Source organism: Varroa destructor, unplaced genomic scaffold (genome assembly GCF_002443255.2).
Source record: "Varroa destructor unplaced genomic scaffold, Vdes_3.0 BEIS01000003.1, whole genome shotgun sequence".
Classification (NCBI taxonomy): domain Eukaryota; kingdom Metazoa; phylum Arthropoda; class Arachnida; order Mesostigmata; family Varroidae; genus Varroa; species Varroa destructor.
This window is the reverse complement of record NW_019211456.1, coordinates 21,762,291-21,906,469: the sequence shown is the minus strand read 5'-3', so window position 1 is coordinate 21,906,469 and position 144,179 is coordinate 21,762,291. Positions and strand designations below refer to the sequence as shown.

General features: G+C 40.4%; 2 protein-coding genes and 3 long non-coding RNA genes across 11 annotated transcripts in view; 1 reads left to right on the top strand and 4 right to left on the bottom strand.

The window, feature by feature from the left end:
* LOC111247286 (uncharacterized) overlaps positions 1–335 on the bottom strand; it is a 4,755-nt gene extending 4,420 nt beyond the window's left edge. Inside the window, exon 1 of one of the 2 annotated variants that reach the window (XM_022798010.2) lies at positions 117–335. In XM_022798010.2, coding sequence (XP_022653745.1) covers positions 117–137 — 21 coding nt within the window. In that variant the 5' untranslated portion in view covers positions 138–335. The remainder of the gene's footprint in view (positions 1–116) is intronic. The other variant, XM_086984907.1, reaches the window with a different exon arrangement.
* An 18,397-nt stretch (positions 336–18,732) lies between these two features.
* On the bottom strand, positions 18,733–21,012 carry LOC111247832 (uncharacterized). 3 transcript variants are annotated; one of them, XM_086984909.1, is made up of 5 exons: positions 20,793–21,012; positions 20,380–20,676; positions 20,134–20,201; positions 19,753–19,902; positions 18,733–18,893 (listed from the first exon to the last, which is right to left on the bottom strand). In XM_086984909.1, the coding sequence occupies exons 2-5, from the start codon at positions 20,576–20,578 to the stop codon at positions 18,825–18,827; spliced, it is 486 nt and encodes a 161-aa protein (XP_086841035.1). In that variant the 5' UTR covers positions 20,579–20,676; positions 20,793–21,012; the 3' UTR covers positions 18,733–18,824. The 3 variants fall into 3 exon arrangements, with proteins under 3 accessions (XP_086841035.1, XP_022655004.1, XP_022655005.1); XM_022799269.2 differs by having other exon boundaries at positions 20,861–21,009; XM_022799270.2 differs by having other exon boundaries at positions 18,733–18,875; positions 20,861–21,007.
* Positions 21,013–36,462: 15,450 nt separating this feature from the next.
* LOC147756672 (uncharacterized) lies at positions 36,463–88,503 on the top strand. Of its 3 annotated transcripts, XR_015324113.1 has the most exons (5): positions 37,700–39,187; positions 39,633–39,765; positions 40,421–40,548; positions 76,974–77,140; positions 87,757–88,503. It is a non-coding gene; the product is annotated as an uncharacterized LOC147756672 (long non-coding RNA). The 3 variants fall into 3 exon arrangements; XR_015324112.1 differs by lacking the exons at positions 37,700–39,187; positions 87,757–88,503 and adding an exon at positions 36,463–37,659 and having other exon boundaries at positions 76,974–83,003; XR_015324111.1 differs by lacking the exon at positions 87,757–88,503 and having other exon boundaries at positions 76,974–83,003.
* LOC147756673 (uncharacterized) lies at positions 45,096–62,373 on the bottom strand. Its single transcript, XR_015324905.1, has 3 exons — positions 62,192–62,373; positions 59,980–60,050; positions 45,096–45,489 (listed from the first exon to the last, which is right to left on the bottom strand). It is a non-coding gene; the product is annotated as an uncharacterized LOC147756673 (long non-coding RNA).
* On the bottom strand, positions 66,901–125,133 carry LOC147756671 (uncharacterized). 2 transcript variants are annotated; one of them, XR_015324114.1, is made up of 3 exons: positions 124,756–125,133; positions 68,337–68,504; positions 66,901–68,206 (listed from the first exon to the last, which is right to left on the bottom strand). It is a non-coding gene; the product is annotated as an uncharacterized LOC147756671 (long non-coding RNA). The 2 variants fall into 2 exon arrangements; XR_015324115.1 differs by lacking the exon at positions 124,756–125,133 and adding an exon at positions 97,742–97,970.
* Between the last annotated feature and the right edge of the window lie 19,046 nt (positions 125,134–144,179).

The following is a 144,179-nucleotide window of genomic DNA, read 5'->3' as shown; positions in this document are numbered from 1 at the left end:
TCCGAGTCGTATATGTGCGATATGATTTGAAACGGTATATTCGAGAAAAATTATTAGTCGTTTGTTATACTTGTGTAGGGTGAAGACCATAAGAAGATGCAATCTGTTGGACTCACCAAGTTCGAAAGATTCGCCATCTCTTCAGGACCACAGACGGGGTCCGTTATTAATTACAAAAATAGAATATTGGGAGTCTTTTGATACTTATCACGCATATAATACCACTCGTGTCAAAGAAAAGTCCTACGTTCTTAAGAAAAGAGTCGCTTCGTTTTTGCAATACTATGCGAAATCATTCTCAATGTAATTCTAAAGTAAATTGTATACTAGTTTCTAATAGGAGCCCGATAAGATGAAGAACTAAATTAACCAAAAATGATGCACTATTTCAATAATTAGCAGCGATGTTGAATGGGTTCTGGTCAACTTTCAACAGTAAACAGGCCTGGAATGGGTTTTATTGGCTCGACTTCGGTTCAATTTTTTCGAAAAGGCCATTGTCTGTTTTTATAATTGTCGCGTTCCTGGTGTGTAGCACAAAGTCGATCCAATGCAGAGCCAACTGCAAGGTCATTCAACCAAAGACAACCTGCAAGCTATCTTGGGGTTAGAAAAAGACCCCCAAGAAAAGCGTTTCCTTTTATAACAATCTTGACTCGCGAAGTTTGCTTCTGGTGGCCTACCGACTGGCATAAGAGAGCTCTGTGAAGAGCTCCTTCATCGCTCAAGGACATTGGATAGGCAGCTGGTGCGGTATCTGCGTTGTGAGAAGATAGGTCAGGAAAAGAAGGTAAACAGTTTAGACTGAACGGAAGTACTCGCTTCGGAATCAGCCATCCGAATGATTGGGGAGATCGTATTGGGACGGCAAAAGCAATATACAACCCCGGCCGTAGCTAACTCACTCCGTTCATCTCCAAGTGGCCTCGCCGTTGGCGCATCACCTGCGGATTGCGCTGGCCGACCGAATGGGTCGCTTAGTCTGGTTCCCATCAGCATCAGGAATGAAGTCTACGACGGACGCATCGGACTAAAATCGAGGCAGTGGCGTGGGGACCTAGTGAATTCCTGACGGCGTAAGCAATTAGGTACTAAAAGATCCGAGAGGGTTTGAGAGGAGGGCCTTACGGGTGGCAGCGCCTTTAGATTTTTAATAGTGCTTTTACTTCGGTTCCGCACGACCAAAGATTACCGCTCATACACTGTTATAGCTAGCGCACACAGATAGAGCGTGGACTAACAGAAATCTTATATTGAAAAACGGTAACCATTAGTGGGTTGGTGAACTTCGTCCCATCAATTTAAGCTGTCTCAGCATTTTTTCTTTCATTTTTCAATTGCCAATCAAATATCGTGTGAACGTTCAGCTTCGGTACTATCACTTAAATAGAAATCGACGAAGCAGAGGTTTACACTCGTCGAGGCTATAGACGCATGGTAACGTTAGAAACTGAATCCCTATGGGCGGCAACAAAATCATTGATTTTCTCAAACTAAGCAGGGTATAGTGTGCGGTAGCCCACATACCCAAATGGGTTGCATTTGACGAGCAGCAGCGATTTCGATGCCGCTACGATATCTCTCTAACAGTTTTTCTACTTGATCTCAAAACTGTCGTAAGCGACTGATTTTGTTAAAAGACTGGCCGCCAAACATCATTTTTCGACTCATGATATCAACTATACAATGTAGTGGAAGTTGTTGGGTCTGACCTTGATACTGTTATGATTGTAATTACCTATTCTAATCAGGGTTTTTTGATTCGAAAGAACGCCGGTTCAGTAGGAGAAGTGCGCCGAACTATACGAAGTTGCTCACTACTAACTATTCGGTCAAAGCCGTCGAAATAATTCACAAGCTTTATCTTGATTTCTCTTGTATTTCTAGAAATGGTTGCTTTGTTGCTAGAAATCACTCGCCTAAACTGCTCACTTAGAAGCTCAAAATGCTTACCTATGGGATCCTACAGAGTACTCGTTTAGGTTTATTCTATACATAATATTATACTAAAGCGATCATATAATACAGTATAAAACACATCGTATCTTTTTACACAAATGAGCATTATATCTATATATCGAGTGGAGTAGCTATTAAATGGAATTTATACGATGAGAATTAGTAAACTAAATAGAGAACAATATGATGTTGTATAAGAGCTTATTATGTTATATGCTTGAAAATAAAACCACTAATCTACATAATGATACATCCAACGATGCTCTAGAAGAAGTTTTATTTGAATTACAAGTATTGAAGTTAACCTAAGCTGTACAAATCTTGTACCCATTATGCTAGTGGGCCAATAGTGGATACCAGTGTCTTGTTATAGTCTATTTGATGCCATTGAATTTCAAGGCAAGAAAACACCTAACAATCTGTTAAAGAACAATTGTATTAAATCTACTTTTTAAATTAGCTGTTTTCTTTCGTTAAGTCACAAAAACGTATTTTCGTACGTCTGTTTTGTGGGCACCATACTAACAAACAATGATGTTTCGTAGTCCACCGACGAAGCCGGAAGTGTTCGATCGCCAGCGTTTGAAGATTGTCAATGCCCATCTCAAAAGTTCATATCAGACATCAGCCGCTCACACAGCGCATGGTTCCCCCGTATCACGCACTATTTGGTGTGTATCTAACTCTGGGGCAGTTTATTGCGTCACTGCGGTTATTTCGGGGACTTGCCGTCTGTCTATCTACATGTATATGAATGGCTGGTCTAACCATGGCTGGAACTAGGGTGTTTATCAGTATGTTAAAGATGCGATCCGTACAGCTTCTGTATAGGTATATTCGTTGGCATTGCTTATTAGCAGGGCTGTCAATATCAAATAATGCTTGAAAGTTCGATTGGCGGCACCCTCAGCGCTGACTAGATCCGTCCAGCTTCTCCTAGAATATCCTCATTTTTAAATTTATCCTTATTACGAGAGGGGTTGTATGTAGTACATTTGAAGGTAAGCACGAAGGGAACTGTCCACCTCTACAAAAAAGCTGTCCAAGCCAAAAGGTCACAAAGCGGAGCGATTTCCTATCATTTCTCCAACAAGATGGATTCGGAACGAGCTGATAATAATATGAAGCAGCTAATGGCTTTAGTTTTTAAAATGGGCGCAATAGATGCCGAAAAAAATGTGCATTTCGGATACATACATTTCGAAAAGATCAGTAACATACGAATATAGGCTGAGGGATGGTAGGCACTGCGTATGAGATCAGCGCATTCGATCTTGCTTTCGTACTTTGATTCGGACGCTCCCCGTGCATACACATTACTTACAAGTTCAGTACGCATCGTTGCTTTCGGCTGTATGAAGTAACGACTTTAAAAGTTACTTGATCTATTATTAAAAAAATGGGTCTATGAAAAATATACTTCAAGCCTGTTAGGACACAGGTTCCTCATCTCGCAGCCTCAAGAGTGACGCAGTGAAGAACCAGCGTATTTTATGTCTTTCAAGCGCACAACGCCGGCAAAGTCTGTAACGAAAGATATTTCAAGTATCTGGATGGCTGGATGTGGCGGCAGAAAGAGGCATACTACCATGGACTTCAACATGATAAAAAGCTTTATTTTCTTAAAGAACGTACCCCCCTAGGTGAAACTTTGTTGTTCCTGCAGCGCCACTAGATGACACAGTCTGCAGCCGATTATCACATTTCATATGAATGATGATCCACAATTGAACAATCCATTTTCAGATGCGTCAATATTTGAGGCGTTTTGGATTTTTCGGTGAACTGCGTAGTACACAACAATGGAGATGGTTTTTCGAAGGCATGCCGGCGATAACCTGGTTTTATGATTATTAGTGGTGATCCTATAGCGGTAGATGACCTTCTATGAGTAAACTGCTCTATGAGCTATGAAGAAACTGCTTCTAATGTCATGAATACCTTAATAATTAGAAGAACTCACGTACTAGCCGAATCCTAACACAGCTCTAACGGTTAAAGTCTCATTTAAACAAATAAACTATCTAGCTGACATAAGTCTAATGCCTTCTAATGTCAGATGTTAATTATGAATGCAATCTTAATTAGTTTACTTAACCATACATATGCATGTAATACAAAACAGTGAACACCGTACGTTGCAACTGAAGTAGCATGCAAAAGCACTTAAGACGGAGGTGACTACCAAAGTTCTACGTTTAACTTGATTTAGTCCATGTCGGGTGTTTTTGGATGATTATTAATGCAAACATTATAGAGGACTCCATTTGACCACAGACGACATCATCCTAAGAGAAATGCCCCCATGCTGATTTCTTCCTGTGGAACTAAAATTCTGAGCAACAGACCCAGTTACGCAAGGGGTACCGTAAAAAAATGTTATATATATATTTGCTAGCTGAGCGATGTTTCGTACGCGATTCAGCTCCCGCATCGCAGAAGCGGCGAGTAAAATGCGATAATAGTGATGAAACCAGACGTCAACAAAGTAAGTTATGAATTTTAATATTATCCTTTGTAGATTTGACTCAACCAAAATGGCTTGATAGGCGCGTGTTCATGCCCCGTTACGCGATGGATGCCTCGACTGCGTGATTCTGTTTCTGGTTATCAATTGGCTTTCCTTGAGCCAAATTTGCCGGTGCAAAGCATGAGCTAGTTCTGTATTTCTCTGTATTACCATTGGGGAGTAAGTAGTATTGGCAATAACGGATCTGTCGCGAATTGTGGGGATTGGCCAGACGTTTTTGTCCTTCGCGATACAGAATACGTTCGGAGCGAAGAATGAAACAGTCCATTTTTTCATCTTATCTCCGTCACAAGAAAAGTCAGCGTTACTTTGCTCACGGATAAAGTTATTTAAAGAGACGATCGTAACATGACAACATTTAGTTTGAATAAATGGTATTTCCGCTGCAAATGGCGACTGGACGTAAATTGCAATAGGTTATTCTCTAATAATAAATAGGACCACAGGAATTACTCTATCTGAAAAAAGAAACATGCGATAGTTCCGCTAATAATAACATCTATGAAAATTATCTATTTTATTGCTGCACAAAATATCGTTTTGACAGGGCCACAGTCAAATGTGCAACATTTTAGATTAGGCCTCCAAGGTAGATGCACGCTAATTCGATAAGGACCGGTACGAAGGTTTCTGTACTCCTCATTCGTGTGAATGACAGATGGGAATTATTCTAATCTGTGAAAAAAACTTATATTGTAACCGCAGTGATCATACCTGTATTTTTTGACGTCCGTCGAGTAATGCGTCTCAAAAAGGATAACCCAAAGGCGTAAAACTCGTTTCCGGTAGCATGTGTATTATAAGACGTCGATCTTTAGAGAGAATTAAATCTTGCCCGATGACTAGATACCACAAACGAACCAGCTGCATGCCTTGAACGGCCGCACAAATCATCTCAATACCAATTAACACAAAGCTGAAGTTGTCTGAAAAAACATTCATTTCGAGTCGAACTAAATCCGTGAAATAGTATATGGTAATATGTCAATAGCCGATGGATCTATAAAATTATACTTTATTTAATTTAATTTTTTTTTAATTGTTTTCTTGATGTAATCCAAACCAAATCCAACCTCAAGTCCGTACCGAATTTATATATATATGTTATCATACATACATACAACGTTGCATTCTGAACCAGATATTTGAGCAGTTCTAATAGGTAGTTTTCAACACGGTAGCCTTCGGGGTGTTCAAGTTGTGTCCTTTTTATGTTTTTTTTCTCCCTTCCAGTACGCTCGTCGATGCCGTTTGTAACAAGCAAGTTCTTGTGTTATTCGGGTTGGTCCTTGTGATTTATTTCGCTGGACAGGGATTGTCAGTAATACAGGACTTGCAATCGGTAACGAGGTTCATGTTTAGAATTCAAGGACGAACACGGGGTGGCTATGTAGTGAAGGCAATCCAATGCCAGCCAGGGCACGGGCAGGCTATCCCCTGCGTATGTTTACATTATTAAAAAAAACGGCGAAGCGAATAGAATTAGGACGATGCACACGATGCACATCCTGTGTTCGTCTTGAAGGCAAGCAGCAAGAGACAATCCTCAAAGTTGGCCTCGGCCTCGGCCAGGTCCGAGAAGGAAATAGCTTCTAGCAGACGTAAAGAAAGGGTCTCTATCATCAGGTCTCTTCTTCGTATACGTAGCATTGGAGGGTAGAAAAGGCACACCAATATGGACAGCCAATTGGCCAGATTGGCAAGCTACCACGGCAGACCCATTCACTGCTTGTCGCAGCTATAAAGGGCTAAGGGCAAGACCACGTCCCATCTTTCTTTTATTTTACGCGAGGTGCGTCGAGACAAATGCACACAGTGCGACAAGGTTTCTTTGTAAAATATGTACAAGGCGTGCAAGATCAGAAGGGATAAAGTAATGGTTCTGGCCTACATTTAGCGAATGCGCTCCAGTTACCATTTTATAACAGGATGGCAGAACTGGCCAACGAAGTCGAACAGAGCTCATTGTTGTATAGTTATTTATAAGCGGCTTGGCAGCGATAAAGACGTGTTTCAGCTACGTTTGTTTTCAAAGTTCGCCGAATTTTCTCCAGATAGATCTTTAAAGGGGTAGACCTAAAACAGCGATTAACAAGCAATATGGAAAACGTATTATAAAGGAAGTACGCTGGAGCAAAGCTAGAGCACGAATTATTTATCCGATAATTTATTTCCAAATAAACGGCTAAGACGCTGTCTGTGTGAGGGGTTTTAATGAAGTTCTGGTATGTTAAAGGAAAATCAAGGTCAGATTGCTTTGAACACTTTGCCAACGCAGAAATATCGAAGGGAAGTAAAATACTCTCGTCAGACAGCCTTTTGGCTAGCCATAAACGGATGCTCAAAAGCAAAATGGGTGAAAACTTACCCAAGTTAAATTATTAGTATAAACTAATTTCGGTGGCATGAAACACGTAACCAGGTAGTTCAACTTAGGGTGATTTGAAACACGAAAAGCTAGGGAAGGGCGTAGTAAACTTAATACGCCGTCAGTGCAAATCTATGGATAAGAGCCGTATATAAAAGGTGCGGCCAATACTAAGTTTCTCAAACGAGTAAAAAATCCGCGATAATATGACTAACTCACTATTAATATTGTTCTTCAATTATGAAGAAAACTAATTCGATTTCTACAAAAAAAAAAGGATTTTTAAATATTTTAATATTTAGAAGCAACGGGCGGCCTTTACTAGACACTGTAAATCTGTTTAAAAGATTACACAGTCAACCGATAATTGGAGCCTTAATTCAATTATAGCCTTGTATAGAGTTAAAATTCGGTTCTCAGAAAGAATCTTCAACTCAAGGCCCTTAATGTCACCTACGTGAATAATATCCTCAGCGTTTGTCGGCGATCTATAACTTTCATTCTATGCCGAAAGGAATTTGCTAAAGAATATTCGGTAGTGAATATGGGAAACTTACAAATCAGTGTTGCCGTTATGTTTGGTCACATGGCTTAAATATATGCCATCTATTGGGCCAAAATACAGCGAGAACCACACCGCAGGCTACACAGACGTCTGCTGGCTGGCTTTAGAAGGCTGGTTCCCAATAGAAAACGAAGTATGTCACGCCGTGTTTAAACCTAGACCAGCCGGCATGTCCTTAGTATTAGTAGGCCAACGCGTTAGCACTGTAGCAAGATAGACAAGATAACATTAAATTCGCTTTTTCCTATGGCTGCAATCCTACCATTTCAGCTAGCTGCAGATATGTACGTAACCTTTATTTGACATACGCAATAATCTATGGGGCTAGCAAGAGAAGTTCGCTTAGCAGGATCAAACATATGTTGAGATAGAGACCGAAGGAAACAAGCTCTGCCTAAGAATTTTCCACTAGGCTAAAAACTGTATATGCTGTGACTTGTGTAGTCTTCTTCTGTACGATGTGAATACGGAAGCTGATATTCAAGCGAATCCAAAATATCGTTCCAAAAAGTATTCGAAGCAGTACATCGTTAAATGGAAAACCTCGCCAAATATTTCAATAAAAGCAGACGGAGTTTGTACAAAAATATGTCATTGTCGTAACTTGGCGTTGCAATAGAGCGGAAAGCTGCCAAAATGTACGTGGTACGTAAATAAATTCCGTCCTTGCAATTCGCTTGAGGGAATGCTAGTTTCCCTCCCTTAGATTAGCTCCCTTAGAATAGCCAGTATCACGCGTTTTGCATTTATAATTCTTGGTGGAACTGGCAGCCAGTAGGGTCCCTCGCGTGTTACTTGTTTATTTAGAAATAATTTTCGGGAAAACTGCTGCGTATTTTTGAAGCTCGTCGCTTGCGACGTTTTTTTTTTTTGTAGCTAGAAAAAACTACATTCGATGAGGAATGTTTAAAGTTGCTGGCATACATAATGGTTAAGATCCTCTAAAGGTTATATGTTGATGAATTGACCAGCAATCAGATCGAAGATGCCACATTAGGATAATACACGTTCTTGAGCAGTATAAATAGCTAGATAAAGAAAATTACATTTGTCTTTTAATGAGATGTATTGAATGAGTTAAGGCACGTCAGGCAGAATATAGGTCTATTTTCGTGGCATGTTCATACGAGTCCATTATCTACGGTAAGTTGATGCCTTTAATTTCTCTGATAAAATTTATACAAGATATATTATTGCTGTTTAACATCATGTGCCTTAAACATTTGCAATCCTGTTTCAGTTTCGAAAATATTCCGAGTCGTACTCTGTCCAAAATACTGGTATTTTACTTTCGTTTAAACGTGTACTCTGGTAAACAGGCGAACAAAGCATTTTGTTACCACAGGCGCCATCTATCTGAATTAAGCGTAATGGTTTGACGGTTGTGAAAGCAAAATTAAGAAGACTGTAGTGCGTTTTTCGATTTATATTAAAACCTCTAGTATCATTTTAAGTAACACAGAGATCCGTTTAGCATCATAAGAGTCACGAAAATCGTTTAGCCAATATGTTCTTATCCATTTGTGGTACTACTATATCATATACTTGTTCTAGGGGATTGGATAACTCCGCGGGCATAGTTCTACTACACAATGTCCTGTATTGATTTCTGCAAAGACACTATATATCTTAGTCTACTTGGTCCACAAAACGAACGTGACAGACCATATACAACTGGTTTTGGAGCGTGAAGCATATTCTCCCAAACGAAGTCGAAACTTTATTGATTTTTACTCTAGCTTGATCAGTGCTAGCCTTTGAATTGGCCTGTTCTTTAGCCCAAAAGCTCTAACCGAAAATGGCGCCGAAAAATATCGAACTTCATTGAGCGTCCAATTAGCTGGTTGGTGAAGCCAGTACGCCGTTCGAATTGTTCTTCCATCTTACTGTTGGAGTACCAGAAATGCGCATAGAACGCGATAAAAAAAATTAAATCGAACTGCCCCGCAGCAATGTCGGGGAAGGCGTTCGTCTAAAGAGATACAATTTTGATGGCAAAGGCCCGTGCATCCTCTAAGGATGAAATACTTTATCCTTTCCTTTAAGGTTGGTCATATCAAGGATTTATTTATATATTATACTTTGTGCTACACTGGGATATTCTGATGAACTCATCATCTCAGAGTATTTAAGCATATCATATTCATACATTAATATACCCATACGTCTGCTCAAAAATTGGGTATACGTGTCCCGTTCGCTAAGAAACGTAGAATCAATCCACCCACAAGCCCACAACTATAATTAGTATGGTAGTTTTTTCAAGAACGGTACGCGTACTTTTATCTTCTATAAACGTTTCATTAGAAAATTAGATCTGACGCTGCACTCGTGCGCATTTGTTTTAGATACTAATGCTATACCATAATCTGTCATATATTGTTTCATATTTTGATTCACCACCAAATCAATTTCTCCTAGACAAAGAGCGAACCACTTTGTGTGATATTCTGTATAGGCTACGTACATTCTGTATATATTATACAATTTTTATGTATTTTTCAAAGCCACAGAATGAATTCACTAGGCGGTTGTTTATACGCCTCACGTCGTGTACACAAGAATCCTGGGTCACACCGAATCCTCCAGCAGCGATTTCCACGAACGGATCCGTAGAAGCAGCTTTTGCCCACCAAAGAAATCTCAGGAGAGAATGGCGCCTGTGGTTCTTGTCGTTTTTAGTTGTAAAGATGCTGTTCCTGATCCGCACTACCGTCGGATGTCACGAGAGAGACGCTGCAATATCCGATAAATTTTGCAGCAAACAGAGGAAAATACTGCAATAGAGCAGTATAGAGAGAAACACCATAATGTCTTTGCTGCTGCGTTCAGCGAGGACGCTATTGTTTCAAATAGGAAAAACAGACTGCGGAAAAAGCTACTTCATTTATAAAGCATCACACAACATAGATAAATATTTTTGTCTTAGACTGTTTTGTTCTTTTACTGTACGTAAAAGTCAACCTGGCAGATCTCCATCGGTGCTCGAATCGCTATTTACAAGCTTAATTGTTGTACCGTTTACGGGAAATTTGGTCTCCAGGTGGGAAATAACAGCGGCATTAATAGGAAAAGCCTACCAGCTCTAATACTAAATGGAAAAGCCTAATGCTCTAATTTAACTGATCAGAATTGAATGGGGATAAGAAATCTCAAGCGACAAGAATAGACTTGCGAGTTCCTAGTTATCTAGATACTGATATTTTACGTTTAGTAATTACGATAATTTCTTATTATACTTTTTAAAACAGGGCCCCATATATAATTATGGCTTTTTAGTATAATTATTAGATGTCATGTACCTCGGTGAGGGTCGTCCACTAGCATCAAAAACGTATTGGTCTCCGAGAAAAGTGGGTTTTTTTTGCCATTATTGCATCTATGGATGTCTGATAGGAAAGCATTGCCGGCCGCTTAACGATTTCCATATATATATATATATTACGCTCAAGTTGAGGGTATAAATTCTCTGCAAAACGTCTTTAAATAACATCGTCGATAAAAGAACGTTTTTTCAATAAAGAGCTATGTTTCTTCAGTGCTAATGGATAGCCATTTCAGTGCTGAATATTTTACTAGACGTCTATCATTAGATATTCTGACTATAAACATCTATGGGATTTAACAAAGTTTAAAGATGCATATTTTCAAAGCATTTCCGGCACTTACGCTGATATTCTAAGGCAGCTAACGATATTAACTCTTTAACCGGCCAACTTGGAACGTTTAAGATTTCAAAATCTCCCTTGAAGTTCAAACGGTCATTGTAAGTGTTTTATACAATGACGAAACAGAAAACTCTTAAGGATTCAGACAACTTTTTGCGTGTCTTATAAAATCAAAGGCACGCGCCAGCATCGAGACGCTCTGTGCCTAACTACCTCTTTTCAAATAGCGTTGGATTTATGTATCGACTATTCATCTTTGAAACGCCAAGGCGACTTGAAGCACAACTTACTTTCTGCTCAAGCTTGAGCTGGGAAGTAGTGCTCTTGACGGAATAGAGTGCGTCCGTCGGCGAAAGTCCCGCACTCGTAAACAACATTCTTTAAACCATCTTAATAAACTTCATCGAAAATGCCGCTTCTGTCCGGATATGTAGGAACAGATCAACTAGTCTGAGCAGTGGTTACCTTAGCAATGTGAGAAGGCACCAGACGCGAAAATATATTAACTAATAAATTTGAAATAAATAGATTTGATCAACTTTGAATGTGCGGCCATTCTTGAAAATCATGTAAAGAATAATCTACAGGTGCCTTTTCCGAACCATTCAACACTCCCCATATTTGCACGAAACAGCTATTGACAGCAATTCTTTAGAAAGTCAATAGAAAAGTATACTTGTTTCAGCTAATACGCGATCCCTAGCCCAGGCAACGAAGGTCACATTTTTCAAAAGTTTGTGAGAAGTCTGAGAACATGCTTGTTTGATTGATTCACGGAAAGCGGAATCTGATATTGGTGGAGATAAATTGAAAGCAAATATGGTTACGTTGGATAACGTTACGGTTGGACAGTTAGCTTCTCTATGAACAATTGACTTGTTTATAGAAGCAAGCCTGTGTCAATAACAGAACAGGAGAAAGCGCATCTAAAGGTCGCCTGCAATTATGAGTGCGAGCTAAGTTCGTCCGTGAGCCTTGGGGACAGGAGCACATCTGACGCAAATGAACGAGTAAAACAATGGAAGACAAAGTAACATTGGTGACGTCATTTGTTTTCGAAATAAATTGCACTCTGCTTTATTTTAACCGCTGTTCTTATGGGTATGGTGCCTAAGCTCCTTGTCAACATGTGATAATACGTTACTCACACGCTAACGTTCCGCTGAAATTTCTTGACTTTTGTTAGGCAAATATCCGTAGATAGCATTCAGGAAACGTGTTGCGAACGTTTCTAGTTTAGTCCTAAAAACTCGGAACCAATCCACAGCAACAAATTTTCTGTTAGAGACTAAACAAAAAAAATTAAGTTACGCAGAATTGAAATAATAACAAGAGTAAGATATTTGCTACAGTATAATAAATCACGTGCAAATTTGCCATCTATATTCTATATAGGTATGATAGGATGGATTGTTCAAATCTCTAGGTAAAAAGGTGTCACCGTTCCTAATACTATGCGGGTAGGCCCTGGAGCATATTGCTGATTTATATAAAGTTAGGCGGGACATTTTTGAAACTAAATAAAGGCTAATAAGATAAAGAATAAACAAAGTATTTACCTTTTTCGTCTGTAAAAGGTCTTAGTGGAACAGATTAGATAAAGCTGTATCGGAACCTATATATTTGACGTCTGTCACAGCAGAGTAGGGTTGAGGTGGCGTGTACGTCATGAGAAGCCTTAATACGTCAAATCATGCCAGTGAGAAATGGAAAAGCTACACTGGCCTACCCACGGTGAGATTTTACCTAGCAGTAGGGGTTTGAACCTAGTAAGTTGGCCTGTGCTAAAAGATAGCGCGGCGTTTCGTCTCTTTTCACAGTATTCCCGCTGCTCCGAAAAAGTGAAGCTAACATTACGCAATAACCAAAACTGGCATCAAGATTGTATGGGACACAATAAATATAGGTACATAAGAGGTTTACTATAGATTTGTGGCGACTTTTACCATTAAATAATAGATTTGATGCTTTGTAAAGAAAAACACGTTATAGCAACCACGCAATTGCCTACCAACACGACGATTCTCGATTTCGAACGGTGTGAACTCTTCCAAATACGCAGAATGGTCTAATAGAACAACTAAGCTGTTTTTTGGCGCATAAGATTGCCATTGCCGAATCTCAACTGTGAAGCATATCGTTTGGTAGAACTACAACTTAGATTAAAACTTCGGGGCCCCTTAGGAACGTTTCAAGACATTGTATCTATAGAACGCAATGTAAATTAAATACACCATAGTTGTATTCGCGATTTTACAAAAAGACAGATCTGAAATGCTTGTTAAAAGATACAGTTGATGCGCAGGTCTGTCTTGTGACGCAGCTAAAAGATGCCCGGCTGGCGGCCATTTTTTTCACTGAGGCTTTGGTAAAGTTGGTCGCTATCAAAGAACCACCCGCGAAATGGAGCAGTAGCAAAAACAGGGCAATATGAGAAGCAGATGCCCAATCCAGCCGTAAAAACAATTTCAATGTCGTTAACTACGCGCTCGCCAAACGGGCTAATATACACCGCATGCCACTGCCGACTGAATTTGATATTCTCGTTTGTGAAAAAGGAGGGACTATTTCAGTACAAAAAGCTGTCGCGACGACTGTTGCAAACAGTCAGCTGTATACAAGAAATTTGCCAACTTCCATTTCGAGAACGATCTATAATTCGTTGTCCGCACTTTAACTTGTTGATAAATGACACACGCACACCGACGGTTGCTATCCCACCCATCTGCGGCTACAGCCCTCTGCTGTAGGCCAGATTCACAAGTGCTCGGAAAATGAGTAACAAAAACACACTCACAGTCAATTTTACCGCCCCATAGGGCCAAATATTTGATACTATTTTATTTGTTTCAAAGATTCAGTCCACTTGAATCGAGCCAAGCAACTCTTAAATTGTTGCTTCTTTCGACGCCCTTAGAAAAAGCCTCTGTTGCCTCTTTATAATTGAAGCATGTTATGATTAAAGGCCTGTCAGGGAATTCAGTGCGTGTTGACTTTAGCCGCTTGCTGTTTTTTTTGCGGAACAGAAAACATCGTATCGCCAGCAAGTAGGGCCTGTACTATTTGTACGTACTTTTAGCCCTATAATTTCCAAATCCTTTTGGTGCATGTATTTTCATTAGGCCCTTTTTCCTAACCAATCCTACAGAAACCGAGCTTATTTGGCGATTTTTTTCATTTAATTGGTTAACCCCTTTGCTGCGGTCATACAACTTCGAATGCTTGGATCTGAAATCCAATTACTTGAAAATGTTAGTTCAGCATCCAACAGGGGACATAATTTGTTCGGTATCTCAGAGTATTAACCAGTCAAGATAAATATTATACGTTGGTAAAACAATTTGGACACTCAATAAATCACAATCTCTCTCGGTATGTATTCCTGGACTTGATTGTTCTGGCTATATTTAGACTATCCGTATCATGGAATTCGCTACTTGCTAGCTAGATGTCAGTCTGGCCAAGACAGGAGTAATTAAAATATATCACCTAAATCTAGGTAATAGTCTCAAAAATATTCTTAAACTCTTCTCTTGTACCCATGTGTCGTGTCGACAGTGTTGATCTCAAAACCACTTTTTGGTAGCTGAGGTTTAACGACTTTTCAAATTACTTGAGCTCCTTATGTCAGCCATTTTGTGCAATCGGCGCGAGTATCGCCATATTTTTTGCCTGTATTATATTTAACATGGTCACCGTCACGCGACGCTTAATGGCCCCCTAGCGAGATCAACGATACCTAGGGGGAAGGGGAGGGTCATGTTCCGTCAAAAAAGATAATTTGGATAAATGTATTTTTAAGTTATGTTCATATCTGAGCCTCGAATTTCTACGACATTACTTAAGCTTTAATTACCTCAGCTCGTACATTACACTTAAATAAATCCAAGAATTGCTCAATGACAGCTGCACCGTCATCGTAGAGACTTAGAGAGGTTAGTTTGTTAAACTAACCTGAAATTTCGTAAACAACGCATGTACTTCCATTTTTAGCTACCGGTTACAGTGGTTATTACTATAGTTCAAAGACACGTTCCCTATAAAACTGTAACTAATTTGCTAGTCGGTTCTCTATATATATGTTAGAATTATATGTAATTCAGAATATATTTTCCATATAGCGGTAGGTCTAGCATAATTACAATTCTGATATTATATTTATGTTATAGAGAGAGAGAGAGAGAGTAATTATCTTCCATATTTGCGCTTAAAACTAGAGGATGCTAAAATAGGAGTCCGACAGTCTGGTTGCGATTTAACGGCGGCTTTCCGATAGAGGCGGTTGTTGTTATTATGCCCTTGATTTCGCGGCAACACAATCAAGTTAGAATTTCATTTGAGAGTCGCTTAACACTAAAGCTGTATCAGATAAAGCCTCATTTATAATAGTCGTTACTATATATATATATATGTATATATTTTTTTGACCTATATTGCATTAATTTACAGCCTCAATTAACACTGTTCCTTGTAATTTTTACGATGACCCGGGTCGCTTTGCGGGTTTTACAATATCCATCCTGACCAAGGTCGAATGTCGTAGCAACAACCATCATCAGGGGAGCAGAGTATGCAGAAAAGTTTTCCATTGCGCTATTGTCATTTGCTATCATCTGTGTAGCAAGTCAAGATGTATCGTAGACGTTATAACAGATAGACGATTTACCGTACAGTTACATGATACAATCCGAAACAGATCAACTTCAGCCAGGTCTTTTCTCTGAGTTTTGGCTTTGTAACTTTAGCTCAACATTTATTAGGTTATATAGTATCTAACCCACTTGAAAGAAAGCCATTGTAGCAATTTCAACGTATAGCTAACAGTTGATGTATGACGCCTATTATTATGGCTTATGTTTTTTAGTCGTCTATAGGTTTCTGGAAACTTTCTGGATCGATTCGGCGAAAGTAGAGCCTGTGAGATGTACAAGCAATACAGAAACAAGAAAACCAAAAATACCGCGTTCGCAGTAACCAATGACGTTCGAAATTGACAATTAATTCGGTAACTAGCTTCTCAAAATTAACATTAGACGCACGTTATTGGTAGAACACGTGCAGTCTCGATAAAAGACCAAAAATATGCACACCTCAAAGCTTCCTACGACTGTAAGAATGAGGTAACCCGGCACCTGAGAAAAATCGAAGTCAACGAACTCTAGAGACGGAACTATATTTGAAGAATGCGAGGCAGATGCTTTAAAAGGATTTAGGTAAGACTAAAGGCTGGGCAGTTTGACAAAAGCTGCTAGATTAGGTAGTATTCACCCATAAGCTGAAAGCGTTTGTTTCTAAAAGAAAACTCTTAATGTGCGAAACTTATAAGCCGATTTGCCGCCCTGTTCCAATGAATGCGATGCCCGAAACCAGCAATCAACGTAGTAAAATGTAGCTTTTTTTGATTCCTACAAGTATTACGCCGAGCTTTCCAGACACGCATTTATGAGTTTTCCTAGTCTAATCCTAAAGCTAGCTCGTTATAAGATATCCGAGTCTGCATTTTTTATGATTCACTTGAGCAAAAAATGAAGTATTGAAATAACGGGTGTTAGATATTCTCTACGATGTGATTGGTCGGTGTTCTGTACGCAACAGATTTACTCATTGACCTAGCGTGTATAACATACTATCAATACACGTAAAATTAGCCAATGAACTATGTAAATCTCAAAAAAAAATCTCAAAACTATGTAAAGGCGGAGGAAACGGAAAACAACTAAATGATCTATCTTTCTGAACTGATGTGTTTAACATCTGTGACCGAGGCGCCCAAAAAAGATGGGCGAGGTACATTGGCAAAAGTCTCGATGGGGTATATCATCTGAATGAGAAATAAGAATACAGTGACGTACTTGCTATAAACGAGTTCCGATTTAACGGCAGGAAACGACAGAGACGATGAAAGTCAAGCCGAGTTGGGAAAGGTATAGCTGTGTTTTGGTAGCGTCCTGTCTATTTTCATGACGCTGCTACTGTGCCGAGCACCGACAGTATAAACAATGTGTTTGATAAGTCACGGCTTAGCCGGGAAGCTTACAGTATATAAATACAGTACGGAAATAACAGACAGATGGCAAATTCGGTGCTTGACAATGGTTAATGCTTAATAGCCATCATGCGTTCGTCTGTTTCTTGCAAATGGTTTTCAATTTCGTACCATAACTATGCAATAACTGAGCTGTTTCTTGACTGATATTGACTTAACTTGACACTGCTGTTGCTTTACGGTAATTTCGAAGAGTAACTTCTCGACAGAGCTAATCGAAACCGAACTAATAGATTTTGAAACTGAATGTCTATAAAATGCGATATGAAACACAATTGTTTTTCTAATGTAGCAAAAAGACAGGGATGAAATAAAGATGGTCTTCTAAAACAGATTTGCGTGTCTGCCTTGCGACGCGGTTGCAAGGCTATTTCCTTTCAGAGCAAATTTAGAATAGTTTACCTGCAACGCCCGTGGAATCAAGTGCTAGCAAAAGGCAGAGCACTATTAACGACCAGACGCCCGATTTTTTAGCAAATTTAATTTAAATACAAACGAGCGAATGTATTCCGCCTGGTCCTGCTATCTGTATTCAATGTTCGCGTATGGAAGGTAAGTACACATAAAAAAAATGTACACGTATTGGCTAGACAGTGATCTTTTCAAAGTCGCTAATTAATTTACGCACATCAATATCACATTGACGGTAACGGGACCTTTATTGAAAGATCGCACCGAAGAAAAAGTTCGGAGAAACGATTGCAGTTGTCGTGATCTAAAAATCCAGTAGCCCGTCAAGCAACTTGAGGGGAACTTTTCGAGAGTGAAGTAGCACCGTCCAAAACCTATGAGGTTCCCATTTGTGAGAAGCCCAGCGTCCGAAACCTTGCGATAGTAGGGCAAATTAAATCAATTTTTTTTTAACGGACATTAGTATCGTACATGACGATACGCGGTCGACTACTATTTTATCTTCTGGTCAACTATTTTCGTGGAAAACCCCAACCTATGTTTAACCTGAGGTGTGCGTGGCAGGCGTATAAGTATAAAAACAGACAAAAACGAGGCCTTCAGAACCCCATCGATTGCCAATATCAAGTGAAAAGAAGCAAAGCAAACCAATTGAAGTAGGTACCGCAGCAATTATTCTCAGTAATATCAGGCAAGGCAAGATACTCCGTTATCTCGAAACCCAGGAAAATATATCATGTCGCTGAATCGTAACTCGCTTTTGTATGGATGATTTTGATTTTTTTTAAAACACTCCATTGTGACAGTAGACATTACTGCTATTTGTTGTAAGCATACGGATACTGTAGTTGCAGCAAAAGTATACAATCAATGTATTATAATGTAAGCATGTAGTAAGTTAATCGTGAAATGTTACGGCAAGTTACTACTAGAGCGGAGAAGGAATTCGAAAGCCATATACTTATTCAAAAGTATGATGCTATATATACATATATATGTATACACACACACTCTATACAAAATAGAGAAAAATCATAGCTAAACTCACATCAGTCGAGAAATCTGACGTGAAGTAGCAGTCAAGGACAGGCTTATCTCTAACGAAGTGATGCGCGTCGTGATCGCCGATCGTGAGGTTATTGTGAGACGACTTACCGTTGATCAAAGCAATAAACAGGCACCTCGTTATCGACACAAATCTAATTTTATTTTCACACAATTCAGCTCGTATAATCGTGTTCATTTCGATTCTTTACCTGACCGATTTGCGGTCGCGCTTACAACGTACTGTGCACTTGGGGAAGACATTTCTGCAGTATCCGAATCGCCTGAAACGCATTAAAGATCTACTTTCTGAAATAGAAATCTGCACAGTTTCTCTTGATCGATTCCAGAATCGAGCATTCTTAATAGACTATTGATAAATTTACACGCTTAGCAGGTTTATGTTGCGACGCATAGGCTATCTGTGTACCTGGCAAATCTTGAATTACAGGGGTCATATTTACATGATCTAGACAACGACCACGAACGATTGTCGACTATCGCTGGTGTTCGTTATCTCGAAACATAACCAATCAGTCACAACAGTTACTGGAAACATTAACTACCTAGATTTTTAGTTGTAGATGAAAAGGTTGATAGGTGAAAGGGTTATGGATGGATTTTCCTGCTGAAGCTCGGGCTTTCGTAAAATACCGTCGAAAGATTTGTTATTCTACCCTACGCTTGTGTGCATTGACTATATAACTGATCAGATGTAAGGCGGCGAGAGGATTACGAACGATAAGTCCAGTATAAGCTTGTAGTAAACAACCGTGCATTTTGCTGCATCCGATTCACGAGTAACTAGTTCGAATGTGCTGAAGAAAAAACTCTCCAACTAACTAGAGTCAGCTAAATGTGGTGCTGCGATGGCAGTGATAAACCAAAAGCATACAATTTTGAGCTTGATCAGAACAGAAAATAGGTGTTAAAAGTTCTTAGATCGGTCAATATATATGGCTTTAGAGCTATTTGGCAGCTTTTTGCTCCTCGATCTTAGAGCTTACAATGGTGAAAGCCGTAATAATGCTCTACTTTTGATCAAGTCTTGTGATTACAGGTCTATCTGTGAGCCTTCAGCTTCCTTATTAGACAGACTACGTGGTGATATGGTGGTTGCATTTTATTTCCTTCACAATCTGTGTTATTAATTATAGTTACCTCGTTGCTTACATCCTCCTCAAAAGAATCCAAAAACTGGTCGACAACCATCTCGCCGTCGTAGTTGGAGGCCTTACAAATCAACGAGGTAATCTCAGCTAGGTTTATACCCGGAAACTTTGCGGTTAGCTCGTTTACTTGCGACCTTAGCTATACGTTGTTAAAAACAATTTGAGTTAGTTTTAATTATAATAATTCTGTCTAGTCATCAATACACACTGTACTATCTTTTGATGCTGGTAGCGGCTATCATTGGAATCGCAAGATCGAGCATCCTTAAATACTGCATCTATAGAAGAAAATCTCCCAATTAAAACATAACATTTACGGCGTAGTCTGGCCACGATTCGAGCCATACTGAATAAATTAGGTCGAGATTACCGAAGGGGTCATGGGTGAGTTCACGAAAACGCAGTCGATATAGACCTTCGTCTGAGATTCGCTTAACACTGAAATAATAGTAAAGAAGGTTTTAATGATTGAAAAGAAATTCACTCATTTACAATAGCATTTAAGGCAGTGTTATTTTTGAAGTTTAACGAATGTATGTTGCGTGACGATCTGTAGATGCTTTAGGGCGTTTACGATCATTCGAATGTTCCTTCAGTCTGCGTTTCGGATACTTACGACAAATGTTATAATCATGCTTCTGCAAATCTCCAGCTAGAACACCATGTCGCGTATAACAGAGTATGGCACTGGTGACAATGAAATGAATAATCATCTGCGTCAGGTAGAAGTATCCGTTGAAACGCGCACGAGGAACGATACGTCTCACTGCCTTTCGAAACATTGCGTTTGCATCACCTGCCGGTAGTCGGCTCATGTTCAGGCGTGAGTTCCGCTCTGCTCAGTGAACCAGGACGTGTACTGTGACAGATTGGTACGGAAATCAGGCGATTCACAATGTGCAGCACTGAAACTCTGTAAAGGCTAGAGTATATTAGTTGGATCTGTGCACCAATCGCACACGACCTATGTACAACTGATTATAATTGTAACGTAACGTTAAATAGGCCAGTCGCATTATACGACGTAACATTGAAAGCTGAGAAGAAATCACTGTAGAAACTTGACTATGCTATACAGTTCCAGCTGCAGTTCATACATTCAAGCCTGGCTCCCTTAGTCTAAATGAGCATTTTCCGAAGATCCGTTTGTCTATGGACGTTTCGTTCATGGAAACGCAATGACTAACGACTGCTAAAGTTAGAAGGGCGTGCATAGGGGCAAAAAGCTACAATGTTCAAAATTGATTCAACAATTACGCCCTTAATTAGCAATTAATATCTGATATGTGTTCATTGTAGGGCAAAGCTAGTCTCACTATCCTAACAAAACATATGCGCATTCTAAAGCTTCTTGCTAGTGCAAGAGTTAGGTAATTCAGCCTGCGAGTGAGAGATGGAGCGCAGCGAATCCACGGGATAGAAACATAGCACAGTCGAATATAACACAAATGCCCTGCAAAGATCTGCAGGCGACCAAAGATTCGAGAATTAGACAAAGGTTGGGCAATATTTTGCTTTTGAGGAACGCAATTTATCACTTTTTATTAGCCTCGAGTTCAGTGAGTATGGCGCCTGAGCCACCAGTTAACGTGATCAGATGTTTAGTATTTCGCAGATATTTGTAGTCAGAACATTTCGGTGATTTACTGTGACCAGTATCGAGATAATGAGTAGAAAACGTTGTTAAAAGCGTTTCTACATGCATCGTTATACGATACAGTGTTCATTTCGGGCTAAGTAATATATACGATTGAGCGTACACATCGACAGGGTGTGCTTTGGCGTTCAAGCGTATTTAATTCCTCCATATATGATTATGTTGCTTTGAGACATTATCTTACGGGCGGTTGAACGTGATGGTGTTGAAAAGTAGCCACTGCCTAAATTTATCTGTTGCCTCTCGTCGATCAATGACGTTTCTTCCATTGGAACGCAATCTTCCACAACGTCTAAATTTCTTCTGTCATTATGACGCTCGCGAATGCGGTGCGCTCACAACAATATCTTCCCATCAGTCCCCTAATAATGGTACTAATTTTTCTACGATCGATTTCCACACAATGTTATTCTACGTAATATTGAAACGATGTGTCTAAGCTAAGACTAGACTCACATTTTACAAGCGTGCATGCTGTTTCTGCTTTCAAGAGACTAAATATCCCTTGATATTATAGCATGTAATGAATTCCCTCGCTGAAAACGAGGCTACTAGATACGGTAATTAGGTATATGCACAGTCACAGGCGTAGATAGAAGTTGAAGCCGTTACGATGCAATAACATTTAACAACGTGAAGTTGAACTTGCTTAATAATATGCGGATGGGTGAGAGTTCAAAGACAGGTTTACCCCCTAAATTCTAAAGCCGTGAATATATCTAAGTAGAGTTTTTTTTCCTATATGTTTCAAGACGCTATTGCAAGCACAGCATTCATTCAACTGGGCTTTAACCGTTGGCTCTGAACGGGTTCCGGGCCCGAATTATAGAGTTGCTCATGACATTCGCTAGTAACCGCCTTGAGAAATAAGAATATTAGTTGGCTACTAGTGAAAATACTGATATTCAATTTACAAATATCTTTTCACCGTTGTTCTGAAGCATGAGTGAAATAGGCGAAACGTCATTGCTGCTGTTTCATATCGGAGCAATGGCAAACTGGAAAAGATAGCAGACGGTTGTTCGTCTCAAAGTTATCCAGAATTAGTGACATTTACTTAATATATATAGAGAATTTCTGTAAGCTACACCTGACCGTAAGGTTTCGTTTAACTTGTTTAGGGTAGGGCTTATTACTATTCATTTAATTTCGTTTTCAGCTCCATTTTCCCAGTTGGTACAACTAAAAAAAAATCTGTATTTCTAAAGAGGAAAAAAAAAAAAAGCATAAATTAATGATTAACGACCCATATTGAGAGCACAGCCGACAAGCGAAATCTCCCTTTACGAAGCGTATTTCGTCAGTTTGCTTCGCACCAATCGCGGTCTTCGCAATGCCGACGGTCCAGATGGCCCAGCTGACAGTTGTCGGTTGCGACCTAATGGTAGGTTGCAGAACTTGCAGTAGCAAGAACGCTGAAAAAATTCGTTGAACGGTCAGTGCACAGTGGCGTGGCAGTACAGTAGAGAGCGTAAAATAAGAGTGCACAGCAAAACAGCTACCAGGAATGCTATTTCCCTGTTTTCGACTCCTGTCCGGTCCTTAATAGAGCGTTTCTGGGGCGCAAATAACCGGTCTGTAACCGCTGCCCTTTCGGTTTGTTTCGAATTGCTACCCTGTTTCAGGCTTATCGTCTTCACGGGTGGCACCTTACCTCAGCGAAGCAATATTTTAAGGCGCTTTTCAAAAACCGGACAAACCTAGCTAGGATCAGGGAAATGTGTCAAGTTGAGCTAAGGTTTCACACGGTACTCAGTAAATGTTCAAGGAAAAAATAAGATACGCATTTTTAAAGTAGTAAAGCGATAATAGATAACTTCAAGAAAGAGAAAATACAAGGGGAACACATTCGAAACATTTAAAAATCTCACTCTGTTAATGAAGTAAACCCACATACACCCGGCGGATAGAACCTTCATGGACCACGCGTAAAATATGCGATAACTGTTGCGTCTTGCTCTTCTATTTGTATCTATCCTTCCAGGAACCCGACGAGATCGTAGTCCCCGTCGAGGCTCCAAGGTCAAAAAGGTCCACGTCTACTTTGCTGAAAGTCAAAGAGAATGAGAAATATGGATACATACAGTCATAGAAAAGACTACGGCATGTATTTTCATACAGTTGCTGTATAAAGTTTCACAGACAAATATTCACTTATCTGCTTTGTATGGCGCCATTGACGAATAGAAGAACACTCCCAGCAGACAGGGATTAGTTCATAGATGGTGTGGCTTTGTCACTATGGCATGTTATACTGCAGTACGCTCACGCGAGAAGCCCAAGGAATTAGAGGAACGTCATAAAAGGTCGTTGTATTTTACGGTAGAGCGCAGAAGTGTTCACATTGCGATGACCTACCTATTATCTTCGGCTAATCTCTGAGCTGCAAAAAACTATACAACAGAAAATTATGCCTTATTTCTCTAAATATAGACATGATAGATAGCATTCAGTACCATTTGTATATCCATATACTGGGTGGCGAATCAGAATCGAGAATTTTTCTTATGCTTTCCTTCAAACAAAAACGAGTATATTTCATCGATTTTGTTTTTTTTTTTTATACATCTTTAGCCTTTTTAAAACTCTATCCTATTTAATAATAATTTAATAACAATTCAGCTCATACGCCATACCAGATATGATAGTAATAATAGTAATATGAATAATGCTAGCCCGAACGTCGATCTTAGGCAGAAGTTTTTGTTATCTTAGAGGGGGGTTCGTCCAGCGCGGAGGGTAGGCAGCAATTGATTTTTGCTCGGCGTGCGAAAACCGGAGTCGAAAGAGGAAAAGCGATCAAAAAAATCTGGTTAGAGGCGGTCCAGTTTAAAAGACAGAGATATATTCATGGCCTTTTTTACTGAAGAAAAGTTTCAAGCTTTTTTCGTTAATTTGAAACAGTTTGTAAAGGTTCGAATAAAACTACCCAGGTTATAAGTTAGAGCACTTGTGCAGGCCAGTACAAAGTCAGTACATTCAATGGCTGCATTGAGCTTTGTTCCCTTTTAATGCGTATCCGATGATTCGATAGAATTTGTTAAAGCTGTAGTGTATCAGGTTATGCAATGAAAAAATAAAACATTCACTGAATAAGCTAATTAATGTGTAAAGAGTAATAGCTGCAAAAATATTGGTTAACTTTTTTTTCGGGAAAATCTACTGAAGGGGTATTAGTTCATTGATAAATGCGACTTTATCGTTAATCAGTGGTAAATCGCGAGCTTGTAAAACACCATTTAATTGTTCCAAACAACATTACATTAGATAAAACCACGTAACTGCTTTGATTTGTCTAGCAGCAGGCTTGTTGCTCGTAGATTATCTTTGTTTTTGAGTAAAGGTAAATAGGAAACCCTCTCTCAAGCCGTCATATGTGTTTTCGTTCTAAATAGCAGTCATGTCGATCTTTTACGTCTCAGTTAGACTGATCGTAGATATTCAGGCTCAGCGTAGTCGCTTAATGCCAACGATTTTCCGTGTCATCAGAAAAACGGGGGCCAAAGTCAAACGTTGTGTAACCTTAAATGTTTTGTAGAAATTCTTCACGAACATCCTTCAAGACCCGTCGAACCATTTCTCAAAAAACACATTACTGTATTGTATGAAATACCAATCTAGTAAGTTATCACCAGCGGTAGTTATGGAACGCTCATAAAATGTAGCAATTCTGCGTAAATTAGCATGGTCAAAAAACCCATTTTAATCACTGACAATGAGACTGGGATGGGTAGAGAGTAGATCGGAAATTCACTGAATATTAGCTCTATTGGTATTGTTAGTAGAATTTTCCAGTAAAGCATTTTTTCTCCGTGGAGCGTCATTTTATGGTGTAAATTTACATTGCCAATGAGGTTAGTATTACTTCAAATAAAATTATTTCATAGCTCAGTGAAATGTATCCACCATAAAGGCTACCACATAATATCACTTCATGCAAATCTACTTAGGTAAATGATTCTGGAAAAATCGGGCACAATATTTTTCGTATGTATCGTAAACTCTTGCCGTGAAACACGGGAAGATGAAAATGACATCATTACATAAAATATCTAAAGTCTTCAAGAGTACAAACGGCGTGCTGGTCCATAATGTCAGCCCTAAGCGTCCATCGAACATTTCCTTTATGCTACTGAAGTACACGTGTTCAGTGTTTCAGCATATTTTTATTAAACTATAAAAGTACTTTCGGTTAACAATATATACTCCACGTCTTTTCTGTAGTGACATCTGAGGACTTCAAAACTTTATTCTTTTGAGAATGAACGATCACACTGTATATAAAACGCAAGTGCGCCATTAAAATTGCTGTCGAGCAGTATAATTATATGTGGCATTCCTGGTTATCTATTCTATATAACCTGGTTATCTATTCTATATCTTTAGATGTAACATCAAGAACTTGCCTCCATTAGGAGTTCAATTGCTGTGAGGGGTATCTTCAACGATCCCACAACATCGTACAAACGTCTTTCAACTTCGATCGTAATACCTTATCGCTTGTATCGCCTTCCTTGTTTTTTTTTCATTCTCGATTTTTCTTGTCATTAAAGTTATTATTACATTGTTATCTTTCTTCTCCAACACGGCGGTTTGAACCCGCGTGGTACCATATTTGTAATTGGTGGTTACCATAGTAACGCAACCAAGGAGTAGGCGTGCTAGCCACCGCCACCGGCACCACGCAACCCATTCAGCGCATCCCCCCTAGAGAATGATCTTATAGAGAAACGCGCTCCAAGGCACGTCCCTTGAACAAAGCTTCCCTTTGGTGCTACTAATGTGAGAACAAACAATGGGACGCAGACAACTTCTGACTGCGATGTGAATTAGCAGAATATATCGTGTCGAACGCATTGCCAGTGTTAGTTTTTCGCCATTAATGGCATCCCCATTGATATTTCGTCCAACGATCTGTAGGCACTGAACAATTCTCTTACCGCTGATAAGACATCCTTCCATTGATTTACCGGTAGGCCGCACGGGCATGCGGCCGCCGTCGTCGCACATTGCAAACCTCTGCATGCGAAACGAATATCGTCGAATGAGGAGCAAGCAATAGCAACTAGTTATAGTCGAGATAGTGTCAGTACGGTGGAAGTTAGTTGTCGGAAATCCGTGGCCTCAGGCAAGGATGGTCAGCGAGAACTCGACCGGCAAGAAAGAGTCAAGGACAAAACCAGAAGAGCTAAATGGGCATGAAATGGTCCACTGATAAAAATGCATCAATTGACGTGTATTTATTCGTGAAACGTAACTATTGAAGAATAGGCTTCCGACAACGTCAAGATAGTACACTTGAAAAGACCGGAGAAATGGTAATTGCCTAAATAACGCTGACAGTGAATAGAACACTGTGGTGGTAACTGACTTCGTCAACGAAGATGACTGCGTTCTAGGATCACTTTTTAATAGAAAATACACATAGCATTGTCTGTCGACCTTAGATATGAGTATCTCTTCCGAATACCATTAAATTTTTTATTTTATTTTGTAAAAATTTGTAGTAATTTGACTTGATTACAAAACCTGTGAAAGTCGTAATAGGTGCAATTTTTTTTTCCTATTCCTTAAACATTCCTGTAACACACGCTCAACAAACATATACGTTTAAAATATATCGAAACGTATACATCTACCGGATTTTCAGAAGGACTTCCTTGTGGTCGTAAAAATACTTGGACATCTCCAAGCCCTATAAATACCTAACTTTTTTGAATGTATTCACAACTAGTATTATTACAACTATGGTTATGATCACTCGCCTTTCTTGCAAACTTGTTCACTCTGCGCAAACCTCGAGATCCTATATTGAAAAATCGTATAAACATTAAACATGAACTAAAGTCAATTTTCGACAAAGGGCATATGCGTTTTTCTATCCGACGCTGTTCGTCTTTCATCTTTTTTCCCTCAGGTCCCTGTGCGTTTACTGGCCCGATTTTCTTTTGTATTCGTAAACTGCTAGCATATAGAGGTGGCCGGCTCAAGCCTTCTCTATTGGGATTTTTATACAGGGTGATAATATTCTAATAGGAGGGAAACTGCTCGGCAACCCGGACTGTCGTCCTGGCCCAGCTCCGAAGCAGGTCGAGAATGGCCATGCGCAGCGTCAATGCATAGGCGAAGCAGTATTTGGTGGCGGCTTGCTTTCTAATCGGAGCCTTCTCCACTATTCTTTTCGTTCTGGGCTGTGATACTTGTGCCAACAACATCTACTGGCTGCTGGTACTGCTGCTACTATTGCATGATGGATATTTTTGCGAACCTCTGGAGACCATCTTGAAGGTCTTGCAGCAACGTCGTTCGACTTTTACTGTAATGCTATACAATACTCCCCGAATTCACTATATGCCGAGTGTTGGGTCGCTGCGTATGCTATAGCTTGTTGACATTACCGAATGGATGGCAGAGATGTAGGAAGAGAACGAGAGATCTGCCAGGACAAACACTTTTATCGAAAGGCAAAGGGCGACGACTTCGACGCGAAAGGGTCATCCCAGTAGGATGAATAGCTGGCGTTTTTACCAATCGTTGGCCGACAATAGCTCGCTTACTACAGTCGGTGATGGCTGGGAAAATAGGCGAAAGGGCAATCAACTAAGCAACTGCTTAGAAAACCAACGTTGTGTGACTATTTAATGCGATCATATCACGAATCTAGCTGATGGCATTGAGAAAGCCAGTTCTGTAGATCTGGATACGAAGCTCGAATGGACGATCTCGAGACTACCTAACTTCGCAAAATTAGATGGTATATGTTTGATATTGGCTGGATACGCAAGTGTGGCTGGTAGAAACAAACAACCAGATACAAAGAAACGCAAGGAAATTAGACTTAACATTGTTTATCCTTTACTTTATATTAACCTTAAAGGAAAAAATTCATAGCCCTGTAAACTGCATGTCAATGGTGGCACTCTATTTGATTCTGCCTTTTCCAGCCCATCGCGGCTCCTTTCCGCGATTCTGCGGTAAATTGAGCAGAACCGGTGTCATCGGCTGCAGTTTCAGTGTACTGATACTTATCCACAAGTTTAGGTACCAGCTACCCCTATGAGCATCATATAGCATTTAAAGCATAAGCTAATGTGAAGACCTTTGAGACACGAAAATCTGTTGTCAAGGAAGTCGTTATCTTCTCGAAGTAAACGAAATGACGCTCTAACAACAAGGAGTCATCGATCGATTTTCGGACCAGAAGTTTCTCTCGCAGTCGGCGAGAAAAAGAAGACGCAAGAGAATTAACTTATCGTTAAACAGCTTATTAACAGCTTGTCAAGTTATTCGATACCCATGTGTAATAATGGGGCTTTACTCATCATGTTTGCCCAGTACACTATAAAGCTACACCAAATACTTCAAAAAAGCAACTGGTGACTTCTCTACAGCCTATGCGTAGTCTACCCAAATAGTGAAGCATTCATTTTGCGAAGATAACCTCTAAATGACACCATCATCTGTTTGAATACCTTCCATTTAGTAACCCCTAACAACGAGATACGAATGTCTATGAGAAGCCAGATATTCTAAACAAGCTATATACAATTTACGGTCAAGGTAGTTCAAATGTTAGAGAGGTTCGTACTTGACTGAAATGACACTCGGAATCTACTCAGATAGACGAAAGCCGTGCAAATTGTCAGCATAACTTTACTCTGAGTCAACGAGCCGTACGCGCGGTTCCCGCAGAGTGTCGCTGACGCTACCTTTCAGCGTACGTCCCTTTTAGCTTCTACCTTCCATCAAACGTAGTGCGAAACGAGAAGATTTCTTTACTCTTGCCAACAATCACTTAGACACTTCTAGGCAAACTGGAATATTTCACTGATTACTTACGCGTCTGTCACTCGTCTATAGCACCTTGTCTTACGCATGCCTAATCGCTTTTATTAAAGCACGTGCTACGTTAGGTGATATTTAATATTGTGGTCACGCCCCCACGCTCAGAGTGTTTGCATAACTTACATACATGCACGTGCTTACTATCGATACAAGCAGGAAAGGTCCTTGTCTTTTATTAAAATAAACAACCGTTTAACTTAGCCTACAATGAATGATTAACAAGGATACAGTTATGATCAGCTTCCGGTATAATTTTACTTATAAAGAATTCACATTCCAAAGGCCACTCCGTTTAGAATTTTGTCCCCGTAAAAGGTATGTCGGATTTTAGGTTGTGCCCATAAAAAAGGCCGACAGACTCGTATGGTTAGCAGAAAGGAAAGATAAGAAGGCAAACAGGATGAAGCCATCTCCACAAATGTGTGTGTGATATTGCTTACTAAACAGCGTCTAAATAGCACCCACAGAACCGATTTACTCTACAACGAACAATCTACGTTAAATATTTGCGCAGATTCATCGACCAACTCATCCGTCTTGACATGCCCCGAGAAGCTTTTGAATTTACGAGGCTGACTCCGTATTTTTGAGTTTGCTGTTTGACGCCGGTAAGATGAGTTTATATCATCGTTAATGCATTAGAGATAAGTTAAATTACAGTAATAGAATTTTAAAAAATATATACGGTCAGATATTGCCCAAACTGGTAATTAGTACGAGACTAGTATCAAAAATTAAAGTTAAGAATTTACAGTTCCCAAAGGAATTAAATTATCACACAAAATAACCTCTAAATGATCGTAATACGCCCGTTTTCTCTCGTAGTGAAAAAATCAGGTAAATAAATAATTTAGTTAGGTATAAAACTTGATATCAACGATAGAAAAACTTGGGATGGTAGGGCTGTATAGGGACCAGGGTATAATATGTATCTTGGATCATGTTCATTATATTCTGAATTCTCTTCATTTAGACTATAGCACGACAAACGCCGTCAGCATTTCCTCGTGATTTCATTGAATAGATTACTCGGCATGCACTCATTGGATAATTTTTGCGCAGTAAGTATGTTTTTATAGATATATTAACACACTAAAAAACATATGGTATACGATAACAGTCTAGTTCTGTAATAGGTTTTTTTTTTTTTTATATAAATAGCGCAAAATGTGTTTATGTGCTAAATGTATTTACAGCAGGTAGTACCAAAATGTTCACCCATCATTTAACATCTATCTATCTACTGATATATTATTTATACACGTCTAGTTCATATTAATCTATGCATACTGCGTGCATTTTCAGTTTCTCTCGCTATAATAGCACGTACATACTTGTAGGTTTAATTGAGGGAATCTCTCGTAGTAGACGTCGCTCTTATTCATTTCTTCCACAGTATATGTTCCGTAGCCTGTACCTGCTTGCATATATTCGCCGTAATGCATTTAACTGCCTTTGCAGTTGTTCATTAATGAAACCAGGCGCAATGCACTGTTGCCGAGAAGACCAGGACAGTCGCGACAGATGCCCGTCCATGGATCCCACGAAGTAGTTCTTCAAGCAGTTTCGAGCGCGCCGTCCGTGCTCCATGCAGGTGATGGCGCACGTGCCGAAATTGCACCAACGGCCACTGCAGGTGCGCTATGTCTGGATCACAGAGGCGGTGGCAGATAGGTTTGCCTGTGACAGTCAACTCTTCGCAATTATCTCTTTTGCTCTTTCTCGTTCTTTTTCAGCTGGTAGCAGAGCTCGCGACTCGTTTTGGCTAAATGATGAATCGTCTCTCAGTAACACACTTTGGGATCACGCGCACCGCACGGACCATAATGAAAGCTGCTTGGACGGGTTCCGACCTGTGAAATGTTTCCCTAATGCACGCAGATCCAAACGAGTGATGTTGCAAGGCTGGCAATGGCGGAGATGGTAGCTAGAGCACGAGGTTTGTCTGGACAGCGCTATCCAAGGATTATGCGGAGCGCTTCCACAGCTTCCTTTCCAATCAGTGACTAGCTGCGCGGCCAGTATAAAATTACGCCTAGCTTGAGTCGCGTGTATGTAAGTAAGGTGTCCCGGCTGGGGCTCGCGGCGTCCTGCTTCACCAGAACATCATGAGAGCTTTGCCATAAGAACATCCGTCCTCTTTAGTAAGCACTAGATGTTCCGCTCTTCTGATGTAGTGAAGTACTACAAATAGAGTCTCATTATGCAAACGACACTCGCATTTCATAGAAATGAGCTAGCTATGAAACGAGTCGAGCCGGAAAAATCTAGTTAACAGATCTAGTGAGCAGGCCTCTACTGCATTTCTCCGCGTGATATTCTCTTAACGAAAACGCACTTTGTACGTTAAGTTATTAGGATTTGAAGTGACAACGTATGCTAAACGTATCCGATTGATAGGCATGTCCCTCGAATACAATATCTTCTAAGCAAAGGCACACGAGTGTATGCTAGCGTGTGTTGCAGAAGATTTTGCCGTTTTTGACTATTTCAATGCTCATCTCGCAGGTCAGTGTTCTCTTAAAGAACTGCAGCATTATTAACATCTAATTTCCAGACCCATAGAACGTTCCTGTGACCTCATCCATTGGTCAGAACGAGAGGTGTGTTCAGGAAGTTTCGAAACAAAGTGCTAGATTATTGTCGAGAGTCTGCCTTAAGGTTATAGAAGGTACCTGGGTTGCTAACAGACGATTATTTTCTCATTGCGCAGATACTGAGAAATCGCAACATTTGTGAACGATGTTGATTGCGCTGTAGCACAGGTTAACAGTACAGCTCGAAATCGCCGCAGAACCGATATGTTTGTTTTTAACTAATTTATAGTTCCAGCCCCCAATAAACAATCTGGTTTCTGCAATTCACAGCGGAACAGGTGATCAGAACTATAAACAGGTAGCAATGAAAATCACTGACGTTCACAAGAAACCTTCAGCACATGAACGCGTGCATCGTGCAACTTATTGTAATATACAGCAGGCCAAAATGAGATTTCAAGAGCAGCTAGCGAGGACGAATAGCTGGAAGAGACCTAAACGAATATCAGGTGCCCCCGATTTGATTCAAACATTTACCATGAGCACAGGCGAGTGAACAATGTGGCCTATTATGAATTATTTACGCGGAGCGTATATAGTAATCACTGGCGAGCCTTGACGGCTAAGCTAAAAGTCGAGATAGCAAAATAGGGCATATTGTTTATTAGGTAAGTTGGGCAATTTGAATGAGAGTCAGGATGATGGTATTCAGTGAGCACTATTGGAATCAACATAGCGACTTTAATTAATTAACTTAACTATAGGAAAAATTAATTCATTAAAGGCAGCGCTCTTTGTGCGGAGAATTTTAACTAATAAAAATTGCACCTCCCATAGGTAACATATAATTGTCTGAGGTAATCAGGTCAATCTGCAATCTACTTCGTGCTTGACGCCTATCCTCGTACCATTTGTATTTTTGTTCATACATTACAAATTCTGCAAATGTTAGCTTATTGCTTACAAAATATCGTGGGGCTTTGTCTTCGTACAATGAGGTAGGCTGCATGTCTATTACTTCGAATGTTATTAGTCAATGCCTATCTGAAATATGCAGCATGTATGTGAAATGTGTAACGAGTAAACTTCAATATCGTGGTTAGCGATTGTTTTTATTCTTCCAAAAAGCCCATGACAACAATTTAATCCTTTAGACAGAGAGTGTTTGAAGATGTTTAACAAGTAAGATTGGTTTAGAGCGTCTATTTCGAGGCTTCATAGCACGCGAATTACCAGTAACCGCACTCCTTATCGCAGCGCTTTAGAGAAACGTCGACAATTTTACACATTAGTAACTATAAGGCGACACAGCTTGGGGCCACCCTATAATCAATGCGCTTTTTTTAGTTCAAGTCAAAGTTTATAATAGCACAGATTAAACGTCATGGAACATTAAACTCTTTTTTCAGTTAAAAAAAAAGGCCCTTTTTATAGAATGATTTCTGTAGACAGTACGAGTGAATCTTGCATGTCTAGTGGTCAGCGTGGTTAGAGTCTTAAAAACACCCGCTTAGCCAATCCATCTGTATATATATTTTAGCGTGTCCTAGACAAAGTAAGACGCGTTACCCTTTACAATTTGACCGTAACTATGTGTCATCCTTGTAGCCTATTCGGCTAATCTGAAGCTCTGATTGTTTATCGTCTTGGCCGTATCGTGCGTTCCCGTGGTAGTTTGCATTGCTGCCTTCTAGCCCATTAACGAATAGTAAACAGGTGACGCTATGAGCATTCATGAATACTTAATTGTGGCAAGTAGAAGCCAAGAAGAAATCCCATCATCTGTTTTTATAAGTTAATTTTCTATAACTGTACAGATCTCAGCTTTTTTAGACGTGGCGACCACGTCGAGTTGATGTTTTTTTATGGTTTTTTGATAGCCTCTGCTTGTTGGTGTTTTTAACAGGTGGTACAAACAGCTGATCTTCCTGACTACACATCGTTGATTTTGTTGCATACTGTATGTACTGATGTGGATCACCATAATCATCTTATCATTGTCAAAGCCTTGAGAACTACTAAAAATGACAATGCTCTAACGAGCAACAACTCAGCTTGTCAGAGAGATGGGTCGCGAGAATAGCAAATCATTCTTAATGTAGGGGGTAAGTGTCATCGTATACCCACGAAGGGACACGTATATATATCTAAGCCGGCAATCTAGCTCGACTGAACATGCAGTGGCGTATCATAGTGCCAACGCCCTCTGCCGGACGGAGAAGTACATTAGAAGATTGATTCCATGCGGTTTCGGGAGAAAGGTAGAATACGCAGCACGGGCTGACAGAGAGCGCGAACATAAAAAGCATGGAAAAACATCAGTTTACATTGCATCGTTGCAACTTACGAAACGCCATGCCCATTTTATTTAGACTTTATGAATGATTATAAAGAATAGTGGCTGCGACGGGTAAGACAACAGAAATATTTTCAGTTTTTTCAAGCCAAGCAGCCAAAGGCCAGACAAAAAATTACAAAAAGATTGGGTGGTGACGGACAAATGTATAACAGGTCTATTGTATCATTTCGTAAGAGATAACTGCTTTAGCTCGGATGATTCAAGAGGATAAAATCAAGGATTTGGCATTTGTTGCTGATGCTTATTTTACTACTGCTACACATGTAACGAATACTGGGTAGCTCTAAGGGTTATCCTCGCGATGCATTTCGACGACATTGCCTCGAGCCCTCGCTATCACTTTGCTGTCTAACCGCCCACAGCGACAGAATTTGGGCTGATCGCTCCGATGATAATAATAACTATGTAATCACAGATAAGTCTGATTGTTGCTTCTAACAAATCGGAGAGATGGCATTACATCTATGCTGTGGTGAGCGTACAACTGTCCTACGAAAGGGCTTCGATTAGGCCTACGTGATTATTCCAACCACACATGTACTGTAGATTTTCTATAACAGACAACTCTGTTGTGTACCTAACCTGTTTCATGAAAAAGGGTCGGCAATTCTAACAAGCGCTCTCTTAATCACAAGGATTTCCCTAGGGAAAACTCATATCACTTACCTCAAGTGGTAGTTTTACTGAAACGAAAAGTAGAAGTTCTTTGCTTTGCTCCACTTTGTCGGGCGAGTAACTTACCCAAGAAAACGCCATGCTTGCACTGCAAGTCCCCAGCGATCTCAATGAATGAATGAATAAATCAACGAATGCGTTTGCATCTTCAGCCAATGTAGTCTCAAGGGGCCATTTAACGTGCTACCGCAGTCTGCTGACGCTTCTTTCTATTTGGAAAACGAGAGAACTTTACTTATCCGATCTCCGAAACATGAAACACGGAAGGTCGCACTTGACAATAATAAAGTTTGTCTTTTTTATCAATTTTATTTAAGTGGTATTTCACAAACTGACTTATACCTTCCTTCGCCTAAATTCGTAATGAGATTTTTCAAATAGTCATAGCTTATCTTACACATTCTAAAATAAATAGATGTATTTAGAATAATTATGGTCGGATCTCTTCGTTGAAACACTTACTAAGGTCGCCATTAGAAGCTCCTGTGGATATTCGAGAAACAACCTTAACAGTTCCTACCCTTAGTAGTTCACGGTTTTAGCAGAGGTCATCCAATTTGCAAAAATGTTTATTAACCCCCTACCGAAAAATTAGCCCCCTACTTAATTTTACGGTAGGATCCCTTTTTAGAGTTGTATTCCAGATTTAAAGCTTGGGCCCTTGCAATCTCCTGTTGTTCCCTTGTGGCATATCGCAAAGCATGCCCGCTTCGGCCTGCATTCGGAAACCCAAGATAAAAAAACCCTCACATAAGGATGATATTGCGTAATGCGCGTCGGTGTTGTGTGACTTGCTTTATGCCCGTTTACAGATAAACTCCAAGCTATTTGTAGTGGATGTCGGTAGCGTGCTCCTAGCATTACAATGTGAACGTAGCTGACCGAGTTACCTACGACCTTATTATATATATATATATATATCCAGAGAAGAGCAACCTCTATGAAACTTCCAATTCAATATCCTCGTTATATTACCGTAACCTGGTGGCTTCCTAAGCACTACCTTCTAGCTGCCTTAAATCTCACTTGCTCACTCTACTAGGGCGAATATTAGGTGTATTACAATAAGCTAACTTTCAAATATATCTAGACGAAGGAAAAAAATTGATTTACAGTGCCACTTTAGCTAAAGGCGTACTTTTTACAAACTAGATACTTCAGCTTTTCCGACCTGTACACTTATAGCTACTCAATGCGAAGTCGACTTTTGCGTCATTCTACTGCCACCTACACGTACCTGACCACCGAAAGGACTAATGCAAGACTAAATGACCTAGGTTATTTGTCACTTCAGTCCTGATGACCAAAATTGGTTATTATCCCAACCACTTTTTCTGGCTGCTTTTTTCTACTGACTGACGTATTCTTCTCTTAAATCGTCAATTCGAGCACAATTGCTGGCATAAACGTTCTCAGCCGGTTGTGGGCGTCATTTAAAAGTGTTTCTGACTTAGTAAACAATGTCATCTTCAGTTACATCGTAACTTTGCAGAACAGTACCGCTGCGATTGGATTCTCATCCGAGGACGACGGCTACTAAACCGCAACAAAAAATCCCAAATTGTTAAGCTAGACGCTGCTGCAGGCGCGATGGATAATTGCTGACTCGAAGCCCTAAGGAGTAAGCACACAGTTTACCAGTTTTTAATATAGTCAGTAGTTTGCGACTTTATCGTAATTTCTTTTCCGAATTATGTTCCGCAGAACAGCTTCCTGTCTATGTAGTTTTCAACGATTGATCCAAGAGGAACATCAATACTAGGAAATGAATTAGTGCTTTGTACATTTGTTTCGTGTATTACGCTGTTTTTTTTACTACGGCTTTAGAAAAGCACGAACTTGTACTCCTAACACCGCTCAACAATACTATGTCGCTTTGTAGGGCCAACGTTGCATTAAGAGAAGTACTGTATGGATCGCCAGCATAAGGCGTTGTAGTAAATCAAAATAAACCTTATTGTGTTAAAGAACAGTGTACAACAATCATTATTCGGGCCTTATTGATTCAGATTGCATATGGTAGGTTGGCAACATGCAATAAACAGCTGACTGGACGAAAGCAAATGAAATGTAAATAGACAACTGACGCTAGGCGCGACGCTAAGAACATCCATAGCATGCCATTCTATTTCTGCTTGAGGCAGCAAGTAGCAACACGATACGCGCTCTTATATTGTTCAAATAATATGGTAATACTTGGAAAGGTCGCATGACGGAAAGATGCGGATCGGCGACAGTCAATCATCGGTCTATCTGGAGTTTCAAGAAGCTCATATCTGCGTCTCGTAAACGCCAACAGGTGTGACTATCCATTCAGATAGACTGACTTTCGTTCCTGCCAGCACAAACGTTAGGGACGGCAAAAGTCATTTTATCTCTATGGTCGATCGAAATGGTGCTAACGAATTGTTGGTAATGAATAGAACACGATTTTTTGGATCGTAGGATTGAGTCTCTTTTTTTCACGTTAGCGGATTGCGTGGCATCACACCTGAACGTACTAGCGTACTGGAGAACGTGTCAAGAACGCTCCTCGTGTGGACGCTCATTCCCACGACACAGTTGCACTCATTGTAACTGACGACCAAGTGTTTGTCGTAGCCATATTATGCAAACAACAAGTTATTATGACGACACAATAACCCAATATGTTGTAGAGAAAGGAAAAAAACAGATCAATCGGAAACTATTATTCTGAGAACGCATCAGGTGGTTTTGCCAGGAGACCAGCGATCGCTCCTTCATGTTCCACCAACGACACGTACTAGACAATATGTGTGAATAAAGAAGGTTCTTATTATTTAGCGTATTTGCAATGGAAAGGTAAGGCAATCATTTCGAGAGGAAAAGGTTATCTGTTTGTTATTTGGCTCGCATAAGGCTTTTGCGTAGAGTCTTGCATTTTGCGAACGAAGTTTTAACTAGATTGCGAGTCAACCCAGATATTTCAGTGAATTTACTTGTTTCATTTCTTCGAGAATATTATTTGCCGGAAATCAGCAAAAATTTACCACTTAACACATAATAAGCTATTCCCGTTTTTGCTGAAATGTGACAGCATGAAGCTTGTGAGGTCAATACGTTCCTGCAAACTTGCTGCAGAAATACTTATCTTGAAGGATATGAAAGGAAATCAGCGATATTAATTGCATTGGCAGTGAACAAATACATGCATACTGTCAAAACAAGTGTTTGATTAATATGTCAGATTCTCGTTTGTTAGAATCGCCGAGAAGGCAAGAAAGAGCTTAGCTCTGAAGTCAAGGATCAGCCTAGAACAGTATGAAACCAGCTGGGTCATTGGTCGCAACGGTTGAACAGACCGTTGTAGAAGGAAAAGGCGTGTTTACAAGCTGAACGCGGTTTAGTCAGTAGTCACAACCAATTAATAAGCCACTAGCATAAGCGTGGTTCTTCCCGTTACAACAAGAAGGAATTGTGCCGCTGCGGACTACACTTAGAGAGTTTTGGATTGGCAGTTGACGGGATCGTCCACCTTTCTCGCATGCTCTAGTCCTCCCTAGAGGCTTGATTCGATAAACGGATAGAAAACGCACCTTTATTTCGGTACAATGCGGCGAATACTGGGAGAAGGGGGAAAGCCGATATTCGGTGTCATCCTCTAGCCTGGTGATCAAACCAAGAGGGAGGGTAGGGACTGATGAACGAACAAAGTAAACAAAGCGGACGATATCATTCATGTCACGTCTCGTTGCAGAGCAGTTTTGTTGCACCACTCGGACGAGGCATTGGGTTAAGATGCCTTTGCCACGAAACCTGTGCCGAGCGTTTCCCTTGGTGCTAGTGTTATCATCTTGGTAATCCTTATTTAGGGATGTATCCTCTTCTAACTCATCCTGTACCACTATTTACCTCGAACATAATAACGTGTAGTGTGTCTTGACCCTTTCGACTAAACCTAAACTGGCCCTCACCCATTGTACGGGCTTAGTGGGCTCGTTGCCGTGTGCGTGGTCTTTTGTGGGCCTCACTGTACAGGCAGAGCTGGCTGTAACTTAGTAATGCCAATAATTGTATCATAACGTTGCCATTCTAACTTCTATTAGAAAGTCGTTTAGTACAGATTAATTCTCTTGATCGACATGGGGTACTAAAGTGGACTAATAATAATAATCATAATCATCTGATTGCTGCACGAGCTGAACGGAGCAGTAGCCGTAGTAAACTTAACCGCTTGTTTACACACAAGTACTTTGTATAGTTAAAACATGTCGGAAGCTACTTAGCTTTCGCACCAGCTGCAGCCCTGTCACCTCGAACTCCTTAAGACTCCTCAAAAGATGAAAAATTACTCTACAAAACTAAGCTTAGTATTGACTGCGTGTCAACGGTAAGTGCCGATTAAAATAGGTTTAGGCATCATGCAGGTACGCTAGCGTGGTCCTAGTATATATGTAGATAATGTAAATGCATAACGACATCTAAATGATCCATATGTTTCAGCTTTAATTTCAGAACTCTATTAATAGTTGGGAGTGTTAAAAATCTATGTAAAGGTTTGCGATTTTATATGATACGCATTATTAGATAGATTGCATTTGCTGCTATGGCTATCGGTCATCACCATGTTTATTGGGCCAATTGCTTTTCGCGTTTAGAAGTATACGTAGATAAATATTTGATACTTTATTTAGATTGGTATCCTGGTTGAATATTGCTTTGTCGGGAGTGTTCTCAGCTGAACCCCGAATACTGAGTCGCGATATCGCTGCGCGGAAGTAGTCATACTCTGTTGCAATACAGACATTTTTAAAGGGCTATTTTATATCGAACAGGTAGCCGCCTCTCGTCGATCCATTGACGCTTGTGCGCCATCAGCTGATGTGTTCGTTAGTCTTCGCGGTGCGAACGAGACATGCGGCAGAAGCTAAATCCACGAAGCTACCGCGTAGTGAATACGCCGATCACGTAAGTGCAGATAAAGTTTGATTTAAACATACTACGTACAATATACACTACAGTCGATTTAGCCATACAGAGGTCGTGCTGTTTGAACAAATTTAAATAACTAGAATTCAACTCCCGGATCTAGTGAATTCTTTTCGATCATCTTCCGCCGCACTGAAAGTACGTTGACGGATAATGTTTTATTGAACACAAAGTGTCGATTTGCCATTTAACTAGTCTCGCTTTTGCGGAACAGGTGCGACACCTTACGAGATCCCTACTAAGTGAGGTAGTATTATAGTAAATAAATTTACCTCCGATCAAAATCGACATACCCTTGTGGTACTTGATGAATTGGTGGACTTCTTCCGTTAAACGTTTGTGTCAGATTTTCAAATAAAAAAAAAATATAGAATATGGTTCGATGGTTTACGCTAAATGCTACTTCAAGGAATAGCATGACGGGGAAGGTTCCTGGATTTTGCTTTTTATTTTTCCCGTTAAGGATCCTTTGCATTCGTGCATGCAGGTTGACTTTGGACTCCCTAGAAGCCTCGTGGAAGTTGGTAGTAGCACAGACTCTTAATTTCAGGCAGCTAATAAAGTTTCTGATTTTAACGCGACTCTATCCAGTGCAAAGAAATTAGACAAAATCTGATCTTCTCTCGTATTTCAGAAATAAATCTCCTACCATGGCGACTTCGGCCTTATTCCAGTACTAGTAACAGCGGATTAACACAAGTCGACAGACAGCTCTCAAATATATGTTCCTATTCGAGTAGAGCACATCGTATGTTACACATGGTTAGTACATTGGGTTTAACATTTTTGCAGTTGACTTTTGACTAAGAGATTTTTAAACTATTTTAGATATTTTCAATTCGAAGTGAATAGGCTAGTGAGAAATCGACATCTGATGTTAGTATATAAGATTATTACTACCTATTTCCCCCAGTGGTGGCCTAGATGGCATTGAAAGCCAGTCCTCCATGAGTTTCCTCTTCCGCACAAAAAATAACTATTTCGACAACTAGAAATTTGTTTGCCAGCCACAAATCTGTTGACACGCATTCCCCCTAATGTGAACTAAGGCAAGAGGAGTTTCGACACGCAAGAGAATAACCCGATCTTATTAAAGGTGCAGGGGTTAATGACGTAAGAGGATATGAATTTGTTTACGAAAGGGGACTTTTTCATTCGAGGGCGGGCTACCTAAGACGTCCGCGTATTAGAAGCTTGGCGAACAGCGGAAATGCGCCTGAAGAAGAACCATATTATTAATATACCAACACGCCAGAAAGACACATGTGAAGGTTATACTTAATAATACTTTTCCATTCCAGTCTAAACATTGACTAATTAAAGAGGATGGATACTTCTCTGTGTCGGTGCTCTGGTGTCCCATACACGAAATTACTTAGCATCGTTTTTTATAAATATGTCTGACATGAGTGCACCAATGTCAGCCAAGATATTAACTTCTGCGGGCAGCTTAAACCTACGGAAAAAAGCGCAAGCGAGGAAGATTCATTGGTTAAGGAAGATGGTTAGAGTGAGATAATCAGGCAGCAAGCGGCGACCTTGATGCGCTTGATCTCCTGGTACGAGAATCTGTACGCAAACATATAAGGAAGGGTGGCCATAAAGAAGATATCCTCCTAGAGCAGTCATATTATAGAAACAATAGCTTAAGCCGCGATTGAAATAGCAAGATTACATAACGGAACTAAAAGCGTATTGAGAATTATGAAATCTTATTAAATGTTAAATGCACTTGATTATCGCTTTCACAACTTGAAGCGAAAGACTCCAGCACAGTAGAACAAAATAGTATTTTGTTTGTGATTCTATTTTTCTCTGGAGGCATAAAGTTTATGGCAAATGAATCGTGACCTGTCACAAAACTGAGCTTCTACTTAAGAGCGTGTACTGTAGCTGTTCCCTATATGAATGAAGGCTTAACCGAGCTAGTGTCGGAGTGAATCAAGTCGTTCTTTTCTGTGAGCAATTCTAGTTGTTCTATTATTTCCCGTAATTTCACCTCTGATCTGGTAGCAGCCGAACACTAGAGCTGTCCTAAGCTTAGAAATTTAAATGAAGGCTAAATCCTAGATGGGCGTCGCAGTGAGTCCAATTACGTTCTTTTAGCAGCAACACCATTTGCACGGTCTTTTCCACTTTTTGAAGTTTGTGTCCTACTGTTGTTGTCGTCAGTCCAGTTCTGGTTTCCCAAAGGGGCTTTATGTTCCAGCCCAGTCAAGCCGTGTACCGAAGGAAACACGTCTGCTGGCGTTTGCATTAGGGTTTTAAACTCTCTCTCACATATCAAAGTAATATTAAAAATCTCCTCTCAAAGTATGGCCTTAGCTGTATATATAAATATATTTAAGTCCATCTGCCATTTACTCGCCAAGCGTCCCTGCGGACCGTGAGCACTAAGGGTCCCAAAAGCTGTTTTTTTTTTTCTTTTTTACGGTTCAGGCGTAGCGAACACTTTCAGTATCCTTCGTGTGGACAGTTTCACTCAGCATTTCTATTACCTGGAAGGAGCTTTCGTATGTAAAACAACTAAAGGTTTCGTAAGTGGTTATCCTTCGGAGAGGTTATTTTATTTTCAACAAGCATTTACTATGCTGTTTCCTGCCTCCCTAGTTAGGTTGTTCCTTCATCTGTTCGGTAGAACGTCGCACGTGAGTCGAAAAACGCAAGGGATAATTCCTTAGGCAGTGGATCCAAATTAGCAAGCCGAGCCTAGGTGGTCATTCCTGCCGGCAACAGTGAGATATAACAGAACATTAGGGCATGGCCCTAATGAGTGCCTGCCATCGGTAGCTAGATGGCGACGATTGCTTCGAGGGACAAGGATAATATCTGGGGTGAACTCGAGACTCGAACAATACGAGTGGCAACAGCAATGCAATGCTGCTATGAAACGAGGCGCAGAAAGTTAACCGAACCTAGAGACTATGCAGATGCTTAATCGAGGCTTTAGAGTTAAGCGGACGAAACATTTTGTTAAATATTAACTGTTAGACACTCATTACATCCTTGTATTCTTAAACCCCATAACTCGAACAGAAGAATCGGATTATCTATTTTTCGATATTCATAATATTAAACACTTTATCTAAGCTTTATTTTACTTATGTACATGATATACTTAATAAACGAGCAAAAGCTGTAGTCATGATTTGAAAGCATTATAAATTCAGCTATTAATGTTTGTAAAAAGACGTATTCTAGATAGCCTATGCACTCGAATGTGCTTAAGGCACACGTGTAAGTAGTCTTTTTTTTTCGTAGTCAAACAATAACAAGAAGTTTGCATACAGTAAAAAAATCTGTAGAAGATCCTTTATTAGACTATCTACTGAGTTCGTAGGCCATTTCAGTAAATTGTGAGTCTGAGTCCATTTGTGCCATTCTCCGCGGCGGTGTGAAATCGATTTTCGAGCGGCAACTATCACAAGCTATTTTTCCTATCCCACCCTAAGAGTGTATTACAGCATTACCAACACAGCAAGGTAAACAAGTGCATGAGTATTGTGAGAAAGAAGCCCATGGAAGGGAAAAGTAAAAATGGGAGAAGGTATATCATTGCCTAAAAGAAAGGCAGGAGAGAGCTGGCCTGAAGCAAAAAGAAGAGATGCCTACCTAAGAGCATTTATTTAGTGGGATGAGGTGATAAGGAACAAGGATGACCTGGATCCTCTAAGGATCGAGGATCAAAAAAAGGAACTGCAAAAAAGTGCTGGTTGTGGGGAATGGTGGGGTGGATGCACTTGCATAATTCCCTCATTGGTTTTTTTTTTCTAGCTGTGCGTATTATTGAAAGGCGCAAAAAAGGGGCAGGCTTTTTTCGATTCCCCTGAGGAACTAAATATATCCTATGTGATCGCACCGTTCCGAATATTCGGACAGGAACGAAAAACAGAAAAAGAGAGAAGTAAATGTGACTGTTTGATGATTGCATACGTATAATGTTATTTCTACATGCGCGTTACAGTAGACTACTTAAGGATGTTATACTGAAAAGGGGGCATAAGCTGACTAAACGATCCTTATTTTTCGGAACTAAGAATATTGTTAATATAAATGTGTCTAAAAGAATACGCCTTTAGATAAAGCCGGTCCTGTACACTGTATAATGGAATCCCAAATTGAGTATGTTAGCATAAGTTTTCCCTCAATACTTCCCTTATGAAGCGCGGTGAATGCCTTTAGGAGACGTTTGTCTCTGCTGATACAGCTGACCTCTCTTTATATGTCCTCACGGCAAATGTGAGATACAAGACAAGTTCATCTCATAAAATATCCACGCGGGTTGTTGTTAAGCTGTTGCCCTTATAAATTTGTCTGTTCTAATGCTAATTCATTTTAAAGATGAAATGTGCTATGCACGTGTCTGCCATAGGTTCTCTAGACATAATAGATAGCATCATAAGGCTTATATTTCAGTAGACGTTGTTTAAATAAATTTAGAACAAGGACTTGCAGTCAAAAGTCGGATGCAACGGTCGTGTGCCGAAACTAAAAACGTTAGAGCTTAAGGCCCATGCGTGTCGGCAAAAGTGGTTCTAGTATGTAGGATAGTCAGAAAAATAGCAGGAAAACACAACCATAGTAACAAACTAAGGTCTTCTCTATTCCGTTGGTGACGATTACTCCCATGAGGGACGTAAGTAATTTCTAAGATGAACTTAAGTCAGGCCTAAGGGCAGCACAAGATCTCATGGATTTAGAGGTTTAAACGAGGCCTTGCTACTAGGAATCTCTACTGAAATCTCGCTTCTGGCGTGTCAAAAATGGTCGTGTCGAGTAAGCAAACTCTTTGGAGCTGCTTCATTGGGCATTTCTTGGTACAAAAGCGCCATCAACGAAACAATCTGGCATGAACTACCTTAATATAAAACGTTAATTCTTTGCGTTATTATGTTAGTTCAAATATGTGTCAGGATTTATGGTTATTATTTAGTGATAGTTACCCCTTCTTCTGTAAGAACTTGTTTGTATTCTAAACAGTCTTTTTCAGAAACGTGAGGCCGTTTTTAGTTACAGATATCGATTAAATTCACTTGTACACTTGAAAGCTTTAATGTAAACGTTTTTCGATCTAAATATTTTGACAAAAATAACTGCGAAGTTCCGAGTTTTGTACAAACCCGAAAAGAAATCTTTCCTGGGTCGACCCTTGTCCCACCACATACCGCACTCAAGTTACGGTAGCATTATAGCGTTGTAGCGGAACAATAACTTAAGCAACCAGAAAAACTGAATTTAAAAAATTTACAGGCTTTACAAGAATACGATTTATTATTATATTATTTAACAGAAACATTTCATACCATAGCTATCCGTTAGCTCAAACCATGTGGCTGTGAAATAGGGTCAGCAGAAGCATGCGAGGCGATCGGACACAGAACCCCAATTTTCCATTTAACGAATATCCTATTTCTAGCGATTAAAGCTCGCCGCGAACATTTTCAGCCACTAGTAGATATTTCTTTGTCCATTTAACTCTCCATTGCGTTTTTATTTGTATACGTCATGCAAAGGTGCTTTCTCTTTTCGATAATAGTGCATCTTCAGCATCTTCCTTATTTGTAATGTAGAACGTTATCGCCTATATTGTTAACGGTGCGAAGTCCATGCTTGAGACGACTGTTCGATTTTGATTTTCCAAACGGCCAGATGATGGTATGGGGGTATCATCCGCTTCGATGTGTCGCATGGGTTGGAAGAAAGCTGTTTAAAAGAAGACAGAAAGAAGACAGCTGGTAAACAACTTTTGAAATAATAGATAATAATATTTGAAATAATAAACTCTGATCGCTTACAGGATATTCGATATTAGGTGCTTTATTAGGTGAAGAACAAGAGCAACCAATGCATGGAGCTTAGAGAGATTATGTCAGTTGCTCCAGACCGCATACTAGTAGGCAATAGCCCGCTCTTGTCTCACAAACTACTTGTGTGCATTACGTTTAATGACAACTGCGTGCGATAAATATACGAGCTTGTTTAGCTAATAAACCGGAACGTGTGCCTTTGTTTTAGATATACGTAACTTAGTAACGGTTGCGTAATGATAGATTAACTGGGATTCTCCAACGCTATAAAGAAAACTTGCATTTCACAAATGGAATGAATACCAATGTCCTGTTGGCGGGTATTACAAATTAAACGGTAAACTGGCCGTTTCTGTTGGGCAAAGGTTGCTGAATGCTTTCCCGATCAATTTTCGCTCCTTATACGGGGTTGTATTGCTTATACGGGGTTGTATTGCTTGAGGTGAGCGTGAGGTTGAGTGAGGCTCTTGCTAACCTTCTAGACGATGACGAAGACTGCCATACAGTATCTGGGTCATCTTCGTTCCAGTGAATTTTAATGCACTGATCCAACACACCGATTCCGACTGTCTAAAAACTAGTGAGCTCTATACTGAACAATCGTCTTCGCGAGTCAACCCGTACAGGACAGCTATCGAAGGCACAAGCTGTGCGCCATCAGTATACTGCACAACATTACATTCTAACTTTACGGAGTTCCCTTAAATGTTGACTATTATAGTACACCATTTTACGGAAATTTTTGCTTGAGAATCTCGATAATGAGGTTGAAGCGGCGCTAAAGGAAAAAAATTGTTAGCCGAGTGTGTATCATTTGCTATAGATCGCGACTGCACACTATCGCAACTTTGAGCTAAGCTTTTTTTTCTTCAATAAAACTATGTAACTTGGTAATCGTTAGGCCGTGTACATTTAATATAAATATTGCTGTTGCTTACCGTATCACCGCATAATCATCATTCTCTTGACGCAACTTTGCCTTTCATAGGAAATACCGCACTGCGCGTTTTTCGCATTGGTTACCTTGATACTAATCTCTGGCAGCAACCTAAACCATAAAACGATTCTGCTATGCTCTTCGTAAGCAGACTGCTGTTATCGTTACAGGTAGGTTTTGTCGAGGCCATACATTAGCCTCATAATAAATTGGATATATAGACAGCGATATCATACTTTGTACAGGACTTGGCGGAGTAAAGATCTAAAAATATATATCTAAAAAATATCTGTCAGTATCTAAAAAAAATGTGAGCTATCTGTAGAAGAATCTAGACAGATTGTTCGATAGCGTAACTTACCTGAGAAAAGACCTTTTAGCTTTGTTGAAGAGAATGAATGCTAATATCGCAAGCAATGTGGTCTAGTGAAGTTTGGTTGACGCGACTGACACAGAATGAAAATCTGCTTCAACTCTTAATTATTTAAATATAAAATTCTTAATGGGGAAAAATCTAGGGGCATGAAATCGTAGTTAGGTTCAGCGTGTCTAAAGCCGAGGTCAATGTCAGCACATTTCTCTCGAATTGTACTCTAATGTTGACTTATATAAGAATTAAAGAAAAACTTATGTTGATCTTGCTTTTCATTGCAAGCGTTTTGTTTAAGTTTATTCCAAAGAATGCAATCAAGAAGGAAATGCGAAAAAAATGATATCTTATCAATGTGAATCATAAGACTTCTGAAGTGACAGACCTATGGAACAGAAATTCAATGCTTAAATTCACTCAGTGAATTTTGGTGTCGCTTAATCAATCTCAGATCCACGATAAAATGTGCAGTAAGTCAAGGTATATCAGCAAAACCAAAAAAAACATCTATGATACCCAAAGGCGTTGATGAGCGATAATAGTTTTCATTCTAAACTGCCCTTCAACCCTAGGAACGGTAATTAAGATAGCTATTCACTGGTAGCCCTAAATCAGGTACTATTTCCTACAGAGCCTTTAGAACTATATCGAAGGACGGCTATACATTTACGAATACTACTGGAGCTGTTTATGGTGGCAAGGAGCGTTGTCATTTACACATGTTTCTAGACCACATCAAAAACATCCCCTAATTAGAAACTTTAAATAAGGAAAATGTTACTTTATTCCTATCAATGTATCGCTATAGGGTAATTTTTTGACGAGGTCTATCGCCAAAAAGCTAATGTGCACTCGAAAACCAGGTAACCTGAAGCATTCCCCATCATTAAAAACGCGTATGCCTCGAACCCCTAGGCTGGGAGATGAAACCTTGGGACTGCTTTCGCATTGCTTCACAGCGTCCATTCTTTTTCGCTGGCATCCATCACAATGTCCTGCAATCGCAGTGCTGAGTACCTTTGAGGCTGCTGTTCAGAAGAAGAGCGGACTTAGTCTATCATTTCTTTTTTTAGAATATTGACCTTGTTCTTCCTGCAGCACTTTCTCTTGCTTGCTATTGGTACTCTTTAACTCTCACTAGAGCTTCCGCAAAGTCTGATACGGCATTCCGTTTTTCACTGCCTTTTAGGATCAGCGCTACCATGCTGTCAGCGGTGAGCTCTTCAATCTGGAGACGTTGTTGGAGCCTGTTGCTCACCTCACAAAATCGCTGGTACCTAATTAAGGTGTGTGCAGTTTTATCGTTCCCAGCAAAATCATACGGCAAACACTTTGGAGAGTCTGCCTTTTCAGTCTTCCATTAGTACTGTTGGAAACAACCGTGCCCGCTGAGTACCTGCGTCAGTCGACAAATAAGTTCCCCGTGCTTTCTAGCCAACTCCTGATACCTTTGGTGTGCTTCTTTGTCCAGTGATCTGCAGTGGTGGTGCTACCACCAGAGCTTCCATGACACCTACCCTTACTGTCAGACGCGAAGTGTCTGCTCCCTCGTGCGGTTGCTTTACTGTCTGTCTCCGTTGTCCGTTTCTCTTGCCATGGAATTACACGTACCAAGACAAAAGCTGCCTCAGTTGAAATCGTACGATATCCGCAACAAATGCGGATTGCAAGCTGTCGCTGAGCATTCGATAGAGTCCTGCGGTTTCGCTCTCACCGAAACCCATTTCTTTCCATAGGGGTGCGGCATACAGGATAATGGATTTTGCAACAGTTGTTAGCAGCCGTTTCTTGCCTTCTCCCCGCACTGCCTACCTGCAGCATAATCTCGGCCAGATTATTAGTCGTATTGGCTGCCTTCTTAGCCGCATAGTTGACAAGCTGACTAAAGGTCAGCGTTGATTGAACATTCCACGAGATAGTTGACTTCCTTCTTCAAGGCAATCGTATAGCCATTTACAACGATTGCCGTTCTCTACACTTCTTCCGATCGATCAGCGGTATCGCCTCAAACTTCTCCAGCGTTAGCTCCAAGCTGTTCCCCTTCATCCAATGCGGAGCACGTTCAAGTGCAGTATTTGCCTTGTGTTCTAGCTCCTCCACAGTTATTGCTGTAATAACCACCGCCAAGTCATCGACGTAGGCAATGATGTCGACCCCTTTCGGCATTTCAAGTACCAGCACTTCGGTGTACGCTAGACACCACAGTGTCGGCCCCAGGATAGACCCTTGTGGCATCTCTGCGGTTGCCTTCTTCTCCTCATCTTGTTCACCTAGGCCGTGGTAGACTGTCCTATTTCTGAAATAGCTCGCTATGATTCGGCATGATTAACGCGAGATCCCCCGTCGCTTCAGAGCGTTCATGACTACTCTCCAACTAATTGAGTTGAAAGAAAAGAAGGACTGCGAGACAGATGCCTCGCGTTTGCGGAGTCTTCCTTCTTTCTATTTCTGCTATTTCAAGTACACGTCTTATGGCAGTAAAAATTTGTCGCCCCTTACTAAATTCATACTGCTCCTCCGATGGAACGCCTTTTTCTTCCATCTCCGCCGTTAGCGTGTTAGAAACGAACGCTTCAAACGCCTTCCCAACAGTACGGAGGCCTATATAATCTGAGACTTTCAAGTGGCTTCCTTGGCTTTAGAATCGGTACAAAGCGTATCTTTTTTCACTGTCGTGGGAATCAACCCGTTCTTCCGAAAGGTGCTAGGCCTCTCCGCCAACAGGGCTCGTATTGCTTCCGGTGGGATCCCATCCAGCCCTTACGTCTTGTCGTTTGCAATCCTTTTAGCCGCAATGACGACCTTCTCTTCTGTGACCCCTGGGAGGTCGGCCTCTTCTTCTAGCATTCTCCTCTGCTCGGGCTGAATAGGAAAGAGCAAAGCAATGGCCTCCTGAATAAGATCAGATGGCAATGGCGGCTGTGTGCATCCGATCCTTTTCATAGCAATCTGGTATCCCAGAACCCATATGTCCTTTTCGACGTCGTCGTATGTATCACGCTATTTTCGCTCTTAGCTCTTCTTGATGAGAATTCGGAGCTGCTTTCTGGCCCCTTGTATGCGCCGTAAGCCGTTTGGGCTGCAAGAGCCATGGCATCCCTTTTCGGAATTGAGCGGACTCGTGTGTTTCTTCTGCCTTCTAGTCTCCTTGTTCTTGTCGCAATTCGTCTAGCCCTGATGCAGTTTTTTTCCAACTTTCGCGATTGTAGAGTTCCTTCAGTTATTTGGCTTCTGGCGATTACCTGTTTCAGTTTGTGACCTGGGTGCCGTGTTCTCGTAGAAGTGCTTTAGCACATCCATAATGTCCTCTGCATCGCAATCTTACAGCTGGTCGCATCTCCTCTCAGCTCAGCTCTCATCTTATCATGATTAAGCTTCTTAGCAACCGTCTTCTACGTGTCTGAGAGTTTTTCGTTGCATCCATTTTAGCCTGGGCTGTTATCTCCAAAGTGAGGTAACAGTGATCGCTAAGAAACCCCCCTTCGTCTCTCACTTGCCAGCGCCTGATACGATGAGCCATTCCCTCGCTGCACAGATTCAGGTCTAGAAATGGTTCTTGTCTCCTCGTCCGGAAGGTTGAAATCTGGCCGTCACTTAGCAGACGAAGGTCATTCTGAGTGATTCTTGAGTGTTACTGCCCCAGTCGATAGCCGTTGCATTAAAGCATCCTGTGACTACAACGTCGCCATTGTTTTCAGACGCATTCCCCGTTATCGATTTACTAGGCTTCCTTTCATTTTATATAGGAAGCGGGCGAAATCCTCCTGTATTACGTTAGGAAACTTGTAGCGTGCCTCTATCCGTCGTTATCTAGGCGAACCTCTTCTCGCCTCTCTGGGCATAGATTCTAAGCCCTCGACTGCAGATCCATATCCCAACATCTTTGTATTCGTCAATCAGCCAGTTATTCCTCAAAGCGATCTCCTTGTTAGGTTCGCTTATCAGACAGACATCGATTCTTCACGCTACAACCGAGCCTTCCAGCTGGTCATGTACGTCGAGACACCTGTTGAGGTTTATTTCAAACATTCGGAGAAGACCAACCGTCTTATTTACTGGCGTCGCTCTCCATTGTCTCCCCTTCTAAGTGGTGTATGGTAACATTCTATTCTTCCTGGATGACTTCCTTTGTGTGGGGCTTTTTTTGCTGGATTTGGTTGCCAGCTTAGGTTTATCCGTCATCGCTGACGAAGCCGTTAAAATCGTAGCTCCAGTCGCCTGTGCTGTCGGCGCGGCTTTCTGGGCCTTGCTTTTTCTCATAGATTCAACGCAATCTTTGAACTTTGGGCAAGCAATTGAGTTAACCCGATGTCTTTCCATTTTGCACGCCAGACATGTAGAATTATCCTGCGTGCAATTTTTGGACATACGCCTTTTAGTTCCGCATTGGTAGCAAGTGTCCGCGTCGATCTTTTTTCTTCGCAGTCCCTGGCAAGGTATCCAAAGCCCCGGCAGTTGTAACATGCCGTCGGAATAAGCCGCTCCTTTGCTCGGCACTTGCCCACCTTAGCTTAAGATATCCTCTTATCAGAAGGTCAGCCTATCGTTTTTGGGAGATGAATGATTGCCATCGATCCCCGAACCGATTTTCTTTCGATAGGTTAATTTTGAGGCTTTCCATCTTCCGCCTGAGCTGTTCCGCAAGAGCGTTGCCGATTTGCTTCACAGTCGCTGTCTCGTTCAGGTCTCAGATGGCACCACGTCTAGGTTCGATGGGAGAACCTTTTTTGATTCCGCCGTTAGTTGAGCCTACTCCTGCATGCTTTTAACTAGGCCTTCTCTAGCTTTTTGCTTGATTTCCTTAACCTTCAACCTGATGCCGTCGTCCTTTGTTTTAATGGGTTTTTGTATCTTCGCCCCTTCAGTGTTGGGGTCTTTAGACTTCGGAGCAAGTCTACATTGCTTTCTCCTTCATATTGTCGATTGTGATCACTCTCGTATTTCTAGCCCTTTTATAATTGCTTTTCCCTTTGTTCCTGCTTTTAATGCAGAGTTCGGCCGTCTTATCGCTTCCTATCATGAAAAGGTTATACTCCAACACCTTGTGAACTCTTTCCCTAGGCATCTTCCCCTGGAAGGCAGCTGCCATTCCCTTGCTAGCGGAGCAGGTCAGCTTGTTCACAGCTGTTATGAATTCATTTATGACCAAGTTTTGGGACGAGTTATCTTCCAGTTGTGGCGTCTTGACAACGGTCAGACACCCAGAAGCTGGGATGCCCGCGTCTGTTTGGGTCGTTCCTTCTATGTCCACGACACGACTGTGGCCACCTTTCCGGGTAATATATGCGTCCGGATTTTGGCCAGCCATGAAAAGTCTGGCTGCAGGTGTTGGGATAGAGCCTAGTTTCTCGTTCCTGTTTTCTGTCAGCACTGCTCTGTCTGTCCGATCCCTTAGGATACTGACCGTCCTTTCCTTGGACAGCTTGAACAGTGTCGCTAACTGATCCTTTTTCATAGGCTCGTTGATGAGGTCAACCTCCTTTGCAGCCAATAGTTTCTTTTTGAGCTTTCTTACCCTTTATTATTTCTCGGTAGCTTGCCAGTCAGTCTAGCCTCTGGTCTGATGTTTGTGTTCTCTGTGCCGAGCTGTGACCCCGCTTCTTCGCACCGCAGTAGTTCGACCTCAGCTCTGAGTTAGATCATTTCATTTATGCCTGTTGTGTTAACTATTTTCTCCTTTTGTTCCTTAATCTTTTTTCTACGCTCGAGCTCGACCTTGTTCTTCAGCCTCTGTCCTGATTAAAGCTTTGGCTGCCTTAACTAGCTACTTGACGCTGGCGTTTACGTTACGTGGTGTTTTTTTTGCACAAGGTGCTAAGAAGTGCAGTGTGTCTTGACTCCATGTCTATAACCTGATCTAAGTCCTTCGATTCCAGCATAACTCCCTCTTTCGTTTACTTTTGTCTCTTGTTCAATGGATTTATCTCACCCAGGATCTTTGGCCTCCTTAATTGTCCTCTTTCTTGAGTACACGTGGTCCTTCGCTTTTAACCTTTATTTCAATCCTCTATGGCTGCCTCTGTGGTTCACCTGGGCGGCCCATGGTGGTTGGTCGCGCCTGTCCTCCTGCGCTAGCTTTATCGCCGACTTGTTTTACTCTTGCTGGCGTCCGTTCCGTCCGAGAAGAGTTCTTAAATGGATCCTTCCCTTTTGCGTCTTGCATAAACCGTTCATTGTCTTGCTCGAATTCATTGTTTAGTTTTGGATGGAAGCTTCGTCGGGCAGTGGCATTGTAGTACCGGCATTTTTCTTTGTCGGTATTCCATATTCTAGTCCGCCCTTTGGGACGCATATACGGTGTTGATTGTTTAGGTGGCAGACAGTTTTTTTGTGGCGTCGACCTACCGCTAAGTGGGTTTCCTACGTGTTTGGCCTCAGCAATGTCTCGGGTACTATTGCAGGGTCCTTTCGGTTGCCACCCGGCGCTGCAGCAATATCGAGACTTTCAGTTAGATGATGGGGCAGACAGGTAGTGTTGGCTGGACCCTGAGCCCCTGTACTACCTGCCGACCTGTCAGTGCCTTTCAGTTTTAGAGCTGTCCTCTCGGCGCGGTTTATCGCATCGCCTACAGCTTTCTGGACGTACATTTGCCTGTTCTTAGTTCTTTGCTCTTCGCGCCGTTGAGGTCGCTCATTCATGGCTTTCGTCCGTCCCGAGAATCCCCAGAGGCCCGCCCTTCTTGACTTACGCCTAAATCAGGAAACGGTTAGGGTTTCCCTGAGGGCTAATTTTGGTCCGCGCCGAGTGTTATTTACCAGTACCCATCATATCTTATAGGCGTTCCCATATGCGCCACCTGGACACGCGCCCGGTGAAGGCCTAGCGACCCTTGCCCGTTATATCGTTGAGGTATTCGGTGCCTTTCGGTCTATAAAATAGCCCAACATGACCTAATCTAACATGAAATTACTGCACGTTTGGTTATTACACCAGTAAAATTTTACTCACACAATATTAGGAAATCTATTGAGTTGCCAGCGACGTTTTGCCCGACGAGTCTGATATCCTGTTGGAAACTGAGGTGAAATTCGTTGAATGAATCTAGCAAAGCCATGCACTTTCGAATTAAAGCGAGCATTATCTGATATATTTGGTACATGACGTGGTTACTTACATGCGCTGTGCTACGTATAACACGTTAACGTTATAGAAAATGGGAATATTTCTTAGGACATGGATCAAGTAGGTGCCAAAATTATTATCTAGGATATGGTTCAGATGTCGCGTCGGTCTGGGCACGTTTCAGATGATTGTGTATGGAAACGTTCTAGGAGTAATAGAAAATGTGGTGAATGCGGCTGTGCCAGATTATGATAGCCAGGTTAGGAAGCCACGCAAATGCCACCTGTTGGTACGATTTTTCCAAATGTTCGAAACTCTATTTTTAGGATTCACTGTTCGAAAAAAAATTAAATTTCAATTTAAAAATACTCCATTAGATTACATCTCTGCCTAGAATCGCTGTTTTGATTTTGTTTATTTTATATCTTGAGTGTATGTTTGTGTCGCAAGTTCACTTTTACTTCAATATGGGCAATTCAGCTTATTGATTACACAACTATGTAACTTGTCCTTTGGACACTTGACTTATACAATATAAGAGAAGAATTCATCGTATACGTAGAGCTCGGTCTTGATTATCTAAAGATGAACATGTTTTCTCAGCGATGCTCGATAGGTAGTAGGCGACCAGGTTAATGAGTGGCGGATTTTCCTGAGGCAGTAACATTATTTCTATGGACGTCATACTACGCCTTAAACCTGATATCCTGTTTCAGTTGCAAATTTCGATCACCGTCTCTTTCACTAATGAGCGTATAGATTTACTGAGAAAAATCGCTATGCTATGCACTAAAACTAAATTTTCCAATATTTATCTTATCAGATCTTGTCGCGCGTACGCCCTCGGGCATGTCCTGGCGAAAACAAAGGATTATTATAATCCCTAGCTGACTGACAACATATAATGGTATAAAAATTATTTTCTCGACTGACCTCAAAATGATTGACAATAAAGCGGCGATAAGCTTATATGTGCGCCAGTCTATCTCTCACAAGAAAAACCTAACCCGACGTAGTATTTATTTCTGTTCAGCCAGGAGCTTGGCCTTTCCATAGAGGGCGAGGAACAGTTTTATTCCCGAGAGCATCGACAGCCAAATAGTCTGCTAGCAAAAGGTGCTAAAGCTAAGTGGCATTTAATAGCATTTACCTTTAATACCCAGATACAGCAGCCCTACCGTATGATGTAAGCTCACCGTTCGCTGACGTTCTCGAGTCATTCCTTCCCGTCTGGTTCCATTAAAAGATTGCTCGACCGTTTCTGACTCACAAGGGTGCCTCAATGGAGGGCGTGATGACCAAACTTTCAATTAGTGTGTGTGTCCACTACTGAACCCTGATATGTTGTCCTGTTTTCTGGCAACACTGTTACTCGTGAGTAACAGGGTAGGTGGGAAAGCGAGAGAGCTTGGTTAAGATATGATTTTGAACAGTACGAAATCTTTAAGTACACAGCTTTTGCCTAATCATGAAAATCTGCTATGACTTTATAGAATTTGTTCAGTGAATGAGTGTTACTGGAGGCGTATACTAGAGTCAGCTGATGTGGAATATACTACATGTGGTTTGTTCTGCTGAGCTAATATAAATAAATGTTTTAAGTTTTCCGCTCGTTGGCGGACGGCTGGTTCCTGGCACGAAGCTAAGCGTGTCTAAGTTTGGTTTCGAACCTAGACCACCGCCTGTATCTAACCTTAGTAAGTAAGTATCTTGCCACTGCCACATCACGAAAACTATTGAATTTATTTATCTCCATCCGGAATCAAGCCGGTTTGTGATCGTTCAAGACTGGCGTCTGCGATTTCGCAATAAACTGTACTTAACGAGTAATATCTAAGTTCAAAAAAGAAGTAACTGTGGTGCAAGTATCTTATATTAAATTGATGAACTGCTATTATAATAGCAGTTCTTCCATGCCAAGTAAGCTGATCGTAATATTTGTGCTATTAAAACTCGTTTTGCCAGTTGAACACAACATGAGTCACCGTAATAAGTTATCTGAGAAACAGGTAGCCAATGAACTGGTAGACAAATTATTACGTAGTTCTTTTTAAATATTGTTCTCACGTAAAAAAAGAGTGACACTACGACGCTTTTACGCGTCTTGTCTTCTAGTATTCCCGTTCGTAGGAAACATGAGGTCCTCCTATTGGCCTCGATATGATTTCTTCCCCAGAAGCGTGCTCCAATCTATTGTGTAGAACATGTTTCACGGTGACTGATCCTTTGCCGAGGTTCCCCAAAAAAGTTCCGCAATCCACGCGATCGCATTGCATGGTGTGACGCGGCAACTTAGCGTCTGGCACGTCAACTCGCTGTTCTAATATAGCTTCCTGCGGACTGTTGTTAGGAGTGCCCACTCGACATATGTAATGGCTTCACTTGCACATATACGCGTAATAAAAACGAGATTAATACTAACAAGGGTCAAAGTTTTCAATAGGTAGGCGCTCTTATAGCTTGAAATGGCGGATCTTTTCAATTTCAACGATACGATTAAACGAACAACAATAAAACCTGATGAGTGTTACTTTTAGTAGACTGCCTAAGCACAGCATGTTAGCTTGGATAAAGCATACATACGTCAGCATAACTAATATTGCTACAATTTACCTAGCACCTTTGCTTCCGGCCCTCTAACAACATACCCCAACCGATGCGGGCTTGAAAACATATGGATGTGATGACATTGTTGCAATGTTGCAACGTTACGTTATCAAGAAATTAATCACTGACGCATAAATTTAAAACGAATGCGGTTCTCATGCGTCGAACGTGCGTTTAATTATGATTTTTTTGAGCTTCGCATCTTGCGTTTGATAAGCAGCTTACGGCCTATCATTTGCCCGGTCAATCATATTCGGAGATGTTTTTTGTACCCAATTCACTACCTCCTCGCCAGATCCTCGTTTGAAAGTACATTTTGGACTTAGTCGACATTTACCCATTAAACATCTTGCTCTTTCATTGAAGCCTGTTGCAAGATGAAGTTAAAAGGGCACAACCCACTGGTGACAGTTAGTCGTTCTTTACGTTTCTGCTATTGCTATAATAAATATGCGCATTACAAATCAATTTCACTGATCCGGAGGAGCTTTTGGCCGTTTTGGACGATAAATGGAATTTTCGCAAGCATAAATGATTAGACCAAGCTTACATATCAACGTATCATAATCGAGATGTATCTATGGCCATCTTTGAAATTGTTTATATGACAGACTTGACTCGTTTCGTACGGAAACGGCTTATACGTGATGCACCAATAAGAATATCTGTTATGAAATTTCGTCAAATAAAAAGGTCAAAAAGAAAAATGCGTGTATCATGAATGAATCTGAACTAAGTAAAACCATAATCAAGTGCATTTATTAGATTTAAAACAATATTATTACGCTATTAATACGCAGCATAGCTTACTTCGGAAGCACGACATTCACTCAAAGTAAACCTAAAGGATTCTTGTATTTATTTGCTTCACTCTTTTTTGTTTTCTATTGACGACCGTTCAAAGTCGACCCCATCGTCAATCTTTGTTTGCTAATGAGAGTTTCACAACCTTTCGGAGGTTACTGGAGTCCCTTGAAGCTGACTTTCTACAAGACGATTAAGGTCGATACCGCCAGGCTATTCGTACAGGCTTGTGCTATCTTCCGAAATTTACCGGTCCAAATAGAGTTCAAATTTTGTCAACTCTTCAAAATCCAGTTAAATATATGTATATACATATATGTACTATACCTTGAGGAAGTATGTGAGCCCTATTAGCGTATAAGCAATTTATGTTTGCAGGACTCGTCTTGTGAGCCCTAACAAAAAAAAATCATTGTCATCAAAAACATCATCGAAAAGAGAGCCTGCAAGAGTTTCATGAAAGAGTATCGGTATTAAAGTTAAGTGGTGCGAAGCATGACTGCCATAAGTCCAACCTAACGCAACATTGCTCTGCTATTCGTCCGCACAGACTCCTCATTGAAGGTTTCTTTTTTTCGTTTACTAAATGCCGACTATAGGTTTTTCTCTAAAACTATAGTTCTTCAGTACCCTAGTATACTACTATTCAGGCGGGAAACCAAATTTGCTTTTATTAACGGTGCTAGCCTACTCCAGACAAACAGGCAGAAAAGATCACTTAGTATAGCGGCCAACTACGAGAGTCTAATAAAAAATACGAATACCAGATGTGCCAATTTATACGTCGGAGAGCAAACATTCTTAAGGGTAGTTTATTACGCGCTCTTCGCGTCATCCAAGACCAAAGGACGAGATCGAAAACGGAATGTCGGCCTCACCTTGAAGCTTGAGCATTGAAATCGTCACCAGTTTCGAGAAAAGATACATAGGAGTTCGTGGTCAAAGTATTATTATTAAACGAATCTAGCCGTTTCGTAACCGAAGTCAAATAGATTCAATATTCTATTCAAATATTTGCCCCTTCTCAGCGAATGCACCTCTTTTAAATCTCTGTTATGTATGCAGGCAACTCAAGATTATAGTATATTTTTGTCATAGAAGAAAGAATTCTTTTGTTTTTAGGTTCGCCAGCTCTGTCAGGAACACTCCTACATTGCAGCTTCTACAATGTATTTTGCGTTCCACTCTTGACGAGCACACAGTCTTTATCTACAACAATATCAAAATCTATTCTTGAGGACTGCATCTAACTTAACAGTATCCATCGGCACAGCTGTGCTCGACTGTACATGTTGGTAATGCAAAAATGTATATTCTCCATAGATATTTTGCGATGCACAGCACGATCATATTTTCTCTAAGAAAAAGAAATATACTATATCTAACAGACACAAATAGTCATGTCAACCATGCATACTTGTGAACCTATAAAAGAACACCGTTCAGAACAACAGAACTGAATGACAATGCCTTTAGCTGTCTATCGCTAGCGTATGCATTGCTACAAAGAGATACTATGCGAGAAGTTGTTAGCACAGCGGTGAACACCTATGTACACGCAAGAAGAACCTTTCGATCGTTCTTTTAACAAGTTCGTTGTCGAGGACCTTAGTCATGCACACATCCGGCTTTCTCCTTCAAAGCATCTTTATTTCCACACTATCTGCTTGTTCGATGCAGCGTAGAGAAGCTCCATTGTTTGGTTAGGTTAACAAGATTGAAATTTCAACCGACGGCCTGTGGGGTGCGCAGAGTCTTCCCGCCGGCGTTACTGTTATCCGTTTCGTTGAAGTTACCTCTGACTTCGCTTCGTATCACTGATGCCTTCAGGCATCCTGCAGCTGAACTTGTTGCTTATCCGCAATGTTAAGGTAGCTTCTTCCACACGAACTGTGTCTGCCCTGAGTGCACATACATGCGGCTTATGGCTATATCTATACGTATATAGAGTGCTGAATGCGCAAATACTTCTCCCCAATAACACCAAAGGCGCCTTAATAATAATTGCGTCTATAGAGGTTTGTGCAATTATTCGACGGATGCATATTGTGAAATAACTCTTCGTTCGTATTTTATTCTTCTGTTTGCATTGCGTTATTACTGTATCTGTTCAGCAGAACGCTTTTTTGACGGGCGGATATCTTTTAGCCGATAAGTTACATCATACATAATGAAATGCTTTATTTGTAAGTGAGCTCCATCGTTCGCCAATGGTCAGACCTTAAATAGGCCTATTACAATAATGTCCGATGTATTTCAGTAAAAGAAAAAAACAGAAAAAACCTTATATTTTTAAGAAAAATTGGGCGTTTTAATAACTGCCTTTTCTGGAAATCGGCTATAGTAGGGAGATGAGAAAGATACAACAAACTGTTATACTTATAACAGGTTGGACGACACGCCACTAAATTAACTCTTTACAGTACTCCTTAAACCTTACCGTTTCAGAGATATATCCTATTTTATAATCGTCCGGTATACGGAAAACAGCATCTTACATTTATATCGAAAAAAAGAAACAGGATGTTTGCTCTATTCGTTCTGCCACTATAACGTAATATGCCAATCAAGGAACAAAATCCGACCACGCGGCTGATAGACTCACAGCGGAACAGTTGCTGGCTAGCTGACCCCGGTAAGCTCGTTCCCGGCCCTCTTTTGGGCCTCGCTCCAAACCTGCGAACAAACACGAACGCCTGACTCTATTAGCTGACTCTAGGTTCCTCTAAGTGTTACAATATACCTGCTTTATTGAAACAGATTGATACCACCTCGTTGAAAATGATGATTCAAATATGCGCAGTGGGTATCCTCCTATATATTCTGATATATAATGATAAAAGGTTATTAATCAATTTATATTTTCTATATATATAATATAAGATGATACTGGCCAGCGTCGTCCCTTTGGCACCTGCCATGGCCGCAATATCTACTTCTAGTTGGATTCTATCATATTTTTTTATCACAGCAACTACAGCCTTACATAAAGTAAATGTGATATAGATAAACTTTATACATTTTAGCATAGCTGGTCTATTTTTGTTGCCTTACTAAGCAAAAAGGACATATGTCCTGCTCTATAAATAATGTGAATAAGAGTTTGTGTGTCCTTCCGGAGTATTTCGAAAATAGATTAGCCGACGTTTCTGTTTTTAAGTGGATCCTTTGCACGATTACAAAGTACTGCGCTAAGAATAGCAAGTTTTGGAACACACGAATTCATGAAAAAAGTAGAAGTTACCTATAGAGTGTAACGTTGCTGGAGCTCGTCGCAGCCGCAGGTGGGGTAGCGGCCTTTACCTAATCTTGATAATATTCTAGCTTCTCTCATAAATGGTATAATAAAGCCCTGCTTTTTAAAGCGAGCTAGATTTCGCGTATATATAATTTTTAGCGAAGAGCGGATCTTTGCTATACGATGTTTACATGAGCGCACAAGATATGTGCGATTGTTTGCGTGTTGGATTGACTTTATAGGAAAATCTATACCGATATTGATATGTATGGAAAAAAAATACAGTTTTATACATATAGGCCGAGTGGAACCGACAATTCAACCCGACCATGGCTAAAAATGGAGGCTAGATTATGTCACAATGAGGTATTAAGGCCAGTGGTGAACCCCATATTGACAAAAATTCTACTGCCTGGTCTGAAACTCCGAAAAAGGGTCACCACATCTGTTTAAAAACACTTCTTTTCACGATATTCAGTATCAGGATTTGCGCTGTTGCGGTCGATTCTATGTAGATACCTTTTTAATTGAAAAAAAAGAACCTTCGCAATATGCTAAAATATACGACTACAGCTTTTCTAATTAGTGGATTGAGATTTTATTAACAGGCTATTGCAAATTGCTAGGACCAACCCGAACTCAGCTACCGCCTTTTTGAGTTTAGTTAGGCCCCATGCTGGACAAGACCTTTGCAATACTTAAACCGTGTCTTAGACTTAGCAATAACAATTTCTTGACCAACAGAAATGTCCATGAGTCGACTGAAACAAGTGTTTATCGCATTCGCATGGCTTTTCCTTCCAGGTAGAAGACGTTTTCATAAAGCATTCCTATGGCCGTTGCTGATCGTTACAATCTTGAATCCATTCAACCCGTGTCACAACTCGCCTTTACTCATTCTAGTAGATATATGAAAACTTTTGATCGTACTTAATCGGAGGCAAATATTTCTCCAGCAGTACTAATAGATCATGATGTACTTTTAAGTTGGTACGACAACCATTGACGTACGCTGATTCAGATCGACCATCCCCCGACAGATAGTGTAGTACAAAGAGGAAGAATAATACCCCAATATTATAATTATTTCCAACAGCTGGGAAGTTATTTATCATACACTGTGCATGTGATCGTCTTTTTTTCATTATCTACACAAGTTGCCAACGTCTAAGGCGTACAGGCAAAATTAGCTCTTGTTAGTATTGCATCCAAAATACGCTTCATGACGCTAAAAGTCTGGCTTTATTTGAAACACCAGAATCAAACAAAAATAGCAGATTTGGCTTTTTTCTTTATTGGAGCGGAAATCTTTCAGTGCTCGTATATTGCACTCTCGTCCATTTATTTGTTCCACCCCTCTCCAACGAAGGAGTGAGTTTTCGCCGAAGTTCAATATACACAAATACACGTTATTATTGTTATCGTTGTCGGTAAGGTATGCGTATCGGATATGCGTGTATGACAACATGAACGGCGTCGTTATGATATGTTTTCGTCATTCTACATGGGTGCACATAGAGTAATTTTTTCACCTATAACATTGCAGCTCGTGTAGGCGCCCCCCTCGTATAATACTTACATGCCGCACGGTTTTGGCACGTTGGTTCGTACCCTATCACCTGGTACTACAATGGCTTGCGAGAGGCGAATCTACGGCTAGGAACAATTTCAAAATCACGCTCACGGAAACGCTGTCATTTTCGTTATACTGTTACGACCACTTGCTCAGCAGCTGCCGATACGTCACTGAAGCGTCGTGACTCTAACTAGCAACGTTTGCATAGCGAAACTTTACAACGGTCTGGTCGACCCTGAGCGGTTTTTTCCAGGCGAATCATTTCACCATTCTAGAAGTTTCTGCTGCTGAGTAGAGCACAAGCCGACTCACGCAGCGGCGATAGGTGGATACTTCCTTCATTCAATGCGGGATGGCCTGAACAACAAATCTAATTATCATAGCTCAAAGAGACAAGCGCCTTATTATCCTAGATGGAGAAGGGAGGAGTGGAAACTATACGCGGACAAAGCAATATTTTGCCAACTTAACGTATGCACGGATGCGATTGCAGTGATTGGAAATATCATCTCAAATTCATTAGCGAAAGCAATTTCTACATATCTAATTGGTGAAGAACATTATCGTTCGTAATAGCTAATTCAAGGGATAACGTAAATGAGATCATTTCTATTCTACAGAACGGATTTATAATACCTTTTGGGCTCTGAGGAGCAGTACGATGATACCGCACGTGAGTTCATAGCATACACCTCTCTGTCGAAACCTCATATTTTCTGATGACCAGATTATCAAACACCGACTAAGCGCTTGAATCGCACCTAATAATATGCGACTATTATTATTGAAGTATGGCTCAAATTTTACAAAACGGAATAAAATTATACATTGTGAACATTAGGGACTAAGGATTGTGGTTGAATTGTAAAGCGTTACAATATCGACAAACGCTAGAAATCAATTCACCTCTATCACCACAAGAAGTTTTATCGTGAAGGGAGTTTCTCGCCAAAATGGTTTCTTCCCCAACTTTGCTTCTTAATAGAGCGATAGATATGAAAACACCGTACTACGATGTTTATAGAATTTTTTTTTAAATCAAATCTAGAAAAGTAACGTTGGAAAATACGTCAGATCATAAATAGCGCCGTAACAGGGTTCACCCTTCGTGCAGCCTATAGCCGTCAGTAGCTACTCACTTGCACTAGATTTACTGTAAATAGCTTACCGCGCTCGATGGCGAGTATATTTAATACTTAGAGTGCTATGCATCTCCCCTCACGGGACCTTCATGTTTAAACTTGCTGACAACATTCAACGATTGCACTTTATGGGGGCACAAGCAAATTTTACCCTGTTCCACAATCTTCGATCTTACGCCTGCAGAGGATTCCAATTAGATAGTGACGTATGTATGGGGAAGACGCTGGGTACATCCAGTTCTAACTAATAATAAATACGACCATAGCCTACGTTGTATAGCATCTATTTTTCATCCTGAATGAGACTCTGCTAGATTGTGAAATAAAGATGCAAGCAAAGTAGAAGGACTAACTAAAGTCGATACTTTTAAGTACTGAAGATAAACTCCGTTGTCTACAAATACTTCGAAAGAACGATGAACTCTTCTGTGACAACAGATATATATTGCAAATTATAAATGGATGATTATGCTTGCTTAAACCTTTTCACCAATCTATATTACGCTGTTCCTTAACCAAATAACGCTTCACATATTATATGCCTTTATTCTAATAGAACCAGTGTGCGTAAATCCAGTAAAAGATAGCTTAATATTTTCCCACCTTCGGCCCTTGACGTTGGCATCCGGTTAGCTGCCATTCTCAAAGGGCATATTTCATCTCCCCCCTATATGACCATTCCTGTGCCTCATTACTCTGAAGTTTCCCGGCATTTTGTACTTTCAATAATTACATTGAGAGCCTGATGACGCGAGTCTTCACACACTCGAATTAATAGAAGGAAATGCTGCTGAAGAGCCCAGTCGATGTGTTAAACTTGCAGTATTCCATATGAAGCAGACAACACTCGTGGTTCGAATCTACCGGGTTCGAGCTCTTCGTAGGCAAGCAATACAAAATTGCAGCTTTCAGTGACATTACGGCGACAGTCCTCCCAGAGAGGGCCCCAAAAGTAATTAAGACCTTGCCACAAGTCGTCAAGACCGAACGGCGACTTATTACAGCGTAAGGCAGAAAACACATAGAAAAGATGCGCGCGTCTTTTCAACGCATACCGTCCATGATGCGCATAGAATATATGACCGCTATTAACATTGTCGTCGCCATAACGCTCGTTACTGGCACCAGCGTGACGAACATAACATTGATTAGGCTGTTGATGTTGTCGTAAGACTCTCTAGCACACAGTGGCTGTAGGCTGTGATAGATTTTGCCCCTTGCCTCATAAACTCTGCACCTAGGAATAGTTTCATATATATAACTCGCGACTTAGCGGGCGACACCGCCGCGTGCAGCTCGAGCGAAAACTGATGAATTTAACATTAATATATTGATGATAGTAATAATATTTCACTACATTAAAATGTTTAGCAGAAGCATCAGTAGCAGCTTTTTGAGAAAAAACGGTGTCATCTGGCTGAAATAGTCTAAAATAAATAACACATTTTTCAATATCTACGGACGGTTTTGGGTCTCGCAAAACAAACGGTTAGGACCCTATAATGGCAAATTCATCTTCTGCGGAAAACTAATGATGTAAGGCTTTGTGATAATATTATCTCTAGTCTAATATTTGCATTTCCTGTGGACGCCGAGCTACCCACGACATTGATTAAATTGAGGGCATTGCGGTGATGTAACAGGGAGTTGAGGTGTGTACCTAGAGGGATTTTGACGAAACAGGAAATGCGCGAGAAGATGTATAGACGCACCTAAAATGTCTACTTATCATATGAAAAAAAAACAACATCTGAGGTGTAAATTTTGCCAATTGAAATGCCAATTTCAAAAAAGAATGCCAATTGAAAAAAAAACAAACGGTGATGTTTATCGCTATAAGCCCGTCCCATTCATGAGCGAGTCTGTACGTCGTATTCAATAACGTGGTATCGTTAGGAAAAAAGATGATATTGAGATTTCGCCAAGGAACAAATGCATCGGATACGATGGACTGAAAGATAAACGCGGCATCATGTGGCGCTGTCTTAAAACAAGGACGTAATTTTTGTGCGAGCTATTTCCGGTGCGTTACTAGAAATTCCTCCTAAAAAAGGTGTACTCGGGACGTCTCCTATCGAACCCGAATGCGCATGCACAAAGGTGTGGAGATGTTCCGCCTATCGACCTCTGCATACATCCCGTTTCTTGGTAGATGGTATGTAAAATTGATTCGTACTACCACCCCAAAAAATATCACAGATCATACAGAGTTTATGCAAATTGCCTCGTACAATATTATTTTTATAACGCAGAAACTGAAATACTCGTGCGTAGCTGTGTACAAGACGTTTAACTTTCACGGTCGTTTTTATATAAGAGTAAGTGAAATACGACAAGCGCATCATAATAGACGGGGGTTTCTACGAGGCCCACATCTAAGAGCTGCCAGATCGCAGTAGCCGTAGAAGTGCTTGCTTTAGCTACAACAAAGTAGCACGAAGGACCAGATAGTCATTGGCATTGTAGGCACGATGTAGGTTTCTGCCCGAATAATTTGGGGCAGAGAATTATACAGGAATCATATCTTCTATCTAGAAGCTACAGTTTTCTAGTTGCTCGATCGAATCGTCATATAAACGTTCTTTCAATGAATAAGAGTTCAGTAGTTTTGCGGGCTTCTCGGCTCGTTTGAAAAATTCCATAGCAACATGTACGTTGATATCCTGTGAATGAATAAGACAGGTCATCCACTGACCAAAGCTGGCACTGTTTTATGCAAAACTTTCAGGTAACGACGTTGGAAATTAGCGGTTGATATAAAAAAAAAAAAATATTTCGTATTTAAACAAACATAAGTAAACAACAATAAACCTAAAACGTTCCTGTCTGTTCTATTAATGACACGACAGAGCTGGGAAACAGCTCAAGATAGAGATCTAAATGGAAGCGTCTAAGAGCATCAAGGATCCCCTTCATATATTTCAAACAATGTCCAGTAGTAATCCCAAATGATAAATTTATGTGTATTGAAACTATTAGCTGACACAAGAGCTACACACCACCATGCAGCGCTGCTAAGCAATAATTAACAATATAAAACACATTCTTACCATACCGCATCGCCTTAATGCAGTATCTCCTGGTTTACTGCGAAGTAGCACGAACGCGTACAGGGTCCTTGAACTAGTATTTTTTTAGGGTTGACATTGCCACGGATAAATAATACCAGCTAAAGTTTGACACTAGCCATTATTAACACCGTTAAATTGATCCGACTGGCAGTTTGATGGGCAACAATTTTTCCAGCAATTCAATATACTTTGGTTTCGGTACTCTTCAAAAACACCTGCTTCCATAGCCAACTAGTTGGTATTGGGGCTCCTCATATCGTAATGTCTTTGAATAGTTCATTTAGAACTAAGTTAATCGAAAGACTTGTCGTTTTCCGGAGTTTGATACCTGTTCGTTGTGCTTATCTCCTGTTTCTATTAAAAGTTGAAACGGTCTTCGGTTCAATGAAAACCTATATAAGCTATATAGATATAGTTACAAAAGACTGTCGACCTCTATTCAAGCTGGTTTAAACTCTGTAAAAAATAAATTTTTTTTAAACGATAAACACTTCTCTGATATACGTTTTTATTTAAACTGTAAATTGTAAGATTTCTTTAGGATACTTGGAGTGAGTAGGTTTTCTTCTATTTGTATTTAGGCGGCTAATCTGCCTATTATTAATGAAATTGTTAATTTTTTAAATAATTCATACTAAGTGCAGCTTGCAAGTAAGGCAAAGTAGATAGGTGCAGAACGCTGCGACTTCGGCCAGATGCAGTTTAACGAAATAAGGACAAAAACAGTAATGATTTTAATGGACCCCTCCTGCTCGAAGTGTTGTATCGGGATGTAGCTGCTGCGATATAGGTTTTTTTTTTATTTCGCATATGCATCCATATCAAAGCTCCTTCTGCAGTACAGGCAAAATTCATACATTTCGAATCTGCTCTGTATCACCTGATACACCAAATCAATTGTGATTATGTGAAGTTTATAAATTTATTTAAGTCTTACGAGAAGCACACGGTTTTCTGACGTTCATTTTAATTGTCCTCGGATGTTTATGTTGGTACCTAACGTGGATCAGTGTTTGGCAAGAGTGGAGCAGATGACCTTTTCCAGTGTTCTCGAGGACATTCTCTGCAGTCGTCCGATATCACTCTGAATATAACCGGCTGTCGATTTCCGACAACTTCGCTTATTTCGTCTCCAGTAACTGTCTTCGCGCTTTTATTTGAAGTAACAGCGCCTATATCTGATTCAATATTCCCTACGAACAAGTCTCCATCAGCGACACGAACCTGTTTACCTTCTTCTGTAGCCATGATCTATTTCAAATCAGAAGGTGTTGCTAGGGCTTTCGAGACTTGGAAAAAGACGTCGTAGGTGTTTGCCATCAGGTAATCTTCTACTTTTTTTTCTGCGGATCGTTCGCAATGACGATTGTCGGTTGAAACACATGAGAAAATTCCCACATATTCTGCATCGTAGTTTTAATATTGTTCTACTGTTGATGTCGATGGTCGGCCTTGAAAGCTGCCAAATTCTATACTTGACCTGTGATATCTTTATCTTGATAGGTATGAGTTTTCCTTTCTCTATGTTCGCGTTTTGACCGAGCAGGTAGCCGTTTTATAAGGCCGTCACCTTGGTTTGAAATTTTATGAGCAGTCGGAACGGGACGCATATTAAAATGGCATATAGAATTTTCTTCCCTCGATTTCAACCGCATATACAGTAAAATGCAATTAGTCAAGCAATAAAACTTAATATTTGCGACGAAAAACAGATCTAGATAGTGCACCGCCGTAATGTAATAGGGGGACGATTTTTTAAGAGACGGTTCAGTCAAGAGACGACGCCTGGCTTGCTTGGCAGATACCTGAAAAGTATTTAAACGACTGACAGTTTACTTCAAGTAAAACCATAGTACCAACAGTTAGGTATAGCGTAGCCACCGTACGTTTTTAAGATCTATATGACATAAGTAAAATAGTTATCAGTAAATTCACCGATTTCGATGGAGGCCAGATAGAAGCAGCTTGAAGTTTCATAAGTCGTCAGACATCGCCAGGCCAATAGTTAGACTGCGTAGACTGGTTTATGGGATGATGTTTCAGGTTTAATGAGCTGCTAAAGTATCATCGCTCTCCTGAAAACCTCGTTGACGCGGACGCCAACTTAACATATATACAAAGCAGCCATTTCTGATTTTAATTGTTATTACTTGTCATTTTGCTTTGATGCGCCAAATAGAGAGCTGGAAATAAAATTGCTTACATAACTGCGTGGCGCCTAGTAAGTTTTCATACCTTGTAGAAAATAATCCCGAACAACATAAACCTAATATGCTAACACGGTAAGCAACCCTAACCCTAATCATGTTCAGTAAAGGCGGGAACACCAGAGCGGAGGCACAAAGATAGGAGTCCTTTTAAGCTTGATTTTGCCACTAAATAATGTGAGATAGTAAGAAGCGGAAAACAGCATTAGCGGTGCATAGAAAAACCGACGCCTCACAAAGAGGCTGTTGTACAGAGAACAAAAGACTGGAACAAGGGCCGGAAACATGGAATATAAGAGCTACCTCTCAGGGAATGAGTGTCCACCCAACGAATCCAGCAAAGCCGCGTAAATGCACGTTTTCTCTTTGCAAGGCCATCTGGTCAACTAGTTATATCAGAAAATGTTTTCACTGATTTTTTGAATTGCTAACAAACTAACTCAATTCTTTCTACAATTCGGGAGATATTATCAGTTAGTTTTATAAGAGAAATGTTTTCAATCGATAACGCTATTTGTGAGTAACCTTGTTGTAACCCTAACAGACTGTCATTGCATGATAATTTGATTAGTTGGGGTCTATCTTAAAGGCCACTTATTTCTATGGTGGTTTTATATATATAATTCTAATGTCCAGCTAGCTAGCTTATCTGATTTTTTGTTCACCCGCTCTGAGACAGCTAACAACTATAATGACATCGATATGCGTACATACCTAGGCGCATTAACAAGCACCGTCAAACAAACTCCCCAGTCTCTCACATGGTATACCTCTCCCCCCCCCCCCACACACCTAGGGCCTCTCGACTTAATGCTGGCCGAACTGACGTCACTTGCACTGCGTGTTGTAGCCAGGACTGACCAGACGTCACTGCTCCCTTGTGGCCACAGAGGGCCGATTCGCCTAGATCCTGTCCAATCCAGGAAATCAATGGCTGCGTGACCTGCATCCAGATCCGCTTCAAAAATACCAAGGCTTTTCTTTCGCTTTCCGCCCATTGCTGCTGTCTCTTTATCCACGTATCGCTACCAATGCCAAACCCTTCACACCATCTATAGAGGTGTACTCCTGTTTCACATTAGCTTCACCAATTGCTCCCGATTCGCTTCGTAGCCAATCACTTTTGGTTTGTTCGTCCTCTCTTAAGATGACAAGGTCGTTCGATGAAGGGCATAAATATCGTCTTTACATACAGAAAAACCGTGGCCTCTACCGGTACCGTAATACCAGCAAAACAAGGAATAACAAAACTGTTCGGGGAACAATAAGTTGGAAAGTGCGGTGAGTTATTACCTAGCACTTATTATGGCGTCTGATGACTATCATTAATGTAACCCAAGTAAATTATGAAACATGAAAATAAATTGCGTATTCTTGAAAAATAATTTCTTAAATCGCTGGAAATAACCAATGTCACAAAAAAATATACCATTATATTAATATATTTTATTATGGATGGACTTACTATGATTCGTTCATTTTTGAAGAAATATAAATTGAAGGCATTCATGTAATTCCCGATAGGGAATTAAGCCCGATAGGGTGGGTTATGCAGGTCAGAGGAGAGCAAATATTGTTTACTTATATTTTTCATGTTTTGTGTCCCGTACCGTCAGGCGTCAATTTAGACAGCTGGCTTTCAGCATAGGGCTAGGTGTGCCTACATCGAATTTGATAGTTAATAGGCAAACACATTACCTAGTGCGCTATCACGGCGAGAGAAATGCTTTTCTACTTAGGAAAAGCTATAATTATCTCTAGAACAGCCAATGGTTTACTGCCAAGTGAAGCTTTTTCATCTGTGTACCGAAGGTCTGTATCTGTTATGCCTTCGCGTCGAAGCTGCTCTTACATGGCCGAGGTGCTGGCAGATCCACAAAACACGAAGGGAGGAGAAACAGTAGCATCATTTTGCGTATCGTTGTGCAGAGCCAACTTTAACGGACTGAAAGCAGACTAAATAACTATTTCGATTATGCATAATTCTGAGTCGCCTTGGCGAGTGAGAGTCGCTTGGCGGTAATATTTTATGTGAACGGTGCTTTATACCATTAAAATCCCCAACTCTTTCAAAGGCAACTGCATGTGAGAGGCCATTGACATGTAATACAACAAACGCGAATTTATGATGCCTCAATTTAATTTAACATAAAGAAGCCGAGTTGTATTCTAGGGCTACCTAATTACTTCATTTTCTTGGTAAAATCAACACCAACGGGATCCACTTTCATGTAGTGGCTCATACGGTCTCACCCTATCCTGGTCCATACTGCTACCCAGATAATCATCTAAACGTTTTATAGAACGGAGCCTACTTTCAGTTTGACCAAACGAAAATACAGCAGAAAAACGAGGTGTCTATGTTGCATCTTTATCGTTAATAAAACATTTCAGTAAAGCGCGAAAACATAACCCCAATTTGTTCACGTAAAATCCTATCCAGTCATGCGAATTGACCCACATGCATCTATAAAATTTTGGAAAATCAATATTATTGAAATTTCAAACCAACGTCCCAAAACGAAATAGCCCATACAGCCCCCTTCTGTATATAACCCCATTTTCCCGTATATACTCACATTTGCTTAATAGAGATATTAATGAGAGTAGCGTATTTAATATTTATGCCGTATTTTTCTAATCTTATTATTTTAGATCCAAAGCTTATGCTATGACACCATTTTTTTTTTTGCTTTGGTCTGGTTAGATTGCATTTGTATTTGTCAAGATAAGGCGCGGTACCAACAATGCTCTACGTATGTTCATCCGCTCTCCAGGTCTCTAGAGAACCGACGCATGACCAATATAATTATTTGTCGATCTAAATACATCAATAACGATAATTATTAAGGTACATTTATATAGGTATTACGAATATTTTTTCGAGCTTTTGAAGGCAAAACGCATTGGATTAATTGTCCACAACAGATTTTCCCTAAATAAAAAATAGCATTTCTCGGCAGACATGCCATCGCTTAGGTAAAGAATAGATCTTTTTTATCAATCAGTTGTGAATATATTGTTTTTATAAAATATTTTTCATTTTATATTGATGTTAAAAATTAAACGATGCGCACCTGAAATACGCCCACTGAAAAATAGCGCCTCTTTTTGTTAGAGGGCGCGAGCGTACTTCGGACAGCTCCGTTGTTCTTCCATTCAAGCACAGTACACTTGGCTTGAAATCGATCATTTTAGTCGATAATAGACACGTAGTCACGCTGTTTTCTCATCAGGACGTCCGAAGTCAATTGCTATTATTAGTGGAATTGCTTTTTTTTAACTACCATATTGCCAGATCTATGACAGTTCTTAAAGAACCACACTCTGTGGCAACAAACAGCAAACTACACAATACCCATACTTTATTCATCCATCAACTAATGAGTAGTTCATTGTTCGGCTTTACATAGTTTGCCCATTCAGTGGTTTTTACGCTAATTCTTAGATACGTTGGTACGCTAAATCTTAGGGTAATAACGAGAGCACTTATCGAAATATGTTCGTCAACCAACCGCTTCCACCTTGTCGTTATGAGAAGCCTGAAATGAGCGAAAAGCAGTCTTCAAATCAGAATTTTCTGCTCGGGGTTACCTCTAGTAAGGTTCCACAATGTGAATTGACACAGCTGTATTCCCGAAAGAAAGCGAAAGGACTGCGGCGAAGATATTATTAGACCTTATAAGAGGGGTAGCATGTTTTCTAGCTATATTTTGAATTCTCGTAGAATCTCTTGAAGCCATGATGTTAATTGCTATCTATGTGTCTTTATTACCGAAAAATATAACCACAACAAACAATAATCCTCTTGGACAAGTGATATGGTCAAAAACGACCGGTGACGGTAAAAAATGTTTACGCTACATGTATAATTAGATGGGTGATAAACTCACCTAGACAATTTTTGGCTAAACTTGTATAACAAATATCTTTCCTATGCCCATTAGATTTTCAACCGCACTTTTTTGTTCAACTTCATTCGCGGATTCAGTTTTATTTTGTCACTTCGTCTACAAACAGCTGTTTCATCAATAAAAAAATTCGTTCACCGAGCTTCAGAAATTCATTGCGGAATTGAAGAAATGGTTCCGCCTGCAAGCGCTTCATCAAGGAGCGACGCTGACAGAGATTTGGATGTACTTATAAATAATAAACAACTCGTTTCCCTGGTTTGCCTTTGAGTGCGTGCGTCTGCGGTGCAGTCTATGCTGAAAGAGAAATACGCGAAAAGATATAGAATATTGACACTGACGAATGTCGATTGTAGCACCTTTCCACAGATTAGAACCAAAATCATATGGAACTATTGTGACGCTGGTACATGTAATGACGTTGTGCGTCTGCCATAAAATGCTACGGCTCACCTTGTCGTAAAGCATTTAGGTGTCAGCCTAGCTAAATTTAAAGAGCTGCAATCCTAAAATGACCTACGGTGTCTGAAAAGTACATGAAGATGTACGTTACAGGCTTGCATGGGGCCGACATTCTGAAACAAATTGAATGTTGAATTATTATTGATTGAAGACAGTAAACATGTGGCTCGTCATTATAATATACGATAAATTTTATGCACCGTAATACATCATGTCGGAAATTACGTCACAATAAAAACATCCAATCTGCTAGGACTCTGTCCTACTCTAGGTTTGCGTGACCTAACAAGCTCATCAGAATATAAATGGCACATAACAAACACGGTCTTAGGATATATGCTTAAATTTGCATTTTATGAAATAGAGCCGTTGTTCACCGTTTCAAGCGTCAGGAGAGCGACACCACCATGAGCGAGAACAATTCTTGGCTGAAAATGTTACTTTGGCTTTTTTCTAGTGAGACAAAAAAGAGATTTTTACGAGGTTAAAAATGTCCAAAACACACAAATTGTACCCGGCTCCACAGGATTTTTTATTACACTTTATTATATATTACTAGATGTTATATTATATATATATTATTCTTTTATACACGTGTCAGTGAGCTATTACAAAACATTATATCAGCTGTTTACCTATCTTGAAAGAAATCCATTTCGTTTACACTATGCGCGTAGACCTTTATCGAGATGGTCTTCTTCGAGGTATACCTATGCTTAGCAGCTTGCCTCGTAGGAGGTATTCACAGATTATTATTAATAAGAGGAGCTTTATGAAAGTTTAGATGCCCCGTTGAACGGAGAATATTAGGTATTAACTTAGTGCCTGCACGTTTTTTTGGAACGTCTTATTCATGGCCACTTTAATTTATATGGGGTTTCGATTTGAAAATCACACCATATAACTGAGACATTTCCGCGAAAGTCGAGGCAAAAAAAAAGTTTGACATTACGCTGTCTAGATTCGTACATGTTTTTCCTCAGAAAAAGCAATAGCAAAAACACAAGAGAAAATACCGAATACGTCAAATAGCGTTCATAAATCGCTATGATGCTTTAAATCGTACTCAGCGCTTCTAAGCACGCTTGATTAATGGCATCGCCTTTATGAGACTAGAGGTTGACAATATTTTTTAAGCCAGTACAGTGAGTGTATCAAATCTCTAGTTATTATTATTAAGTTTACTCAATTAGCTAAAATTCTATTAGTGAAGTTGGCAAGTTATTGAGGTTATAATACCCATGGGGGCTTTGGCGTCCTCTTGGATGGTTAGTATAATAAATGAAAAAACGTAGCTTAACTCTACATTTAGACGAAAGCTTTGCAGTTGGTCTGAAATCTACTTACGGAAAGTTACAAATTTCCTCAAAATATGCTCCATTCATGTGTACTAATTTTATACATTAGCGTGTGTTGCTAATACATAATATATATATATGCTGGCTAACGTTTCCTTATGTTAAAATTTTGACATGTTGAAGACATTATCTAAATTAATCTACTTCCATTTCTTTTTAACTTCATAGATCTGAACTTTCAAGCTAAGTTATCGTAAAGTGTAGCTTAAAATATTGAATACAGTATGAGTTTTTGTTGTTTGCTTTTGAGAAGAAGTTGGATATGCCATTTTCAAGTGTTTCTTTCATCAATCGAAGTTTGCTATACAGTAGCTATAGTGTAAAGTGCGAAAAAATAAAGACCTAAGTAAATTTTCAGCTTCGGCACCTTCCCTCAATAAAGCCATGCGAACTCGCTATTGCTGAGTTCTATGCGACATCTGCTTGCTCTTTTCGGCCTCGGTAAAAGCTTATTCAGCTACGTTTGGCATCGACGTCTAAATTTAGATTCAACACTTGTTACTTGTCTACAAGGTCGTACTTGAACCTTTTTCTTTTGGTAGGGTTACTCGTTATTTGGCAGTAAATTGCCTCGTCCCTAGGTACCCGCAGCCCTACAACAGAGTAGCCAGCTAAACTTTTGGTTTAAGGAGACAGCTGTTTCGAATCTCATCAAATACGTATAAGTGCTGCAGAATTTGTGTAAATAAGAAAAGTTGTTATGTAGCTGATGGCATCATTGTGCGTATTCTCAACCTAAAAGTTAAAATAGAGTATTTTTGCCTGAGATATTCCTGAGAGGTCCTTCGTTGCAATGGCCTGCTTCATGCAGTGGCAACGCCTAGCTTTCTCAGGTAGAAGTTTAACACGTTCAGTCGTCCCATGCTCGGAGCTGGTCGTCCAAGGCAGTGATAAACAATAAGATTTGATCTCAGATTGTTTTATTAATTGTTCAATTTAACTGTCATGCTTTGCTGTTTATAACTAACAATATATATCCAATCCATAAATGTTAGTCGTTAAATAATTACGGGTGCCACATATAACTTAGCTCGTAGTTGCAGTTGATTATATAGCGCACGATTTCAGCATGTTTCCTCCATAGCATCTACTTTTATGGAACTGTCTTTTTTTCTAAGGACTTTCAATCAGGGAACTGTTTTTTTTACGAAACTAAAAAAAGAAGTACCACACGCGAAATTAATGATTAAGACTGCTGCTGGGTCATGGAGCCAGATTCGAACGCCATCCTACGGTGCTTTATTCGCAATGAAAAAGCTTAGGATCCATCCGTCCTTTCCCTGCCAGTCTATCCTACTCAAGAAGGTTTCAAGAAGAAAGCGGTCAGATATAGATTTTAGCTACCGCAGGTCAATCTACTCCACTGAAAACGTTGATGATGTTTAGATATTCACACATTAGTATAACGATTATATATAATCTTAGAAAAATTATCATTGACACATATTACTAAACGATTGCTAGCTGATTTATTGAAAGTGTCACCTGTGTGATAACGGCTCTGTGGATAGTAGGATTTTGTTAATTCAGATTCCAATACAAATTTTCATTGTAACATTGCTCTGGCAACGTAAGCTTTCATGCAATTACACTGTAGAAAAAATACAAAAAAGTAATAAGGTTTTTAATTAAATTTCAGCTGAAAATTTCACAACGTATGTTTATGACAGTAAGGAAGCAACATAATCTAATTCTCGGGTTTCAGCATTGCGTTATCATCAGGAATCCGTTGGCTATAGGGATACGCAAGAATGGTTCAGTCGGCTGGCCATTATGATTCGGAAATGAAAATATAAGTTTGCCATTTCGAAGAGAATACTAGCTTTGCATGGGACAAGCGTAATCTGGCACAGGCCTTGGCTAAACCTTCTGAGTTACAATCTGATCAGCTTGGTGACTATCAGCAAAACAGATCGCTCGTTCTGCCAGTCACAGCCTTATTAGTTCGAGCCAGCATAAAAAGTAATGTCGGTAGCCTTGAATGTCTCCACATCCTATTCGCTCTATAGAATCGGTTCATCTATAGAAACGGTAGCTAGATAAATACGTGTATAGCAACAGACGTACGCTTTTACCAAACGCAGTCATACAATAACAAGCTCGCCTTCTCTCAGCGATCAGACTTAGCTTATCATACATCGGATTGTACCATGTGTATCTATATAGATCATTGCCTTAGACGCATTTTCATACATGATCTACGGTTGTGTCCTTTGAGTCCCTACGCAGCTGGCACTGACACGTTCTTCAACGTGCCTCTTCTTTTTCATCGACCGCTAAAAAGCTTGACTCGAAAGCTACGGCCATCTAAAAATGGCTTCCTAGAATCGATAAACACTATGCAGATGATAATCTCAGGTGTCTAGTTTACCGCTATTCGAGATCATATATGCGCCCTTAGTTCTTCGTTTTTGCCTGTCTGCTTTGAAGCGGTCCTGAGTAGTTTGGAGACATTCTTTGTTGCAGCTGTTAAAAAGCTCTGAATCACATAGGACGAATGGTTTATCGTCTAATGCCTCAAACGTTATGTACGTGAAACACTTTGAATCATTTCCTTCCATTGCGTTGCTTGTACTGGTATCTAGAATGTTTATCCTGAGCGAATGTAAACGACCTATCCTAATTGAATTTCAGATAATCTTTGGGGGTGCGGTGATGCTGGGCCGTATAGAGTTGCAACAAAACTTCGTCCAACAAATGGCTGTCGTCTCATTAAGAAGCGGAGCAGTCTGTATGCATACGATCCGGGTGGCCGTGAATCATAAAACTGCATTGAGCTTGGGATCGGGCGGATGCCATAGGTTCATTGTATACAGTACCATAGCACTTGAGTGATTTCTCCTTATACCATTTTTATGAATCCGTCATTAATTCTACCACAGATACTGGTTGTGAATTATTAGATAATACAACACAGAACAATGCTTATCTATAATACTGTTAGCTGTTTACATTATGGTAAGACCTTTTTGGTTTAGTTCGTATGCGTTTGCGGACTGGTCATTATCTCCGGCCTCAACAGTTGGTTACAGATGAGGAAATTCACGTAGGCGTCTGACGTAGATGTATACTATACTAGAATTCTTGTATAGGGCCTGAGGCTTTAGGTGTTAGGCCATTTCGTTCCCATTGGATTGTAGACCTGCCTATAAGTCTACGCAGCGCGCAGAACCGCGTACATATGAAGGAGCAGTGAGTAGTACTTACCTCGGGGTGTTGATAAGGCCGTGCTTGGAATCCACGGATTCTGCAATCCGTAATATTGTTTATCCTCTTTTCCATATGATGTCCGAGACTTAGCTTGCCGCCGGCTATATACAAGAAACGTGATTCACTTATCCAGATTAGATAAGGAGTTTATCATAATGGAGGATCATGGCACTTTTATTAGAAGTAGATTTTATAAATTATAGACACGCTTGAGAATATTGTTATCTACTTGTGCAGTAATCTATAACTAATCCTGTGGGAGGAAGTGCATTCGAGCACCGATTTTCCCATGTCGATTCTGTCCGGCAGTCAACTATATGCTCTTTCACCTATCGTAAGACGCTTATGCATTCGATTAATTATATATATATTATTATAGAATTAATTATATAATAACTTGGTCAGATTGTATGAAAATACGTGAAAAGAGGCACGAGTAGTAAACTATAGCGAGAAAGGCTTTGCACTCTAGCTGGAAGTGATGCTGACTAGGAACAAACAATGCCGAACATAGTGATAAAATTGATCGATTAAATCTACCGTATGAGCGGTCAACGTAAATCGTCATCTATGAAATCTTATAGGTCAATCAGAAATCATTGCGCACACCCCTTCCACTTTAGGCTGCAGGCTGGATGGAGGTGTTTCGGAGTAAGAAGCGTTGGCCGCACCGAATGTTTTTTCTCGAACTGCTATTAATTCAGTGGAGCGAGCGAGTGAGTGGGTAATGCCTGCTCAGTTCCCGATAACTCTATTACCAGGACGTATGAAAATGCTCATCCTCAGTATAGAGTTGAAAGTTGATCGGCCGGAATGATAGATGGTTGTTTTACGACCGACTTCGCTATTCTTCAGAACAATAGCTGTTGCTCCGCTTCTTCAGTGGGGTGTGGTTTAGAAAAGATGATCATTTATTTGATAGAAGCCTCATTCCCATAGTGGATTCTTACTGTACACTAGCTGATTTCATGACTAAAGACATAACTAAATAGGAATCGCTGCTTGCACGGGTAGAACCTAGACAACGTTTTATGCAAGCAAATTAGACCGTTGTTTTTGTGTTTGCCTCTGAGGCTTATTATGTTGCGTCAGAGTCAGTAAAGCTGCAGAGCGTTTTACGTGTTTGCTGCCATAACAAGCGATCAGGAAGTCTGCTTAGATGGGAGCCTTAAGCGGCCCCAACAGTATGCTCACTGTAACCATCAAACGATAATGTAGATACATAAGTATATATTTATGTAGACGGAGAGATTTTAGAGGAAAATCTCATATTCTACATGTGCTTTATGGCGCCTTACGCAAAAAAAAAGCTCTACTTCTTGCAAAAATGTTCTACCACACAAAACACGAGCTGTTCGTGCCGTTGTGTCTATCACGCGTTCATCGCTAATGTTCAAAGAAACGGAAGCGCCACTTTGACCAAACGGATATTCAACCGGAAGTCGCCTATACATCACCGAAGGGTTGGATAGAAATGAAAACGGTAGGACACGATGTGAATGATCCTCATAACGCAAAAGTAGGCCACACGCACTTTGCGTAGAGTCGTTACAACTGCTGTTATTCAAATCTTTTACACTGATTAAGATTCCAAAACCTAGCCAACGTTCGTATTTGTACAAGGAAGCAACAGATTTTCACGGGGAAGCGCTGTCGTTCGAGCGCGCTCGAAAATCACGTACTGAACAAAATCTAGTTCTGAGTAAACGACGTACGGTCTAATTGAGTGTAGAAACTATTTACAACGTTACAGCGAAGGGAAATCAGAGCATACCAGAAAAACTTTTTTTTTTTTTTATTTTAGTTACGCGGTGCTACCTTATGTTAAATATCGTTGTGTCGAAGCGATGAAACCCATAATTAATGATAAAGGCACAGGGACGGACTCTGTTGTCGCACTACACTTTCCTGATGCATTATGCAGATCTACTATGTGTGGGAGTAGAAGAAATGAGAGTTTCAGAACTTTCGGACAGCCTAGTAATTTTGCTTTCTTCAAATAGGCTTTTGAATTCTTTTGGCACTACATTCAACGCCGTTTGTGTACTCTGCGCCTGAATCAACATCTGTTTACGTAATTCAGTTCTAAAAAGGATGACGTTAGTTGTATCTATATTCTTGTATTAGATATCCTATGCTTGTGCCCGTGACACGTTCAGATGAGGTTTAAACCCGGGCATAAACATATAGACTTCGTTTTGTGCTGGGAGCCAGCCGTCCGATGGAAGGCCTAATGGCCTTGAAACAGAGCGACTTCCTAATTCACCACGGTTTGTTGTAGTTTGAGACAGGGCGCGTTTATTTGATGCGTTCGATTTCTTTTTGTGATAGCCGACGCGCCACTTATATATTGGGCCTCACCATAAATGATCGATTGCTGACCGCAGCTCTGAGAAAGAGAAGTGGCTAAGCGTTGTAGAAAATCTAGTAGTTTGCTACTTTTCTCCTGTTTGGCTATGGCTGTAGATTCGAAGCACTCCAAAGACGCGTAAACATAAATCCTATGCCCAGAGCCAATTAGAACTGGGGTGAATTTAGGTTGCTTGAACGGAGATATCTGATTGGATGCATCCTATTAGACCATATTTTTCCCATCAATTGATCTCCAGTGGGTGCTTGTTTAAAAACATAGCTTATTCAGTATGGCTAGTCAGAAGTACGGGAGACGATTCATGTTGTGTTAGTTTACTTTTGCATAGAGATATTCTGTGAGAGTTAGCTTTTCGGGCTTGACTATGCAGTCAAAATTTCTTCAATAGAATAATTACAACCTTCTAGGTGGAAAAGCGTCTTCATGTTTCTGCGGATGTCCAAACATATCCTTCATACATTGGTGAGCATTCATTGTCAACACACTTTCTGTAGCTTTTGTTAGAGCCCCGATCAATGATGTGGCGCATTGAAAGAACTTGTCTCCACTGAGCATCAGGCTGTGTCAGTCAAATTCCGATGAGTTGAAACAACAGCGTACGTACAATTCTATCGCTTCTACTATTTGTCAACGCCAATGTAAGACGGCGACTTAATGAAGTGGACGTTTATAAATAAAATACGGCCAACGTCCAGCCTTCTACTTGTCGACCCGCTCCGACTGTTTCGGCGAAGAAATTTGAGTATAAAATATTGACACCGACAGGCGTTTGCCAGGCAGTATATTTAGGTAGGAAAAATGTCAATCGGCTGGTAGATGTGTGTCGAAATTCGAGTTATCCGGCCGTTGGCTACCAGCTGGCATTTACCACAATTCACCGTTCGAGTCTATGGTATGATAGGACGCGTACAGGGCTAGCTATGAAAGCATATCGATAAAAATTGACAGATAATAACACAGCCAATATTACTATCTGATGGACAAATAGCTTGTTGTGGAACGCAGCGAAGTATCCTTACTGTCTGAAAACGTTAAAGTTCGCATGTCGAACAAATCGAACACTTAATGGAGGGAAAATACAGTGGATCGTCTAACGGTCCTAAATATTTGACCCCCTCTAACGTTTTGGTGGCGTTTCAATTCAGTTTGCGTTTAGACAATAGAAGAAATAAGATGAGCTAGTAGACAGACATCGCGAAAGTTGAGACGCGAACAATAATAGTACTTCAGCTCTTCTTTTTAAGTATCAAGCAGGTAGTCCTGGCCCGATGTGCTGATTCTATGCAAAATTCATAACAAGGACATTTTGTCATAATTAACTATTTCACCAAACATGGTCCTAACAACAGGACCGAAAGGTTCATCTTTACGTCCTTGATATAGGTTCGCTAAACAGCTCATCGCAGCTTAGCAGGAATAATGAAATCAGATGGCCGATACTAAAAGTAATCTGCGCGAATAACTTTACGCGAACTCAAGTACCGACAAGTTCTTATGCAGTTCAAGTGTGGGACCTTTTGAATTAGCATTTCACTGAAGTCACACTTTGGGTTAATAATGCTAATTATATGATGTTAAGTGAACTGTGTCATCATAAAGTATCATAGGTCACGTTGATTAATAGTGACAATTGCTTGTATCTATTTTCAATAGAGGTGGGCGTCGGAATAAAGCGCCGAATTTAGGTGTACATAACTTGTACACTGTATGACGTTTTCGTATGCTTTTGGATTTGCTCCCATCTACCATTTAATGGCGGTTTTTCCATCCTTGCTGTCGTGCTAATTTGACGGACACGGAGCACAGCAAACGATTTTAACGCTTAACAAGTTCAACAGTCATCGGAATCAAGCATCGCCCGCCAATCTCTCCACCGCTAAAACGTTGACAATGATTGGAGCTAAAGTGGCGTCTCCATAGATGTCCGTTTAGCGTCGGCCAAATGCGATTGTCGAAACTTTTCCTACAGTCCTCGACTTCGTTCGAGCCTCTCTCATTGGCGGCAGCTCCAAAGAAGTTAGCGGGTTCTCGCTGGATGTACTAGTCATCGATGTATCCGACGAATATTGTATGCATCAACCGCGCTTCGCTGATCACGAAATGGACTAGCTAATTTTTTTCTTATTTTAAGATTCTTCCACCAGCCTAAATTTTCTATACATACATATATATATATATATATATATAGAAAAATATGCGAAACCAACATTATCACAATGGCTAGAAAGCATTCGGGGTCACAAATATGATACAAATCTATAACTGAATAAAGACAAATTTCAATAGAGGATGTTTAAACATTATCATCGTACCTTAATATTCCACTCGTAAAAAAATATTCCTAGAATAGAATACAGCTTTATTTTGCGTCTTTTAACAAATGTAACAGGGATATACGTTATAGGTTTATTAAAATCGAGATTGAATCCGAATCTGTGTCATACATTACGTTCTCTGACTGATGTACGTATGGTTTGTTATGTCAATAATGTTAATAATCACAAAACCCAGATATATAAACATTTCAAATTTGGCGTTTTAAACAAAGACTTACTACAGTTAAACGTCGCTTCAAATGCTTGGCCTTTTGCAACGAGACATATCCGTTTTTGAATTCAGGCTGCTTTATGTCTCCCCAAATAAAACACGTTTTCCTTAACGTGACTGTTTACAGATCGTTACACTTTAACAGGAACGCTCAAAAATCCAACAACTGGGCCAGGCCAAATCTTCTAATTTGTGCAATATTATACTTTTAAGCCACTGAAATTTATTTTTATTGAGCTGATAAGTCACACTCATCGACGCTGTCTAGAGCCGACGCATGTCCGAACGTGTACAACTCAAAAATTAAACGCTACTTCAATAACAACAAAATCGAGGAAATAAATTATTCTCACATGCCGACAAGCAGGACTGAGTAAGAAATATCAGTATAACAAAATTAACCCATTTATTAATGTGTGTTCGCTGAAGTATATAATTAGGACCTTTGAAATGTTAAAAATAGGCCATTGATTTCTTTCGATGGTGTACTTGAACTTATCTAGGCAATAATAAATACTTAAAATTGTAAAAGCTCTTCTATAACTTTGCGAACACAAATGGTCTCATAACCTTATACACGCACGCTGTCTAACTGTATCTCTTTTTAGCCGGATCGTCCGGTTGTCGTCTTCGGTCACAGTCTTGACCTTGTCACGGTCCCATCCCCCTGAACATTCGCGTAGAGAAAAGACTTAATAGGACCTCTCGGTAGTCCTCCCAGTGGCCGCTAAGCCATCATCATCTTTTTTTTTTTTTTTCGTTGGAATTCGTCTTCTTATGTTCGCTGGACTATGCAGGAGGCGGCCAGAAGACACCGTGTCTTTTTCCTCTTTATGCGTCTCCCACCGGGAGCGGAAACGCGGCTCATTGGCCTAATACATTTTTGACGAGCTACTGGCCTGCTGAGGAGGCCAAGAGCCAAGAGGCACCGAGCAGGCAGAAAGGTAAGAAGAAAATAAGAAGATAGACGAACATGGATATTTCCCATAGTGGCGAGCAGTAGCAGGAAACACTCCTAAAACAAGCCAAGAACCAGCAGCTCTCGAAGGCTTAGGGCCTCTCACAAGAAAAAGGGTTACGGACACTGGCAATCAAGGGGGAAGGCAGAACAGATCGGGGGGTAGAAAAACGCAGATTGCGACCTTACGACACGTGTACAAAACAGGACAACGAGGCGGCCTAGGAACCGGTGACCCGACCAGTCGGTCCCAGCCGGTGAGCGAGCGAACACACGAACGAGTAATTTGCATCCTGGACAAACTGTGTGCCGTGCAGGTGTGCCGAAAAAAAATGAGGATAGGCTTAAAAAACGTATCCACACATCGCGTACGCATAGATACACACGACGAAATAAGACAAAAAGAAAGAAATAGTGGAGGTGCGCTGAGATGAAACGATTCTTTCCTTCCCGTTGAGATAGTTTCTAGCATGTAGCTAAGCAGTCTCCTTAACACACATGTGGTTGGCCGGATATATGGTAAAGAGGTAATAGCAATGGTGGACCACCCATACGAGCGAAGCCAGCAGCGCAGAAACGACGCGGTAATGTACTGCCCTACCATACGAAATGGAAGGATCACGATTTTCGGAAACGACTAGTGGAAAAGGATAAAAAGCGAGCGCTGGTTCGTTGTAGTTCGTCTAGAGGAGGACCTACACTGATAGGTGACTGTAGATGCAGAGTGAAAGTGGGAGAGAGAACACTGTAGGATCGCTGTAGGTAGTGGCTGATAGTAATGGCAGAAATAGTTATATCGGCAGCTGCAGTAGAATGTGGTGAGCGGTTTAAAGATCAGTCCTTTTTACAGCGTTGCTTGCTGATACGACTACAGTGCCACAAACATAGAGACGCTCCTTGCAACGGCCCTCTCACTCGCACCAGTCGAAGGAAAATAGGAAGAGAGGGGGTGATCGACTTGAGTGGATGAAAGCGGTTTTTGGCTCGTTACGGTTCGAAACATTCAGTCCCTCGGTCGTTCTCGGTCGGTGCAAACAGGGGCAGTCATTACCTAGCTACAAAATAGCACCATCCAGAGTTCGTCTTTTACCAGATGCTCTGTCCTACGCCCTTCCTTGTACGTTCTACAGCTGGTTTCGTTAGGCCGCCTTTCAACGATTCTTTTGCTTCACACTTTCTTCCGCTGTTGCCTTGTACCTACTCTGCTTCCTGGGCCTCGACGTTTGCCCTAGCCTTAACTGGCTTCACATTCCAAGTTCGCAAAGGCCATCGAGGAACGAGATTACGCAGGAGAACATTTGTCGCCTACCGACGACTCGCTTAGCCAAACGATCGTCAAGTAGCAGAAAATGGAGCCGATGCAGTCGAGAAGCGACAAGCAGACTAAAGAGACAGATAGACCGCGAGTGAGGTTGGTAGGCGACTTCTACTTTATATGGCGGTACAAGGGCACAACTACTAACATTACAGCGCTAAATCTATTTTCTGGCCTAGGTACGAGTGTGCCAATCAGCATAGATAGTTAGAACTACACACGTAGATCCCAGTGATATTCTGCGGCCGTTCAAAGCGCAAACGAAAAACGGATGTTATATAAATAAGGAAAAATTAAATATGTCAGAAAAAGAAACGTAAATGACGTTTATAGTATTTTTGACTACGCTGATCAGTGTAGCAAATGCGCCTTTGTAAGGACAAGAACAAACTCAACTATCTGATTCTCGTTGAACAGAGATAATAGACCACCAATGATGAAGATGCTTGCTTAGGTCAGGTTGTTATCTTAAATTAAATACATTTCTTTAATATGAATTCTAATAAATACTAAATTTGAAGGCGTACGATTCTTGGGATCATATATACAGTTTGTGTTATTCTCGGAGGTTGGCAAGTTGATACAGCGTTTACGCTGTTCGGGATGTAAAACTCACGTTTCGGTGATTGAATTCCGGCAGTGAATCAACTTCCATTAAAATCAACGATTTCCTATGGAAGCTATTTTGCGTTATTATCATCATTATACTTTTAGACATTCAAGGAGTATTTTCCATTCAGAAATACCTATTTCACATCGCTGATATCTGCTTCAGTCTTTCATGCTACAGAGTAAACTAGGCGTAAGCATTCTGAGAAATTGAAGAACTCTTATACCAATTTTGAAGCATCGGGTATGCTAGGCGTTTGCATATTAGAGGAGATGCCCTTCTTGCCGTAAAACACAAGCGAATCCAGACCTTATCTAAGGTTACCGGTACGTAACGACCTGCAAGCCACCTAATATCTATCACTTGAAACGAATTCCTGGCAGACTACTGCCATGGTGCGCAAAGCAGGTCATTTTTCATCTCGTGGGGTTTACAAACTCTGCCAGTGTATAACTAATAGACCAAAAGGGCTACATAGGGGTTATGCAATCGATTGGGTTCAGAGTCATCAAAGCATACATGATTCGATACCCCGTTTGACCATGCTGATTAAAATGTCTCAACCTTGTCTCCAGACATCGCTTCCCGTTTTAGTCCCAACAGAATTTGTGCCGGTAACACTACAGTTAGATATAGCGCTTAGTATCCACGATGCGACCCAAGTATCATCGAAAGGTGAACTGTATTAACCTATCACTTTTGCAAAATGGCCCAATGCATAAGTAGAGTTACGTAAAAATTATACTAAATGAAAAATAACACAAGATATACTGCTCACGCAATGGATACCTTCCGTCGTGCATCAGGCTAATATATGCTGCGCACGAGGAACCAATAAGGCGTTCTAGATCTTTACTTCTTCACGAATCTTACTTCTTACCAGAACTGTTGAGCACTAGAGGTCTCAAGCCGCTTGGCTTGCCGTGCGTTACTCAAAGAAATTCGAGGCTGTTACGGGTACATTAAGTCATTGGTCGAAAGCAATGTAGCTCATCTTTTAATTGTTTGTCTTGCTTCAAGCGGGAAACTGGACGGTTACATTTACAAATAACATTTATTAGGAAAGCAAGTTCAATTATCGTTGCAGTTATGTGATATATGTCACCGAATATAGAAGGTATCAGCATTCAGTTATGCTCCTGTTGGGGTTTGCATACTCAAGGCAAGGTTGAACTCAATGCCCAGCACCGACTATTGCAGGTTATAGGATAAAGGCTGTACAATAAAAATCCATTACAATTACCTTTTACCTAGCTTACTTACTACATAGAAACGAAGCTCAACACGAGGTTACCTCGAGTGATTTATAGCAATTATTTGGCTACAAACAACTCAGCCTGTGTCTCCCTTCATTCTGCTCATCATGAGCTGACTTTAATGATATTTACATTCATAATATTATCGGTATTACGTTGACTTACATTGTCCTTTTCTCACACTAGGTACGTTTTAGCACGAGAAAGTCAATAGAATTCGCAAATCAGTATGATTGTCTTTGGGGGAGCAGTGCCCAATTTAAAAGTCGTTAGGTGAACATTAACTCAGCGGGCGAGCAGTCAGACTCGCCCTTTCAAACTCAAGGCTCGATTTCGAAGCGGAAAATCGGGCCAAACAGCCCGTGTGTAGAGTCAAAGGAAAGCAATGAAGGGCCATTACCTTTCGGTATGTTTGAATTCTCTACTAGTTCCCTTACCGCCTTGAAGCAAGTTCTAACGGAAAGGGGGATCACGTTAGTGTCCTTTAGCACGTGCTGATTTATCTAGGATTATTTGGTTTCTCTATAAGCACAGTAGACAATACTTTCGAGTAGATTTCGTAACGAATCGATTAGATGAGACCGGACGACGGGAAGACTCCTTGCTAAAACGAAATAACGAGTGTTGTGGGCTATTTTTTCTACGAAAAATGGTTAAACCGCTAAAGATAATAGGGAATACAGTATAATCACCATTACACTGACGTCGTCAACTAATGTTCATCGACATAGATACTGAGAGACACATTATTGTTTCATGATATCAAATGCGTGTGTCACTCATATATGCTGGGCACAAGGAACAAATAAGGCATTCTAGATCTTTATTTGACAAATGAATCTTACTTCTTCCCAGTTGTCTCATGCACATAACTGTTGGGCAGTAGAGGTCTCAAGCCGCTTGGCTTGCCGTGCGTTACTCAAAGAAATTCGAGGCTGTTACGGGTACATTAAGTCATTACGGCGTAACCACATAGAAAGACCTTTAAAGAACCAGATTATGTGCGGCTTGTTTAAAGCTAGCGCCCCTGTCCGCTGCATCTCGACGAGGGAGAGTACTCTGGGGAATAAAGCCTTAGAAGGTTGTGGTTTCAGTTACTTAAGTGAGCGTCGAATAGATAAAGGTTAACTTATTTATAATTACTTTTCAGTTGTAGCGGTCAGTATTTACCCCAGCACTGGGAGAGACGTTGCTTTGGTAAGACTAGCTGTAAGGTGGAGACGACGAACGGAATTAGATCCGCGCGAAGCAGTGGAAGACTTTTCACGTTAGTCTACGGAAGAACGCGCTGATGTCGAGTTACCATTTCCGTGCCAGGCTAGATAGCTGCTTATTCCCTAGAAGCCATAGAGGGTGCATAGGAAACTCGAGATTTGCATACGGTTCCGACACGTCGTAGAAACCTCACCGCGTGCGCGAGAGTGCCAAGTTACGTCTGGCATGGAGCTTCAGAGCTACGTTTGATCCCTAAAAAAATTATAACCAAAGTGCAGAAATCGAGCGTCCGAAACGATACTCTTTTTACGTTTATATACCCGACAGTGCAAACAAAGCAACGGTTATAACCACGGTCATTTTCAGAGCTCGGAGGTCAAAGAGGAAATACCTCATAAATCGAAACATATTAAAATTAAATGTAACATTATTATCCATATAAGAAACAAATAGGTACAGATGAAAGTTGAGATTTTACTTGAGCCTAAATTGCTGTGTTCTAGTATTTTACCGTCGACCCTCCTAAGAATAGGATCAATAAAGAAGTGAATATTAGGACTTTCCTTTGCCAATTTATTCTGGCGATATTAGATCATGCTAGATCGTCGTATAATTTTTACATACTTCACAGGAATCAATATCTTAGTCTAATATATTTTATCCAAATTTCGAGACGCTGCATTTTTTTAATCGTCAGAACATAAGCTATACGCCTCCATGTGTAGGCACGTCTTCTTACGTCCTTATTATAACATGTTCCTAGTTATAATACGCACATAATAAACTTCTCTTGGCGCTTAAGGCTTGATCTCTACCGGTCCACAATATTTTACGTCAATAGAATCCGCTTTGAATGCCCAACCCATGTATACCATGTTCTTAATATTCATGGTTGCTAATATAGTAGGAATAAAAAGCCATATAACGGCTTGACATCATTGCTGTACTTCATTTTTTGGCAAGGGGAATAGGGCGGTTTTCATCGATTTTCATTTGGGTAAGGACCATCTTAGGCTGACACAAAAGTGGCATGCGACGCGCCGTTATTCAAAAGTAAACCGACGATCAACGATGTAGTCGTCTAGCGACATATCTGGATAATTTAAATATGTACTTTGTTACCGGTAAAGAACCAGTTTTTCTTTAACAGCACCCTTCGGGATAGAATTCAACCAAGAAAATACGTGTACGTAAATAATTTTTTTAAATCGTTTTCGTGTGTCAGGATGTGTGAGTAAACAGGAACTGCTTTGTGAGGCGCTTCAGTTTTGACCATAAATTTCAGTATAAGTTCAGGCTCTGAATGGCTATACATATTTGTGTGCATGGTAGTTGTATTACTTCAAACAGATTAACTGGACCATACAAATTACTTTAGCATCAACTTGGCTGCCTAATACATCTAGTCATGCCAGGGTGATGAGCCCACATTATCATTGCCACGATGGGGAGGCTGTTGAAAAAAATGTTCATATTTGCACGCATTGTCTCTCTTAAGCAACCACCGAAATTTGTTAGTAACATTAGTAAATTTGTAGTTATAAAGACCACCCATGGCTCTTCCTAGGATGGACAATTGTAACTTCTGTTTGCAGAAAATCCGTTGATGGACCACTGTAGAAACTTGTCATTGAGTCTTTTAGTGAGCGACCTGGAGGACCGGTTGCAAGTTTTTTTCCGCACAAAAATGTTTCCCGTTTTCTCTTGCCACTAGGGAGGATCTGCAAATCTTGTTAACTGTCTTGAGTCCACTTACTCGATTCTTCTTCGGAAGGTTCCAAAGGAACGAGCCCCTTCCGCCATAAAACTGAACCAGTTTGTTAGCATACTAAGTAGCACACTTCAATGTAAAACCCATTAGGACGGATTAGAATACAGTTGCCAAAATAGGTCACAGAAATTGGGCGATGGCTACAGCGAGTGACTCTCTAAATACATTCAGATCCTTCTAGATTTAGACTTGTGTCAGAATCAGAACGTGCAAAAGTTAGTAAAATACGTTTCATTACCCGGATTATAGATAATAAATAGAAACAAGCTAAAATGAAGAGCGCTGTTTATTCGAGTGACACAGATACACCAACCCTCTTAGTCATATTTAACAGTTTTGCAAGGAACAAGGAACATACAAGGAGTCATGCTTCTTATAATATAACAATACACGTTATTTCTTAATAAAAAAAAAAACTACAAAATGTAGCACAGACAAATGGCAAGTGTTGCAGCCCATACGCCTAGCAAAGGGATTGTCGATTACCTCGTGGCTCGCAATGGCTTTTGCTTCATTACTTTCATCGCTGAGGGCGACCATTTGAACTTGAAAAAGAGCTTTTCTTATCGTTTAGTTTTATTAATTAAATAATGCGCCGGTAATAAGCAAATATTACTAGGGAGAACATATCGATTGTACAGTTTAGAATCTTTATGAGTAAACGTTATCATTTTGCAGTGATTACATAAGCACTGTATTTTAGAGAAGTGGCAGTAAGTATACGAAGACTTTTTGTTTTAACAAACTTGGTTTATGTTACTTCTTCCCTAAAACAATCGTTGAAACAGATATTTTGATATGCAAACTGCAATATGGCGCATTTCAGCGCAGATAGCTTAGGATTAAGATTAAAAGATCATTCCAAAACTACTCTAACGCCTTCTAGAGAGTAGCAGCTTGATGCCCATCATTGAATACCGTGTACACTTTTATGCCGTCAACGTAGACTTTGACGTATACATTCCCAACTAGAATATGTTTCAGTGATTCAGTATGCAGTATAGATATCAAACAGCCAATAGCTGTTCTCAGCGTGAGCACAGCCCGAGGTTACCTGGGAGAACGAAAGGAGCCTGCTATTCACTTGGATGACAAAGTTTGTGTCTTTCAACAACTCTTTTGTTCAGTTTGTCATATTTCGAAGAAGTTTGTTGAGAGTGACTACTTCCGATGCGGATTCAGAGTACGCGTATATGCAGTGAAAGAGCTTACCGTCGTTATAATGAAATCCTAACAGTTCCACGACGGTAGCGTGTTTCGGCCGATACGCGAACCATTTTTTTGTGGATTAGACCCCGGCTATTCGCATCATCATTATAGATATTACCGAATATCATTATTTGCAGGGAGCCTCTCTGTTTTCGTTTTACAGAAGAGGAAAAACTCCCTGAAGTCGCTTAAGACGCGCATTTGCAGAGTACAGAAAACACGTTCAAGTACTTTAACATTTAATCTTTGCGTGGTAGACTAACAAGCGTAGGCTTGCTCGGCATTTCATCAGCCCTGCCGTAACGTCTTGAACAAAAGTACGAGATATTTCAGTTTTTCGTTTCGTATCGATATCTTCTTAAGCATTATGTTTTTTTTATGGCAATTTACTGTAGCTGACCGATAATACCATAATCATTTCCCACGATTGCCTTCGATAAAGGTATCATTAAATTAGTGAAATAAGTTAAAACAAATTTTGCACGCTGAGCATTTATTATGAAAGACAATCTTCGAATGTATGAGTTCGTCGGCCGTCTAATGCAGTACTAACGACCGAACGAAGGATGCTGCTTGTATCATATGTGTGTTCCGTTAGATGTCCATTGACGCTAAACGACCCAGATAACTGGGCACGCTTTATGGGGATTCAATCGAAAACTGCACATCAAATTACCGTAGGCCTCGATCTGAGTTCCTATATCACTGCCAGTGCAGAGTAAACGCTATCTAAAAGTTGGTGATGTCCTACATAAAAAATGTGAAGCTGATTTAATTAGACAATTATTACTATTAGAATAATAATAGAATTAATTTCTTTATTATCGAAAGCTGATAACGTTTATATATATATATACACCTCCAAACAAGTTTAACAGATTTTTGAATGTGGCTATAGCTTAGTGAAAAATGAAATAGCATATCTCTATTCTAGGTCTAGGGAAACACTCGTTTTTACGAAAAGAAAAATCACAAATCAAAAACTATTTTGGATAGCGATCTTGATGACATTGACAGACAGTACCTGAGTAACTTATGATAATAAATAATTTATAGAACGGGGAATGGAATAACTTTTGTCAAGCACTACAATTGGTAGTAGATGGTCACGAGTATCGTTTTTGTAAGGCCTGAAACCTTTCACCACCAATACCCCCGACTTGCATAGTGTTGAATTAGGGTAATTGAATAATCGAATCTGACTAAGCGAATTAATTGAAAAAAAAAATGTTTATTCGCGCGAGCAATGCAGCAAAATAGGCGAGGCATGTAACAAAATCATGAGAGTAATGCAGTTTGTCATCATCGAAAAAGTCAAAAAAAAACTGCCACGGGCTAGCTCTTAAGCGGTTGGGGAGACTGTTCCTACATGGCAATAATTACACCGAATTCGAGTGTAGATCAGACACGTATAGATCGGTTTTAAAGAAAGTAAAAGTATTACGTTAGGTAGCGCGCAGTGGCTACTGGGGCGTCTGCAAAACAGGGTTCAGGTCTGTGTATATGTATATCTAAGTCTGGGTTTTTACAACGGTTGGAAAGGGCCGACGTGTTGTAATGTAATTCAAACAGGCCCAGCCCAAATAGCCACTCTATCTTAACATTTATATTAAACAAGTAATTAGTATTCCTCGGAGCACATACATGTCAAAGCTATACTAACATTTGCTTTTGACCAGCGTGTGTACGATGTATAGACAATATGTCCACTTTGAACTTCTAATTGCTAACTAGTAATTAAATGACAGACATGATCAAAGAGCCACAGACGTCGATGCCTCTAAAGAGGAAGATGGTCTAATGTAAATGATTGTCTTGACCGCGTATACAATACATACGCTATTCGTGTGGTCAAAGTGGATCAACAATCGTAGCGAGGTAGGGAATCGATAATGTGCTCTTGTTCCACGATCGTACAAAGGACGGACGGCCTGTGACAAGCGCCAAACGGCACCTGCCTCGAAATATCCATTGCACATGTACGATGCGCCGTAGTCAGTCCTCTGTGAAAACCAGCGATCCTTCTCTGAACGAGCCCTGAATCTTTATTCGACGGCTGATTTTTTTGCTACGCCGGCCAAATTCTCATTTGTCACAAATAGAAGAGCGGCCTCGCGAGCTACGCGATTCTATCAATCACCATGCGTTCATGATATATATCACTTGTTGTTATGATGGATCTTTTCGGTAGATGGTTAATTTTCGGTCGCTATGCAACGCTGCATTCATCAACTTGACGATTTCGCTAGAGGCTGCTTTATTGAACGCCCAATAAATTCATTGAAAGATGTCTAAGACTATGATACTGCGCACTTGCCCGCGTTGAATGCTCCAGCAAACATTTGTGTTTGCTCAGCAGTGACGGAAATTGTGACGAATGATCTTGCTGAGGTCTTGGTGATCGAATTTGCTGCAAATTGATCAAAACAACATGTTAGGAAAATATGTTGCTTTGATCATTTTGAATCCAACACATCTTCAAACATCTGTGCATACGAGTCAATCATACGAGGCGCCTGGTTAACGAAGAGGATTGTAGTTATTTAAAAAAGTAAAAAGCAGCCACTTCTTCATTCGTGCGTACACCATGTGGCTAACATCGAACTAATGTTGGATAGCATGTGATAGATGAATGACGATTACAATATGCGAGCAATAAGAAGCGACTTTTGCAATAGCATAATATTGTCAGCAGCCTCATGAGCCCTTGAGGCGTTTCTCTCCGGACAGTGCTTTGGGCAATATTAAACGAGAATAAGTTATAGCCGGCGGAAGTTGCCGTCATAGAATAATCCTCAGAAATGTTCATAGCACAGAAATATAACGGCCTTGTGTCACTTAATTGTCCTGCAACTTTTCCAGCCTCCTATTATTTCCTCAGCTCACATCTTCTCTCATCTCAACTAACTCACTATAAAAGAATTTCTCTTTGGTAAACAAAGGGGCGGACCGCAAGTCATCAGACAAAGACACATGCTGCGTCTTACGCTAAAGGGAGACGAAAGAAGAGAGCAAGAGAGGTTTAGCAGTTGCGTGCCCTTCTGGGTATGGTGTGACAAGGCGAGGGACAACGAAAAGGACACAGCAAGATCGGGCAAAGGCAGCACTGGTGGCGCACTGGGCAGAAGCAGGCAAAGAGTAATTATGGCACATGAAAGAACTGTACGATGGAGAAAACGGTAGTGCTGGAAGAGCTATTTAAGGCACGAAAAAGTCTGATATGTGAATGATGGAAGTACGTAGAATAAGAGGAACGACAAACCAGAAGGACTGCATTCGCCTGGAGACGAGAACACGAATGCTACACCATCAATGCCTTGAGTCAGCATCGAGATGAATAGTAGCTGTCGTATTTGCATTTTAAACATTTTTTTTTTTTTTTTTTTTTTTTGTTAAAACATAAAAGTACACCATCGATTTACGCATTGAGAACGAAAACAAGTGAGAGAAAATTGAATGTGTTTTGTACAAGAGAATAAGTTAAGCTGTGGTGTTTCCTTAGGCATGTTTGTCAAGTAATCGACACGTATTCACCTAAAGTATAATGTCAGTCATCTAAATTAATTTATAAATTGCCAGAGTTGCAATTGCTACAAGTGTGCGTACATTTAGAGTTATGAAACGCCCGATCCTATTGAATTTTTTTGGTAGGCAATATGGCGAACTTTTAATCGCCACGACACATCTTTCCACTGTTATACAACTTGCCTGTCCTCTTTCGATTGACGGTGCTAGAATTTAATTTGTGGATAACCCTTTCTTATCTGATGTTAAATGACCAGACCAGTTTCGATGCCCATAGGACGTAGCACACGTACTCAGGAAACTAGGCCATCTCCTGTCTATTTTCTGTTTTGAGGGAACGTGATTTTAAACTGTGTTTTCTATAGCAATGAAAACATTACCGCCTTATAAGTATCTGCTATTGTACTGTGCGAGCTATCCTGCTACGCGAAACCTATATCACGTATAAAACCGTACGAATATTATGGCACTATGATGAAGTTCAGCTAAGTAATATTCTCTAGGTAAAATCATCTCGTCTGTGGTTTACACTGCATTGCTCGTGTATACATGTATATATATATAAGCCACGTGCGCATGTGTTCGCTATGATATCCCCAACGGTGCTCATCCACACCTTAGTTCCTCTGTCTTTTATCTGGGTTCTCCGCCCGTTACCTACCCGTAGATTACGCTCGACTGCCTCGTGCAAGATACTTCATCTCGCGCCTCTAGTCGGATCCCGCCAGCGGGATACACGCTAATGACGCACCGCCGTGGCCCCGGTTCATGAAAGTGATATTATAGTACCCTCTGTCATATCGTGCACAGGACGAATCCCAAAAAGCCGCCCTTATTGTTAGGAACCCCTAACAGGTACGTATATTGTACGCTGTGCACATGAACCGACAGCTTGCGACAACGAGATGCTTGCCGCACCAGACGGAGCTGTCTGTCGTAAACAAGAGCGATTGAGGAAACGATCCCTGCGCCGTCATAGCAACTCTATTGTTCATGTCGATTAATTACAGCGATCCGCCTCGAACGCTGATTAGAAAGACTTTATTGTTGACACTCTAATCCTCCAATGATCCGATTCGAAATCATTGTCAACGATAACAATGGCAGTGGCTATAGCACGTTCCAGAAGCACATCTAGCGTAGAGTTTATTCTCGAGAAAGCGGCTGTTTATGAGATAAACAGAAACACATTACACTTGATACACGCATAACAATCCAATAATTCCAAGTTGTTCCAATAATTCCAAGAACGACATTTTGAACAATCAGATTTGGTGACCTCGTTGCATTCATGCACTATTTCTTCTAGCCACCTTTGTCACCTCGTTATCCTTTTCATAACTTGCCAATTAAAGCTCCTATGTAGTTCACTTCCTAATACGGACCGCTCAGAAAGTGGATTCTAAACGAATAGCGCAGAGATCACATGTAACAGCTTCACAGTTGCTATGGGATGTTTGAAATGTCGTGACCTTCTTTGGCCAACGTGAACTGCAATCGTTCTGACGCCAGTCAGCGGAGTGTTTCATTTATCGTACGTTTGGGTGTGTCTTTCGTTCATTCGATAGATATATACATACATATATTCAACTGAGAATTAAAGTGATGCCTTTTCGGCAAACTATGAATTAGAAAAACTTAGTTAGAAAATTATAATGTAATGGAAAACGCTGTTCGATTTGATCTAGTAAAAAATAGTTTTCTTCCAAGGTCAGTACGCAGTGGCCTTGGTTCCTCTCTTCCTCTCACGACAGTAATGAATTTCGGTGGTTGTAGTTTTTTTATTCGTTAATGGAGAACTTTGATTCCCAATATTTCCTGTCGTTTTCGGGGTTCCTCCGCTAGTTCCCCTAGTCTCTCTAGGAAGAGAGTACTTAGAAATTTTTAGGTTGTAGATGGGAAGCGCTAAAGAAACTATTCAGCATGCGAATCGTTGCTTAATTTAATTCTGACCTATTCGACTCGATACGCCATAAATATATCTAATTGTATAAGATAAATGGTGGTAAATGTTTTGCGCTAGGACTCAGTATTACTTGGGACAATTTCCGCCTGTACGCCGGTAGGGTGTCCGCAGTCTACCTAACATCGTTGCAACTAATCTTAAGGCCTTCTGATGTATATGAAGAGGATACCGGCTCAACGCATGCAGATTATTGTATGGAATGTTTTAAGTTAGAAACAACTATATTTATGTAGAACTCTGATTGAGCCTCCAATCGGTCGCTTTTAGTTCGTATTCAAGTTCTCTTTGATGCCGGATGTCTGGACAAAAGCTCGACCCTGTTCATCGTCTAATCTTCCGACGCAATACTTAGTGTCACCATTCTTTTCGCCGCTGGTGCGGTTGCTGCTCCTTCTTGTAAAAAATATATTACGCTGAAGGACCATCTTTGCCTGGTTCGGTAATCAGCCGTATTCGCATCGAGCATAATCAGCTGATGGCAACTGCACACCGGTTGATATGTAAACAGCACAGTCGCTAAGTAGTTTCTTTGCGTTTCTTCTTCTTCTTCATTTTCTGCGGTGGAATGAAAAGATTGAGTCATAGTAGCCCCTACGTACCGCCTAGCCAAGACACTTCCAGTTCGAGGGGATGGTGCTTTAAAGGGGGTGGTCAAGGGCCCCGCTCAAGAATAGTGCATCAAGAGGCATGACTAGTGAGAGTTGATTCAAGCTAAGGCAAACTGAGTAACGTTAAAAGTTATTTAAGTGTACCTCGGTTGGTAACCAGCGAACTACCACCATGCTGAAGATACGAAAGCTTAATTTGTAAAATAAGATTCAGCGACCTGCACGGTTATGGCACGCAAAACCACTGTCCGAACCAGTAATAGTCTGACGAAGTAGTGCTCAGTTAACTTAGACTTGGCATTATTGAACATTTGCGCCTGGCAAAATTTACTAGTCTACGGTAGTCTAAAGTTTAACATTGTTTATTCTGAACACATCATAATAATATCATATTCGTGTTGAACTTTATATATATATAATTAGGTATATTTAGTTTTTTTTTTACCGTGATTACCTATTAACAGTAGGCTCTTTTGAAGTCTGAGAGAATCTGAGCGCAACGATTATGTAGAAACCGATTGGCGCCTCACTTTTCTTAGTATTTCAACGATCGCATTGCATGACACCCATAGCGTATGAACTTAAGCGTATTAATGACTTTCCTTACATTTTTCATAGAATTAGAATACTTCCTTCTCTCTCATGTTCAATCTGATATTTCTACTACTTGAGCGTACGTAGGCCTATGTTCTCTATGCTATTTTATGCTAATTGTAACCAAATGTATCATTACGTAGTTAACGCTGTTCACAACAACGATTATTGTGTATTATTCTGCCGTGTGCACGAATAGGTAGCCCACTACTGCTGGTCCCCTTATCTCTATTCAATCAATTCTTACCTTACAACAACGGGTAGTCAGCAGAGGTAAACTCGTATGTTCTTCGCAGCAGAAGGTACGGGAAAAAAGGGATACCTTATGATATCTTGTGGTTCATTACGAGAACGCAGTTCTCTCTGTGTAGAAAGCGGTCGCTGGGTGATGGAGTGCCTTGCTCTGATGCAGCCGACCGTCTAGAACAAGAACAGCCCCGATATCCAGGGCCAGATCGTGCAGAGGCCCCACAGATAGCACACTATATGAAACAGAATTCGACAAGCGAAATGGGAAATAAGTATGTAGGCAGGTGAACAGGCCTAGGAAGATTGGGTACATCAAAACCATTCCTAGTGACCTCCAATAAAGCAGCGGTCTTTGCGTTTCGTAAATGCAATCTAATTCAACTAATTGATCCTGCTTTCTTCGACAGCTTTTTTTTTTATTTTGATCAGTTATATATAGTTTGGTGTTATTTATTGCGCAACTTAGTGAGCTTATAGATAAATGATCTCGGTAATAGATTTGAAGCCTTCGATGTATTGTTTTCGATTTATCTAAAAGAGTATGATCTACTTTGAAAGTCTATGGTGAAAAAAGTATTATTACGTATCTTTTTTTTTGTCAAAACCAAAATATTATAAATCCAGAGGTTTTTAGACCATAATCAGTTGCTTGTTATTGGTACTGTTATGGTAAACCTCAGAACTCTTTGGTCTGATGCATTATAAAATGAGTGTTATGAACCAACAATCGATTTCTCCGAGGAGACAGATTAACAGAGTCACGTTATTCGCAGCTGCAGCGACGACTGAATCATTTTTACTGCGGTTACAATCTGCGTTTTTATATACTTGCTTCCTAATTGGTCGTACCCTGCGTTTAAACGAAGTACTTCTTACTGTCATTTTCCTACGTTTACGTAAACAAAGCATTGCTGTAAATTTTATCGCCGTCATCATATATGAAGTCATTTCCGGTTCAGTTCAATTTTCGACGCATGAATTCAAAATTACGCGCCATTTATCCCGACTTCAATACGAGTTTTCGACTGGTTTAGATATCATCTTTATGTTTGCCAAGAGCATGCACGGATTCATGGGCGTGCCATTGGGCCTGCGTACACTCTCCCATTTGAGCCTCGTTTTTTAAACGCTCTACGCGCGTAATTCCGAACTACTCATTACCTTCACGTTCGGCTGTCTATATACTCATTTTCGTATTTCTGTTTCATTTCGCTTTCTATCTGTGAATGTATGAAACTAGAGGTGCAGCTGGTGGGCTGACAGGTTCTGCATGTTATTACTGTTTTTCAAGTGGCGCCTTTTTCCGTCGGTGTCCTCGTCAAAGTGGAGTTCGTAAAAGAGGTGCTAGCGGGATCTCCCCCAACAATCCGAAGACCACTTCCTACCAAATCAAATTATTTCCCGTTCACAAATACGCTTCCACATATATCCGCATGGCTAAATTCGTGAGTATTAGCCACCCGATCGGCCTACACTTGTTTGGGCGGTGCTACGCCCCTTGCCTCTCTATCTGCCAATTAATTACAAGGCAGGGTCTTCTCAGGCTCGGTGATGGGGGCGACGCCATAGCAAACGCAACACAAAATGGAAGGTGCAAAAGGGGATTCGTTGTTCGTGCCTGCTCATCACTGGCCTTTATCGGCGTACTCCGTCCGTGCAGTAAGCTCCCACTCCGATCTACATTACAAACCAATAACAACAATGACCCCAGGGAGGGAAAACGGAGAGGCGTAGGTTCAATCCAATTGCCCTCAGAGCTCAATGTTTTTGGACTCTTCGCTTCGCTAACGCGTCTTCGTATGAGTCGCGGCTACATTAAAGTGAGTTTTTCAGCGTTAGTGCGTTTGTACAATATAGGACGCGTTCTGCGCTACAAGGAGCTGTGGCAGCCATCGGTGAGGCCATGTTACTTTCTGAAAGTCCGCTTCAGCTTGAAAAATAGAGGCGAATAACGTTCAATATTTTCACATGGTGAGGCTTCATAAACAAACTAAAGCACATAGTAACTGTGGGAAGGTTGTGGGAAACCGGTACGTTCACATCGAACAGTTACAAAGAATCATGGATAAATGTGGCGATTGAAAGAAGGTTAGAGGACAGACAAAAGCAAAGTTTTAAGCATCAACCTTACAATAACTCATCGTAACTTATTCTAAGTTGCAGTAATTTAATAATAACAAAAGATAGTTAAGTTAGTTCCCCGCCTTTTACTATTGTTCTTTCTACTTTAATTTGATCTCAAGGCGGCGCCCAAAAAAGACAGAAATGGCCTGAAGTAAAATCTATTTAAGGTCGTTTTACCCCTTCATTTCAAAATACTACTAAACACTAAGCAAAATGATTTTCGCTGTCGATATCTCAATTCCTTTCCATTCGTATGTACCCCGAGGCGTTCAACTAGTAAGATAACTTTCTGTACTTATGCAAGTGGTATAATTCTTATGTCCCATTGACTAGGCGTGATTCAGTGACACCCTGCTTTCAATTAAAGGGCCTTAACTAGTAATATGTTGTTTTGGTGCCATCAGTGGATGCACTCATTAATATCTTTCGCCATTCTAACAGATGTTAGAGACGAAAGTATGAAGCAAATGGTTCTGTTTAATGTCTAACTTTGACGTTTCTTCAAGAAGTGCGCCGAGTAAAAAAAAACTCTTCTTCCCTGAGAAGTGTCTAATGATTTGAAACCGGTTTCAATTCAACGCTTTGGCAAGCTGTCGTATTGTTTACACCGCAAACAAATAAATAAATTTCGCATTGGTTAAGACACGACGCATCCCAGACGTTTTTGACATTAATATAACAATAAAGACCGTATTGCGTCACATGTACTGATGTAACATGAGTCAGTGTATGCGCATGTACTATATCAGTTTGTTATCAACAGCTTCAGATAGAAAATCTGTAAACAGGTTTCCATAATATAGATGAAATGGAAAAAAAACTTATTTTTGATGGTAATCAACTTTCCTAATTCACCCAAATCTGGTAGGATTTATGTGTTATTGGCAGGGCTCGAAGCAAAATTCTTTTACCCAGAAGCTTGGCCAAACCATCGAGTCAATAACAGATCTTAAATTAGATGTAGATAACACTTTGTCGTAACGATAAGAGGAATCATGCACTTCAATGACATATCTATCTATACAGCTTATACTTAACCAAGGCCAAATACGTAGTCAAGCCTAAATCCAGTCGCAATTTTATAAATGTGCTAGGCATTTACCTGAATCGACTAACAAAAACGGTATACGCTTGATAACGTTCATACTCAAATCCAGACTTTTTCCCGGATATTATCATTGTTACTATTATTAAACATACAACTTAGATATTTCTTTCTCGCAGCGCGCGTTGAATAGCTGGCAAGAGGTGTATACGGAAGGGGTACATTGGTGACGAATCTACAAACTTGGGCATGGCTTAACTTTTTCTATGTTCAACTAGAGACCCATTATTATTAGCAAAATAATACTACTGCGCCTCGTATAGCTGTTGTGGCTACGGCCAAGTAGCCTTGGATTATTTATCTAGTCTATTTGGACTTCATGTATTACAATCGTCGGTCGAGGTTTGCTTCCTGCACGATAATATCTCCGAGCTCTGTCGTTATGCCGATGCATTCAGGCCCATCACTACAAGATCATCTTGATTGATGATCTTGATTGATGGACTACAATAACACCTTAGTTTAACCTATTCATGACGCTGCTGTACATGCAGAATGTTACGCATTTACATTCGTGATGGTCGACTGTCTTTTTTACAATAGTACTCATACGTTCAATCTATACAGGCTAGACGAATCTGGCAGTGACTAGAAATATGAGAGAAATCAAACGTTCCATTGATTTCTCACTTCAGTAGTCCATCAAAAATAAAAAATAAGCCATTTATTTCTGTCCAAGACGACTGTTAGGGGAATTGGCGAACATTTCTCCGTTTTTCTACCTGATAAGATTAGTAATAGTCTTACCGAATAATACTCTATTGCTTAGTATCAAAAATAATACAAGTAAAAATTCAAACTTTACCAAGTATTTTGAGGGTTTAACGGAAAATTTTCAAACGTTGTCATCTTCGGAAGGCAATCTCAGCACTCCTTAGAAAATCCATTAGTTGGTGTGGCTGATTTTGCCAATCATCGCATCCAAAAACATCCAAAAGTTCTTTGTTTAAGTGCAAGTCCGGACACATTGTAACGAGTACGCCAGCTGAAACGTACATTGGGACCAGTTTCCCATTCTCACTGTGAAACTTTGATTTGCGTCATTTCGTGCAGGGAATTTTGATTTCATATATGCCCCCTGTTCAGGAGGACTTTCCTTATTAAAAAAAAAATTATGCGATTGATTAGAATCTCTATCGCACCCCACTGGATGGGTGCATCGGATTCCAGCACAAGGAACCATTTGCACCCAACTGAAAAAGTGTACAAAAGTTGAAAATGGGTTCCCCGTTTGTCGACCGATACGCTAAAAACATGCGTTTGTTTTTTATGACGTTATCTGTTTAATCCTGACTGACATAGGTGGTGAGAAAGGAATTCAACAACAGCGACAATTAAACGAGCGAACACCAATGGATAAAAATAGGTGAGCTTGTCCCGGCATATCTAAATGAGAACACAACAAAGGAAACTTTAACTGTGTGTTTGGTAAACGTGTCGTTGACTAAGTGTCGAAAAGTTGTGTACATATCATGAAAGAAGACAGACTGGTTTTTGTGGCCGATAGGAGTGCTAGCTCGGCTGCACGAAAAGCAACTCGACGTCTTGCCAACAGGAAAAATCATTGGTTTTAAACATTGCTAAAACACGCATCACGAGGGTGATCCAGCAGTGGGCACCTTTTCCCTATCCTATTCGATCCTACTGCATCCTTCGGCTAGTTCTTTGAATCCAAATTTCTGCATAGGATTATGTAAGAACTACAATATGCTCCCTTTTTTAAACGCTCGAGCGAAACTTGGGCAAATGTGATACTGATCTTTTGCTTTTTCGATGACAGAAATCTCTGAAATCTATCTTTCTACGTGGGTCAGCGGCATTAGATGAATATGTGGTTGTGTGCGCCTCAATAGGTTATTTCTGAAAACACTTGACAGTAATTGTAATTTAGCGTACTCAGTTGACACAGTTGAAAATAGTCACTGCACTCGTTCACCCTAAATAGATTACAGAGGTCTTGTAGATCTGCGAAGTGATGCATTGACATCGGATTTTTGTATATAATTTATATAACATTTATTTTAAATTTACCTTTGATGGCCTTTACAACCAGACCTTGATGACAACGACCGTATCTAGACAGAAAGAAGTTCTTTTATCGTACATTAGATAAATATCAATACCCGATTTATTAATGCTAGATATTAAAAGCGAATCGGACCCATGCATCAGCGCTTAAAGGTTTGATAACTGCGCCGCAACCTTTTTTTATATCACTATTTAGTTAATTTAGCCGCGTAACTGATGGCTCGAATCTCCGACAATATCAACTTAGTTTTGCAACAACAAACTTTTTTGCTCTATTTATGTTCTAATAGTGTAGAATAAACACCTTTAATATGATAGAAGTTAACCCCATTTTGCATACGTTTTGCAACGTATAATAGTAATGAACAGTTATGCAATTAGGTTAACCGTGGATTTTCACACTGGCAAGAGCGATATTGTGTTTTTTTTTTCTACCTGTGATCAAACATATCAGATAAGGCATAAAACCAAGTAGACATTTTTAACATAAACCAAGTAGGTTTTATTGGATACCCGATACACTCCCGGTCGAATGGAAATAGTCATATAAATTGCGCACTAATTACCCCAAAGTAGTCAGATGGATTTTCAGGCGAACGATAATTCTAAGTAAGGAATATGTAGGACAAGTGCGTATGAGAAAATGGAACTCATCACAACGGAGTATCCTAAGTGCCAATCGATCCTTTGATTATCGCTGTTGAATCGCTTAATCTTTTTCATCGCCCAACGCAGCCCCGTAAAAATTTCGCTGTCCCCTAAATTTTATCTCTAATAAAAAATCCTTTTTATTCTGCCTTGTACAGCCTTCACTTAGGAGTGAAGCCCTACAGTCGCTTTGATGTCAGACGTTTATATGTGATCATCAGTTTCATTGTTGGAAAAACAGATTTACCTTACGCTCTAAAATTATTGAAGAAGCTAAATCTGTATAATTATGTAGAATCAAAGCAGGAAAGTAACGATGGAACAGACAACATCAGCAAAAATAGTATCCTGACCTAAGTGTAATTTTTCACCTAGAAAATAATTATCATCAAGTTCTGAACTATCCTATATAGGTATCGCATGAGGCAATCAGAGTATCGACAGCTACACGACAGGAAGTGATTCTTCTAGTGGGTCGGTTTCAATTTCTGGGTTGACGGCTGAGCTCTGTGTGCGTACGCTACATCTTTCCCAGGTTGAACCAAGCCAGCTAATTCACGAAAACGCTGACGTCTACGAGACCGAGCTCTGCGTAAAGGACGGGCTGTCGTATACTTTCACTGTGAAATGGTTGGCCCCGCACAAATTTTTCGGGCCATTTACTGTCAATGTTAGACGTGCATTGCAGACGTGTTCCTGTCACTTGGCAACGAAAGGATTCACACAAGTTAACAGGAACCTGCCAAATTCTACTCAAGATATTCTTGCCGTACATATTGTATGTGGTTAGTAAAAGGATTTGTGAACACACTTTGCAGCAGTAGCAGAAACTATCGTACGAACCCAGTTAAAAAATGTAATCGATGGGAAGTTGCCATCGTTGATATTAATTTGAGATAAAACCATGTGTAAGCGGCGTTTTAGCCATTCAATCGAAATAGAAAATGTACTAATGCTATGGTATATGTAGTGTGATCATAATCATAATTATTATTACTAGTTAGATTTATATCTGATATCCTGAAACAGGAATGTTTGTTTTCCACTTACACCGAGCAGTCATCTTGTTCTTTCACACAAAAAATACAAGGCAGCCTGTGTAGTTTTGCACCTTTCATGTCCAAGCTTCTGTAGAACGTGAGAAATGAAAATAGCCGCCAATAATAATAATATTCCGTGATCAGCCTCGTCGATCATGGACGTTAGGCCAGTCAAGGCATGTAGACAGAGGATAAGAAGATTAAAAAGAAAGCAACGCGTGGAAAATTCTTAGCTTCCCCGCGCTATCTCACTGTACCAAATGCCAGTCGGACGAGCCGATTTATGCGAAGCGTGCCTTACGCTGCAAACACATGAAACAGCTTTGCCTCACAGCACGTTTACACCCTATTATATCTATATATACATATAGATGCCGCGCCTTTGGTATACTGCACCGTTAGTGGCATAGACAATTACTATTATAGGTTTGGCGGGTTGGTGTCTAGCCAGTGACCGGGCTACTCCGTGTTATTTGTGCTGCCGACTTGCCACTTAGCTGAGCGGGCAAATTGCTCAATATCGAAGTGCTTTCCCACAATGCGTGTTACCTCCTTTTATCGTGTCGTGGTTTGGCGGACTGGTCTTCTTTGTGGTGCGTTAGATTTCGACCTGGGCGTTGTTTTCGCTACGGTAACTAGAGACGTTGTTAGCTAACTGTCGAAGAGTTGGTTGCATTGCTAAGCTGAACACAATAAGCACGATGCTGTTCCACGGCTTGCCCTGAGTCCTGCGTGTACGCTTCTATGGCATTGGGACCTGGACCGCTTTCGGCTTTCAGTTCTTCGACAAGCCGATTGGTAGCAATTGCTGGTGTAGAAGCTTGTGGGTGTCGACCATAAAGCCTAATTCCCAATAAAGCTTCACTCCCCGACGAGTCAGTGCCGCTCTCGTAGACCATGTCGGATTGCCGTCCTGAATTCTATACCTCTTCGAGAAACTAAAGCAGTTTGCTCAGAGTGTTAGCTTTAATATCTCAATGTAGGTAGCTAATATGTAATGAGGTACAGTGGAACATACGTAATCGAATCGCTTGCAAAACAAATTGAAGAATGCCATTTTAAGCGATTGTATTGTAGTCGTACATTGCTTTATATTTGGTTTTCCATAGGTAATGGACCTTTAGAGCTTTTATCGCACCGATAACGTAGGCACACGCAGGAAAGAGGCCCGAAAATGGGGATATTTTCGTTCTCTTTTTAAAGTAGTACATCCTGATTTAATAGTCGCTCTCAAAAGAGTTAGTATACGTCCTAAGCGAGCTTTAAACGCACGCTGTGATTTTTACATCCACAAATTTCGATACATCTTTCAGGCCTTAGGAATCATTACTTCTTTGTTGATGCGTATAAGGGAGGATTTCAAAGCTATCATGTGTATGAAATGCTGTCACAACGTGACAGCCTTAAAAATGCCCATAAAGTGGTCAGCGTGAAAACTAAAACCTATAAATTCTATGACTATAGAATAAATCGAAATAATGAGGCGAAGAATAATATCCGGCTGTAACCCCCCAGCTCCTATATTATCCACTAAAATATTGCTAAAGCAAAAAATATATGTTATACTGCGATAGATGAAATTAACTGATATGCATGTTTTAACTATTCCTATTTTTTTTTTTTAGAAAAAACATTGTTTCAAAATTTTCTAGTCTACTCATTTCGCAAACGTCGTTGACTTTCCGTGGCCTGCGTTCTGTATGCACTACGACCCGTTGAAGTTCTAGTCACCAAAACAATGTCTTAAATACTAGAATAGCCACATTTACTGAATAAGTAGGCCATAGTTTTAAGAAGGTTACAAATCCAACATCTTCACATATAACTCAGCAATTGAGAAAAACAACAGCCTAAATTGCGTGGATCGCTTTGTGGAGTTCTTCTTTCCATGCTTTCCGAAGTGTATTGAAGGAATATAGGACAAAAATAAGGCAAAGATTCCGGACACAGCAACGACGCCCTGTGAGAGAACAGCCTTTTTGCCATGAGCTCTTGTTTATTTTCCATTGGTCAAGTTACCTATCACACATTTCCTCATTTCAAGAATACATATGAAATTGCCAAATGAAGAGCGGTAAAATCATGGTACGCATTCATAATATGGCGTTACATCTTCCAATTATTATTATTAAATTTTCCTGAATCCGTATTGGCCTTCTCTCAAATATTCGCAAGTATATGCTTTGTTTTTTTAATCGTAATTGAAATTTACTCTTTGCATCGTACACGAATAGGTATCTTGTCATATCATTGGCCTATGTTGCAGCGCCTTTCTCTAGTAGGGCAGTTGTACTGTGTTCCTTCTAAATAGATCAGCGGACACTGCTCTCGTATAGTGAAGTATTATGCGTATATCGTGTTGTTTCCGTGGCATATTTACGCCCTCATTGCTAGGAATTGACATACTCTACTTCTCCGGCCTCACCATTTCCTCTTCATTAATTAAAAAAAAAATTGATATCCAAAAACAAATGACTTAGGCTAATTATGCAGATGTGTGGTACAATACGGTTTGGATGCTAGGTTTGGACCAGAAAATATAACACATTTTAGTTTTTGGATTTGTCATCGAGCAAAATAATGCGTAATGATAAAGATGTACATTACTTGATCGTAATGGCAGTCGAACCCAACGACAATAACATGTAAAATAAGGTTCTTAGCTATGAATCAGACCGATCACACACATATGTATTAAGCAGTATAGCGTTTGATAATAATAATACCTCGCCTGAATACGTTTCAGTTGCAAGACGAACGTTTATCTGCCGTAAAACAGCGATGATATCGCCACGAAATAGCTTGAAGTGCAGTTGTGTTCCGGGGTTGATTTGTGAAAAACTTTGTAGTTTTATTAAATTAAGCTAACTTGAAAGAAAATTCCAAGTCTGTAGCAAAAGTCACATTACCTATTCCACCACGCCCTGTAGCGATGTCTGTGCATACATCGCAGTAAAAGATGATTCCGAAAACATACCGTATAATGAGGTTTTGTCCAGCAACTTCCTGTTGTGCAATTTCCATACATGGAATGTCGTTACCTCATTGATACTATAGTCCATCTGTATGAATGTTGACATGGACAATACCCAATCGTCATCGCTTATTTCATATGACGACTATTTCCGTCTTCCGGTAGAGGAGGTTTATCCTTGCGTATGAGATGGATTTTTCAGAGAAAACATCTAAGGACGTATGAGAATCACTATATTTAGCTTTGTATGGGTACAGTCTGATTCATGTCACCAGAACTGAAGTTAAGGTCCGTCAGAGAAGTTATACCAGTTCACGTTAACGTATACGGTATCTAGAGAAGTGTTAGCAGAGGATCCCGTACTAACGAGCGTTAACATCCACGAAGCTCGGTCAACATGTATCTTTACATAATTATCGGACTCTTTATGCCTATGCTGGGAGAGCATAATTAGACTTTCATGTTTCTGATTGACGCCAGTCCGCCGTTGCATGTTTGTTACGAAGCCGCAGAGAAACTTTATGACATTAACGATAGTCGAAAGGCAGACCAAACAAGAACTCACACGCCTAAACTCCAAAACTAGCCTGTCTGAAAATACGTTTTAAGAGACATTTTTTAGGTTTAGAAATCAGATAAATAACTACTATTAGGTGCAGTTGTGTTGATATCTAAAAGCCTAACGTGATATGCTATTGTACATAACTGGTGTCTTCGTGCCTAGGCCTTTGATCGACGAAATGCTGATGGGAAAAGGCCCATTATTCCAAATTAATTTGTTGTTTTTACACCACTGTGTGACATGAAAATAAAGTCATCATACACCATGAATTATACTAAATTCGTATGAACTCCAGGTATGAATTGACAGTGTTAGCAGGTTAGTGAAGAGCGAGCATATTTCAAATTATAAGAAAGCAACTGTATACAAAATGGTCGACACGTTCAGACCTCTTTAACTAATGGCTACGTTGATTGGGTTAATATGAAGTTGTCGTAGTTTGAGCATCCGAATTTTATCATCTACATCTTGCACAATTTTAAAACAAAGGGTTAGCAGGTAAAGATACATTGATCTATCCATATTATTTCTGACCCCAATCGTACAGACACTGATGTCCTCTTTTGCAGTTTTTCAATATACGCCTGTGATTATATAATGATTTGATGTCTCTTTCTGTCCCTAGGCTTCGCTCAGCAATGCATTGGCAGAACATTAAAGTTCACAAAAACAGTAGCTGTCTCCAAACTCTCAGCCGTGTTAGGCTAATCGAAGCGCCATTGCGTTTATTGATTCCGATGCGCGGTAAGGTGACGGCCGAGTGTCTTTCCGGTTTCGCCAATAGTAAAGGATCTATCTTTGACGTATTAGTTATGTGTTGCTCAATGGCGCAGTGCTCGATCACCCGTGAGCAGTAACCCCGTACCATCCAGGAGCATAATGTTTGGCCAAGTATCTCTAGCTATCGCGCATACATCGGCAGTATAGGAGATGAGTATATCTCGACGTGGATAGAATCCAAATTAGCTTGCTTTTCGCTAGAGGGTTTTTGCCGTTAGGTTCATATCACCCCGAGTATGAAACGCAGGTAACAAAGCTTGTAACCTTTGCCTGCTGTTTTCGTTACGGATACAGTAATATTGGATCTGAAGTAGAAAAACAATGTCATATGGGGGTTTAGGGAAACCCAAGCTAGGCATGCCGGATAGAGACAGAGTCGAGATTTGGGGAAATCCTTTCCCCAATATGAAGAGCTTTCACGAACAGCAGAGACAAAGAGAAACTGACCTGTAGGAGGAGACCTCAGAGATCACGGCGGCTGGAATCTTCAGCAGCGCGGATCAAACAAAGTAAAATTCTGGAGCCAGGCCGCATCCCGCCTTTGGCAATCAAGATTCTCTTTAAGATGTTCTCAGGGGTGGTGACCAAATTAACTAGAAAGACCATGCGCGAAGGTTCGCTCTAAACCGTCTGAAAAAGGGCAGAAGAAATTCTTATTCTGAAAAAAAAACGGGGAGACAGATTGCGACCATTCCCTGCGGATTGATGTCCTTAAATGATTCGGCTTCCTCAAAAGCCACTCAATCCTGACAGCAACGTATAGAGTGGAAACCAAGGCCCAATTCATACGTGATTCGACCTTCGGGGTTCGAGAGCTATTCACAGAAGTACTCTTAGGCATCAAAAATGCTTTTAACTATTTTCCAATGAGGTAGTACTTGAAACGGTGACTGGGGGGTCTGTGTCGCCCTATCTGATGCATATAGTATCTAATTATATAAAGCACTGAATGATAACCAGGTAAGGGAACAATCTCGCAATGACGGCAAGGGTGGCCCAGGTCTCTATATTAGGGCCACTTTTGCCGAACTTTGCCTACGATGACGTCCTAGGAGATTCTGCAGGATCTTCCGAGCAGAATGAAGCTCCTAACGTATGCAAACGATTTGGCCGTTACGATACAGGGAAAGACGGCCGTGAAGACGAAGCTATGCGCCAATAAGGTAGCGAACGCAATATCGGAATGGATGTCTCGAAGCAGGTTGACGTTTGGAGAAAAAGTTGAAGCGGGAGAAGAGCCGACGCATTTTGCTTGTAAGAAGAGAACGTATACGAGAAATCAATCTCCACCTAATGAGCACGGAGATTAGAATGATAAAGATTGCAAAGTATCTGAGCATGGTACACCCCAAAAAAAATTCAGTAGATTGTTCGATGTTAGGATGGCTATAGCGTACAAGCTATAGTAAAGATCTTGTTTAATATATGTGAGCCAAGGGGTCACACAGTCGAAGATTTCTAATATCGGTTGCTGAGGCAATAGCGCTTTCCGATTCCTCAGATTAATTCGAGTCGCCCACAGGCTTCACCACAGATAAAAAGCTTTTCCGGAAAACATAAGAAACGAGTATACTGCGAATCTATTAAGCATATAGGACCGTCAGTGGTCCTTGTCTTGTTAGGAAAACTCCCGTGGAACTCAGAAATTAGAAGGGAAGACTAGGGAATATCGGCCTCGAAAACTTGAAAAAAGTTGAGCGTAAAGCTGTCGTGGAGACATGGCGCGATCAGTGGGCGGCTATACTGACCGGTAATCCGAAAGCTAGGGTCCGTAACTTGATAACAGATAGCGGAAGATGGGTAGACCACCCAGCAGGAGATATAGACTTTTAAATTGTCGTGTAATCTAAAATCATCAAAGCCAACAAGTGTTTCGTACAGCGACAATTTGAATCCATTTGTACAGAAATTTACGTTTAGCTAGGCAAAATGATATTCGTACCTTTAGTCAATTTACTTCGGTCATAAAATCTCGACGGTGGTTTAAACGGCCAAGCACGTTGCCGCAGAAGCCAGCCATCGCTGGTCCAAATTTCAATATCGATCGGCGTTACATTACATATTTGTGTTGTCGAATGGAAAAGACAACTATACCTACTGTGATTTTTAATTTAGATCTTAAATAGAACTTATCATTAGGTAGATCATCGTCGTATGTTTGTATCAGGACATAAAACGAGCAGTTCTCTTAGAGTTACACACTGAGAGTATTCTCGGCCAGTTTATAAGAAAAAAAAAAGTTTCCAAGTGGAAAATTATCACCAGTGTGTTCTTGCGATAAATATACACGCCATTGGTGTTGATCGTATGCTTTTTTTTGATTATGTACTTGTATTTGTTCTGCCCTATTTATAAACGCACCTATGTGCACAGTGAGAGTATAGCAATTTACTCACGTTACTCATTAAAAAAAGTTTACTAATGTTAACTTTACACATGTGTGAAATTACGCCACAGCAGTATTGGCTAACAGCAATAGCCCTACGAGGAGGAAACCAGTGCAGACTAGGCGTATTGGATTGCGGAAGCGTGCAGGAACTATCAGCAAACCAGGAAAGCAATCAAGGAAATCGGAGGCGATGCGGAAAGGATATCGAGTCTGCCCACGCCATATCGACGAGGAACGGGCAGGGTGACAACGCGCTATAAGCTAGAGAAAAAAAAAGCTACCGGAAACATTTTTTTGCAGAGCTCAAAAAGGATTCATGGAAAAAGAACCTTACAAATTGTTAGAGTGGAAATACTATATATATATATGCTAAGCATGCCGGATAGAGACAAAGTCGATATTTTGAGGAAACTTTTTACCTAACATGAAGAGTTTTCACGAACAGAATCTGAGTAGAGGCAAAGAACAACGGACCCGTAGGAGGAGACCTCAGAGATCACGGCGGCTGGTATCTTCAGCAGCGCGGGTTACACAAAGCAAAAGTCAGGAGCCAGACGGCATCCCGCCTTTGACAATCAGGATTCTTTTTAAGATGTTCTTAAAGGTGGTGACCAAATTAACTACAAAGACCGTGCGCGAAGGTGCGCTCTAAATCCTCTGAAAAAAGCCAGAAGAAATTCTTATTCTGAAGGAAAATGGGGAGACAAATTGCGACCATTCTTTATGGACTGATGTCCCTCAGATGATTCGGTTTCTGCTAAAGTCACTCAATCCTGACAACAACGTGTAGGGTGGTAGTCAAGGCCCAATTCATATGTGACTTAATCTTCACGGTTCGAGAACTATTCATAGAGGTACTCTTGAACATTAAAAATGTTTTTAGCTATTTTCCAAAGAGATTGTACTTGAAACGGTGACTGGGAGACCGTACCGCCCTATCCGGCGCATCTAGTATCTAATTATCTAAAACACTGAATGATCATCAGCTAACGGATCAATATCGCAATGACAGCAAGGATGGCCCAAGGCTGTATATTAGGGCCACTTCTGCCGAACTTTGCCCACGATGATGTGCTAGAAGACCCAACAAAATCTTCTGAGCAGAATGGAGATCTTAATATATGCAAACGATTTGGCCGTTACGATACAGGGAAAGACGGCTGCGGAAAAGGAGCTATGCGCCAATCAGGCGGCGAACGCAATCTCGAAATGGATGACTCAGAGCGGACTGAAATTTGGAAAAGAAACTGAAGCGGGGAAAAGCGGAGGCATTTTGCTTACAGGAAGAGAACGTATACGAGAAATCAATCTTCATATAATGAGCAAATAGATTAGAATGATAAAGATTGCGAAGTATCTGAGCATGGTACACCCGAAAAAAAAATTCAGTAGAGTGCTTCATGTTAGGACGGCTATAACGTATAACGGTGGGCACTATAGCAAAGATCTTGTTCAATATATGTGCGTCAAGGGGTCAGACAGTCGAAGATTTCTAATATCGGTTACCGAGTCAATAGCACTTTCCGATTCCTCAGCTTAATTCGAGTCGCCCACAGGCTTCACCACAGGTAAAAAGCTCCTCCGGAAAACACAAGAACCGAGTGGACTGCGAATCTATTAAGCGTATAGGACCGTCAGTGGTCCTTGTCTTGTTAGGAAAATTCCCGTGGGTCTCAGAAATTAGAAAGGAAGAAGCAACTAGGGAATATCGGCCTTGAAGGTTCCAAAAAAGCTGAGCGTGAAGATATAATGGGGTATGGCAGGATCAGTGAGCGGCTACACTAACCGGTAGCCCAAAAGCCAAGGTTCGTAGTCTGATAACAGATAGTGGGAAACGGGTGGACCATGCGAGAGGAAAGGTAGACTTTTACATAACACCGGTCATTACGGACTGTAGGGATTTCTAGTTTTATTGACAAATGATTGGAAAAACCCTGTCCGATATGTCCACTGCAAGCAAGGGCCAGAGGATAACTCTACCCATGCGTTAGCAACCCACTTCACCTTCGATTTTAACCAAATGGAACAAAGGGAGTACCTCTTTTAAAACAGGATCTCTTTAAATGTTGCCTATTATAGGACTAGCGAAATCAGTGGAGTCCATGCCCGCTGCTACCTGGGGATGGGAGCTACAGCTTAAGAAATTCTGAAAGAAAAGCGTGCCCTGGGCGACGGCAGCAAAGAATAAGAGACATTTCTGAGCCTGTATACGTAGCAGACAACGCAATTAGAATTCCGATTTTACAGGTATTAAAGAATGCGGCGCTTCCGCCTTCTTAAAAAGAACAGTACTTTTCTTCAAAGCTTAATTATCAGTAGATAATCTTAGACGATAGAGCCATTGAGCATAAGACAAAAATAGTTAGCAACTATTAAATAGCAAGTAATATAAATAAAAGGCTTCCGAAGCTGCATTTGGAGCTGAGTTTAGAAGTTTCTGCTTTTTTCTTTTACGTAATTTTACATTACGAATTTATCGAGACGTGCTAAGTTGCTAAGAGTATCAAAAAGATTCAGGAAATATACGAAACTGAAAAAAATATTTAAAGCGGCAAGTCACCTTCCTTACCTAAATTTACTTTCTCTAGCTTCAGGATACATTTGTTTGGACCTTCTCCGACGTACTCTGCGTACCTGGCAGAAATATGACGATAATACAGAAAGCATATAAAACAAAATTCGCGAAGAATTACTTTTTTGTTCAGAAGCCCTTCATAAATAAAACGTGCATATCACCAAATATCTGCATGACATACTCATAAATTGAGCAGAAGAGAAATAGCGGACTGGGTTGAGGAATAAGGGTTCAATAGATTAGGTTCGCACGAAACTACACTAGGTCGATAAAATCGCACTACGCCTCAACGTCGCGACGACGGTTCAGGGGAAGTCCTTGTTACATGACGTATGCCAGCAAACTATGAATATGGCAGGAACGAGCCTGCCTGCGAGAGAGGAAGGCTGCACGATGTGGATGGACAAAACTGAAACTCTGCTTCCAAGTCCGCTACTATTGTGATTAACTCCCTCCCAGACCCCGGTACCGAAAGCGTCCGATTCGATTGAGTGGCCGTATACTGGCGGTAGATAGATATCCACTAACGAAGAGTCGTGCAGCTTCCAGGTGCTGACTTTAGCCTGAGCAGATGGTCATCCAACACCGGTTCGGTTAGCAGCTTCTTTCCAGCTGCCTTATGGGTGTGCCTTCTCGTGTCGTTTGCCTCAGGTGATCATCTCGTTAGAATTCATAGAAGACTCGGTTTGTCGACCTGTTCCCGTAAAAGGTCCACCAATGTGCGTACCAGACTCTGTTCGCCCACTTCATGCGGTCGCCACAGCTAGCATTATCACCATTGGAGGTGTTTCTGGGGGGTAACTGGCTGCATTTGTAGTCATGAGAGAGATATTGTGTCGTCGTCTCATCAGCTTCACCGACTTATCAGCTTTGCGTGCGATGCATACAGACGAAGGATCATGTGCTTCAGTTACCCACTCACAGCCAGGTACATTCTCACGTAAACTACGTTGCACACTGGGAGTTTGCTTACATGTTGCCCAGCACGTATAGGTGTTTGTATGTGATCGCATATATTACACATATATATATTATGGCCAGACGCCGCGATATATAATAATCACAAAGTGCAGCAGTCCCAGACGGCGCCAACCGCTCTAGAAGTCTGTCCAATGCATTTGCCTCCCGTAGAACAGACTAAATCGAGACGCTTGACGTGCAAACCTTGTGATGCGAGCAGCTCGTCCCTAATGGCAGCAAACAGCTCTGCCCCTATAAAGGTCGATAGGAGATGAAGAACAAACTAAGGATGACTACGATATGAAAACATTAAGGTAATGAAAATTTATGTTTATAGTGTCTCCTAATAACAGGCGTTAGAATAAGAATTTGTTAAGATCTATTGTAAAGGTCTAACGAACAGTTTAAAGGCAGGCGCTAAAGAGCCTTAGTGGAGCGGATATATTATGTAGTTATATGTAAAGTCTGACAGTTTTCCTCTAATAAACGCCGTTAACAGATGTTAAAGTAACGGCTACCGCCACTTTTAATATGGACCTGGATAAAGCTTGAATTCGAGTATGAGACATTTGAGACTAAGGTCTCTTGTCGTATACTTCCGGAGTGCTTTAATTCTTATTTTATGATCGAATAAACGTATTTGAATATCCTACTTATAAACTGCCATAAAATGAATATATAAATGGTAAAAAAAACCGAAATAATATGAGCACATACAACATCTGTGAAAATCATTGGATCTATAAGCATGATTTACAGTACTTTCAATCATTTGTTCCGGATACTCCTGGCGATGCAAATGGTAAAGGAAAAAATGCTAATTTTAGAAGCTTTTTTTGTGAAGTACGATTGAGAAAATACGTGTCAAAGTCCTACTGCGTCAAGACGACTCATCCTCTTCATTCAAAACTGCGCACGCACATTGAATATCTCATGCTCTAGCCGCTTTCCTTCTCAATGTAATATATGTGCTACAATTCTATTTAATCGACTGTGTTTGGGAGCGAATCCATTTTTTGGCGCTTATTCTTCTTCTCTGTATTGCTTCACGCTCAGCAGGCACATCAACTTATACCGACACTCGTATAGAAAAAAAAGCGTTTCTCTTATGACTTAAGTGAAAAAACGACTTATTCTCTTCAAATAGTTCTGTTTTTTGAGGCATTAACTTCAAGGGTTTAGATACACCGCAGTTGGAGATCTAAGCTCACAACGCTTCTAAGGGACCGATGTTTACTAACAATTACTATTGTAGTTTTGTGTACCGCGTATAAAACGATAAAAACAGTCATGATCACTGCAAGTATTACCGCGCTTTTGTACGCAACAGATAAAGAAACAGTATAAAGAGTTTTAAACCGCTTATAGGATCCGCTCCGTAGTTTTGCACCACGTCGATTGGGCTAGCAAAGCCCTATGGACATTTCTATGAGTACCTGAAGGCTGGCAACGGTGGAGATTAGCGGTCGTTTGATTTATAAGATGTCTGCGCGTTGATTTTTGCAATAGGAAACATGTTCGGAACAAGCAACAAAATAGTGAGCGCGTCATTCCTGATGAAGAAGGTTGATGTGCAAGCGAATCCAACGGTACAGCCTTCAATTGGTATCTCTGCCTGAGTTTCGAGTGAGACGATTCACTAATCTCTTTGACGAAAGTGAGGCCTTCGAATCAGACTGGTTTCAACAAATGTTCACGATCCTCGATGTGAAAAGGCAGGGCCTTTCTATTAAAGATAAATATAAATGGGAACTGCGTGAATTGCTAAGATCGCACTGCTAATACGTGCGGTTAGCACACAGGCACGAAAACCGAAAGTGTTAGAAGATAACCTAAACATATGTGTCAAGGATGTAGACGAACGAAAAAAATGAAAAAATATCCTGGGAGGAACGTCGAGACATGTGGTAACAGAGAACCTAGGTATGTGACATACTAACTGGCGCAAAAGTAAAGTTAAGTTTGTACTTGCGGAAAGAAGCTAATAATTTAGCCACTTCCAGTAATGCTTCGGATGGTCATGTTGGCAGGTTCCATAGTATTTTGATGGATACGTGTTTCAGTGCTGCCAAAAAATACGGTGGTAAAATGCCGACAAAGATTTAGCATCAAAGCGGAATATTAGTTCTGTTAACTTTTCTGCATTTTATAAATGTTTACGTACGCTTTGTAATATATGCCTTTATGTTGTTGAACAATTAAATAACTGATTTTTTATTTTCACAATTTATTTTTCTTAACTAGTCAAGAGGGCGCCTATGATAAGAAAACCCCGCTGAAAGCGTTCGGTCAGAGGGTCATTTGCATTAAATTGGAAGGCAGCATCGTAAACACGATATAGAGTACCGCTTAACAGACTAACAGATCAATCAACGTCTGCAAACAAGCTACCTGATGACCATTTAGCGGAGAAGGGACGACCAACATAGAGGTCAAAAGTTGTTCGTACAAGGTATTCTTCTTGCAATATCGGGTTGATTTCCCTATTTAACCTATATAGGTTTGAAAGTCTTCGCTTGGTACTCTATCATCCACAGACAATGCATATTTAAGAAAAAAACACAATAGGTAATCTGAAAATTTTTCAGTTACAACCATTAGCTTTGAACTCGTGCTGCCAAGGGCTATCGGGACCCTTCACAGACATCACCTAGATCAGATAGGCTAGCATAAAATGATTTTTCTACCTCGAATAACAGTCTATCAATAGCTAAAACATCTATCAATAACATGCGGAAGAAATGGAATAGATACTGCAATGAACTAAGCTGATCGGTACTCACACTAGTTTAGATATTCAGTCAAATCTACAGCTGTCACAGCCACCCTGTTTTCTTTTTTGCACCCTGCACGCTTTTTTTTTAAAGTAGGATTTTCACATAAATCTCAAGTGAACCGACTAGAATTTGAGCAGAAATAAACAGATTTTGTTTGTTATGTTTGCCTGACGAGGCTAATTTTCACGTCGAAATGATGGTACAAGCACAAAATACCAAATGTTGTTCTTTTGTAGTTATATGATTTTTCAAAAGCATGTATTATTTCCCACTGAAACCTAACACAGCTCCAGCCGCTACCACAACAAGCGGATTAACGGATTTACACGTGTTTGCTTGATTTCGATCGAGTTATGGTCGAAGTGGGCACGGAGGGACTTGAAGTTAGGGTCTCTTTTTTTAAAGGAGCTGAAGAACAAATGCTGTTGCTGGCTTTTGAACACTACTAAATGTAATGGGCAGATTACGCTAACGAAGATGTCACGCGAAGCTGCACTATCTGATAACATTTTGTTCGATGCGGCCGATAAAGACAAACAGCCAATAGAAAGATGACGCATCGTGTTATCATCTGCTTGCTAAGAGGAATATCTTAGTAGAGAAGTTCATTACAGTCGCTTAAATCAAATTAACCATAATAAAAAGAAAAAGCCAGATGCCAAATTAAGCAGTTGCCGATACGCTGGACGTTCGTACTCGATCAAGGATATAACGGACATATTGGCAGGTTTAGCGGAATAAGAAGATTATTTTTGGCGCCAATTCACATTCGATTTTGAATCGCTCAAAACTTCATATGCTGGCTTTTTGCTAGCAGCGCTATCAATCTGCCCGAGACTGCGCCCTTCGCAAAAGCGTATCTAGCCAGATACAAAATAGTTAAACAAGCTAATTATAAAGCTACCCAGCTGTCTTTCAATGGATGTTTGTTGGAGCATCTTATTCATGAACGGTTTTCATTGCTAATCTAGCCTAATAGAAACGAGCTTGTTGTTGTTTTAATACAACCGACCTTTGTCGTGATTGGAGTGAGCGCAAGCTACTCAAGGAGTGCAATTAATTCACATAATCCAAAGTAACAGGAACACAGTTATTAAATATATTTGAGTAGGTACGTTTTGTCAGTGTCATGTATCGCAAACTGTTATAGCCAAAGCTGATGGGGTGGGTCACTATACAGTCTAATAGAATTTATCAGGGCCAAAGCCTTCGATTTTCAACGAGCTCTGTACACGTTTGTTAATGCTCTTTTCAATCAACGGTCTAAGTCTTCCGCTCAGTCCGGGAACTGATCCCATGATCCGAGGGAAGTCGAGCCCTCGGCGATGGTGAAAGCCTTTTTTAACGTCTTTGGCTTGATGCCTGCCGCAGGAAGTTCATATCGCATTAAATCGGGTTTAATCACTACCTGAGCCTTCGCGTCGATTGGTTACTAGTCTTAGGCTTTGAGGGCCGTCCGTAAAATTTTCTAGGACTCGCCACTGAACGCTAAAGCGCTTGTAATCTTTTTCTGGCTTGCAAATAACTAGTTAAAATAGGTATGAGCAGCTTGTAAAAGGGAAACTCTTTGCTCTTGCCGTTTCGTACTGTTTTGGCTGCAGCGCTAATATTCTGCACATCCGCTTGTCATTTAAAATTGTATTCAGTTAAAACAATGCTTGACGATAATGCCGCGAGAAGCTCAGGAGGCAATAAGGCTAAAATAAAAATCTATAGAACAGAGATAGTAACACACACACACCTCTTGACTCACATCCAGGCTGAAAGTACATCAGCTTTTTACAGTGCTGTCTGTCGGAGAATCATGAATACAGAGTTACTGTTTTCGTGTCAACTTTATCAGTTTGCTCAGTTTGTTCCTGAAAGAAAGACCTTTATATAAGATCAGCAGCTAGGTAGCAGGCAGGGAACGCTTGGCGTTCTATTGTTTCTTGGTGGTAATTATGCTATTTCAGTAATTGTTTTTTTTTTTTATTTTTTGCACGTTTGTCTTCCTGTGACAGAGCAACATTAGTTGGGAGGGTTAGCCCAGCGGCTGCTTTTCTCAAGACTCTTCCGTACATTCGTAGAAATAAACTTCGTTTTAATTAATCATTCCTTGTCAATACTTTGCCTTATTGGGCCTGTTTCTGTATGAGAGAAATTTTACGCATTACGCTGTCGTCTAATTATATCAATAATAGTAATTAGAAAGACATTATTTAATGACTCTTTGTTACTGGCCTTAGTATAAACCTATGCGGGCATCATTACGAACTTCTCTTATATTTTTTTCTTCACTGACCTCTGCGTTTCTAGTTTTATATCCGGTGCACACGTTGTTAGGCATTCCGTTAAACGACTGGTTCCCAGTACAAAACGACAAGTTCGACCCTAAACCATAACGTGTCTCTAAAATTAGAAGGCAAATGCGCAACCTACGAAACTGTTACGCGGACGTCTTTAACGTATGGGACAGCCACTTAGGTAAATAAAGAGAACGTACGTAATAAAACATGAGCTACGAAAGGTTTATCGTGCCTCGCCGATTTACGCGTTCCCAAATAGATAGCACTAAGACGAATTGCATCAGTGTCACCTGAGCAGTAAGGCAGGCCAGGTTTTTGACTAGGCAAAAGTTGAACGGACTTCCGTGTAACGTTGGGTTTCATTTGTACTCTATTGAAATTTCATGTCGCTACCTTCACATATAGGTAGGTCGACTGCCAATTTTCAAATGCTCATCAAGTATCAAACGATGAACCTCTAACTGAGATGAGAATTGGCCCGCCGCTATGATAAAATATTATACATTTTTTAAAAATAAGCTTAGGTTTCTGACAAGTTTTGAATGAAGTTACTGTAGCTTAACGTGCGATCTTGTTACTGTTGAGCATATCCTCCTAAGAGTCATTCAAGCATTCGCGTATCAGCGGCAACAAGATGGTGATAGCAGCGTCTGCTAATATATGATAAACAAATCGATGAATTTCATTCCAAAGTCAATTCATTTTTTTTCTATTCAGCCTATATGCGCTGATCGACCTTAGGGGTTAGGCTTGCTTGTCGCTAGGTTATTCTCGGTAGGTTATTTTTTTATAGAGCGTGCGACAGAAATCTAGCGCTTTCCGGGAAACGAAATCGAGTAGCTTCAAAAATCTCTTTCGTATCTTACGTTTACTACTTTCGCCGTAAGGCCTGCATCCCTTTCAGTACAAGAACAATGTGTCTACGCCCGGATTCGAACCAAAATGTGTGCGCGTCTTACGTTAGCATACAAACAAGTTAGTCACTGAGCTAGCACGAGTTCGTTCGTCTAGACCGTTTGTTCGAATAAATAATGCTAACGTACCTCGTCGAATTCTAAGCAAGCTTACGAAAATAGAGCGACCGACAGAAACACAAGGCGTACAAATGTCCGAATCTTTCATAAGTGCAAAACAATAATATATATTTACGTTCTCCTTCTAATCGATAATTGACGATAATAGTGTTTCAGTTCTACGGTAGAATGCATATAAAGCAGTGGCCTCCCAATTAGATATGCCATATTTTGCTCAATATCGATACACTACAGAAGATATCGAGGACAGACTTTCCTTTTCCTGCCATTCGTTCAATTGAACGAAGAGATTCTCGGAGTGAACGCGAAGTAGAAACAAGGCGACGTTATTACTTGCTTGTTCTCTTTATCTATCTTTTTCAGCCGTTCACCGCCTTTCTTTCTATGCAGTACTCTTTTGTAATACTCAATGGAATCGCGAGCAGGACGTGACTTCCGCTCGGCACGATGCTCCAACTATTTTTGTCATCTCTTTCCCCGTCGTAGCCACCATCGCTTTCGCCATCCTCCTTCGACAAGTTAATACGCCACTGTTTATCTTTCTTCTGGAAGACAAAGAAGTAATCGAAGAACGAAGCCAGGAACCGAATGGCCGACAGGGGCGCTATAACGGCGCAACGCAACAGCTGCTCAAAGCTACTGCTCCCTTCGGACATTGAGGTCAGGAAAATGAGAGTGCTGCAGCAGTCGCTGCCGCCGTCGCCACTGTTGTGAGATATGACTGAGGCGTGCCGTGCTGCATGAGAGATTCGGGCGCTTATGTGCGTTTCCAGGATGACGTTCAGTTATTTTGCGAGAAAACAGACACGGTTCCTTCAGAAGAGGCGATGGCCATCTTTGTTTCAGCCTTAGCTCACCCAAAGCTCTATACTCTTTTTATTGGTAGCCAATGGCGTGCAGTAACGAACACTCTTTTCCTCATTATGATATATAAAGCGATAGAGTAATTTTCAACCTAGTAACAGAACGGGGGACAAAGCAGGGTTGCGTAAACGTTACGCAGTTGGCATCGTCCGCTGTTGCTGCTGCGTTTTAATGCGTACTACATACGATGGTGAACTTTTTTTTTACATCGCTGAACTCGCAACGTAAAGTTTGACATTTACCATGTGGATGCGCTCGCGAAGGAGCCTCCAGACTCCCATACTTAAGAGCTTTCCTACGAAGAAGTTACGTTCGCTTTTTTTGCATACGGTGCCAGCTTCAACCGACCGTCTGACCATCTGCCGTCATACACCATTCCGTCTCCACCCTCCAAAGTAGCGCACACGCTGCCCGCCTGATCTGAGACTTTTCCCTTCATCAATCGCGGTAGCTCATAGAAAAAGGAGTTCCTCGCATATTATCTCGCCCTGCCAAGTTAGCCAGCCTGCCCGCCTACCCCGCTAGCTCGCTATTGGCTCGAATCGAGAACAAGTTCGCTAGACAAATAAATCATGGCAACGCAACAAACGTGCAAGCAGACTTGTACCATCATCCACCAATACTCTTTGAAACGAACGCTTTTTTATGAAGGGAAAAGAGTAAATTATGTAATATGAAGTATGAACATAGGGAAGAAAGTGCCACGGTGCGGCAGAATGATTTGAAATATATTACCAGACAACAAACACACCGTAAAAGATAAGGAAGTTTTTAATTTATTGGTAGACAATTACAAAGGAAGGACACGCAGTAGATAGGAGATCGATTGGAATATATAGTAGAATAGTATTCATTGCATGTACACAAGGGCGCTGTAGTGTTATGAGGGCATCAAACCAAACAATTCAGGTTATGACTAGAAAATTTTACGGAATTACCTCGGTTTTGAAATTAAACTTTCCATCGTACCACATACGACTTTAAGCAGCAAAAGTCATAAAGCGCAGTACAATATATCAATAAATTACTAGGCTGGAAAACGATACACAAAAATGCTCTTATTATTTTACTGCATAATTGATATAACATATATAGTTAGTTATCTAGTGTCCATCACCAAAAATGGTTTAAAAAAGCAGCGGAACGAGCTTGCATGTAAATAATTGGGCCTACAAGTATGGAAGTGATAGACCCGTAAGACACGTATTTTTAGCCATGGGGCGCTACAACAGAAATTCAGTTGCTGTGTAAACCGCCGCACAACTGCGGCCGCAGACAAATTGTTACAAACTTTTTAATAAATTATCCATTAGTTCGTCTGACTCTAACCGTAGCTGGATCATAAAGCACTATTGAAGGCGTTAACTCTTATTCTAAGGGATTGTGCGGTTTATAGTCGAAAGGAAATTCCTTGTCAAATTTAAACTAAGATCTAGGTATATTCAAAAGTATCAGATAAGGATCCTTTAAAAGTTAAATAGGCACTATTTTTCTGCGTACAATGTTCCATAACTTCCTATCGACATAAGGCAAGGCTATAGATCCATATTTTTCGAGCACACGATCTCACGTACCGTCTTTGTTTTGCATCTTTCATTGTCAGACCATGTAATCAGTGCTCTATGGCCGTACAATCAAAAACATTATCCTACCCCTTTGATCTGAACCCAATGTTGTTACAAAAGTCTCTAATCACGAAGCAGGCAATCGGTTGTACCCTTGTGACATGCTGACGTCACCTAAGCAGTTGGATACAATTCATTGTTATTGTTTCGTATATTGGAGCTAGCTGTTGATTTATTTGAATTCTACTGGCCAAAATGGCAAAAGCTAGCTCATCGCTCTCGCGCTATGTCGGACTGGTGTGGCTCTTTGCTCCCTCTGAGTCGCACGGATGATTATTTAGGTTACTGCGGATGACCCTCTGCCCTGAATAACGAGAGCGAGGGCTAAAGACTATCATCGCTGAGGATGGCGCTAACATCAACGTATCACATTAGTAAGGTATGCATATCGTTATCTGGCTTATTATCGTGATACTGATAATAATCAGATAAAAGACCAGACCTACTGAAAACTAAATAGGTCAAAACGGTTATATGATAGGACGCTAATAATGATAGCATTAATTCTTTTTATTGAACGTCATCTTTGCACGTACCTTAGGCGTTCAAATCGACGGAGAAGTGGGACGGGTTTTATGAAATCGAATGTGCTTGTCAAGGGTCAGGGAGCTTATATCAGATACCTCCTATAATGTATATGTGACTGTATGGTAAAAACAGTTTGGTTACTAACAATGAATGATGACAAGCTACCGATTTCAGCATATGCGATCATAGAATTTGTTTACGTACATCAGACATAACGACCGTTTTCAGAGTGGACGACGGTTGTACGAGAAAAATCAAATAAGAACGACAAAGTCCTTTCTGGTGTTGGGCAAAATTAAATGCGAGTAGAACCGTATTGCCCAAATGTGTGCCAGAGCTATCTTCATTTAAAGAAAAGATCTTCCAGATGAAAGCTATTTTATAAGGCTGAAACCTGGTGGACAAACAAAGGTTTTAATACAAGTGAAGTCAGGTTGTCAGAGTGAAAAAGAAAACCATTTTGAAGGAAAAACTGAACGCACGGATAAATCGATGTTAGTTTTTATCTTTACCACATATAATGGAAACACATAAAAATCAAGGAAGCATGAATCTACTGAACAGTGCAGAGCCATAACCTTTATGGCGCGTTGCCGTCTAGCCACGATAGGTCGCAGCATAGTGAGAGCTCAGTACGTATTTGTATATGTACATGGAAGTTTTCCACCTCCTAGAATGCGTCGACCACTGCTGCGATTACAGTGATAGTACCTTTTGCTGAAGTTGCATCGATCCTAAGGACTGAACTCGTTAAAGCTTGGACGAATAGTCCCAGGTCGCCCGTTTGCAGACCTTCGACCGATTGCCTCATCGGTCCGCTCTATGCAGTGGTACATCGTGATGTTAGCAATAGCGGTATCAACAGCAGCAACAAAACGGTGTCTGGAAACAACTGGAAGAAACGGAGACATCCTGTCGTGTGTCCGACTACACGCAGAACGTATACACAAACACACGCTTGCGTTTTTTTCCGACGACACCAGCGGTAGCAGACGGCGCCAACAACGAGCACTTTCGTCCGGTGGTAACATTGGCTGTATTGCATGTACACAGAGTAACACAGTGTTCACTGTTTAACTGAGACAGCGAAAGAAATGTGCGTGTGAGAAAGATGGCTAAAAATGAAAATAGAGCACCATTTAGGAGAGTGTCGCCTTGGCGATAAGTGTTCATTATTACTCATTATTATTATGGAAGTGGGCTGAATGGTACAGAGAGAGGATGCACGCTGAGTTACGAATTGACATAACCGATTGGGTAAAGAGGGACGATACGGTATGGAATCAGCAAGTGAACGATATTTGATTAAGTTGATGATGACATAGCGTCCTGTAGGGTGTAATTTGATTGTATAGTAATATACGTTACATATATAGTATATGTTATATATAGTAAAAGAATCTATGAGAGAGGAGACTTGAAGTAAATGACGACCGCTAAAGTAGTGTTTGTACCACCAGGGCAACATGCATTTCCACCAACCATCTTTTACGGCCCACAAAGGTCTTGAACTCAGACAAATGTAACTAGTAAGTTACACGTTATCCCTTTGAGAAAATTAAGTGCGCTCTAGCCACTTTTTAGGCCAGGAAGTAGCCACGCATAATAATAAGTTTAAATCTGATATATAGTACGAAATTTAAAAGCTATTTTTGTCAATCATGACTCTCGGATTTCACGCCGAAATATAGCTCGCCACCTATATAGTTCGTTACTTTCCAGTGATATTTAGTATTCAACCACGGTAAATTGATCCTGGAAGAACTTGTGAAGCGCAACTTGTGCTGATCGGAAATCAATCCCGAAATAACTCTCTGATGACTCCTGAACGACTTGCTATCCGCCAAACCTAAATTTACTACGAGAGATGACTGCCCATTGAAAACGATGCCCTAGAGAATCATAAGTTTTCTCCCACGTATTTCGACGATAGACTAGGTGTAGTTTTGCGCAACTTACAATATGTTAAAGGCTATGTGATGGCTTCCAGGTAACCTAGCAGAATACCCCGACGCTTTAACGTCCCTTAAAAAACCGGCTTACCTGAAAGAGACAAAAAGAAAACGGGCACGAAAGTATGTTCTCTTCAGCGTTGGACATGTTTCTAGACCACAGCAGAATACGCTCTACCGTTAGTCGATACTCGCCATTTTCGAGTCCACAAACTTGCGGAGCAGCATTAACGCTAAGAAGCTTCACATGTCGATCAAAAGAAATCAAATACTTAGAGCATCACACTTCTATATTCTGTATCTGGCTAGAAAACGCGGAACAAGTTCTGTGACCTTAACAATTGTACACAGAGAGCTAATCAACACATCTGTATATAACATATCTATATCAGCATAGCATATATATGTCTTGTAAAGTAAAAACGATACCAGGGCCGAGAGGTTACAGTTGGTTTGTGGCCGCAAATGACATGCCGCGGCCTATTTTTAATGCGCATGCAGATCCGAGAACCAATATTCATTAATTTTTTTTTTGCATAAATTCCACATTACTTTTCCAATAAAACCTAAAGAGCCCGGTTCAAAATTAGAGGATCAGTTCTTATAATCAATGCTTCGCCAATCTAGAAATTATGTAAATTCTGCCGTTTCCCTGTTATGTATTTTGTTGTATCACTGATTCAAGCGTAATAGTAAATTATGTTAATCTCATTCGTTACCTTACGCCAGTTATTCCATTTAGTACGCAGCGAAAGTTCGCTCTATAGAAGTTATTCTATCAACCCGTAAAGATATTTCGACCGTTTTCGAAATAATCTCAAAGTTTCACACCACACGAATATTGGATCGCTCGAAATACACACCATATGCTTTAAGCTATTTTAGAGTGACGTTTTACTTGCTTAAGGTAATAGAACAAGATAATGTAGAATGTGATATATTTAATGAACGCTGATTTTTCGAATGATCTAGTCTGTGGCCGCTTGAAAGCTCCTGTTCAACAGAACTTGTCTTTCTACTATTCTCTTAACTTGGTAATCCTCGTAAGCCCAAATAAACCGAAACGGTCTCGCAGGCGCGGGGTCACGTTTGCGACTGCGTTGCTGGGTCTCGATTCGTTTTAGTTCTCTTCTCGGTGAAACAGTTGCTTACTATTTTCTCTTATTAGGAAATTCTCGTAATTAATTGTGCTTGACTCATGTATGTCCAGTGCTTAAACATAAAAGAAAACAGAACTATGTTTCGGAAGCTACGATTCTAACGTGATATTTCAGGCTAACATGATATTTGTAATTAAACAATGACATATTGTGAGTAGTTCTACGGTTTGTAAAGAAACACAATCGATACACCTAGAAAGTAAGCTAACTAAAAAAAGTCCCTAGCAAATAGCCCGTTTGTTACAGGAACCATTCGTACACACGTGAAAATGTACACGTTCACAGAAATATGAACCTTTGCTTTATAGGACCCCACAACTAGGTCAGCTTTAAACAACAGTTCCCAAAGCTAAATGTATCTACTTTCGGACACTGTTAATACTCAGGCCCTAACATAGAAAACAGCGCAGGATCACGCAAAGAATAAACAGTCTGCAGCGTTTAACGAAGTATAAGGCAACAAAGATCGACAAGGCCATGTGGCACAGACTTCTCTAGTTCCTTTTTTAAACTAGGTCGGAGCTAGAAGTCACAGTTCTTATTGAGATGATTTCCTCCGTTAATGAGCTCTCTGCATTTTATGTTTCACTTCTAGCAGAAAACGAAGCGTGTCTATACCCGAATACGAACCTGGACCACTGCCGATAAGCTAGCCCTATTCAGACCCCTTACACGTATCACGAGTACAGCCGACACAAATATGATTTGTTTCTTTCTCTAAAGGATCCCCATTGGCCGTATTGGCTAGTTACCTACTGCACTATGGAATAGATCGTGGCAGTTGTAACAGCCGCAGCAGGTTATGAGTAACCTGCCCCTCGCGCATGCGTTTGCGGTAACGTTATTCATTTGACATACGAATTGTTTTTTGCTTGTTTTGGTTGCGTGAGCCTGTCGCCGTAAACTAACCGAAATAACTATGCTTGGTGCAGAGCAAATAACAGCTAGCTCGAAGGTCGGTTTTTCTACCTGGATAGCGATTGGCTTGCCTGTAGGCCGAACAATAAATTATAAAAGGCCTATATCAAAAATACAGCGGATTTCTTATACGTATATTGTTATGTTGAAATAAAGAAGTTTTAGGGCATATATTAACATAGGGAAGTTTGTTAGGTTTCAACATCAATGCAACCCTAGATTAACAGAATAAGAATGTTGTAACTGTATGCATATTTCATTTAGTACCTGCTTTGTGAGGCTAATATTGGATATTGATGTAGCAGTTAGTCTTTCGATATGCATTCGTTCAGTGCCCGTTCGATAGGTGAGTGTTATTCAATAGATTTTAACTTAATGTATCTGATAGGGCCGAATTGTTACTAGGTTTACTCGGAACATCCGCTATTTGCTATCCATTTGGTATGGGAAAACTCAAAAAAACGTTTTACCTATTAAGCTTACAGCAATATACATTTTACGGAATCAGCTAGGGAGACAGAGTGAGATGTACCCAATCTGGTTTTTGCCATGCGATTCCATTTTACCCATATGATATGTATTGCGCTAGGAGATTGTAAATACATGTAAGAATTGCCCATAACGACCTAGTGTATTAACTAGTAAGAAAAGCACTTTTAAAAACTAAGTGATCTTGGTAGTTCCCAGAGCGTCGATGGATTTGCCCTATGATGTTAGAGCTAACATAAGGCCAGGGCAAATCCCTAGTAGGCGTAAGCTGAACATTCATACACGAATCAAAGGCGTGGAAAACGAGTGCCTAGGGTTGTGCAGTATTGGTCGCAGGAAGTCACCGAGGAAGGCAGTTTAAGAACGAGTGTCGAAAAGAATGCACAGCACTAGGCATACTTAAGATGGATGAGACTGAATGCTTATTGAGCCTTTTCGCCCGCTGGGAAATTGGACATTCATGTTGTCCAAAGCTGACCTTGGACATCAATACCGCAAAGGCCTTTGTGAAAGCCGTAGGACGAGATAATTATGTACGGGTAAAATTACTTTTTGTGGCAGTTTACAAAAGCAGCCAGCCCAAAACGGTTTTTGCACTACTGTATATAAAAGTGTGGAGTTCAATTTAATGATACGAAACCCAGAGTAGATAAATCAGCTAACTATGCGTCGTGAAAAATAAAAGGCATGAATATCTACGAAAATACAAGCCATTCATGACCCAGGGGTACTTAGGCTTCCAAATATCTTTATAACAAATTTTAATATTATTAATCAGAGGACCGCTTCTAGCCTATCTGAGTTATACTACCTGAATATGGGGATAGATGCTCAAGTAGTCCGTTATACAGCCAGGTAAATATTTGTAATTTAAAAATGGGTGAACTCCTTCTTTTACATTTAATGACAATAACACAGATATTTAAAGCCTAATTATGGTGGTTTTATCAAGTATTGCATCACATAAACCGAATGCGTTTCGTAAGGGGCATAGCTTTATTCTTATTTATATTATTATTTAATTTATCTATGCTGATTGTCGCAATAGTCGCGTATACATCATATCTTATATTCGTTTATCGTAGGGTTGCTATTCATCCTAGAAAACAGAAGCAAGCAAAAGTTGCACGCAGAAGTTTCTTTTCGTTAAGTTAGACGACTAGGTAGCAACAAAAATGCATATTTTTTATGTTTGTTTTTTTGGTTTGTCGGCTACATACGCACAGGTAATGGCTTAGACCTAAAAGGTACTCCTGTGCACTGTCGATAATGAGGTATGTACTAGTTAGACGTAGTTTGTATAGCCTGGTACTGCTTATCAGAAGCTGCAAAAATGGCTTCTCCACAACGCGTAGACTACTTTTCCCATCAGATATTTCTCCTATCGGAAAGGTAGGAAAATGAAAATCAGCTTTTCTAGACAGACTCGGCTAGATATCTGAGGTACAGCGATCAGTACCTTATGAGGTGCTTTGTAATATAAGCAAATCGAACCCGAAATCTGAAAGCCTGTATTAAACTTGCCTGCGATGCAGTTAATAAGGCGAAATAAGACTAGACGTATATACTCTCACAGGGCCTTGTTTATTGTAAGCGAAGCTTCACCTTTGTGTTGGCCAGTAAAGTCTTCTCCGTAAAAGCGAGGCACTGTATTGGATTTTCTAAAGTATGTATGAAGTGGAGCTTGAAATGTGTATATAGTTTAAAAGCAGACGAGTCTAGAAATGGTCTACTACATCAGTGCATTTCTATTGTGAAATATATGAAGCCACGAATGGAGACAAAGCTTAAGCTAGACGTAATTATTGACGCTTTATGATCTGTATTCGTTGAATCGAGGCGGAAAATAGTTTCAAAAGATTTGGGTAAAATGACGTTTTGTGCGTTCGGCTGATTATCGCAAACGACGGAATACTAATGGCGTTCTGGGCACTTCACAGGAATGAGAGGCACGAATGCTGTTTCTCTTGTTTATCAAGTTTTTTCAGATTATCGGATGTCATCCATATCTTTCATGTGGAGCTATTGTTGGATTCCGGTTAGTTTTTTTCCTTATTTTCATGGAAGTTGTTATTTCCAGCTTAGTTGGCAGTATTCTGGTTCGATGCTCTTATTACATTTCAAGCTCACCGACTGCTATAATAGGCGGCTCTAATATTAATTTGAAGCAGCAGCTAGACCGTCTCAGCAAATTTGTCTATTTAAAATTGCTTTCAAGATAAAAGTATATTCTTGCCTATTAGCTTGTACAATAGGTTCGTATGATTTTTTTTTACCACATTTAAAACACAAACTACTTACTTGTGACAAGAAGCTAACATATCATACATGGCCTGTTGTTATGCTTCACGACTTTCTCCCTTCTTTGCCCCAAATGAGGTATGGTGTTTCGCCTTAGAGAAGCGTTCCATTCATGTTTTAAATTATTAATGCGTACCGAAAATAATATCGTGGAAGTGGTCGTCCAAAGAATGAAAAAGGTGAGAATCTATATATATATATATATATATATATATATATATACGGAGAATATAGAAGGTGCCACATAACATCTCATTCAGGTTCAGGAGAAAAGCTCTGAGGATATACGACGTCCCGTAATCATGAAACAGGGTGTCCTGAACTTGTTTGTCGAGTCTTTTCTCTTGATCAGCTTCACTGACTGTCCGGTCTGCATAATGCATAAAAAAAAAAGCTTCACCGACTCGATGTAACTCGGCCAAGTGAATACGTCAACTAACTGTGTTTATAAAGAATAATTTTCAGTGAATAACGCCTTTGTAATCTCGTTCCACGCAAAGCATAGTTGTTTTTAGATGAAGATTTCGTTCAACCCTAGACCTTACTTTCATTCCTAATCTCACTCATTTCAATCTTTGACTCTTACAAAGATACAGATACAACTTCCCATCAGCGGGAACAATTCTGTGCAGGAACAAGGTCATTGTGGCCGTGTGGCATCCTACAGGTCCCGGACAAACGTGGAAGACCATTCTTAAGCAGTTCCCTCAGCGATAGCACGGCTATTCTACATGAGGCAAATGTCCCAGGCTATTTCGATAGCGTCTTAGCTTTGACGAATGGCATGGTGCAAATGTCAGAAATGCTCTTTTTTCCATCTCGAAAATGCACCTGTGGGAAGTTCTTTCCACTTGAAATTGTGTTGATAATAACACAGTACCGCTGCAACGCGCTGATAGAGGAGGGGAAGCACCTTCGAATGGTGTATCATAAAAAACCTGAATAATCCCGTACTTACTTAGAAATAATAGAAAGATCAGTGAAAGTTCGAAACATTCAGAAGCCTTTGGAAAATTGGAAAGCATCTGCAGGCAAAATAAGCGGTAAACAAATGGGAGAGGCGCTCTCATGTACGTGTGACAATGAACGCGTGTTTTTATGTAAACACTCTTGTACCGGCCGCACGTTATCATACGGGAATCCGACTATATCTGTAAGTCTGTTCGGGTTCTTGCACAAATTTTTAATTGTACGAATGTACAGTTGAAAATTTATCATTTGTGCTTAGATCTCAAATGTTTTTGAATGAAGTTGATCAAGATTGATCGGATTGAATCTACCGTGATACCGCTGAACATAGAGAAGTGATCGATTCTTGTAAAAACTTGTATTTAGGAGACCATAATAGGCACCCTCATTGCATAGATTATCATATGGTCGAGGTTTTTCCAAAGTTATACTTTTTCGCAAAAATGCAGATTTGCATACTAGAATAGATGATCGCTCTGGCCGCTGTTAATGTAATTTCAGTAATATCCCGAAAAAACACGTGGTTAAGACTTGGCTTTGATACCAATCAGAAAAGGTCAATTTTATGTTTTAGGACCGCGCACTGCTACACCGAATGATTCTATAGAGCTAAAGTTATTTATCTGGTATAATCAAAATTTGCTTGGGTTGATAACCAGGGTGTCTTCATAGGCGGGCCGTTGGTACTATGGCATAGACAGCAATCGTGCAGTAACCCCCTGAGCAGTTTCACGAATTTTGAAAGAAGATGTCGGCAGAGACGTTACATTTAATGATAAAAAATAACTTCGTTTCTACCCGACGGACGCGGATTTTCTACATGTGTAAGCATAGTTTCTACTGATATGGTGTCATCAGAATTATTACTTCGGAACGTGACGCAGGATGTATGCTAAAATTCTACTCGAGGTCTTCGGAAATTTATGAGTGATGAGAATAAGTTTGGTTTTCAAAGGTCGATGCGCCTGTTTTCGCTTGTATTTCTCTGAAATAATGACAAGCTCACTTTCAGTTGTATTCAACATATTTTCTGTATACTCTGCGTTCCACAAAATTTACTCTCTACACAGCGGAGTCTCATTGCATAAAAAAAATAAAGTGGTTCAATATGTAAGTAGACTGCGCGCCCTAGTTACAAAGCGAGAGCACTTACGATTTCCGAGCGACTGCTGACGAAAACTTATACAAATGTATATCGAAGTACGCGCTTGAAGCTCGTACACGCAAATTTGCCTACGGTGATATGCAAAGATAGCGAGCGATTGCTGTAGATAATTTCATTAGACAGACTCCATCGTATGAGAGTGGCAAAATCTTCTAGACTCTATTTTGTTAGAAATTCTGACATTTGCAAGTATTGAGCTTGCACATAACAGTTATATATTCTGCATCTCTACTTGTAACATACTTTGTGATTATGAGGTGGTAGCCATTAAACTGGATAAACTATAGAATGCAACCCACCACATGCGTATTGAAGCTCATAAAGCAAATTTTGTAAAATTAATGGCTCGCACGTTGCTGATGCTGAAGATAATTAAAGAGCTAAGACAGTTAATAGAGACAGATAAGAGAAAAACAAGTCAGCGCTAAGACAATGCCCTTTACAGAGCGGGTCAGTAGCGATTGTTTGAACTGGTTACGTTCACTGCGAATATATGTTCACTTTTATAAGTTAATTAGTAACTGCTAGCGTTTGCGCCTATTGCTTTTTTAGCCTACAGTTTTCGAGCGTGTAAGAAAGCCCACAAACTGCTCAACTCTACATCTCAGTGACGCCACATCTTTTCAGGCCAAATTCACAGGAGACGCGCTTGTGTTGCAATATTATAGGGTCCGAAAGCACAGCGGATTATATCAAAATAAATGTGCGCTTTATCGAAGCTGAAAACTCTCGTTCCGTCGCTTTTTCTCTCCCGGTTATGACAGCAGTCGTCGTTGAAGAAAACGCAATATTCTGCTCGGCGCACATCACGAGACGCAGTTTACTCTCGCTGGGCGCTGCATGGCGCAATCTACTGCCATCACAAAACCCTATGTTCTGTTCAATTTGGAACGCTACAATGCGAATCCGATGTCCTACGTACGAGGAAAGCTGGGCTGATGCAGTGGTGGAACACGACGACGATGGCGTCAGAGTTTTCAACGTTTGAACGGCTTCCGGCGTTGACGGCCACTCGGCCCTTACCAATGGAAGGGGCGTCATTTTTTTGTGATTTCGCGGTAACATATGGGAGTCATCGGTTCTTCAAATGAAGACAGTTCCGCCTTCAAACAAAGGAGGTGTGAGAATGACGAGCCAGCTTATTTAGCATCAGAAACATGTCTAGAGCAAAGCGCATTCCCTTCCCGTCGGGAATTTCTACGAAAAAATCTATTTCTTCAAGAAGGTGGGGCTAAACAGACTTCTGTTAACTTTTATGTTCCCCTTATTTGAAGAAAGAACTAAAACCGAAAGGCTTATCAATCAAGATTTTATCAGAACATGAACGAAGGCGGGGGCAACAAGGCATATACTAAGAATAGCACTGGTTTTTACTGTTAGCTATACCCGCAATCTAAGGTGCACTCGTTTTGTATCTACGCACGGTTCCTATCTCTCGAACAAAATTTGATTGTGGATAATTTAGGGGGTTGTTAGAGAAAATAGTTGTTTTGTTACCCAAAGCGAGTATAACAGCAGATGGATCGATTGGGCCACCACACATGTGAAAGATAACGTGCCACGAAAACCGTACGCTTTAGGTCTTTAACAATGTCACTCCGAAATACCCTTGCGACTTCGGTTAGTTTTACTACAGGTACGTTGACCTTTCGCGAAAAAGTATTTATTTTATAGCAAGCCTACGAAAGGTTAGGCCAAAAAAAACTCGCAGGACTGTTAATCCGAAACCAGATAGGGCTCGACAATTCGTTTAAAAGTCATCGAACAATGCTATGTTTCCAAACGCAGAGAGTATTCTTTGTGCTCTATGGTGGTATGTGTGTACAAGATACATGGAAAAGAGTGTTTTCGCGGCCAACCTGTGTTCATGTAAACTGTTTTTCCAGAAAACTCTTGCTGTTACCGAGGTTCGCTGAAAGGAACCAGTTGCTAAAACGCTGATCGCTGCGTGTCGCGCAAGCCTGCAAACGCGGCAAGGCGTACGATAGATACGCTAGTGGAGTGAGCAAACGGGCGAAGAAGCGGTGGAGGTAGTCGTCTAGCGTTAGAACTCTAGCAGCTTGACGATAAAATGGAGCAAGGAAGCTTTATTAAATATGGACAGTGGGCCTTCAAAAAAAACGAGGGCAATGGCGTTGGACGCAACGCAGCCCGAGATGGCGCATGCTGTTAACCGAGTGGCAAAACACTACTCCAACAACGATTTTTAACCTTGTTTGGTTGCAGTTTGTAGAGCGAAGAAGAACTTCGTATCGGAAGGGAACATTTTTCAGTTAGAAATCGAGCATAGAGCCCTTTACTGGGCACTCAACTTGATAACATTTCCATAATGTGGGTATGGATCTGCCCATCTACCCTTTGGCGGAAGTGTGAAGGCTAGCTTGCTCCAGCGAACGATTTGCAGTATTGCGCCTTCGTTCAGATTAGTGGACTGTAAACTTTCAAAGCATTACATATCTGGCAAATAGTATCTGTCTGGGTGCATGCCATGCTATACGAAAATATAGATTGTTTACAAATAACTTGTTAGCAACACGATGTTTAATGATTGACACCCAACTTGAAATAATTAGCGTTAACCGTGCTCTGTTACTATATATCCATATTCGTGTTCTAATAAAGACCCCGTTTAGAAACGCGACCTATTTCTGACTATTTTAATTAAAAACTTCGAAGATTCTACCGTAAGAAACCAGCGAGCCGCCTGATAGATGGTTAAAATTATGACAATAACTACTCGATAGTAAGTCTTACCATATTCTTCGAAAATTGGAAGAAGCCAATAACTTGAGTGCAAAAAAGGATTCTATAAATAACATAAGGTACCAGCTCAAGAACTTAGAGAAACTAGTTCGATTCCATTAACAGATAGCGGATCCAAATTAGGGTAGTGCAATGAGTGTATATTAGTATACCCGTATACAAACAGTCCAGTACGTAGAAAAATTTTTATTCATTTAGCGTTGAATAGTTGAAGACTTAAACCTAGAGAATATGTTCGTCGTAGGAAAATGTGCTTACATTCTGTGTAAAAAATGTCAACAGGACATCTATCGTCTTCGTGCGTCAATTTAAGTGGGGACACTGGAGCAATACCATTACACTTACAGTACCCCCGTATTTATATACTACCGAGAATGATACATTGAGTCATTAATAATTTAAGCATACAAATATCTAGGCGAACGAACTCCATATCATTCATATATACTCGACCATTTTATACTAGCGCTTCTCCGTTCTTCTGGTTGAAATGAAGACTTGCATATGTTATTTTGTTGGAGTTCCCCATTACGTATGTAAATACATTGCGGGTGGAGTGCGTAAAAAAGTCGTATGATGAAAATTTATAGAGGCCGCGGGCCTGTAGACACCTAATGTATTATTTACGCTCACAAAATCGTCATTAAGGCTCGTATCACGAAGTCCGACCTCTATGAATGCTGTAGTCATCGTTATAAAATTAAAAGTTTTTAAGAATTTCTTTATTCAAGCAATAGAAAGTACATAACTAAACATGCTCGACAATGTCTGTCTGCACTGATACTTTCGGTTTCGGTCACTGCTATAAACAGGCGTGGCTACAATGGAAGTCTCCACCAAGGAAACACACATCGTTGCAAATCTCAGAATCGATGCCGCTACTAAAGGCCTTAATTATGGTTCATGCCATGATCACGATATGATGAAGTCCCCAGTAAAGATCTAAAACGAACAATCCCATTAATTCACTGATCTTAAACCAGAACCTACTGACAAGCCAAATTTCTCCAGTCATTGTTATATCTATCGGTTTCAACCGTACCCTAAAGAACTGAAAAGAGCATATATGGACCTGTAAACGAACGAAATATGAACCCTACAAGTTATCTTCAAATAGATTGTCCCTTTCTTACAAATTTATAGAAAAAAAAAAAAAAAAAAAACTATGAAATGTATTTACAGGTACACACAAATAAAACTGGCAGCAATAAAATGTAACGAAGCACGTATATTTTAAAGAAAGGATATAGAGAATCGCGAAACGGAAAACAGTATTCAACAAACTGCTCAGCGAGTCTAGTGGCAAGCCAAACCCCAAAGAGCCTGGCCAGAGAGTAAGTTGCGAATGGAGAGAAGCGCAACTTGAAAATAGATAACATTATTTGCTTATTATCCTTCGCTTGCAAGCTTAGACTCCGCCTGCCAAACAGCGGAATCCCTATTACAAGACCTGTTTCATCCAACATCTGAATATGGCTATATATAACCAGCGAAGTTTAGGATCGTCTTCAGTGCAGCTGGAGTTCGTAAAATGTGAAAACGAGAAAAAAACACAACAAGTCAAAGCGTAATGACAAATAAGAATTGCATGTCTCAGCGTCTCTTGTAAGTTACTTAGGGGAATCATGGCAGTGGTTTTACTATGAGAATTCGAGCAACGCGTCTATAGAGCCTAAGGGATGGTTGAGGGTTATGGCTACTGAGGTGGTGACATAAAAGAGTGTTTGCATCCTTAGTGAACAGGTAGATAAGAATGTGCAGAATAGCTGTTATTTTTTATTGAGTTCATTAGGTACAGATCATTTTGAGTAGTTTGTAGACATACAACCTTTGCGTCTTTGCTTCGACCCTTGACCCGGAAACTCATCTTGGGTTATTATTGGTCGCCAACTGCTCTACCGTCAACAGCAAACTTAACGTACCTGTATTAATTGCTGTGGATATGATAATCTCTTTAAGGATATCGAATTAAGCTATACCATAAAGCGTCAAAGGAAACTTTGATCTAACTTTTTCATTTTCAGCTCCGAGTTGTAATGCGGCTATGAGCAAACACATATCACAGATAGTCTTAGGCTATTCACGTTCTACCCTTCGTACAGGCATTTCGTACAATGTGTTTTTCATTGCTCCGTCTACTAAATTTATCATACCTCATCAGCAGAGAGGCTTCTTCTAAATAGGTAAGGGTGTTTGTTTATATTATATATTGTATAAGGTGTTTGGTGTGAAATTTGGCAGGTTGCTTTTCCTTTAGTCACTATTTACGATTATATCAGGATGCCCGTCACTTATAAAATACAACGATAAACTCATTCGCCAGCAGTAGGCATTATCAGCCCTTATCCAATACGTCCATGTATTCCCACCACACAAAACCCCCACCAAAATTATGAGTTTAGAAATAGGTGGTCCATGCAATTGTGAATTGCATGAATTGTCACTCATCATACGGCTGGATTCCAAAGAATCTAAGGACATTTTTATATTCCAATATGGAAAGTCCACACATTAGAGGAAATCCATAAAAACAAAAGGCATGACATGCACTTTTCAGTGATTCCGGAATTTTTATACGGACATTGAAGGCTCACTTCGAAACTGGGACTCAACACTTAGGATTATCGATTATCTATACAATCGTCTATGTAGGCTATAACGGTTCGCTATTTCTTTCATTTTATGTATTTTCAAACACATTAGGAACTATTTTGCCTTCTATGGTCGTTGGGTTTTTAAGGCCTTCACTCTAGTTTCAACCCGTCGTTGATAGGTACACTGGGTTTTTTGTACGACTTGCTTGAGTCGAATTCCATCTGGTCTGATTGTACTAATGTGGTCCTACTAAAAAAGACCTCTAAAAAGTTATCTTTGAATTTAAGGGATGTCTCGAAATGACTTGTGGTCTATTTGGGTCCCAACTCGAAGCCATGATAGAAGCAAGTAGCGGATACATTGAATCAACACGTCCGTTGGATATATTCCCCCTGGCATAACCAAAAGATGTCTTTCAAATATGTGTTTTTACTTGGATGAGACTTATGAACAAGTAGCAGTCATCTTATATTAACTTATCCACTATTCGATGTTGATCTTCTGCCGTCTGTGCTCTTCCTATCGTTATTCAAAGCGTCGCAGAGTTAGCTAGCGTGATTTTCTGATCAGTTTTTTGCAGTGACACGTTGATCGACTATTATCAACAGGTAGCTCCCCCAGAGATTAGCTCAAACATGCTATGAACTTCTGCTCTATTCTAGTTTCTCCATTATGCAGATTATTCGCTTTGAAAGACCATGAGCAGAACTGAGATGTGGAAAGATCGCTTGCATGTATAATAAAGACGTCTGCAAACTGCTTTAGAATGTATGTATATGAGAGTAACCTTGTGGCGTTATTTACTTATATCGTGCGGCTTAGGCCATTAGTACGCATCGCCGTTAATCCTTTAGTTGGGAAGGTGGCTCTCGGGGCGTATAAAAATTTACTTAGCCTATAGAAATTATCGACTGGATTCAGAGCATACGAATGAATAAATCAACTGTACTACGTACTTACTACTAGACACCTTATATATATATATATATATATATATATATATATATGCAAGGCATCAATGAAGATGTTGCCTGGCAAAATATTCGTCGATATTGCTGGGAGATTTCGTCATTGCCGAAAATGCCTTTGTTGCAGCAGCTGCACTACTGCAGTCCGCAATATTATTGCCGACTGGATGTAATTGATCCTCTATGCATTCATAAGCGAAGCATACGTCCTATCTGGTACTTATGGACCAGAACCAGTTTGACCTTGCATATAGCAGCCGTAACTAACTGGACTGGGAAAAAGGCGACCTTGAATATCCTTCTCATGTCATATGCACAGACCAATATAGGAAACAATAACACAGGAAATTGGAAATTGTCACTAAGCAACGTGTAAAGAAATTGATAGCTGTTCGAGGTCTCCTTTTGTCTATTTTGTATGATCTTGGCAACCTCAGCATGCGATTTCCGGATATACTCTGTATGTGTAAGACAGCGATTCCTGATACTATCACCCAGTCTATGCATTTTCGTACGCTTTATGTAGTCTTTACATATATATCAAGTTCTTTAAGTAACTCACTAGCATAAATGAATTATCGTTGTTCATCCCTTCATATACAAAAAGTATATATAAAGCAGGAGGCACGCAACGATAGACCTGCAGCATAGCATATGACGTCTAGTTCGTGTACTTTCGTTGTAAGCCTATCAATATCTTCGTTGACTTTGTTCTCTTCTCATGACGTTGTGCGAAGCTGCAAAGACCAAACTCACGTTTGCTCTCGGAAATGGCTCGTCGATCCCCAAGGAGCTCTCAAGTTTTCTCTCAAAGGCCATGCATACATGGCGGTACTACTGCTATTACTACTTCTTCCCCTTTGGCACGTTTATGTTGCTTTTCAGGTGGAACTATATCAGCTGGCAATCGCGTTGAAACCAGACTTGGGTTAGGACAATGGCAAAGATTTTCCAGCCACCGGAAGTCCTATGTAAGATTTGGGGGCCCTAAGACCGACTCTTCCAACTCGGTCTTTCAAGGCCTCACAAAACTGGTGGCAAGGTGGTGTTACCACATGAGAACCTGATGTTCTACGTAACGAACGGAGATCATGGGACCACCGTGGAATCGACAGTCGATATAGTGTTTGTCGCAGTATCTTATTTTAGTGCGAATGTACCCTTTGCACCAGGGGGAGGCTGAACATCATTGCTTTCTATGACCTTGAAATAATTACTCTTGGATCTTACTAAGGCATTCTTAAATGTATCTCCTTTAGCAGGTCAGAAAAATGCCTAACAATAAATATTAAATCTGCACATGTAAAAATCTTCCGGTTTCAAGTACTGCTATAACTCATAAAACGTGAAGTCGTTAAGTCTATTGCATTATTTATCGTACGTCTCTGCGTAACTACGTTCTTTCCTAGAAAGGCATTTATCTATATGTATACGTATGTCCTACGTGTATGAAACGATGTCTTGCACTCATAGTGCTCCAAATTAGAATGATATGAGTTCAAGGAAGGCTTCAAATGTCTACTAAATATCTGAGCATATGTTTCTGCTCCACTGAACGTGCCAGCGCCATCGTAAGCTCGCTTATGGGGTGGAAGATCCCTCTGCGCTAAGGTGTAAGAGACCTATATATACCCGAGAGTTAAAAGTGATTTTTACCCTTGTGAGGCACCTTCAAGTAAAAGCGAATACGTGGTCCGCTCAACCCTTCTGGCAGGATCCCATTTTCCGTTCCCTACCCATCTAAACTATCCATAGATTGGAGTTTACGACATTCACAGGCAACTGCGCTTTACGGAAGCCAATCACAATGTCCGTGAGGTCTGAACCAAGTGAGGCAGCTTTTGCAAAAGAGGTAATGGCTCAGATAAGGGACGACAGCTATATTAAGCTCCAGTGCTTTCTATGGTTAGTGGACAGATCACCTGTACAAGTCAAATGAAATTCCAATTAACTGCACAACCCAACGATGCAATAACTTTAACCTCGATAAAAAAATTCAAACGTAAGTATTGACCTAAGGTTTGATTTAGTGGTGTGTCCTATTAAGTTTTATCTGGACTTATAAACAATTTATAATTTTTAAAAATTGTATTTGCAGCTTATCGGTAAAGTAAGTGCTACAACGTAAATATGGGCGGTTCCAATGTATTAATTAGCTTATATGTTGCATGTCTGTTGTTATGAGTTTGCAGATGTTTACCGATTCGGCTTTTGTTATGACTAGCTTTTATGCCGAAATGAATTCGTGTAAACGTTGCGTTTTAATGGCAGGAAATAAACGTTCAAAGCAGGTTTTGTGAGTCATCTATAGTTTAGGCATTATCACCCAATTCGATTTGAGACTTACGTCTTAAACCCAACTCCTGTCCCTATTCTGTTGTTTGTGCTCATTTTAAAACAGCACGTATCCGAAAAAGTTCGTGAAAATGTTCAGCACTTGAATTCTATCGACCCATCAAATGCCTCAGTTAAAACTTTGCCTAAAATTTAAATATATACAATTAAAAATGCCATACATTAGACAACGTTATTTTCGAACGAACTTATTTTTTGCTATCACTCGCAACATCCACGCGCAACGAATAATTTATCAGGTTGCGTAAATGTGGGCGGAGGAGAGGCGGAGCGGGGTGGGGGGTAACCTCATCCCGCAACCGGCTTTCCGGGATTCGCCTATCGCACTTTTAGCGCGATAATATTTACAATCGATAAAGCTTTTACATGGATAGTAAAATAGGACGTAGATAATACTCCGTTCGTAGCGTACATGCAATGCAAACAAAGCGTTTAGCAGTAGCGGAACTATCATATCCGTTAACCTGCTTGGAAATGGCGGTAGAAGCCGTGACGGCAAGGTCAATGTACACTGCCTCAATCGCTATCGTCTACCTGCGTAACCGGCCACGACAGGTACTAGAACAAATAAAATTTAGTGTCCTACCGATCCACGGCCACCAAATACCGAGCTATAGCGGCTTATACTCTGTCCTGTGCTGTTGCTTCCAGTTGACCGGTGCCCTTTATACGTCATATGGTATAATTATTACAAATTGCTTTGTTGGTTAGAAGTTTTACGGAATAGTACTAAGTCATAGTGGGCACTCTACGATGTAAAGAGCTGCACGTCGCCTGGTCGGTTTTTCCATTGGGAATAAGCGGCTGGAAGAGGGCCTGTAGATTTACGATATCGTATAACACAGCAGAACTATACTAACATGCTTCTTGCGTTCGTTGCATAGTGGGCGGCTTCTATAACCGTCGGCTTTTAATAGATGCCAATTTTAATCCACATACATACATACATACATAGATATATATCAGCGCTCAGAGAGCGAAAGAGTATGGTGCACCGTGCAAAATTTCAGCAGAGGGCGATCGTTGTTTCCTAAACGAAGGATGTCATCGTTGTTCTGAGCAGGTAACGCGTAGATATATACTATCGATGTTACCATGTGTCTATGCTTAGAAGCTAGATGACGCTAATTTGATAGCCTATGTAAATTATGCATATTGAACAGAAGTAAAAATTTTTCTCTTTTACTTCTACAAAGAGCAAATTTGTTCTCATTATAAATATGTAACGATCGAAGTGTCACTTTTACTACATAACCGTTACTCAATAAGGCGCTTGACAACGCTCTTTGATCTCAATAGTTTATAGCAATCACGAAAAAACAATTATGATAAATCTGATTGAGAAACCGTTCGATTAGAAGAATCAACGAATTACATCGCGTACTCCTCACGCAGAATTGCTAGAACGAACCTACACGTTCAATTTTAGTCGCTCTTCATCCGTTTGTTATGATTGTACCAATGGCAGAAAAATCATCCACGGTAACAATAGCCTCGGTAAATCGGGATGAAGATCCTGTGACGAGAGTGCAAACGCGAAAAATGAAGATATACTAAAAACTCTAGGCGAACAAACGTTGTGCGTCTAACTCGTAAATTCTCACGGTTTGCCTGACGTCTGACTTCATTTTCAGCTGGACGCGGCCAAATAGCAACGGCTGCTACCCTCCAGCGTGACTTGCTCGCTTGCTGATTCAAGACTACGGATCTGTTGTTTTCGTGTGCCAACTTGGTCTTTGGCACGCTTACGGTATAGGCGTAGATTTCACTATCTATTGGCAGTCAGCCGTGTTAACCATTCGTTGAATATCACCGCTTGGATAGTCTGCATAGAAGCGGTTCGAAAGATACGTACAAAAAACATTGATCAAATAGGAACTAGCAGCAGCAAAAAAAAAAAGAGGCGACGAAGCTGTTAGTGAAGTTTGAAAATGTGCTGCTTTTCAGGAAAAATCCCAAATGGAAGAGTAGCTTGTTTGAACTGACGACATTCGTTGACACTAGCGAACACCAGGGCCGGCCGTTCAGCGATGTCATGTTCAACCCAATATTCACAAGGGATAAAATCCTGTCACGGGTGGCATATTTTTGTTGAAATAGCACCGATGGCTGTAGCATAAGCGGAAAAGTGGTAAGAAAGTAAACGCAGTTATTGCGCAGTCGACAAATCTGGCAATGAACTCAAACAGTACAGTAAGTAGATAGCCGGCTCTTCTCGTCTGCAAGATCGTTCCGACCAATTCCTTTACAGGCACCAAACAGAAGCACGCGCAGACCATGAACAAGTTCACTCAGTTACTTACACAGCGGGACCATTGTCAAGGTTTAAAATGAACTTCACAAGACTGAAAACCTTCTCGAGTTGGCTTAGCCAAAAACATAAACATGTGACGACTGGCTTGTCTTCTCCCCCTGCCCTAAACCTGTGAGGATTTTTGTTTTAAACAGCATTTATCTGTATGCTATTATTTGGCACAAATGCAAAGCCAAAGAGGAATAA

Excerpts from the sequence above, each read along its gene's own strand:
- LOC111247832 (XM_086984909.1), bottom strand. The coding sequence starts at position 20,578 with ATGAGCCGACTACCGGCAGGTGATGCAAACGCAATGTTTCGAAAGGCA. Across the intron at positions 20,202-20,379 it reads GCATGATTATAACATTTGTC|TGTTAAGCGAATCTCAGACG; the intron begins GTAAGTATCCGA and ends CTATTATTTCAG. Across the intron at positions 18,894-19,752 it reads AGGAGGATGTAAGCAACGAG|ATCTTTAATGCGTTTCAGGC; the intron begins GTAACTATAATT and ends TTCAGAAAGTAG.